This window comes from Cervus canadensis, chromosome 1 (assembly GCF_019320065.1).
Source record: "Cervus canadensis isolate Bull #8, Minnesota chromosome 1, ASM1932006v1, whole genome shotgun sequence".
Taxonomy (NCBI): Eukaryota; Metazoa; Chordata; class Mammalia; order Artiodactyla; family Cervidae; genus Cervus; species Cervus canadensis.
Window position 1 is genome coordinate 28,572,809 of NC_057386.1, and position 144,179 is coordinate 28,716,987.

Consider the following 144,179-nt stretch of genomic DNA (forward strand, 5'->3'; position numbering starts at 1 on the left):
GGGATTTTCCAGGGAAGAATATTGGAGTGGGCTGACATTTCCTACCAGGGGATTTTCCCAACCCAGGGATGGAACCTGTATCTCTTATGACTCCTGCATTACAGGCAGATTTCTTACCACTGCGCTACCTGGGAAGCCCTGAGTCCCAAGCTATTTTCTTAGCAAAACAAACAGCAGATGAGGATGGATTGACAGAAAAATAAACTGTCAGAGGGAAATTCAACTCCATAGATCCTCAGAGCAAAGCAGTCTCCAACAGCCTTGTATTTTTCCTCCAGCATCAGGGCCTGGGGCACTCAAAATGTATTTAAAGTGCAGTGAAGATACTTGTATTGGGCAAGACGCATCCCATTTTTCTGTTTGAAAAGACAAACCAACTGTGGGAACAGGCAGCCTCACTGTGGGCCCACCGAGAGGGACCTTGGGTAAAATTAGGTTTCATTCATAATGGATACAGTATTTTTACTAAAAGGAAGCTGGTACAATTTTCCGAGTCAGAAGGAATATTGTGTTGAGTCGTGTTTTTTAAAAAGCTAAATAGGGAATTGGAACGACCCTTTTCCTTGTCATTAGTTTGCTGTATTATGAAATTACCCAAGTTCAAGTGCAATCCTGTGTGGAAGCTCAGGCTCCTGCTCCTGCCTGCGTGGCCCCTCTACCCTTGCAGCCCGGGGGCCTGATGGCCTTACGGCTGAGTGACACTCACGTCCAGACCGTGCGTCCCAGGCTGGGCTCCCGACATGGGCAGGGAAACGCTGGGGTGAGCAAACTCAGACCTTCCTGTCTTTAGCCTTGAGTCTCAGGAGACCCTCTGCATGTGGTTGTGCCGCCCCAGCATGGACGGCAGGCTTACCCAGAGACCTGCCGGGAGGATGCTCGGGTTCCAGGGCTTCATCTGCCTGGCAAGAGCTGGCGGTCAGCGGTCAGCGGTCAGGGCCAGTACCCCTGGCTCTGCAGGTGAAGCCCCAGGATGTCCAGAGGCCTGGATGAGCGAGCAGTGGTCTGGGCTCTTGGGAGCATGAATTCCACATTCCCGTGAGGACCAGGGGACAGGGTTTGGGAAGGTGGTCCTCGGAGGGTGGCCCTAGGGAGGTGTGAGAGTGACGAGGGCGGGGAGGTGAGGGGTTCGCGTGGAAGGTTCTCTCTTGTCCTGGGGTCTGAGCGCCCAGGGGCAGGGGCCCTGTTCGTTGTGCAGACCATGCAGCGGGAACTGTATATTCTGAGCAGGAGAACAACAGGTCAGGAGGTCAGGGAGGCCCCCAGGCCCACTTCCAGGGCAATGGAAGGGAGACTGGGTGACTCTGAGCAGAGAGTGGGGGGCAGGGGGCTTCCCTCAGGTACGCCGGCTGCTCCTTTCCACCCCTGAGCCTGCTGGTCCCATAGCCGCTCGTGACAGCCAGGCAAGTGTCACCCGTTCTGCCAGGAGCCGCAGACGGAGTGGAATGACGCCACACACACTGCGGCTCGCGGTGCAGGTTTATTGCAGCAGAGAGAACCCACTCGCCTCACAGATCTGCGGGCTGGGGACCGCCAGCCAGACGCGACTTTGTCAGTTTCCAAAGCACGACCTGAACACAGCCGAGTAAGTGCAGTCGAAAATCAGATGCTACCTCCAATCGCTTTGGGCAGTTTTCAGAGAAGGGACATGTTGCCAGGGTTGTTTGAATGTGGCTTAAACTCCCAAATAAATTCCTCCCAGGGCAGCAGTGCCCCAGAGACAGAGTAACTAAAACATCCTGTTAAGCTTCAAGGTCTTAGGGCAAATGGGACATCAGGTAACTGGATAATGAGGCAGATTTGGGGGGCTGGGGGAACCGCTGGTGTCAGAGGCCACCCCTGCCTGAAGGGACCTATGCACCCCCTGGGAGGAGGGGACAGAAGCATCCCCACCAGAGGTCTGGCTCTTGCTTCTGGCTCTCCAAGCCGCTGGCTGTGTGGAGGCTAATTTCTGAGTCCTGAAGATAGCAGGGTGGAAATGTGTTTTTCACCGAAGGAACAAGGAAAGCTGTGAGGGCTGGCTGGCCCAGCTCAGCCCCTTGACTTCCCTTCTCACTGGGCCCTGGGCCCAGCTGATGCCTGCAGCAGTGGTTGAAGAAGGAGAGGTGGGTCAGAGCTGGAGGGGCTTCTGGCTTTAAGTCTAGTATGCCCCTTCTAGAAAGAACGGCTCTGACACCACCTGTGTGGTACAGTGGATGTCAAAGATGCCCTCGGTTCCCTGGAGTTTCTGAAATGCTGCTACCTAACAGGATGGGGACAAGGGCCAGTCTGAGATTCCCAGGCAACCGTTTGAATCCTCCCTGAGAAGGTGGGCAGCAGCCAGTACTTGGTGTTCTATTAGCATTTGAGGGGGCATGAGGCTGAGAATGTGTGGGGCAGAGGGAGCTGGGCCCGGCTCATTCACAGAAGTGGGGCTGCGGCCGGCAGCTGCATTTACTCTGACGCAGCCTGTGAGGGACCAGAGGCCACGGAACCACAGATATCAGCGTGCGAGTGAGTACCTTGTCTGGCCTCCCCAGCCGGCAGGTGGGGAGCTCCGAGAAGCAAGGTGAACCTGCACTTCGACCTGAGGGAGAAGACGAACCAAGTGATGGTCGGAGGAAGGCCTCTGTAACAACCCTTAAAGGAAAACAAGCAAACAAACAAAAAACCCATCCTCTCCTTGTGTCAATCTACAGAGCCACCCCGATTCTCATTTGGGGAACATTTTGGACATCACCATGAAAAAAGTTGTCCAGTGGTCACTAAGCACCAAATTATTTTACAGCCTCGTTTCAAACGCAGCTATTTTGCTCCTGGTGCTTTGGAATAACCAAAATATTTCTCGCCTAACAGCAGAGTGGAAAAAAAAAAAAAAACCCGAAAACCCTGCGCGTCTCCCTGGACGTCTTCTGCTTTTCCCAGAGTGGGCGGCCGTCAGCTCCGCGGCGCCCCCGCGCCCTCCTCCCCGACCCGCCGCTTGCAGGTGAGCATCAGCAGTAGGAGCAGCGGCAGGTGCCAGAGGCTGCAGAAGAACAGCTTCCGGGAGCTCTTCCGGTCCGCGTCCCGGTAGAACCGGAAGCCGAGGTAGGAGATGTACAGGTTGATGGGCAGGGCGATGACTGGGAAGGTCCAGGTGGTGACGTCCAGGGCGGGCGCGGCAGCGCACATGGCGAGCAGTGCCAGGCAGTGGCGCAGGGCGACGCGCCGGCACAGGGCCGGGTGGGTGACGGACATCATGCAGTAGCCGCCCCGGGAGTAGTCCTCGCGGAGACCCCAGCTCAGCGCGTTGAAGTGAGGGAACTGCCAGGAGTAGAGGATTCCTCCCAGAAGACAGGCCCCTGCATGGAGGGGGAGGCGGGGGAGACGGGGAAGCAAGACAGGCTGTCGTCAGAGGTTTACACAAGCATCCCTTCCGCACCCCCGACGGCGGCGGCCCAGCCTGAGCGCTGCGCCCCCTCCCACCGCTTCCCCAGCCTCACCCAGGTCCTCTGCTCTGAGGCCGAGATGGAGATGGAGGAGACGGGCTGGGGCGCTGAATCCTCTCCTGCATCCCACGTCCTCACCGCTGGGGCGGGAGGCTGGGCACCTGGGTTCCCACGGGGCTGAGCACCTGCGGCTCCTGCCCGCACCCCCCCCCCCATCCCCCGCCCTCCACGTGCTCACACCACGACAAGGAAGGACACGTTTAAGGGCAGCACTGTCCCGGTGAGAACGCTGGGCTGTGCTCTGCTTCCCACAGCTGGCCTGCGAGTGAGGGGCTTGGGTGAGAGGCGGAAGGACCCTCCTGGCAGCTCCCTACTGGGCACCACCAACAGAACCGGAGTGCCGTGGGCAGCCCGGGAGATGCGGGGGTGGGCACCACAGACGGGGCGCAGGGGTACACGGTCCTCACTGCCGGGCAGTCACCTGCCTGTCATCTGCAGTTTTTTAGGACAGGTGAACACCTGAGCATCTCTTCTCTGGAGCTGGGTCTTCCCTAAAACACCCTGGGGTGAAGGCTACCAGTTACTGAGCACCCCCTACTAACAGACACTCTGTCACCTGACTTAATGTGACTGCAGGACTTTAGGTAGATTTTATAATACTCATGATGGCTCTCAGGTGGCTCAGAATCTGCCTGCAATGTGGGAGACCGGGGTTCAATCCCTGGGTTGGGAAGATCTCCTGGAGAAGGAAATGGCCACCCACTGCAGGATTCTTGACTGGGAAATCCCATGGACAGAAGTGCCTGGTGGACTACAGTGCACGGAGTCACACAAGTTGGACACTTGCTACTAAAATAACACATAATCCTCATGAAGCAAACAAATCAGACGATGCTAAGTTCCCTAACAAGAGGTGAAGGAGGAACTCAGCAGGAGCCTGTCTGATTTTCACCCTGGTTCCCCCGATACACTGGGACCGCGTCTCCCGAGGGGGCTGCAGCCACTCCTTGGAAGACAGTTCAGGTTCATTCCTCCTCTCCGCACACAGGACGTGTTCCCCGAGTGCCTACTAAGAGGCCAGCATGGTCTGGGCAGCCTGTCAAGTCCCCCCGTCCATTCTGACTCTATCTTAACTAGCACATACACATCTCAGTTCATGCGAACACTCTCCAATGTGAACAGTAAAAGCAGCAGCTTCTCTTTGCGGAATCTGCTGGCAAAGAAAGGATGGTGCCTGCCACCCACTGGGGACGACCCTGGATGCCAGAGAGGCAGCGGCCAGCAAGGAGTCCAGCGGGTGGGGAGCGCGCAATGCAGTGACCCTGACGGCTGCGACTCAGAGAATCAAACAGGGCGACCTGGGAGTGACTGCTCAGGGAAGAGATTCCCAAAGGTGACGGAGAGCCGCGGCCAGCTCCACTGTCCCGCGGAGTGGCCCAGTGTGTCTGGGGCGACGTGAAGGCTGCGGTCAGGCTGTGTGTGTGTGTGTGTGTGTGTGTGTGTGTGTGTGTGTGTGTGTGTGTGTAGACAGCGTGTGAGGGCAGAGCCCCCAGTGTGTGTGTGTAGACAGCGTGTGAGGGCAGAGCCCCCAGTGTCAGGGGTGTGTGTGTGTGTGTGTGCGCGCGCGGGCTGTGTGTGTGTGTGTGTAGACAGCGTGTGAGGGCAGAGCCCCCAGTGTGTGTGTGTAGACAGCGTGTGAGGGCAGAGCCCCCAGTGTGTGTGTGTAGACAGCGTGTGAGGGCAGAGCCCCCAGTGTCAGGGGTGTGTGTGTGTGTGTGTGTGTGTGCGCGCGCGACGTGAAGGCTGCGGTCAGGGTGTGTGTGTGTGTGTGTGTGTGTGTGTGTGTGTGTGTGGCGAGGTGAAGGCTGCGGTCAGGCTGTGTGTGTGTGTGTACAGGCCCGTGTGTGTGTGTGTGTGTGTAGACAGCATGTGAGGGCAGAGCCCCCAGTGCAGGGGTCATCAGGGACAGGTGACGGGGGCAGACACTGATGCCTTTCCTGCAGGCGGGGAACACCCACAGTTCTTGGTGGAGACGTGGAGGTTCTCTTGGAGGCTGTCTTAAGTTTGCCCATCAGACATCTGTCCCGTGAAGACGTGGCAGCTCGTCCACAGGCCCCGTGGAGAGGAAACATCCGGGTTCTCATGCTCCTGGCACTTCCTATGGGCAGGGCTGCCCTCACCTCACAGATAAGAAGGATTAATCAACTTGCCTGAGGCTCTTCTGCACCCCTGGCACCTTCTCCTACAAAGTTGTTGCCAAACAGCGACTGACACTGGTGGCAGGGTACTCTGCCTGGTGGTCGGGCTTCCCAGGGGGCACTAGTGGTAAAGAACCCGCCTGCCAATGCAGGAGACATAAGAGATGTGGGTTCAATCACCGGGTTGGGAAGATCCCCTGGAGGAGGGCAGGGCAACCCACTCCAGTATTCTTGCTTGGAGAATCTCATGGACAGAGGAGCCTGGTGGGTTACAGTCCCTGGGGTCGCAAAGAGTCAGACACGGCTAAAGAGACTTAGAACCCACGCGTGCCTGGTGGTCATCAGAATGTTGGCCACACTTGGGAGGAGAGGAAGGCTTGTTGGACAAGGAAGACTTGTCTGTTTATTAAGATAAGAGTGCTGGTGCCTTTAAAAAAAGTTTGTCCTCCTACAACCACACAGACGATATTCTTCTTGACAGTGAGCACCCTCAGGGAATTAGCCGAGACAGAAGGCAAGGGTGGACCACCCAGGTACAAGTGAAGTAGAAAACAGGGCGACAGAAGGCCCGCTTCTCCCTCGTGGTCTGATGACAAACTAGAGCCGTCTCCGGATGTCAGAGGGACCAGCACGGAGGAGGCAGTGTGACTGGTTCTTGGGGCACTGGCCACTGGGAGGCTCTGAGCACAGCGCCAGCCCAAGGGGACCAACAGGACCAAGTTGTGTCCCCTGGGGACCAGCATCGCGATCATGTAGAGGTGGGGGAGGGGACAGGTAAGCCAGGGCTCAGGAGCCGTGCTGCTCTTGAAATGGCCGAGAAAGAGCCAGTGCAGCTGGGAAACCAGGCTGGAAACGGTGGAAACATTAGGCTCCCACGTGGAGTCTCGCTTGTCTTTTTCGAAAGCCCTCTTTTTTCGTGTGCCAGCCGGAGTCTTCTGTTTTGCTCAATACACATTTTCAGTTATGCTTCTCCTTAAAATAACATAATTAAAAAAAAATCATTTTCCTAAGAGTAGCATGCTGCTTCCTCCGGGGGGAGGAAATTGGGGTAGGGGTGTTTGGCTCCTGTCACAAATGAAAAGAGCTTTAGAAATCACAGCTTAGCCTTAATGGATTGTAATCACACGTCCCCACCCCCGCACAGTTCTCCTCCACCGGCTGCAGCGGCCTCAGCTCCTATGAAAGATGTGAAACAAATGACTGTCTCCATCGAGATAAGGCGGGTGAGCACAGGAAGCCTGGAATTAGTCCGGGGGCCTTGGGGGAACCCACCTTCCTTGTGGGGGAAACATAAAGCCCTCAGTTTCCTGACTGGAAGGCCTCTGCTCACGCTTGCCCCCACAGAGCAGTCAGCTTGTATTGGGCCTGTGTTCTGTGACAACAGATGTTGACTGCACACCCACTATAGGGTAGGCTTGGTCTGCCCTCGAGGCCCTCTTTCTGCTAGAGTCTGCCCAAGGACAGAGACAACACACGAGGCACAGCCCGGGGGATGTCACCTTCAGTCAGGGCTTGAGGACAGCTCACAGGAGCAAGACCTCAGTCGGCTCTGGGGAGGTCAGGGAGGGCTTCCTGGAAGAGGTGATATGTGACCTGAGATCTGAAGATGGTCTCTTTGAGTTTCAGTCCGTTCATACAAGCCATGTGTGTCCTTCTTTTCGATGTATGTCCTCATTTTCCTGCCTCGCTGCAGAATCTTCATATCTACTGGGTTTAATCGCATCCAGGAGGCAAGCCTGCTTCTTTTCTTTTAATCAAATATCTGTGGGTCGATGAATATGCAGAACACGGCAGTCTGTGATGGTTGCCGCAACTGTGCCTATGACTTTCCAGAGGATAGGTGAGGATGGACGACTCCACGATCCTGTTTGCAGGCAATTCCGGAGAAGGTCCGGGGGTCGGGGGCCTTCCTTCCTTCCCTCATCACACACAGAGAACACGGGAGCTCGCCGACTATGCTGTGTGCACGGACGTGAGGAGAACTCCTAACTCCCGGCCCCTCCCTGATTAGGGGGGCACCTAGGTGAGCAAGGCCAGCCAGAGTCTTCCCAGCCACTCCTGGAAAGTACTCTCAAAGCCTCTCTCAGCCACCTCCACACCGCCCTGACGAGCGGAGAGCCCCACCCTGCGCTCGGGCCCGTAGCATGAGGCACTCCTGTCGTTTTGGGGAAACCGAGTCAAGGTGATCCCCGCCTAATTCCCGACACAGGGGAGATGAGACGCTCCAAGCTAGAGCTCCAGCTCTGTTGGAACTCTTCCAGAAACTAATCCCTTCGGAATGGACTTCAGTGGTTTCAGCTCGCTCGCTCTCTCTGCTGCCCTGTGGGCTCACATTCAGCCCTTCCCATTCCGACCCCAGCCACTCGCTGCCAGCCGCTGTCCACGCAGGGCCTTGAAAAGGAGGAAGAGACGCGGCCCCAGCCTGTGCTGGGCTCGGGGTCCTCCCTCCCCGGACAATGGGCTCCCTCTCCACGCAGCCCCCACCCCTTGGGAGCTTCGGGGTGATGAGCTCATGTAAACTGGGGGCTGGCTGAGGGGTGGGCTTGGCCAAGCCTGAAGCTTCACGGCCAGCGATTTCAAAGCCTTGTTTCCGAGGGTGAACACGAAGGCGCCTGGGGAGACCAATCAGCCTCTCCTGCGTGAAGAGCATCCAGGACGCGGCAGAAGGTGCACGGCGACACAGGGAAGGTGAAAAGTCCCCTGGAAATAGGAAACGGGGTCGGAATGGCCGCCTGCCCTTGAAGGTTCTCTGGAAGGGACGGAGCGGGATAGACAGGCAAGGCAAGGAGGGGGAGATGCTCACCCTTTCCCCCCACCCCGTCATGGTCCCCGCCCGCCATCCACGAGCAGCCCCTTGAAGTTTTGTTTGAAGCGAAGTCGAAAGCAGAGGCAGCACAGAGCCCTGAGTCCCAGGAAGTCAGGGCTTCCCTCCTCCCTTCCCAGTCCCTGGGGTTTCCTCACCTGCTCCCCACGCCTCAGCTCACACTCGAAGGTCTGTGCTTTTATCACACAAACACGAATCTGTTTGCTGAACAGAACTGACTCTGTACTCCGGGCCGGGCGGCATCCACCAAGGCCCAGCTCCTGTGATCCTGACCAGCTATGTGACCCAGGGGTGACAAGGCCAGACGCTGTGTACCCAACGGTCACCAGTTACACTGCTGACCTCCGGCTCGCGGTGGGTTTCTCATCCCTTCCTGCTTAGGAGTTTGTTCTTTCAGCTTTGAAGAGAACAGAGCTCTAAGTATTGTTTGGTTTGCTAATATTCCCGTAGTGTTCCCTGTTCACCCTGTCTTTAGAAATGTCATCTATCTTAATCAGTCTAGTGCTCTAAGGCCAGGTATGGAAAAATCTCACACGAAAGGAGCTTATTTGTTTTCTAGTCTGATTTCGAAGCGAGGCAGCATTTTAAAGAGAATCTTCAAAAGTGTTTGGGTTAAATGCCTGGTACTTATAAGCCCTCAATAAATATCTGTGGAATGAATGAGTGAATGAATTCTGTCCTACCTTCTCACCCTGGAATGAAGGAGGTAAATAAGGTGAGACAGTATCTAACATTTTGTAGTTTACCAGCAGAGGCTAAAAATCCTCATTCCTTTTTGTTTCTAGAACCATCCATCTGTCGACTGTCACTTCCTGATAAGAGCTTGTTCCTGAGTCCTCATTTGTACCTGCAAGTTGGCTGACATAATTAATGTCGACCACACAACATCGGAATTACAGACCAAAGGCGAGTCACAAGCCTCTACGAGCCAGTCACCAGACCCATCCCATAAACTCCCAAGACCTGGGACTTACGCAGACTTAGGGAAATGACAAAACAGAATCTGAGCCTTTTAAGACATGGGGGGGCAATGGGAAGAGAGGTGGCTTTGGTGTGGAGGAGGAGGAGGGGAGGGCAGGGACTTTAGCCTGAAGCCCCTGAGATAAATAGACAGTCTCCGGAGGTAAACACTGCCGAGAGGCTAATGCGTGTGGCTCCAGAGCCAGAGTGTCTGCTGTCGGGCCCTTACCCACGGTCCCCACCCCCCGACCCTCCCTACGGCCCGCAGGTCACCACTCTCCTCGCTGGCCACTGCCTGCAGAGTCACACACCTCGGACAGCGAGCTGGCTGTGCTAGGGGCCGGTCCTCTTACTCAATCTTCCTGAGTTTTAGGTGGTAAGCATTTTTAATATTTTCTGCTAACAGCAGTGAAGCCAAAAAAAAAACAAAGCAGCAAAGTCATTGGGCAGGTGGGAAGAAGGGTCTCAGAGGGGAATGGACACAGGAAAAACCCCTTGTCATGGTCACCTTTATTGACACAAAAGAGTGTTTTCAGGCTGAGCCCTGGCCGGGGCTGGCCCCCTAAAACCAAAATTCCCCTGGGAGAGAAGAGCCACCTGTTTACCGTTCTTTGTGCAGCTGCAGAACAGCGGACACCAAGAACACCTACCGTTTGTTTAGCTTTTACAATATCCACCCATTAATCTGTTTGTCTTCACCCTCCACCTGGCCCCTCAGTCCTGCCTCACAATCACCGCTTCCTCCCTGGGCTGGATTCCCAAGGGGCGGGTCAGCACGGGCACCCTCACCACTGGGGCATCGAGGCCACCACCGGGAGAAGTTCTCTCTCACGTGTGATAAAACAAACCAGACAGCAATGATGCCATCGTGGGGAAAAGAAGCCAGAGCCCCGGGCTGTCCTCACGCTTATCTCATATCTTCACTGGAGGCCAGACAGAAGGCCCTTCAGCGCTTGGGGCCATGAGGTCTTGATCGCCCCATGGCCACCACAAAACCACAGAAAGATCCAGATGCTAAGAAGGGGGAAGGGTAATTCCAAACATGGGATTTCTTTACTCCGTCAGCCGTCTGCGAAGCACTCAGTTTTCTGCAGCTACTTAATCTGGTATCTTTCCTCCCAATGGGGTGGCCAGTTCCTTCGAGGCAGGACCTTCAAGGTGAGGCTTGGGGATCCTCATCGCACATGGCCCCCAGCTGTGGCCCCTCACTTGTGACCACTGTCCACCAAGCCCCAAGAAAGGGCTTTAGCATAGGTCTGCCTGGTCAGGGGCAGTGTCTATAGAGTGCCGGGGCTGGAGTGTGAAGTCCTAGCTGACCAGCTGGGGCAGGTGAGCCGGAGTGGGGAGGGCACGGATGACGTTCCCATGTAGGCACTCATGCCTCCCAGCCCCCGTGCACGCGCTCTCTCTTCTTCTTGGAAAGCATTTCCCCTCTTCAAGTAAATGGGCCGTGACTTATCTCAGAAGTCACTTGGCTCCAAAGTCTTCGTGGCAGCCTTGGGGGGCCAATTAAAGGGAACCCAGAGGCCCCGCTAACGCTCTCTGCTCAGTAATCGCCTGCCTGCCTGTCCCTCAAGATGCTGAGACAGGAGGAGTCCGTGGGAACTGGACTGGGTTTCGGTGACTGCATCTCTCAGGGCCCCGCATGGAGTCGGTTGGGGGGACAGTTCAGCAGGGGGTGAGCCCAGCAGAGGGTACTCTGTGACCACCTAGCCCCTCTCCGCAAATGCCGCCCCCACTCCCCACAACCCCCGGCAGCAAGTTCAGCAGAGATTTCTAAACACTTCTGTCCTCACGGCTGCTCCACGGTGATCAGTCTTCGGAGGTTTAAAGACAAGAAGGGTTGGAGATACCACAGAAGAATTTTTTTTCCCTTCAGAAGGGCTCCTTCAAACAAACACGACCCCTAAGATAAGAACCCAGAAGAGATATGACCACCTCGGTGGATAACAGAAATGACCCTGATACCGCATCAGTGACAGGACCATCTGCCATGCCCTCGGTCCAAATCTCTTAGTGTTTCCAGGGCATTCTAGCAGTGAGAATGCTCTCTGGTTCTGTCTGTTCAGACTGGCTGTTCTCAAATGTGGTCCCTGGATCAGGGGCATGAGCATCACGTGGGAACTTGTTAGAAATGCAGGTTCCCAGGCCCCATCCCAGACCTACTGAAGCAAAGCTCTGGGGGCAGGGCCCAGGAACCTGAGTTTTAATAAGCCCTCCATCCAGGGACACTGATATGCACTGAAGTTTGAGAACCATCATTTTGGACTCTAGCTGGTGACTTCCCTGTTAGAAAATGCAGTTCTAGAAGGTGACAAAACTATATATAATGCTAGCCAACTTAGTCCCCGAAGTCCCAGGAATACAAATCTTTCGACTGTATTCTCTCAGATTCCGCCTTATTGTTTGTGTGTCATGTCCTCCTGTTCTCACAGCTGATGCTCAGAGATACTTGTCGATCGATATCTGGTGGCTGACTTCGGAATATGTTAATTTTTCCATCTCTAAAATGGAAGGTACTTATTCACTGATTCATTATTTCATTTATCCAATTCATTCAAAGATTTATGGCTTAGCTTGAGTTGGCTCTGCCTATCAAATCAATATTTTGAAACTCTTGAAGCAATCTGCAGCATGACGTGAAGTAGTATTACTCTTTTTGTATAAATCTGATAAGGCTTTTTGTTTTAGTCACCAAGTTGTCTGACTCTTTGTGACCCCATGGACTGTAGCCCTCCAGGCTCCTCTGTTCATGGGCTTTCCCAGGCAAGAATACTGGAGTGGGTTGCCATTTCCTTCTCCAGGGGATCGTCCTGACCCAGGGGTCACACCCATGTCTTTTGCATTGGCAGGTGGGTTCTTTACCACTGAGCCATCTGGGAAAGCCCGAAGGCACTTTAGGTGTATGATTTGATCTGTGGTGGATTAGGATTCTGGGGGCAGTAAACCATGCCACTGCTGTGTTCCCCTCAGTGCATTTTAGAGATCTACGGCGAAGGGATGTAACAGAAGTCAGTCTCAAAGGCCACAGAAGGACCTTGCGTGTGTGGTTACACAGCCTGTTAGGCTGCTCTGCGCTACACCAGGGTCAGTCCAGGCAGTCGAAGGCTTGTTGCTTAGGGTTGAACGTGCATTCTTGGGCTGTGGTCTAAACAAAGCACAGCCTGGCCTGAGCTGCTCTGTGTGAATGAGTCTGTACACAAATGATGAGATCTGGATTGCAGAAACAACTATAATTCAAATTCAAGGGAAAAAAAAATTATTTTAAATATGACTCTAGCCGTTTAGCCAGACCGAGACTGTGGCTGAACAAGGGCTCTGCCTGGACATGCGTCCTAAGTGAGAGGACCTGAACAGCGCTTGCTCTCTGGCCTCCAGGGACGCGGCTCAAGCCAACATGTCCCAGGGCCCAAGCTCCTCGCAGGAAACTGCTGGGACAATGACGGGGCCTCCAACCTTCAGCGGGAACCTGGGTCCTTGGATCCTGCACGGAGAGCTGGCCGAGTTCTTCACGGCCCAAGACTGACTGCTGTCGCATCCCTCCAGAGGTGACCTGACCCTAGGGCTGTCACACTTGGTCCTGACCCTGGCCCTGGCTGGGATTCCCTAGACAGAAAAGGCAGTTTGGGGTGCCTTGCTCCTTGTGCCAGGTTTGAGGAAACTGAATAGGACCCAGGGCCGTGTCCACCAGATGGGCGGTGGCCTGGTGTAGGCGTCCACGTGTTGGGGCAGCAGGACCCAGGTGGGAACGGAGTACGTGGGGGAGGCAGAGCCGGGGAGCCACTTGCTTGCTTTCAAATGTCTGAGCATCACTGGAAAGGCTTGGAGGGGAGGGGCGGGAGAGGCTAGTTCGGTCAAGGTTGGGGCTTCAGGCAGAGCCGAGCAGCAGGAATCTGACCAGGAGGTGCCCAGATGTGCACTTAAAAGTTTACAATTGAAGATGGGGGGAGAAGCTCACATGTCATCCAATCCAGGGATGCCAGACCTCTGCCCTCCCCTCCCTCTTCCCTCACCCAAGACAGAGGTCACTATTGGACCCTGTTAGTGACCTGGTTTTTTCAGTAGTCATGTACAGATGTGAGAGCTGGACCATAAAGAAGGCTGAGTGCTAAAGAATTGATGCTTTCGAACTGTGGCACTGGAGAAAACTCTTGAGACAGCAAGGAGATCAAACCAGTCAATCCTAAAGGAAATCAACCCTGAATAACCACTGGAAGGACTAATGCTGAAGCCGAAGCTTCCAATACTTTGGCCACTTGATGTGAAGAGACGACTCATTGGAAGAGACCCTGATGCTGGGAAAGATTGAGGGCAAAAGAAGAAGCGGGCAACAGGATGAGATGGTATGGGGTTGCAAAGAGTCGGACATGACTTAGCGACTGAACAACAACAATGGACCCCAATGCTCTTCCCTACTAAGCCAGTAGACATCTCCCTATCTGCAAAGCCACAGCCAAGTCACAACTAAGAATTGCTCAGAGTCTGCAGATGAATGAAATCTTATGACCTTCTTTCATCTGCACTAATACACCAACTTTATGAATGAGGAAGACTTAACAACTCACTGAGTCTTCACAACAGCTCCGGGAGAGACGGGCTGTGAAAGCCTCGTGTGGGAGGTGAGGAGATGGCCGCCTGAGGTGAGGTTCTGTTCTGAAGGGCAAAAGCTAAGCGGGGAAGGGGGCGCCTGGGTTCCAAACCCAGGCCCCCTCCCCCAGGGCCACTGTTGCCTCCCACTCGCAAGAGACTCTGGTTTCAGGTTCGTCACAGAACAGACCGGCAAGTACACGTTAGGATATTATATTTGCAGATTCGTGAGACTCCGCCATTACAGGATATTAAAGCCTCTCTAAGAGACCATCCAGTGAAGGTGTCCTGGCCTTTGTGAGCTCGCCAGGATGGAGTGTAAGGGCTTTTATGAAAGTCTCAGGGATGTGGCTTCTGGGGCAACGGTTTATGGTCACCAGCCTTCTGATCGCTCATTTGAAAAATATGTACTTACACAGACGGCAAGAAACCTCACCACTTCCTTCCTAAGTGTCGGTCAGGAACACTAATTACTTGACTAATTAGACTGTGAAACTTCCCTTACAGATGGTAAGAAGGACCTATTTTCACCCCACAAATTTAGCCGTGAGTGACATCCCAGCCAAAAACCTGGAGGAGCGTTTCAATGGTTTTATTGTAGACAGCATGAACAATTTAAGCAAATCATATAAAAATAAATTAGAAACTAATGAAAATAGTCTGTCCTCTCTGAAGAGGGGGAAATGACCTGGTTCTGGGGGAGGCAGGAACCTGCTGACGGGGCTGCGTCTGCTGAGCCAGGCAGGCGGGGGCCCAACCCCGACACCTCCTCGGGATGTGGGCCGACCCTCCGCAGACAGGCCTCACTTGGCTCCTGACTTTCAGGCACTTCCTTCTCTTTCTACGTGTCGTCCTGTTCCCTCCCAGCCGCTCCCTATGCAGAGAGCGTCTGCTCACCCAGCGGCCAGGCCGCATGGTCGCCCTGCAGTTCCACATTCAGTGTTTCCCACGGCCACATTCGTGCTCTTGCCAAAGGACCGCTGCTGTTGTTCAGCTGGTACGTCCTCTCCGACTCTTTGCGACCCCATGGACTGTAGCCCACCAGGATCCTCTGTCCATGGGATTCTCCAGGCAAAAATACTGGAGTGGGCTGCTATTTCCTCCTCCAGATTCAGGGAGCAAACCCATGTCTCCTGCATTGGCAGGTGGATTCTTTACCATTGAGCCACTGGGGAAGCCCCTGGCAAAGCACTAGCACAGAATAAAACGTCTACAAGTACCGCAGCCCAGGGAAGGAAGCGGGCTCTGACTCGCGGTGGCCGCCCCTGGAAGCTGGCGCGGGGGGCACCCACGCCCTGGGCCTGTGGAGAAAGAGGCTGAAACACTCACCAGCATCCAGGCTGCCCGTGGCCGCGGTCCAGCCCATGACGGGGGGGATGGCCCCCACGACCGCCCCCACCCACGTGTTGGTGATGCTGACCCTCTTGAGCGGGGTGTAGCAGCAGGTGTATAGGAAAATGTTGAAGAGGCCCAGGGCGCCCGTGAGCGGGTTCACGCCCCAGGTCAGCAGGGCGACTCCGGGAACCGCACAGCATGTGGCGAAGGACACGGCGAGCAGCGGGCTGGAAGAGAGAGCAGAGAACACAACGCTGTCAGGGGTCAGCTCCGGGCGGCCAGTGTGCAGGTCAGAGCCGAGCAGGGGCGATCGGGCCCGGGGCGGAGAGTGGGCTGGGGGCAGCGCTGGCCTGGCCTCAGCCTGGGCCCAGGACATCCTCTGGATGTCATTTAACACGAGGAGGGACTTGCCTGCCAGAGTGCGGCTGCTCCTCCTGTATTTGCCAATTGGGGCTCACAAAGTGAGGAGGGTGGAGGCCTGCGAACCCTGAGTTTGAAGGGAGGCCCTGCCCCACCCCTCCCTGGCCAGGATTGTCCCGACCCCGCCACGCTCATCTGGGCAGGAGCGATGACGGCCCCCTCCTCCCCGGACTGAGCAGAGGGCCGCCCGATACGTGCCTGTTCTGCACATGGTTAGGCTGCGCAGCTGGTGGGAAGCAAGTGGTTGCGACGGATGAACCCCTCGGAGCTCAGAATTTAAGATCTGGGCACAACCAGCATCTTACTTCTGGCAGAGTTCTCCCCATTTATTTACCCTTTGTTTAAAAACACCACCCAGTTAGCAATAATGGGTAAGACTAGCGTGTCTGAGTGCACCTCTGTGTAATAAATTACAGGCTTGACATGGCACCAGCTCCATGCAGCGAGGAGACTGTCTGCAGTGACAGCACTTCCTGGGCCGGAGCGCAGTTTATAGACACGGGACTTTCAAAAGAGGTGGCACAAGGCTGTACGTCAAATAAACATCTACAGCGTAAAGATGACCGCAAGCCTGGTCCTCATCAGAGCCTGCTTTCTGAAGTGGACTTTGTGTGGCATCTTGTGAAAGGCTTTGTGGGAGCCTGGATGAACTGGGTCCACCAGTACCTGCCTGTCCTCATTCTCCCTGAAGCAATCTAAGCAGGTGCTCGAGCCTGCTTCCCCGAGGAGAAGCCACAGTTCACTCCCGGCCCCAGCATGTGCCCACGGGGACCCGGGAGTCACCAGTGCGCAGCTCCGAGGGTCTCTGGTTTTGGCAAGGCCATCAGGGCGAGGGCGGCCGTCTGTCCCCTGCAGGCATGGCCTATGCCTGGGACACTGCCCGCCTGCCTCTCAAGGAACAAGACAAGCTGGGGGTGGGGCAGGAGGGCAGCAGAGCCCACCTGCCGGAGACCAGGGGTGCCGAGGTGCTGACATGTGAAGGGGGTAGGACCCTCGCAGAGTCCTGGCTCCCACGCCAACCTGGGGAGCAGCACTGACCCCTCTCTCCCAGGCTACGACTGCTTGGGCCTGCAGGTGGAACTCAATGAAATGGGAGTCTTGATGGAAAGAGAGAACACCCGAGGGGTATGCTGTTGTCCTGGCAACAGTGATGGAGACCCTCTAACCACACCCGAGACTTGGTGCGTGTTCAACCTGAGGGAATCGCCATCCCCTTCCCCCAACCTCCTTCGCATCTCGCATCTGTGATGCCCCCTAGGGGCCGCTCGAGCTGCCCTGTCCCCCCTCCATCCCTCCCACCCAAAGACCCAGAGCTGGGGCTCCTCCAGGGCTCATCCCTTCCTGACCCTCAGAGTGATGGTGGCAGCTCCTCTCCTGCCTTCTCAGACTCCGGCCCTTCAAGAGACAGCTTTCGCTCTCCTGTAAGAGTGACAGATGCCCTCATCTCAACTTCTTCCCCCCATTTTCTCTCTCACTTTTCAAGGTAGACTCTCCAGTTTTGCTCTTGTGTAATCCCCTCCCTGGTCCGGCTTTTCCCTTCTGCCTCCACGGCTACTGCGCGCCTGCATCCTCACCTCAGTGGCCTTGTTCACCTTCCCCCAAGGTTCCAGCCATCCTCTCCGAGCCCCAGCCTGCCCACAGAGCGACTGTGCCCGCTGTTGTACCTGCTGGTCCCTCCCTCTCCTGCTGCACACCCTCTGGTCCCGACACCATGGAGCTGGACTCCCGAGTGTTCCTGTTGGGCAGGAAACACAGTCTTCCAGAGGCAAGGGGAGGGGGCTGCCTGGGGTCACTTCTCACACTGCTCTGGAAAGAAGACCCGAGATGGCTGAAAAGCAGGGCAAGCATTATATCTGCTCTTCTTTCAATCAGGTAGTTTATAGCTTATAAGAAAGATATTTTTTTCCTCTATGACACTCTAAAAAGCTAGTTTTATTTTGGGTGGGAGAAAAATGTGGCTCATAAACATTTTTATTTTTCCTGAGTTGGACCTTGTGTAAAAAAAAAAAAAAAAAACAAAAACTGTTCACTCCTTCTTCAAGGGCTCTGGAAGCCCACCAATTCAAAGGTATTAGTGTTATGAAAACCCACTCCAGTGTTCTTGCCTGGAGAATCCCAGGGATGGGGGAGCCTGGTGGGCTGCCGTCTATGGGGTCTCACAGAGTCGGACACGACTGAAGCGACTCAGCAGCAGCAGCAGCAGCAGTGTTATGAAAAGACCTTTCACAAAGGCACATTTGAATTTAATTGATTGGGATAGGTGATTTTACCCAGAAGTTTAGTTTCTGACCCTTGTCAGAATCACAGAGAATCATGAGGTTCAAGCTTGTGTTTAAATTTGTGCTCAGGGGCACAGATGAAAACCGGGGAGGCTGGCAAGACACGTAAACAAGAATGAGGATATTTACCCAGGAAGCCATGACCATTCTCGGCACCTGGATCCTTGGGGGACCCACTTCCTGCTGGTCCAAGGAGCCGGGGTTGGCTCATGTTGTGGGCCAAGGTGCTCCAGTGGCTAATTCTGTGAAGTTTATTTTCCTGTGGTTCACTTTTCATAAGCATATATGTTTATCAACAGAGAGGTGGATAAAGAAGATGCTTTATACACACACACACACACAAACACAATGGAATATTACTCAGCCATAAAGGAGAATAAAAGAATACCACTTGCAGCAACATCGATGGACTTAGAGATTATTTTACTAAGTGAGGTAAGTCAGACAGAGAAAGATAAATACCACACAATACCACGTACACGTGGAATCTTAAAAAAAAAATGATACAGACAAACTTATTTACAAAACAGAAATAGAGTTACAGAGGTAGAAAACAAACTTAGGGTCACCAGGGGGTGGAGGGGGAGGGATAAACGGGGAGAACGGGACTGACATGTTCACACTACTGTATGTAAGCTGGGTAACCAATAAGAACCTACTGAGCAGCACAGGGAATTCTCCTCAGGGCTCTGTAACGGCCTCTATGGGAAGAGAACCTTAAAAAAGAGTGAGTATGTGTATATGCATAACTGATTCACTTTGCAGTAAACCTGACACTAACACAACATTACAGACCAACTATACTCCAATTAAAACTTTAAAAAAATCAAATAAAAAGTATGTATTCTCACCCTACATTTGAGAAGGGGGGGGGGCGGTAAAAACCATGTTATAAAAGTAACATACATTCACTTCAGAACATTTAGAACTAAACTTAGAAAATCACACAAAATATTCTAAATTAGCTATTCAAAGAAACATGTTGGTTTATATCTTTCTAGCTTTTTTCCCAATGATATGTCTACTTCAAAAACAACTGAGAACACAGTGAACTGTGGCTTTATTATTCTATTTTCAATATGTCTTAATAATTTCCCTATGCCATTAAGAATTACTGTATATCATTATTATTAATGGGGCTTCCCTGATAGCTCAGATGGTAAAGAATCCGCCTGCAGTGTAGGATACCTGCAATGTAGGGTCAGGAAGATCCACTGGAGAAGGGATAGGCTAACCACTCCAGTATTCTTGGGCTGCTCCTGTGGCTCAGCTGGTAAAGAATCCTCCTGCAATTATCCTTAATAGCTACATGGCCTATTTGGTGGGCAGGCCGTGATAAATTCAATCAGTATGTCCACTTAGTATTTTTCCATTGTTTTAATTAGAAATAATGTTGGGATTGGGATGAGTATGTTACAGACAGGTCAGTGTTTACAGCTCTGATTATGATAAATTCTGAGACTAGGTTCCCAGGTCACTGGGGCAGATGATGTGCTCATTTTTAGGGGTTTTGACTTGTACCCCAGCCTGTACTCGAGAGTTTATACTCTTTACCTCCCTCCCAGCGGTGTATGAGAAAGTCTATTCCCAGGATCCGTATCAACACTGGACGTGAGATTCAAAACAAAACAAAACAACACAACAAACTCAAACAAGTTCGCTGAGACAGTCTTATCCCCATTTTACAGATAAAAACAGATTCAGAACCAGGACCTGTAACTCACATTTCCTTATGGGCTCATTCATGTACCCTGGGGGTTCCCCTCTAACCAGTAAGTGGGGGACACTGGTCTAATGCCACTTACTGATCACTGCTGGGGTCTGCTGGGGTCTTTTGGCTGGTGGCCTTTGGCTCGGAGCAGCCTCCTGTGGACTCACAGTTCCTTTAGTTCACACCACTGCATACGTAGCCTAACTTCCTACTGCGTCCCCTGAGATGGAAATGACTGGGAGGCACAAATTATTTTCATAAAAAGGGACAGACTTGGGATGTAATACACTGTGCAAGACAGACATGGTCTTCATCCTAGGGGTGATTATCCTGGGGTGGGAGACAGTAAGATAGGCAGGACAACCGAGTGGGGAGCAAGCCGCCAGGGAGCAGGAACCCAGTTCTGGGGTAGCAGGGGTTTGGGGTGGACACAGGAGGTTCAGGGACTTTTAAGCTAAGCCTGGATGGACAGATGGGGGGCAGGGAAAGGGTGGGGAAGCGTGTTTCAGGGGTGGGAGGGGTCAGAGAGCATAGGTTGTGGAGGCCATGGGGAGGCCTCTGGGCAGAAGTCCTTTCTGCTGCTTAAATTGAGGAAGAAAAGGGTCTGACCTGCTTCTGAGAAGGAGCCCTCTGCCTGCCAGGGGGGACACCATTCACTTCCCTCTCAGAAGAAGTCCATGTTAGGTGCTTTTTTTGAGGAAAGTGACTTGCCATCACCCCACTATACAATTTTTATCACACGCTCACTTGAGAGAGGGCTTCCTATGGCTCAGATGGTAAAGAATCTGCCTAAAATGCAGGAGACTCGGGTTTGATTCCTGGGTCAGGAAGATCCCCTGGAGGAGGGCATGGCAACCCACTCTGGTATTCTTACCTGGAGAATCCATGGACAGAGAGCCTGGCGGGCTATGGGGTTGCAGAGTCGGACACAACTGATTGACTAAACAACAACAAACAACAGCCTGTAATCTACCCTCCAGTTCAGTTCAGTTCAGTTCAGTTCAGTCGCTTCCGACTCTTTGCGACCCCATGAATTGCAGCACGCCAGGCCTCCCTGTCCATCACCAACTCCTGGAGTTTACTCAAACTCATGCCCATCGAGTCGGTGATGCCATCCAGCCATCTCATCCCGTCGGCCCCTTCTCCTCCTGCCCCCAATCCCTCCCAGCATCAGGGTCTTTTCCAATGAATCAACTCTTTGCATGAGGTGGCTAAAGTACTGGAGTTTCAGCTTCAGCATCAGTCCTTCCAATGAACACCCAGACTGATCTCCTTTAGGATGGACTGGTTGGACGCCCCCAAACCCACGTGGAGAGAAGGAGGGTGGCAGGGAGTGGGCCCCGCTTCTGCCCAGTGGTCTTGGGTAGACTGACACCAGGGCTGTCTCTTTCAAGGCTTCTTTTTCTTTGACTTTTTTTTTTCCTGGACAATTTTGTTACGTTTTATATACCTTACAAGTTAAAGGAAGCCTTGTTTGAAATAAGGCAGAATAAAGGAGTTAAATAAAAGAAAAGTGAGAGTTTTGGTTAGAGTCTTTGTTTACAGTGAAAATACATTAGTGAAAGAAGCAAAGGGCTCTTTTTGAGACTGGAAACAGGAAGAGGAGGAGCAAGAATAGAGAAAATAAATCAAGTGGGGTGTCTGGGTTATTTTTTAAAAATTCTGATTTACCATGAAATCTTTAAATATCATGGTGATACTAAAGTTGCTTAAGTTTAGCTGTTTTAATAAAGACATCTGTTTTTGATATAGAGAAAGATTAAAAAAGTATGATCATGTCTCAACTTGGTTACACACAACTATGGTTTTCTGCCTTACTCTCATAAAATATGCTCAGAGCCAAATCTCAAAGACTTGAAGAGAAATTTTGTAAAACACCGATTTCTTGTTATTTTAGGTCAGTTATTTATCATACTCTTTCTCTTAATCATACTGCTCAGCCCTTGACCAAAAGACCCACCTCCTCTCCCCATTCCTATGGGTTCTGGTAAGTACCCTGAACCTGGAGAAGGACACCCTCTGCCCCGTTATTTCTCCTTTTATCACTTATTCTTCATTCAAAATTTTTGTTTACATTTTTATCACTCTTTTTTGCTCCACTCATCATTTAATTTCCTTAGCAGTTCATCTCCACTTCAAGTGCTACTCTGAGGCCTGATTTCGAGACCTAAGACTGGAAGGAAGGTTAATAAAGAAGCTTCCTTGGGTTTCCCTGGGCTGGGGGTGACCCCAGAGAAAGAGGGCCTAGAGAATGTCAATTCTTAATTATAAATTATAAAGGTATGACGGAGTGAAACATGTTTCTAAAGATAACAATTATAACCGAAGAATATTTCTATCTCCGATTATAACTTTAAATCAAGAATTTTATTTTATTATAGCAAATCACAAAAATATAAATCAAAGCCAGGAAAAACTAGGTTGATCACATGCAAAACATTTTTTTAAAATGTGCTCTTACAAATCTACCACAGTAGCTGTAATGGCTTTCATTGAGAACCGAGGAATTAATATGTCTGTGAGTGGATACTGCTGAAACGAATTTATGAAGGAGAGATCGTAAAAGCAGGTGAATGGGCGTGATGACGTTGCGAACATTTCTAATTGTCAATAAAACAGGAAAAACAAAAGTACAAGTAAGGAAAATAGCATTACTCGATGGATGGGGAACAGAGGTGGGAAAAGGACCAGCAATTTTCTTGAACTAAAAAAAAAAAATTCTTTCATATCCGTTTACTCATTCATGCAAATAGATTCACGGCTCATGCTGAGGGTGAAATGATGGTTCATTTCCAAACTCACATCCAAAACTGAATTACATTTTAAATGGAGAGACCTTTCTACTGAGCACCAGTGTGAGGTCTTTCTACTCGGGCGTTTCCTGCCCAAGGCCACCACGGAAAAGAAACTAATAGATCCGAGTGGGGGGAAATTTGCTAACACGTTTCTATGAATTATTTATTCTTCCCATAAAATCTAGTACTTCTTTGTTTACTAAACACCAACCTTTAGTAGCTCTATCAAAGTCTAATTTTCTATAGAAATTAGGAACAAATGAGAATATACAAGCTTTAATTTGATACCTACTTATTCCACTTAAACACAATTTAAATTGCCTGACTTTTAAATGAGTTACTGGAGAAATGTGGCCTTTCTGTTTAAGTAATGTGTCAGAGAGGTCTATGAAATGTTATATGAAATCAAGAAGGTGTTATATTCTAAGCAGTTCTGCAGATAATTGGTTTACACAAAAACTAATCTCATACTGCTTGGTCATTTTTCCAGAATAAATGATTTTTAAATTATAAAATAAAATTCCCTTTCTTCAAAAACAAAAGAAAACTCAAAAGTGTAATCAAACCAAGCCAATTTAACTTTAATTTCCTGAATAAATCCCACATTTGAGCTTTGACCTGAGTTTTTTTGGGGGAAGTCTCCACAAATAACTGTTTTGAAAAGAGGTGCTCTTACAAATCTACCACATTAGCTGTGATGGGTTTCATTGAGAACCGAGGAATTAATATCTCTGTAAGTGGATACTGCTGAATTGAATTTATGAAGGGAAAGATCATAAAGGCAGGTGAACGGGTGAGATAGGGATCCCGGATCTTCCAGGGATCTGGGAGTGACAGAGGAATTCAGAAGGTGGTCCCTCCTCTCACAGGTGTGAGATTGGACCACTACCCTGGAAACCTGGTTTTCATGGACAGAAATGAACAATAGGAATCTTCTCCTTAAGAATTCCAGAACCTTGGTGCAAACTGCACATTCTTTTTTAATTGGAGTGTACTTGCTTTACAATGCTATGTTAGCTTCTGCTGAACAACAGTGTAAATCAGCTGTATGTACACATATATCCCCTCCCTCTTACACCTCCTCCCCATCCCTCCCCCTGCCCCACCCCTCCAGGTCATCACAGAGCGCCAAGCTCAGCTCCCAGCACTATACGGTAGCTTCCAGCTAGCCATCTATTTCACACGTGGTACTGTATATATGTCAATGCTATTACCTCATTCGTACCCTCCCTCTCCTTCCCCCACTGTGTCCACAGCCCCTTCTCTATGCCCGTGTCTCTCTTCCTGCCCTGCAGATAGGTTCATCAGTACCATTTCCCTAGACTCTGTATAAATACATAGGTTAATGTATGATGCTTGTTTTTCTCTTTCTGACTCACTTTATTCTGTATGACAGACTCTAGGACCACCCACGTCTCTACAAACGGCCCAATTTCACTTCTTTTTATGGCCGAGTAGTATTCCATCGTATATACGTACCACACCTTTATCCATTCATCCATTGATGGACATTGTACCATTCATCTTTATATGCCCTGTGTCTAAGGCTGGGGCCCAAAATGTTGGCTGAAACAAACCCTTACAAATCAGGCAAGACAGAGAATGCGATCTTAAAATGACTGATCCCATAACATCAATCAAGGGGAGTAGCATTTGATGATGGCAAATTGTTTCACATTGTCTCATTTGAAAGGAAATGGCAACCCGCTCCAGTGTTCTTGCCTGGAGAATCCCATGGACAGAGAAGCCCGGCAGCTACAGTGCCTGGGGTTGCAAAGAGTTAGACACAACTGAAGTGACTTAACAGCACATTTGAAAAAAGAGGAAGTGAAGTGACAGGAGGTTAGACCAAATGACTCCAGGTCATTAATAAAGGTGTTTGCTCCTATGACGTATTTCTCACGTGACTGCAAGGGATTGGTTGTGTAACTGTGATGTGATAGTTAACCCTTTATATTCATGGTTCTTAGAATATTGTAGGTATTTTCTGGTTGTAAACAGGGGCCTGGGGGCCAAAGGGTCTCCCATGCCCAGGACTGCTGTCAACAAATATTCACAACTCACGATGCTTCCAAAAAGTCATGAATGCCTTCTTCCTTCTTATGACAATGAGTGAAAGAGAGAGAGAGGTTAACATTGAGGAGACACTCGTGTCTCTCTCATTCACCCACTGTGATGACTCTGAATGATATGAAAACAGACTTTCTTCTGCCTGTTCTTCCTACTATGGTTTGGCAAGATGGAATGATTTTATTTTAAGGACAAAGTTCTGGACATTAGCACCGCTGTTCTTAAAGTTGAGACCAAATCTGTTGTTTCTGCCACTTTTAATGACTGGTGAACACTAAAGAAAAAGAAATTTCTACACTTATAAAATGTTTATGCTCTTATTACATTTGCAGTATATACACACCGAGAGACTAATCATAACCACCCGGACCCTGCAGAGCTTCACCCGGGCCAGTACGTGTCTACTAGACCAGCGTGACAGGGGGATGAATAACATTCCCAGGTCCCCTGCAGCCTGCTAAATGTTTACATTTGCTTAAGTGCTTACTGGTAAAACCTTCAGTAAATGTGAAAAATGTCTCCTGTAAATCCCTATAATACTTTGGCTAAACCTCGTTCTTTAAGTTAATAATGCCAACTAAACAATCCATTCATTTCACTTCGAAAACTCAATCTTCATCACTCATTTCACAACCAGGTATGGGCTGCCCCTAATTCCGAGTGTTTTAATTTATCCCCTCGAAGAATAACCTTCCTCTCTGCTCTTATCGCTCCATCTCTCTGCTCACAGCCCACACCTAAAGCTTACAAGTTCTGGATCACTCTCGTTGGATCCATTAAGTTGGGAAAAGTAACTCTGACATGTATTCTTTCCCTGTCAACGTGAGGGAGCTGGAAAATGGATAATTCAAAGGAGACGGAATGAAAATAACCGAGAAGGCCCAGCCCATGTCTGATTTCTTCAGGGAGCTTTCACTGCCCAGCTGGTCTTTATCTGAGTCTTCCCTTTCTGACCTCTCAGAGAACTTCTCGTTTGTACCAATTCATTCCATTTCCCTCGATCCATGTTTATGGGCTGCCCCATCTCATCTGCTAAGCATTTTATGCATTTGGCATAATTTCTCCACCCAGATTCGATGCCTTTTGAGCACGATTTAACAATAAAACTGACAGTGCCGGTTCCATTCTAGGTAATCAATACATTCTTATTGAATTGAATTAAACAAGGGAATTATTTAATTCTAAAATATAGAGAAACATTTGGCCTTGACATCCTTAAGATTAATTTTAGTTAGGAGAGACCAGGAAAAAAAGGTTATTACTTAGAAAAAAAAATACACAAGCTATATATATATCTTAGAAATATGAGTCTGCAGGACTTCAAGTAAGAGAAAGATGTATATCTCTGTTCTGCCTGAAAACTAACAGGAGAGTGAAGAGAAGACAGAAAACCCCAACTAGAACCAGGAGATGCACCTACAGAAGAGTGGCCAGGTCCAGGAGGCATGCACCTAACATCACCCCTCAGAACGTCTGCCCGAGGCTCTGACTATGAATCAGAGAAGGACTGGGACGTGCAGAGCATTTTCTGAGTTGGGGAGTGGACCCCAGTTGGAAGGCAATCAAGCAGAATCAGGGCCAAGGGCCCTGCTGGAAAAAGCAGGCTGCTGGAAAAAGCAGCCATGTAGGAGTGGCCTGGGTGCTACCCCCCAACAACCCCCCACCCATGCTTAACTGTCCCCCACACCTTGCCCTCAGCCCTGGGCACTGGACCAGGGCTTGGCCAGCAAACCTTCTCTCACCGGGCCTTGGACCTGACACAGAGGACTTGGCCGGCAGGCCTGGGGGTCAAGGCCAAGGTTCCCAGTTTGATGATGAGTCAATTTAAGTGGAAACAGGGTTTGAAGGGGCTTCCCAGGTGGCACTAGTGGTAAGGAACCTGCCTGCCAATGCAGGAGACATAGAAGACGAGGGTTTGACCCCTGGGTCAGGAAGATCCCCTGGAGGAGGGCATGGCAACCCACTCCAGTATTCCTGCCAGGAGAATCCCATGGACAGAGGAGCCTGGTGGGCTACAGTCTATAGGGTCGCACAGAGTCGGACACAACTAAAGCGACTTAGCACACACGGTTGGGGTTTGAAGACCCAACACGCAGAGAGGAACGAGGTGGAAGTAAACAGTAGCCTGGACACGGGGGTGGAAGGGATGAGGGGACCACGCCTTCTAGAAGACCAGCAGTAAAAAGAGGAGAAGAGAAGAAAAACCAGATGGAGCAGCTGACTGAACAGGCTCTTCTCTGTGACAGAAGGACTGCTCATCCAGATATAAAGTCAGAGGGGAAGGAACCAGTGGGGCAGTGGGGCTGGCAGAGGCGCTTGGAGGCCCAGGGAGGCTGAGCCGAGGACCCTCACTCTGCAAGCTGCTCTCCAGACCCTGAGCTTGGGGATCAGAAGGCAGAAACGGGGTTGCCAGCTGCCAAAAACAGGTATCAGATTCTGGCAGTGATAACCTGCGGTGGACAACACCTGGTCCCATCCTCCCGGAAGAAACAAGGGCTGTCTGAGAAGGAGCATCCGAGGACATGTACTCTGGACCACGCCTCATCCTCCGACCCCTCGCCTCTGCCACTCAAAAACAACGGAGTCCACTTTATCCAGTTAGGAGAGCTTCATCACACGGAAGGTGTTCAGGGACACTGGACACGTGTGTGACAGGTAAGCAGCAGGAAGGAAGGATGATACTCGTGAGGATGTAAAACAGAAGGACAGGAGGCTTGGAGCGTCAAACTCCGTCTTGATTTTGCCCTGGACAAGTTCCGCTCCCCCCACATTATCCCCCTTCCCCCGGCGTCATCCAGGCTCCAGAGCCCTGGTCCCCTGGGCATAGCCTTGGCCATGCTGACGCTCAGCCTCAGGGGCACAGATGCGGGGGTGTGGGCCCCAGTTAACAGAGGTCAGGTCTGCGGGGAGGAGCTGATCCTGGGGGGATGAGCGCCATCCTGACCCTGGAGCTCCTCTCTCCAGATGTCCTCAGACGCAGACGCCAAGCTCTCTACCAAATGCACCGAGACTCCAGTCCAGCCTCGGGCCTCAGGAATGCTTCCTCAGTGATCTGGAGGACACTGTACTCAAGTTCATCAGGTGGCCCCCGAGCCATTAAAGACTCTGATAGATAATTCTGCCACAGAGGCCTGGAGCCAGAGTAAAAAGCAGAGGGCCTCGGGGTCAAGTGTTTCCACAGGAAACTGAACCAGTCACCTGCAATTACTGCTCTCCAGACGAGACCACCAGAGGAACTCACAACCGGCCCTGCGAGAGTGAGGAGGGATTCGCACATGTCATCTTAATATAAAAATGCCTCTTCCCTCTGCTAAAGACAGAAGAAGCAGTCTTTTCCCAAATAGTTAACGCTTTTTTTTTTTAACCTTAAAAATTTTAGACACTCAGAATTGGCATTTTATGTAGGTAACCGACAGATAGTTAAAAGAGCTGTCCTCTGTATTCTCCTTGGGAAAACGAAGCAAAGAATAATGCAATGTCATGGATGTTTATGGCCATGAAATGGCATTTTAGCTGTAAAGATTTTTTTTCCCTTTGATTCTCAAAAATGTTAGAGAAATTTTTTGTGGCCTAAGATGTAAAGGGTGTGCTTTTACTGTAACTACTTCAAAACTAGCCAGTTATCTCAATGTGCCTTGTTTATCAAGTATGTATTCAGTGTCAGCTTTTCCAATATCTGAAGTGTCAGAGACAAACAGGAGCTCAGTAAAAAGCAAGGCGAGAGCACGAAGTCTGGCGAACAAAGCCCCAGGATGACTTTCTCAAGACGCTGCAAGCTGCAGAACACTCAGCCCATGCAGGTCAGCCCTAACGTGGAAGTGGATTCCGCTCAGAGTCATCCTTCATGATCCCCTGAAGTCACCATAAAGGACACGCAGGCTTATGTATGTACAGTTCTGGGAAACGATGACTAGGTCCACTGAAGTTTGAGGGTGGCTGAGTTAAATTAAGAGGGAACAAAAGAAAAGTCTGTATTTACAGGGCTGGGCCCTCAGAGCATCTGCCTCCAAGACAACTCTGCAGAGGTGAGAGGTGGAGATCTGAGAGGGTTCTATGTCGGGGGCGAGGGGGTGGACGCCCTTCAGTCTTCACGCTGATGACACAGGCGTGGACTCTGGCTGTGCTAATGAGACCAGGGGCGGGGGCGGGGGCGGGGGTGGGGAGCGGCAGTGCTCTTCTCTCTTCATTACTCAAGGCAAAATACAGCGGAAAGGGGACTTCCCTGGTGGTCCAGTGGTGAAGAATCTGCCTTGCAATGCAGGGGACCAGGCTCCATCCCTGGTTGGGGACCTAAGGTCCCACACGCTGTGCACTCACTAAGCCCACATGCCACCGTTAGAGTCAGACCACTGCAACGAAAGATCCCACAGGATACAACCAAGACCTGATGCAGCCACGTAAATACATACTTTTAAAAAATACAGGGAAATGATCTGGGACGGACGCTCAATGGAACGATTTGTAACATGGAAGAGACACACATTCAAGATTTTACCTGATCTGTCCACGAACCAGAGGTCTGTTCTTTGTCCTGTTCATGTTTGAATCAAACGGAACCTCAAAAAACTGCAAAAAGATTGAAAAAAAAATTAAATACAGCATGAAATAGTTATTTTCTTTCTGCTTTAGTTCTACAGTTTTTTTCCACAGCAAATTTTGTTTTAATTTTGATACTGCAAATACTCTTGGTACTCTTGAGAGAAAAATTCTCTGTCGGGAACATGCAATACTTTGAAAACCATAGGTTAGGTACATGGTTGCGTTCTTCAAAGCCTCTGTTTCAGGTTTAAAGCATTAGTGCCATACATGATTTCAGAATCTTTCACGCATCCTGAAGACTGAATCAACCAAGAATCAGCTGACCTGGGAAAACGGGCTGCTGGAGTCGAAGGCCAGGAAATATTAATAAGAAGTCAGACGGGGCTGTATACGAGCATTTAATCATCTCCCATTCTCCTACCACTGAATAAATGTCAATAGCATTTACTCTCACATTTCAGTATTGAAGTTACAAAGGCTAGGGAGACCATGACTCAGCTGTACATCCATTCATGTGCTGAATACTGGGGTTGTTTCCACGTTTTGCCTATTAATACTAGAGTCGGTTGCCACTCCCTTCTCCAGGGGATCTTCCCGACCCAGGGATCGAACCTGTGTCTCCTGCTTGGCAGGCGGATTCTTTACCACTGGGCCACCAGGGAAGCCCCCCATTTCCAACCACTGAATATATGTTAATAGTATTTACTCTTGTGCTATAGGATGACAGTGACAGAGAACCAAGGGATATTGTGACTCAGCTGGAAGAGAAATGAACATGCCCTAGAGATGAATAAAGGGGCTTTGCCTCCTCTTTCAAGGAGTCCGTCAGTGACTTGTTGGTTGTAAGGGGGAGAATTTCATCCTGTTCACTAACGTAATTTTTTGCCACCACCTTATCTGGAAACACGACTGAAGGGTGTGCCGAGCGCCAGGCCGACCAGCGCGAGCCCTGAGGGTCAGTGCCGTGTCTGTTCAGCTCCCCGGGAGCGAGGCCGCCCAGACGCCCCCTCCTCCCAGCTCTGGCTCTGGGGCACCTGCAGAAGCACCTGGAAGTTGGGGATGCAGAAGCGGCCATGTTTACACCTGCAAAATTGGCGTGAGGTCAGGCATGACTGTGGCTACACACAGTAGCTGGGACCCGTCGGCTTGCACTGCTGGCCCTGAGGGACACTGGGCCCGCAGCTGCCCCGGCTCCTGCTGCACCTCCCCGGGCTGCAGCCCACACCCGAGCTCGTCCATGTCTCGTGACCTCGGGCCACGTCTGCGTGCTGCTCCATGGCCAAGTGCGCCGCTCTCCTGCATGCCATCTGCATCATCAAAGGTGCAGGTATGAAAGCAGTGGGTAACGGACACGGTGGTCCAGTTTGCTCTCCTACATTTAGGATCCTCCTGCGGATTCTGGGTCACTCCTGCCTGCTCTTTTCTGCCTTCCCCAGGCCCAGCACCAGACACAAGGCCTGCATCACACCCAGGGTTGCACCAGCCCACGGCATCCTTACCAGGGATCTGCACCAGGCCTAACCCCTATGGTAGACCCTCGTATCGCTCACAGTGGTTCTCGCATCCTGATCAAACCTTAACTGATACAGACCTCTTCTCTACAACTTTCAACAGGGCCACTGTTTAAATAAGTAGTTAATGGTGGGTCAGTGGCAAAGAATCTACCTGCCATGCAGGAGTTGTGGGTTTGATCCCTGGGTTGGGAAGATCCCCTTGGAGAAGGGAATGGCTACCCATTCCAGTATTCTTGCCAGGGGAATCCCATGGACAGAGGAGCCTGGCGGGCTAAAGCCCATGGGGTCGCAAAGAGTTGGACACAACTGAGCTACTAAACAACAACACAACAAAACTGTTCAATATGTCCACCTTATCTACGATCTCAATGACAGGCTTCCTAAGACGTGTGAATTTATCATCCTTAATGTCAAAGAGAGCTATACAAATAGGCACTCAATAAATGACATAGTAAATAAACCATCTCTGAAAATAAATCTATTTGTAGAGTGAGTTACACTTTGAAATGATTTATAAGTGTTAAAAAATTCTTTGCCTGTGAGAGTCTATATTCCCTACTGAAGGAGTTCAAGTTACACACGTCCCGTCTGCTCACCTTCCCTCCCTCCCTCAGTATTCAAACACATTCTGTAAGTATTTCTAATAATCTTTCCTTCATGACCTATTAATTTGATTTCACAGGACTAATGAGGATTCCAATTACAAATCATGTTATTTAAAAGTGGGTAAGGTGTTATCCAATATAACACAGAAACTCTTGTGTAAATAACTTTCTTGGCAGTTCTCGAGTGTCTGTGCGCACGCACCCACACACACACTCAGTTCAGGAATTCTACTGAATTATTTCATCTGGATGAAAAAGAGATGTTATTGTTTCTATGTTCCTGGCAAGTCAGCCATCCAGAGATGGGAACTGAGGTCTAGAACGCAGCAACTGAACCCCAGGATGCCACAACTTGGCACCAGCTTCTGACTCTCACGGATGCTGAAATGTATCAGGACAAGCAACATCTGGGTAGCAACAGCAGCTAACCAAGACCTTCGGGTCCTTTCAGGGAGGGATTGACAAGTCCTCCCAGCACCACGGGATCAGAGCTCATTATGCTGCTTCTCATGCGTTTTCTGTAATGCCTTTCAGTTAGGTTCACGGCTTTGGTCTGGCTTCGAAGCCATGTTCCCAGAACATAAAGCAGTGTATCTTCAGGTGAGACATTTAAGCATTTTAGAACATAGAGCTGGCTTCATCTACTCACATTTTGTTCCCCCTGTGCTTTATCATCTTTTCATAATGTAATTATCATTTCAGTTGGCTCCAACTACTTGGAGCCAGAGAAGTAAAACTCCTACAACTGATGTTGAAAATAAAATATCAATGCAGTCTTACCAGCCCTTAGAACATACTGTTCACTGGTTTTTTTTATGCATCCTCCCTGCTTTGAACAATGCCGGCAGTGGTTCGCTGCTTCAGGGAATGCACGTGGACAACCGCTCAGCCCAGGCCCACCGTCTCAGGCCCCTCCTGTGAAGGCTCCGGTCATTAGGTCTCAGATGGCCATGTCACCCCGTGCTTTACCCCATACCTAGACACAGTAGCTGGTTTACTGAGCGGGTATCTCATTCAAACAGTCTCTGCTTGGGGATTTAATAAACCAAAAGCCCAGGAAAGTATGTCCTCCCTCCTCCTGGGTTGCCTGTGGCCATGCAGCAGGATAAGTGGAAATGGAGGAGAGGTCCCACATTGACACCTTGGATCTATTACCTCCAAGGCTCCATCTCCACCTTTTCTAGCCTTGTGTGCATGCATGTTAAGTTGCTCATTCCTGTCCAACTCTTTGTGACTCTATGGACTATAGCCCGCCAGGCTCCTCTGCCTATGGGCTTTCCCAGGCAAGAATACTGGAGTGGGTTGCCAAGCTCTCCTCCAGGGGATCTCTAGCTTAAGCCAACCCAATATGGGTCTATCCCTTTAATTCCAATGTCCCAACAGAGGACTGTAAGGACGTCAAACATGAGGGCAGTTGCATTGTCCAGGAGGGAATGATATGTGCTTTTTCCTCAGCAAACAACTTCTTTTCCGCTTATGTTCATTTCCAAAATAAGTTTTTGTCCCAGTCTCTTTCCCTTATAAAAACCCATCAACCTTTTGGAACTCCTTTCATCAAAAATCTCCCCTCTTACCCAGGGTCCCAACCCAACCATCCACTTTCCCATCTCTCAGATGCTCTTTCCCCATTTCCTGCCCTCCACTATCCCAGGAGCTGTTCTACGAGGCAGACTCTTGGGGTTGCAAATGGCAGAAACACAACTGAAACCAGCTCAGAGAAAATCGGGCCTTTATGTCCTGCAACGGGGCTGTGCCTGCTTTAGGAATTTCTGAGTCTGGCGCCACATGTACCGCCGTGATTCTGGCTCTATCTCTCGAGTCTCCTCTGGGTGCTCCGGCGTGCAGAGGTCTTCCAGGAAGCAAAATGGCCCTGGCAGCCCTAGAAGCTCAAGCTCCTAGTGACCTCAGCAGAAAAGTTCATTTCCTGACAGCTCCAAAACAGAAGTCCAGAACCACCATGGCCATGAATTCCAGGGACGAGGGGGTGATGTGACCACAGGGAGGGAGCAGGTGGAGAGACACAAAGACACAGTACCCCGCTCAAATGACGCGGATTGCCTTCTCCAAGGCAAATTCTATCCCCAGAAGAAAACAGGAAGACGGCAGACAGACAGATGCAGTGAAATTATCTCTAACTCACTGTGAAGCTAATAGCCCCAAATCATTTCATTTCACACATCATACCTGTAAAATAACTTGCCCACATTCATCCTAGTTTAAGACTGAGAAGCATTAATCAATAGAAATGTAATAAATAATTTATATTAATCTTGTCTCAGAATCAGTTTGTGAATCAATAGTTCTATCTGTTTAATAGAGTGGTAAATGGATCATTTTTTTCTTCCTCATAGCCACATGTAGATACGAGTCACTATTATACCGACAGATAAATATTTATTAGATGCCTAACATGGGCTTCTCTGGTTAGCTCAGTGGTAAAGAATCTGCCTGCAGTGCAGGAGATGAGGTTTTGATCTCTGGGTCGGGAAGATGCCCTGGAGGAGATGGCAACCAGCTCCAGTAATCTTGCTTGGGAAATCCCATGGTCAGAGAAGCCTGGCTGGCAGGCTACCGTCTACGAGGTCGCAAAGAGTCGGACACGACTGAGTGATTAAACAACAACAAACATGAGATCCTCACTTTTCTATTATAACCATGCTTTTTACATTAGTTCAGTTCAGTCGCTCAGTCGTGTCTGACTCTTTGCGACGCCATGAATCGCAGCACGCCAGGTCTCCCTGTCCATCACCAACTCCTGGAGTTTACTCAAACTCATGTCCATCGAGTCAGTGATGCCATCCAGCCATCTCATCCTCTATCGTCCCCTTCTCCTCCTGCCCCCAATCCCTCCCAGCATCAGGGTCTTTTCCAATGAGTCAACTCTTCGCATGAGGTGGCCAAAGTATTGGAGTTTCAACTTCAGCATCAGTCCTTCCAATGAACACCCAGGACTGATCTCCTTTAGGATGGACTGGTTTGATCTCCTTGCATTAGTAGATAATTACTATTACTCCAAAGAGATGATGCTCTGATATAAAATATACCTATTAACCCTTCTAACAGATAATTACATACTTAAGATACTACTGAATTTTTGTGAGCTAAAATGAAACAGGCACCAAAAGTGGGGAGAAATAGAACTCGGCCCATGTGATGAATTTCCTATTCCCACTCTGATTAATTATATGTTACGCAAAAAGTAGACATATTCTAGAGCTGTCCTTAAGTCAGGCTAGGGAAATATTAACTTTGATAACGAGGTGCAACGTTTTTCTTTCTCTATGTGAAATAACGGGGGCGACATTCTTCTAAAGACCCAAAAGAAAAACAAACGCATGAACCTTGTCAGGGTTTGTTTTTCCATCCATCTTCTCAAAGCTGTCAACAAGTGTCAACGGCCCAAAGCCTCCCAGGTCCAAGATAATGTCTCAGACCAAGTTAAAAGGGATGTTAAATAAATAAAGTCCTGGGAGGGGCACCTTATCCAGCAGGGTCTCATACTACTGCTTGCAGCCCACAAGTCAGTTAAGATATGCACTCAGCCTGGCTCGCTGGTTGGTACCAGTGTCCCGCTGCCCACCAAGAACCAACAGACTAAGTGGGACTCACTGTTGCCATGGATTCTTCCCCATGAGGTATCTGAAATTAGGTGCGTGCGTTCACACATGGTGACTGGGGCAAAGTTCTCCTCCAAATCTGCTACTCAAGTCATCACTCATTAAGCTGTGTTTTAAGGCTTCACCCCAAAAGGTCACATAACACCTATTAGAACCCTAAATGACCACATCCTGTGAGTAAAAGAAAACTCAAAAAATCACACCGGTTCTGAGGAGCTTCAGAAATGGTGTTCTAGGTCAACCCTTTCCCCTACCAGAGGGCTCTCAATTTATAACACTGCTTTCTGAAAAAAAAAAAAAAAAAAAAAAAGATGGAAGGAAAGTACACTGAAATATTTACAACTCGGTGGAGAGGATGGAGGGGTGACTACTCTTTCTGTATCTTACAGCTGTCTGTAAAGACCAGATATTTTCTTCCTAGGGGGAAAAAAAGTAATAAAAGTTTTTACCTACATGAGACTAATACAAAACTTGAACAGACTCTCTTTAGATTAACCAATAAAGAATTACCAAATGTATCCAGTATAAAGCTCATATTAGTGGAGCCTTAGCCAATTAGAACCTTGTTCCCCCCAGAAAGAACCACATGGTGAAAAGTGGATCCTAAATATTTCCCAGGGACCCCCATTTCCCCATGCTCTGTGTCACTTCTTTCATTCAGGCAACTATTTTATCATTTGGCCAAGATTACAACGCCTCCCAACACTTCCTGCCTGCAGTACTGACCATTACCCTCCCCCCTCCTCCCATCAACTTCTCACACAATAGTCAACGCCATCTTTTCAGGTACAGACCTGATCGTTCTAGTTCCCAGCACAGAACTCTCCATGGCTCCCTGCTGCCCAGGGAGTCAGGTCCAGCACTCGCACGTGGCACGGAAAGCCCTTCACAGACGCTCCGGCCCCTTTACCTCCCCCACCCTTCTCTTCTCTTCCCCTGACATGCTCTGCTCTCCGGGCCTGAACCTCTTGTCGGGTCCTCGGTTTGCTGTCAGTTCTTCCACAGTCTCCCACGCTTCTCTGCAGGGGCCCATCGTTGTCGCCATCCGTCATCAGCTCAGGACTTGGGGCAGGGGTCTGCCCTTCGTTCTAGTGTTCTGTGTGGACCTCAGCGGGGGAGCCCTGCCCAACAACCACCCACAGGACCATAAGGATCACTACAAGTTCACAGTCACCAGCATCAAAGGGGCTTGTAACACTCACTCCCGGGCCATCCCCTTTGACCTCTCTCGCCCACTGGCTCTGCTCCTCTCCACAGAGTTGGTTTTTAGTCTGGTTCGCTCTTAACCCTCCCCATGGACAGAGGAGACGCGCTGGCTGCAGTCCAGAGGGTTGAATAGAGTCGGACACGAGTGAAGCGACTTGGCAGGATGCATTCTCAACCCACATGCAACCTCTGCCTTCCCTCTACCTGGGCGGATGACCCCATTCCCTCCCACCTCCCAGAACACCTATCCACGTGTCAGCCCTTTCCCTATAGCACATCAGGTCTGCGTCTTTCAGCTGCATTGTTCCTATCCATACCTCAACGTGCTTCATTTCCTCCAACCCTGCATATCTCCTGACATCATCAGCTGATGTGAGCACAAGGTGAGCATTTGGAAACGAAAGGAAATGGTCTCTAACACGACGTGAAGTCTGGGGCCCTCATCTTAGCCCCAGCATGATTAGTAGCAGGAGGTGTCCGTGGCAAGGTTAAGAACCCTCCAGAAATCTCCCAATAAGCTCCAAGGAATTTCTATTCTAACAGCTGTCAAAGACTATAATCCTATCTTTGCAGAAACCATTTTTAAAACAGTTAATTCTGATGCCCAGCTTTGAAGAACAATAAATAAATAAATGCATAAATGTCCACTAAAGGAGACTAATGTGAACAGACGAAATCGCAAATATTTTCTTGAAGCCCACCTTTGAACTCGGACTTCACAGACTAAAAAAAAACCTTTCCTCGACTAGTGATACTTCATCCTAATCTTCATCCTACTCTAATGAGGACACAAGACTAGCAAGTTAATAAATTCTTGCGGATTCCTCCACAACTATTAAAAAAAAAAGGCATGTTCACTGAAACCATTAATGCTGATAATATGACAACAGTCTGACCTCTGAAATAGTCCTCTAAAATACTATACAGAGTTTAAATGCCACCCAGAGCATAGAAGATGAACATTTTAAAAGGCATTTTACTTACTTAAATAAGTAAAATCACCTTTGTCTATAGAGGAATCCACAGCAGAAGAATGATGATACTCGACAATAAAAGGTGGTATCACAAGTTGAGCAATAAAACTGGCCAATCTGCAAAGGCTCAGATGCTGCCGTAATAACATCTGGTCCCAGCGGGGTCGAGGGGTGGGAGCCAGAGAAATCATTAAGCCATCTGAGACGCTCCAAACAAAGAAACTGTAAAATTCTGAACTATAAAGCGGAGGAAATATACTTAATCCCTGAGGGGGTGCAGTATGTATTTCAACTGGGCGCTCCCTTCTGCAGTGAGGACACAGCGATACGCCCAAACCTGGAGTGACACAGAGTCTCAACTGGCTGGATGTGGCCCGGAGCCAGCCCGCGCCAGCACCCAGGCACCTGTTGGTTTAATCATCGCATTACTCCAGACACCCAAGGCGGGTGGGGGTGCGGAGAGGAGGAGGCCAGGGGAATGGGGAAAAATAGGTCTCATTCATTTTGCCTATCAGAGAATGTATACCTTAAAAAAAAAAAAGTTTCATGTGCTTTCTGTAAATGTTCAATAACGTGTTAGAAGATTAACACATTTCTTCTAAGATTACGGTTTATTTTTCTGAACTTCAGATCCTAGAGGGTGCAAAGGGAGATGCTTGTGAGTAAGCAACTGCCTTACTTGCTATATTATCTTAAGCAAAGTGACTTGAAACTCTCTTGAATGGCCCTGTTTCCTTCTGTCACTGAGATTCTACAATGGGGGTACAATTACAGTTGCATTTCAACTTTAATAAAATTTCTCTGCTGCCCATTTTCCCGGATAATTCTCAAATAGTCTCCTGCCAATTAGCTAAAATTATTTTAAAATAAGCTTTTGAAAGTCTTTGTTGAAAGCAGGTGTATTACAAAATGTGCTTCTTTAGGAGCTTAAGTGAAAGAGAAAAAAAAAACTGAGATGGTGAATAAAAACAATGACTATTACATCAAAATAGTAATAGAGATAAAATACCTGTATCAAAAAATAAAATAGCACATAAAACATACTGGGGCATTTTCAAAGCCTTAAGAAGGGAATACAGGTGTTATATGTATAAGTTGTCACTAAGTGGAACCCTTTAGACAGCTTTTCACAATCTTTTCTCTTCTCTATTCCCACTGCTTTTCTTTCAGTCTGATGACTGGACATGCCTCAATTCTGTGTCTGATATATTCAGAATATATATCTCAGCATAGACTTGGGCCTATGGTTCCTTTGCTGAAAGATAGGAAACGGCTGAAAATCCTTTTGGTAGGGCAAGACACCTGTCATGCACAAGGATGGGATATTGGGTAACTTCCCAGGACCCTCAAAAGTTGAAGTATATATAACTTCTTTCCTGAGAAGCTGAACAAATGCTAGTGATGCAACATGGTTTCCATTTTCTGAGAGCAGAACACGTGCACTGAAATAACACAGTGGTTGATCCACAGGAGAAAAGTTTTCCATCTGTACACAGAATACCTTCAGCCCTCCTGTTAAAAGCAGACTAGGAATACATGTTTCCTTTTCTAAGCTATGTGAATAAAAATTCCAGATTACTCAGAGTTTCTAGGAAGAAAATGTAGAATAGAGTTCTGAAGTTCATTTTGAGTTTTTCAATGAAAACTTTTTAAAAGTTTTAACTTAATTAAACACAGCATATAGAGAACTTAAATATGCCTAACTTTTCTGTTAAATACTAATGTAACCCCAGAAAGCGCGCAAACATTTAGAAATGCCCGTAAATTACAGTAGTTGACTAGTGTCCGTGAATTTATTAGTATGATTATGCATCTTAGATGAATGGAGAAGCCACTTATCGGCCATCAAATTCCAATACTTAAAGAACTGTAACTGATGACATGTCTATGTATTTTCTGTTTGTACTACTGCCTCAGAGGCAATTCTTACAAGATCGGGAATATACATGCTTCTCTATGTTTGCACAACTATCTGTGTGACGTGGCAATCTAGTTTTCTAAGAGCATTAATGTCTTAATGAAACACTTATTAAGAAAAGGTTTTGACTTTAATGACCACCTTTCTTCTTTCCAGTTTCTTTTTAAATACACTCTTGTGGGAGGGCTTCCTAGCGGTAAAGTGGTAAAGAACCTGCCTCCCATTGCAGGAGATGTAACAGACACGGGTTCGATCCCTGGGTCTGGAAGATCCCCTGGAAGAGGGCATGGCAACCCACTCCAGTATTCTTGCCTGGGAAATCCCATGGATAGAGAAGCCTGGTGGGCTACCATCCACAGAGTTGCAGAGTCAGACATGACTGAAGGGACTTGGCACAGTACGTGGGAGGGCAGGTTTTCTAAGAGATGGGTGTCCTTCCCTCTTTAACGTTGGGATGGGGGACAGTAGCAGAAGAAAGCCTCCATGTGGCGATGGGTACAATAGCAAATGACAAGGTGTTGGCACCAGGCAAATGCTAACCAGTACCCGGGGTCACATTGTACACAGAAAACACATAAGGACTTCTTTGAATGCACAGTCAATCAGAGATTTTACTTTAGAAATACCAAATGGACCACAATTCTATATTTTAAAAAATCTTCCATACTGCTTCTCGCCTGTGAAGTACTGAAATCCTACATTTATGAGCCAGGATAGAATATTAATAGTAAGTAACAACAACGACGACCATCCCCTCAAAATCCACAACAAATGGAAAAGTAAACAAACCCTTTATAATTAAATCTGTAATGATAAAAAATCAATGTTAGATAATAAGTGTCTTTATAAAAAACAGTCTGCCAAATTACCTAACCATTAAGACATTTATTTTAGTTTATCAGTTGACAGTGACTTTTATTCCTCAATGAGACGTGACTAACATACTTCTCATTCTTTAAAAAGAAGTCTTTACAGGGATAATACAAATTAACAAGACAAGTCATTCTTGGAAGAAAGGGCTGGGATTTTGTCAACTGATCTTTAACAGATAAATCAGCACTATGACTTACAATTAGGCTTAAAGCTCCTAGACACTATCTGCATATGAATTCTTGAAAGAATGTATGAGGAACAGATATAAAGCAGAATCTAGTTTATACTAACATATTTTTCAAAATGATAGCTCTTATAATTAAATATATTTGAGACATCATTTTATTTATCATACTGACAAACATTTTTAATTTTTAAAGATTAAAATAAATTCTATTAGAAGTTTATTTTTTTAAAGAAAATTACCATCACAAATCAAGATTTTGAAAGCTATGCAACCAAGAGATCAGATGTGATACTGCAATTAAATGAACAGGCTGGCTGAAGGTTAATGGCCACACATATTACATAATACTGAATAATCTAAATCTTGTACTGCTTCATAACATGTCAATGAAATTACTATTAAGAATATAAAATGCTTCAAATTAAAACAAAAACAAACAGGAACATGAAAATAAGAATATATTATTTCAATATCACTTACAAAAGAAAAAGAAAACATTCTTATGAAGGGCAGTAAAGAAACTCGAAACTGAATGAGTTTAGTTCATTTTTAAATAAATTCCACTTCTGAAACAACATATTAAGGAAATGATCTAGAAGTAGAGGAGAAAACTACATGATGAAAATTTAAATGGTTCCTAGTGGCCCAATGGTTAAGAATCCACCTCCCAATGCAGGGGGGACACTGGTTCAATCCCTGTTCAGAGAACTAAGATCCCAGATGCCACGGGGTAACTAAGCCCGAGAGCTGCAACATAAGAGGTCACAACTAGGACCCGATGCAGCCAAAATAAGTAAATAATAAATAAATATTTTTAAAAAGTTAAGTGTCTGCTGCAGTTGCTTCTAACAGATAAATACTGGAAGAGAACTAAAGAAATGGTTAAAATGTGGTAAGACAACTTTATGGACTATCAGGCAGTCATTAAAAATGATAATTAAGACTCTAATAGTCCAGAAAAATGCTTCAAACACTAACAATGCAGTTTATAATTTGTCCAGAAATGCTGGGTCTATGGGTTTTTGCTCCGTTTTCCAAATTTTGTTTTTATTATAATAATGAGAAAAATAATAAGCACAGAGAATAAACTATATGGATGCATGTGGCTACATTTAAGAAGATTTGCAGATGGTCTGGGAATATTTTTTAAAAATTAAATGTCATGTTACATTTTCCCAACCACATTGAATCTTTTAGGTTTTCCAAAACACATTAGATACGTAGAAGTTTCATCACAAATGCTTTTGAAGGTTAGTTTGAAGGAGAAAGTCTTTATAAACATGGCAGGTCAAACAAACTTCGAGAAGAAGCTCCTTTTAGAAAAGGTTTCTTCACTTTTAAGAACTCTCCTTTAAATTATATTTTCCATAGCTTTATTTGTTTATTCATGGCTGTAGCTTGCTAAGGTCATATTTCTCAGAATTTTTAATTTTTACTTTTACAGCATATTCTAATTTGCTCAAGAATTTACAGACACTAAGACCAGCAAGCTAGGACTACAAGCCGAAACCCTTTCCAATACTAAATATTAGAGGCGACAGAGGGATTCTTCTAGGTGTCAACAGAAAGCCTCCTGTGTGCACACCTGCAGTTTCCCATTTTGAGCTATGATGCTGAGGAACAAAGTAACTAAGCCTGTAATCACTATGTAATTTATTTTACTTTCAAAAAAAACCACTGTCTTGTTTAGATACTACAAAAATAGATAGGTAATTCCATTTGAAACATTCTTAAAATTTGTTATGAAAGAAATAATTGACAGGTCCTGGCTAATCTTGTGAGGGTTCATTCAAATGTTAACTTCTCATAATAACCAGTCACAACCCGAGGCAGGTGAAAACCTACAGTAGGTTTCATAACCAAATGAATGTAACGGACAAGCAAACACAGAACAGCAATGGGAGAGTGCCTTCTTGATACTGATAAGGCTAAAGCAATACACTGACTTACTCTGAACGAATCGGGAATAACATCCCATTAGTGGCTGTCACTCACAGCGGGTTTACTATTTTCATGCCTGGGCTCAGCGGTTTGTGCATTGACTTATCCCATCCCCCATCCTCCCCATCTTCTTTTTAAAATATTTTTTTAAAAATCATGGATTGTTTTTGAAGTCTTGATTAATCGAACACATACCCCCTGCATTGGAAGGTGAAGTCTTAACCACTGAACCGCCAGGGAAATCCCAAGCCTTACCTCTGTTAGGTAAGTATTATCATTGTGTTCCTTTGAAAGATGAGGTAACTGAGGCCCAGACAAGGAATTAACCAAGGTTGTAAGGCTTGGATTTGAAACCGGGCAAGCTGAGTCCCTGAGCTCAATCACGGTCCTACATGCCATCCGGCACTGGAGGCCTGAGCATGAGACACCCAGGGGATGAGGAGGGTCTAAGGTGCTGGGAGACAGAGACCCTGGCTCCAGATCAAACGCTAAGTTGTGTCCGACTCTTTGCGACTCCAAGAACTGAAGCATGCCAGGCTTCCCTGTCCTTCACCATCTCCCGGAGTTTGCTCAAACTCATGTCCATTGAGTTGGTGATACCATCCAACCCTAAGATCCTTAATTTATAATTCAATAAGAGGCAGCACGGTAAGATTCACAGAAATGCAGATAATAACTGCCGAAAGTCAGGTTCAAGGGGAGGAGAGACTCTGAGTCTCAAGACCGGTATGTCCAAAATTTGGCCCACCAGGACTGGGGTACAAGTTTCCTGAGAACTTTTAGCAAAAGTTTACATTGAAAATATTGTATAATATCACTTATAAGTGCAATCAAGAAAAATAGAACAAATGAACTTATGTGCAAAGCAGAAACAGAGATCCAGACGTAGAGAACAAATGTATGGATACCAAGGGGGAAGGGGGGAGGTGAGATGGATTGAGAGACTGGGGTTGATACTATCGATATCTATGCATTAAATATTTACATTCTCGATACTATGCATTAAATAGGTAACTAGTGAGAACATACTGTATAGCCCAGGGAACTCTACCGAATATTCTGCAGTGATCTAAGTGGGAAGGAAATCCAAAGAGAGGAGATACATTTATGCGTGTAGCTGCTTCACTCAGCTGTACCCAAAAACTAACGCAACACTGTAAAGCAATTATGCTCCAAAAAATTCTTCCTAAAAGTCTATGTTTAATTGTCCAGCTACTGCTGAAGAATGATCGGGCTAACCCTTCACAAGTAAGAAATGAGGACCTAAAGTAACATTTCTTGTCCCCAATATGGCAGTTATCGTTAGGGGTATAACAGAATAATCTGGAGAATACGTTTCAAATGATCTTATTCTTTTCAAAAAGAACCAAAGATATGCTCACTTGCAGTGGAATCAGTTATAAATTATTGGACACAATTCCAATATCCAACAACGTGGGCTTAGTTCATGCAAATTTTGCTTTATTTATAAAACAGTCAACATACAAAATTGATAAAACAGTAACATACAAAATTGACAAAAACCTTTTAAAAGCAAATAATATTTAGTAACATGGGAAGTTTATGATTTGGTATTAAGAGAAAAAATAAAATTATGACATGCCATATATAGTATAATGCCTGTGTATATGTGTTCAAAAAGATTAAACAAGAGCTATAAACTGATATATACTCCTTTCTAAAGTAATGCTCAAAATTCTCCAAGCCAGGCTTCAAGAGTATGTGAACGGTGAACTTCCAGATGTTCAAACTGGTTTTAGAAAAGGCAGAGGAGTCAGAGATCAAATTGTCAACATCCATTGGATCCTCAAAAAAGCAAGAGAGTTCCAGAAAAACATCTATTTCTGCTTTATTGACTATGCCAAAGCCTTTGACTGTGTGGGTCATCACAAACTATGAAAAATTCTTAGAGATGGGAATACCAGACCACCTGACCTGCTTCTTGAGAAATCTGTATGCAGGTCAGGAAGCAACAGTTACAGCTGGACATGGAAAAACAGACTGGTTCCAAATAGGGAAAGGAGTACGTCAAAGCTGTATATTGTCACCCTGCTTATTTAACTTAAATGCAGAGTACATCATGAGAAACACTGGGCTGGAGGAAGCACAAGCTGGAATCAAGATTGCCGGGAGAAATATCAATAACCTCAGATATGCAGATGACACCACCCTTATGGCAGAAAGTGAAGAGGAACTAAAGAGCCTCTTGATGAAAGTGAAAGAGGAGAGTGAAAAAGTTGGCTTAAAGCTCAACATTCAGAAAACTAAGATCATGGCATCTGGTCCTATCACTTCATGGCAAATAGACAAGAAAACAGTGAGAGATTTTATTTTGGGGGGCTCCAAAATCACTGCAGATGGTGACTGCAGCCGTGAAATTAAAAGACACTTACTCCTTGGAAGGAAAGTTATGACCAACCTAGACAGCACATTAAAAAGCAGAGACATTACTTTGCCAATAAAGGTCTGTCTAGTCAAAACTATGGTTTTTCTAGTAGTCATGTATGGATGTGAGAGTTGGACTATAAAGAAAGCTGAGCACCAATGAATTGATGGTTTTGAACTGAGGTATTGGAGAAGACTCTTGAGAGTACCTTGGACTTCAAGGAGATCCAACCAGTCTATCCTAAAGGAAATCAGTCCTGAATATTCATTGGAAGGACTAATGCTGAAGCTGAAACTCCAACACTTTGGCCACCTTAAGCGAAGAACTGACTCATTTGAAAAGACCCTAATACTGGGAAAGATTGAAGTCAGGAGGAGGAGGGGATGACAAAGGATGAGACGGTTGGATGGTATCACCGACTCAATGGACATGAGTTTGAGCAAATTCCAGGAGTTGGTGATGGACAGGGAGGCCTGGCATGCTGCAGCCTATGGGGTTGCAAAGAGTTAGACATGACTGAGCGACTGAATGGAACTGAAAGGAAATTTTATTCATGTGTGTCCCTTTAATGGTCATCACTGTATGAAATACTTGAAAGAACTGAAATTAGAGAATTGTGATTTAGTTTATTTTAATGTAGTAAAGGGCTTCCCTGGTGGCTCAAGAGTAAAGAAACCGTCTGTGATGCAGGAGATTTGGCAGGAGCCGTGGGTTCGATTCCTGGGTCGGGAAGATCCCCTAGAGAAGAAAACGGCAACTCACTCCAGTATTCTTGCCTGGAAAATCCCATGGACAGCTCAAGGAGTCACAAAAGAGTGGGACATGACTTAGCGGCTAAACAATAAAGTAGTACAATTGCTAGATTGCAGAAATATGTTAAAAAAATGTGTCGAATGTCTTGGAATTAAAGAGCTCTGATAAAAATCACAAAACTGTAGGTCTGCATGGAGTGAAAAAAAAAAACAAACCCAGAAATATAAGCAATTTATTTAAGAACATGCTGATGAATCTAGACATAAACTGCACTCCTCAGATGAAAATAGTGGTGATTTCCCAATATCCGACTGAAAAATCCCCACTCCGCCCCACTGCCCAGAATGTCAGGACTTAAATCCCCCTGTCCTCGGACACCCAGAGCATGGCCTTTCCAGTCTACGTTAATGCTATTTAGTTTTTCCTGCATTCACTCATTTATTTTAAAGTGATTTGCTTTAGAAAGCTCTCATAGTCTATAGATAAGCATGCATCAGACTCCTAATCACACTCTTAACACTATCCTTAAGATTGTCTGTATTAAAACATTAAATATATGGTAACTCTTGCAGGGAGAATTATTTTTATTCTCCTTATCTTTGCTCAACATTTTAAAAGAAGTGTTAATTGTTTACTTTTGCTTTGTATATATTCATTTCCAGAAGGAAAATTACTAGGTTAGAAGCTATAAATACTTTCGGATCTGCCACTCAGACATATATGTATTGTGTTCACTCTAAGAATCCAATATTTGTTTTATAATACTCACAAACTTCCCATGTCATTAAGTGTTATTTGGAGATGTTGACATCTATGATATTCATAGTACGCCATTATATGGATAAAACATAATTTAACTGAGTCCATTTTGTATGTTGAAATCATGTCCAACAGATTTTAATACATATCATATCTGCAGGTATCTTGATAATTTACTTTAAAACATTTCTAGAAATAGACTTTCTTGGTTGAAGAGAATATACATTTTTAACTATTTTAAACTACCAAAATTTCCCTCCAGAAAGACTGTCCCAATTTACATTCTCCACAGCACTGAGAGGGCCTGTCTTCCAGTGTTCTCACTAACATTATGTCAAACAATTCTTAAAAAAAGAGAAAAACAAAACAAAACAAAAGCATATTTACCTGTTTAGTTGTTTATCACCACATGTGGCTTCTCACTGATTTTAAAAAAATTTCAACATAGGATATAAACTAAACTTTACCACTTTATAAAAAGGCTTAAGTTAATAAAGCACTGATTGTGAAAATGAAGCCATCAGTACCTGCAAATATCTGTATGAACAGGCTACAGTCATGCATGTTTTTCTCTGTCTTCTTTCACTATAATTAATTCCTAAATTAATTCCTAACATTGTGAGTCAAGGTAGACATCTTGTTCTGCTAACCTCATAAATACGATAATTAAAAAAAAAAAAAAAGAACACCCTGGCAAAGTCTGTGTTTTGAAGGAGGAGATTCACTCTAAGTTTTGACATGCACATATCAAGAAAACAAGTAAGTACAGCAGTCGAACAACCAAAGATTCAACTGGGCTTTAGGGTGAGACATTTTCTGAAAATATCAGTATACAGTTGCAGCCAAGACAACTGCAAAAAAGAGGGTGAAGCAGATTGGTAATGCATGAAAGCAAATCTAGACATTTGGGTTAACAGCAAGAGAAACGTCTAGAAAGATGTCTACATAATTACCCAGTCTTTCCTTGAAAGGACGCTTATTACTCAAAGGTCAAGTGAGTAAGTCACACCTCATTTTTCTGTCATATCTGAAAAAGAAACTGCTGCACACAAATTAATTTTCTAGATTAACAGAGCAATTTTCTATTTTGAATAGCCAAATGTTTGTAAAATTAAAGTCAAATTTTGATGGAAATGTTTCTAAAATTTCTATTTCTGAGCTTTCAAAACTATTTATTTCTGACATTGTTTGCAGTAACTGAGGGTGCCTGCCTTTATAGATTGCTCTAATTCCTCAGCTTTTAAAAATATATCACCTTTGTTTTCCTTTTTTGTTTAACACCAGCGTTTTCTTCTTCTTTATCCTCATCTCTAACCCTTAACTTACTACTTTTAATTTTCTGTCCTTACTTAAAAACACACAAAAAAGACTAGAAGGGAAAGAAAAAAAAAAACCAACCAACCAACCAAACTACTTGATTATTATATTTTATATACTTGATTAAATGCAATTATCAAAGGCAGAGCATTTAAGGTAGTTCTCAATCTCTGTTCCAACCTCTTTTGTTTACTGTGCAAATCCCAAACATTTCTAAGTTTAAAAAAGATTTCAATCAGAGGTGTGACTGACTTGCAGTCCTGAAATCTAAAAGTTTCAATGTGGCTGAAATGGGTGAAGGTGGTCAAAAGGTACAAACGTCCAGTAAAGAAATAAATCCTGGGGATCTGATATACAACAAAGTGACTATAATAAGACTGTGTTGTATATTTAACAGTTGCTAAGAGAATAGATCTTAAAAATTCTCTTCACAAGGAAAACAAATCTAAAACTGTAGGGTCATCATTTTGTAATATATATAAATATCAAATCCTTATATTGTACACATGAAACTAATATAATGTTACATGTCAATTATATCTCAGCTTTATAAGAAATCTAAAAATTCCAATAGGTTAAGTAGTAAGATGATGAGAAACAGTAATTCCAAATTTGGACAGAACTCTGAAAAATGAAGATGATGTTCTTTATATACATTTAGAGAAAAGTATAAATATTCTATTGCTTCTACAATATAACGCTAGAGAGCCTTCATGTCTAATACAGCATTTTTTCAAAGTGCAGTTCAGGGGCCATGTCCATGGGAATCCTCTGCGATGCTTAATTACAAACGCAGAGCCTTAGGCCCCACCCTGACCTTCTAAAACAGAAGAACATCTAGGAGTGGGCACAGGAGTCTGCCTTCTCCGTCAGCTCTGCAGGTGATTCTTTATATCCATAAAACCTGAGAATTACTAATCTAGCGTCTAAAACCAGTGGTGTGCTTGCCACATGCCGATACGTTTTTGTTCCCAACGAAATAGCTGCATGAGCTCCAAAGCAACTTTTATCATTACAGTAACGGTTAGTTGCCAAAATTATTCAAAGATTTCAACTTAATATAATCTGCATGTTCCTCTGATTTAAAAAAAAAAAACGAAGAACCAAAATAAAATGTGTCAACAGAACCAATGAACTAAACTGCAGGAAAAAAAGGAGGATTTCACGTAAACTTATCTAAAGAGTCACCTCTTAACAAATGAACGGCTTTACGGTATGGATCTCTGTGCCCACAACGTAGGAACAGACATCTCATCATATATATATTTTAAAGATAATTTTTATATGCATAGCTATGCACAGCTGCTCTTTATTCAGAATGAAAGGAAAAAATAGTGCTATAATTTGGCTGTGTGCACCAAAAAGCATTCTGAAAACAAAGGCGAGTGGGTATCCTGACTCTGATGTTGTGATGGTTTTACAAGACACCACTATGGAGGGGAACCCGGTGGAGTGTATCTGAGATCTCTCTGTATCATTTCTCACAACTGCATGTGAGTCTATGATGACTTCAAGGTAAAGAGTTTAATTTAAAAATAAACAAATCAACCAACCTCCAAGGGCATTTAATTTAGCCAAGAACTATCACTTTGAAAGCTGTACTTTCTGCCTCTGAAGTTAAGTGGCATTGCTGGGTTTTTCAGCCCTTATTAAGCCAGTTGATTTTCAAAATTCTCTCCGAAACTGTGCTACACCACACATATTCCTTGGGAGCAGGTTTAATTTCTTTTTTATGTGCTTGCAATCCCTTTTTAAAGGTGAAAACATCTGTGTCCCACATACAAAGCAAAATTAGGCTTCCTACAGAGTCATTCTGTGCTCTGAAACCCTATCTGACAAATGCGATGCTTTTCATCTCCCAATATGAGTAACCACTAAGGTAATTCTAAGACCCAGTTAATTTTTTCCAGAAAACAGACAGTTTCTAACACACAAGTTGTTTACTAAAGCAAACAGAGACTGTAACTTTGTATTTTTATCTCGGTTTTCTTTAAGAATTCGTTAACAAGCATGTAAGCATATCATCAATAATATTCCAGAAGGTCAAAAGTGTCAGCGACGACTGGATGAAATGTGAAAAACTATACTCTTTAAAGATCTAGATGGAATGGATTGTGAAGAATCATTGCTTTTCCCTTCAGACATTAACATCTGTTGAATTTGAAGACATTATGTAGTCTGTATCATGAAGTCTTTTAATTACAAGTAAATGAAAAATTATTGTTAATATTTACAATTTAACACTGATTCAGAGAACCGTGGTGAACACCAAGGTTCCTCTCTGTAAAAGTTAGTCATTCAGTATCTACATCATGTTTTACAAAAAGAAAATATTTCTATGTGGTAACACAGAGCCTCACTTATGCCCTCCAAATACAATGTAGACCAAAACTTCATGAATTAAGATTTTATTAGAATTAATGGAAAATCTGAATTACAGACAATTTTTTTAAAAAAAGGATGTTTCCTTCCTTGATTTCAACTATGATGAAAGTTTCATGAATTTAAACTTTACTTAATTAGTCATTCCCATCATCCATCCTGGAATCAGGGTGAAACTGATATTCATGTAGAAAAATCTTTCATTCTATAGAATACCATTTTAAATAATATTTGGTATTGGTAGTGACAACAGGCATTTAAAATACTTGATATCAACTGTTTAAGTGTCTTCAAATATATTAATATTTTGTTAAGTACTCTGTATTACACATCAAGTAAAATTACAGACCATTTTTATTAATTCAATGAATCACACCATTAGCTGTGATAAGGGCATACAAACAAAGACACAGTACCCATACTCAAAGATGACTCCTAATTAAAAGAAGCTCTTCAAGCACTTTACTACTCTGATTTAATTTGAAAAATAATATTGGATTTCTTCAGAAATATTCCATAATTGAGGCTTTCACAAATCTAGTTAGTACAAATTAGTACAATTTTAACTGTAGCTGCAATAATACAGATTAATGGATAACCAGAGGTTCCCTCAAAACTTCCTTTAATGTATGTCACAAAAGTAATTTATTAACAATTCACTTATTTAGTTCTAAATAGGCATTTCTAAAATACTTCCAGTTATTTTAAAAAATACATTCAACAAACTAGTTATGACATCTTTGATTTTTTATTTTCATGGAAAGTACAAAAGTAACCTGTAGCCTGATCCAACTAGATGGATACAAAGTCTAGTTACTAAAATACAAAGTTTTAAAGTTTTATTCTATCATTTCTAATTAAGAAACCTAGTGAATAAATGGTTTATTTTTAATAAGTTCCTGGGAAATTCTAGGATAGTTTTTCAAATTCACATTCACCCAAGCTTCACCTGGTTCCTCTGGAAAGAATTTTACAAGCACCACACATTGCCTCAACAGAGGGGGAAGCTGCAGGAGTTACCACACTACACATTTTTAACTTAAAAAGTACATAATACTGTAAAGTAATTATCCCCCAATTAAAAATAAATAAATTAAAAAAAAGAAAACTGGCTTTTCCCATGGTTGGCACTGCAGTCTAATCAACTAGCCTGCAAGAGGCTGAGAGGAGATTACATAAAAGGAAAGAGAAAACATGGGAATTTATTAGTCTTTCTGTTTGTCCTTTGTATTTGCTTCACTGCTATTTCTTTTTTTTTTCCACTTTGCCTGATTATCTTCACTACACAAAAAAATTTTAAGTTACATTTTTTTATTTAAATTTTAAGTTACATTTTTTTATTTATCAAAATCAAGAATAAGATGGAATTTCTTGACTTCTCTTTATCTAAAACAAGGGATTTGCTAGGTTAGATTCCACAGTCCTCTCTCCTTCCATTTTTTAATCTGTTTAATATAAGATGGTAGCTAAAAGTACAAATAAAACTATATTTGAGGATTATTTTTAACATATCTTTTCTTCCCATAATAATTTATTCATTGTAATCATATTTACAAAATTTAGATAATCTTTTTTAGTTTTTCAATTAAGAATATTACGAAGATACATAAAAAATAATATTATGAAGAATTAAGTAAATTTATATTTATTTCCAGCTTAAAAAAAAGTTCAACAAAATCTCCAGTTGACTGAATTGTACTGCTTTGTTTAGGAACTAAATCTAAAATGAACTAAGCTCAAAATAAGAATGATTAAAAAGTTCTAATGACACAATTCTTTCAACATTAGATTATTAAATGTCTATAGTAACAGTGCATAATTTTTACCTATTATCTAAAGATTTCTTATTCTATGATTTAGCATCAACATAAGCAGAGAATAAGTAAAAATAACCAGGATTATTCTTTGATATAGTTTCTTAAGGCAACAAAAATTTTTTTTCCTTCTCAAGTGACTTAATAGGTTAGAGGTTAAATTAAGTGAAAATGGCAACACTTTATCAAAAAACTATCCTACAACAGGCCAAAATGATTGTAAGATGGAAAACAATACAAAAAATTTATTTTTTAAGATCAGGAGAACGTTATGGATGGAAAATTAAAAAAGAAAAACAAAACTATTATGCTCATATACCATGACGACCATTCATTAAATTGCTTATAAACCCAAAGTAAGAGAAAGCAGGGAATCAAGTATAAAGGATCATACCTCCACGTTGTTTAAAACTGATACATCAGTTGCTTTAACTTCAGATAAAACTTTCTCAGGTGAATAGTCTGACCATCTACACTTATCCTCCCTCGGAATTTAAAATAACAAAAGCACAGAACCTGGTTTCATACAAGTATCTTAGGCACAAGTGATCGCGCAGCTGTGGAAATCTACGTCTCAAATATCAAAAATTCCTGATATAATAAAATGGTGTAAACTTAAACCACCCATTTCTAATCCAATTACTTTATCTCCTCATCTCATCTGCAATGATTTCATTATGTTTGGATAAAGAATGATGTGGCATTTTGTTCGTGTTTAAATTCTACCGCAGGATGGAGGAATATTATGGAAAAGGAAACCCAGACAAAAGCAGGCTTAAGCATTTTAAACATATATACAATAGATGAAGATGTACAGATCCTTAAGGAAATGTCTAGTTAGAAGGAAGTCGTAAACAACTCATTGGTTATTCATTTTATCATTTAATCCCCCAAATTTTTTTTGGCTAGAAAACCCTCTGAATGAAAGGGACTCTGTCAACAAGCTTGACTTTGGTTTCAGAATCTCCTTTGTAATCACTCTCCCCGCTGATGAACGTCAGCACTGCAACTTACAAAGCAGCGTTCTTCACCGCACCAAGTCTGTCTAAACACCTCTGTGCATTTACTGCTGTCACATGATGACAATGCTGTATAATCATTCTCAGGGAAAAACCTGTTTCATAATTTTTTTAATATCACTGCTTTCTGAATTACTGCCATTCAAGTATTTGAAATGGAATGCCATCTGTGCCCCTGGCTCCATCCAGCATATCTGATGGTACAATGTGATCACCTGGTCACATTCAGTGGCCTTAACTCCCTGGGAAAAGCTGGGTCCAGAAGAGAGCCCCTTCCCAGGGGTAGAGACTTAAGTTTCCCTGAGGAAAATGAGCTGTGAATTGGAGCTTCCCTCTCCTACTCCCTTGATTTTTTACTAAGGGGTCCCGCCAGACATGGAGGCAGTTTTAACGTCTCCCTAGGTTCTTAAGGGGGCTTTCCAGGTGGCTCAGCGGTAAAGAACCCGCCTGCTAATGCGGGAGACTCGGGCTCGACTCCTGTGTTGGGAAGATCCCCTGGAGAAGGAAATGGCAGCCCACTCCAGGATTCTTGCCTGGAGAATCCCATGGACAGAGGAGCATGGCGGGCTACAGCCCATTGGGTCACAAAGAGTCAGACTCGACTGAACGACTAAACCACAACAAAGGGGCCCAAGAAAGGAGGGAAGTCAGAGACAGAGAAGTTCCTCTGGGTGTAAGAAATCAGCCGGGGAACAGAGAGGAAACAAGCTAAGACAGGGCTTTCTGTGTCTCCTCAAACTGTCTCCTGGGCTCTGTAACAGGACCATACCTGGCACTCCAAGCTGCTGCAGGGTTAGCTAAGGAAGTGTGTAGTTACAGCATCTTCGCCTGGCCTATGCTGTGTGCTTATTTATCCTCACCCTAAACTCGGCATTCAACAGTTTTTTTAGTTTGAATCAACCTATTCTCACGGAACGTGTGAAATTTTTCAGCCTCAAAGATGTATTAATAAATTACCTTTAAGTGGTGTTTCACAGCTTACATAATGTTTTCACGTACATTATTTCACTTGGAAGTGCTTTTGCACACACACGTTTTTACAAACCTTAGGCAAAATGAAGACGGTAGGTCTGTACCATTTTTCGTGTCTGTGTGTCGTATCCTGCTTGGTTGCTTCTAGATTTTCTCTTGGGCTAAGATTTAACTGCATAAAACGCAGGTCCTTTTTGCTATAAAGACTTGTGGATGCCAAGTTTTCAACCACAACATGTCAGTGATACATCGTGGGGGCAATTCAAAATATCTAACCACCAATACAGCATGGACCTGGGGCCCATTTCATGAGCCTGGGGCCAATCCAAAGGGATGCTGCCCCCCGCCCCCCCGACTCTCAGGTTTCAGGTCCAGGGAGTCCTGGGTTGGTGGGGATGGGTTGGGGAGAGGCTGCCTTATTTACCAACCCATAGGTTAACAGCCAGTGTCTGCCAACTAGCGGCCTTGCACACAAGGTTTTTATCCCTACGTTTAAAGTGGACCGTTTGGCTCTATGGTAACCAATGGGTCCTGAGAACTCATTCTTCTAATTTCACACACGGCCTTTGACACCTTGCTGGCCCTTCTTATACATTATACAGATTTTTCTATTGGCTGCACCAAGAGGCATGCGGGATCAGAGTTCCCTGACCGGGGATCGAACCCGTGCCCCCTGCATTGGGAGCTCAGAGTCTTAACCCCTGGACCACCAAGGACGTCTGTGCACGTTATACATGTCTGATGCCCCCAAAATGGTCTTCTGTGATATAAACCCTAACTTTTGTACATCAGCTGACAAATAAAATATCTGAGCTGTTACCAAGTGTGGTTTTCTACCTTCTCGCATTTGACTTTGGTTATACTGCTGTTTTTGTCTCAACAGTAGTATTAGGTTTTTACTACTAAAGGTACTTAAATATTTATCGAGTCTTCTCGCATATTTACCAAGTGAGTGAGTGTGTGTGCATGTGTATGGAAAGCATAGGTACTTTCCTAGTGATCAGAGAAACTTTTTTTTTTTTTGACCGCAGCGTGTGGTATGCGATTTTAGTTCCCCAAGCACAGGGTCCACCAGCCCACCCAGGGAAATCCCCAGAGAAACTTTAAAGGAAAATCTGTGCCTAAAACTTGCACCCTTTGGCTTCTATTTATTGGATTAAGCTGAGAGAAGGTGTATTTAACTGGGAGGAAGATGTTTAAAATTTTAAGATGGGAGATGGCTGAGACAGTGAGGACCACAGAGACGATGGCCAAGAAAACAAGTGTGATGATGAGGACGACGACCAAGGAGGAAGTTCTAAAACCAACAGACCTCACATAATTCTTAGAGAAAAATTCTACAGCATAGACGTTAAAGGCCTCAGTTTCTATGTGAGAAAACTGGGGTTTCATGGGTAGAGACATATCAACACCCTTATTAAGTGGAGCTGGCCTTTGATTCTAGGCCTGTTCTGCTCCCAAACTTGTGACCTTCACCAGTATATGATTACATGGGCTTTTGTCTATTAAAAACAAGGTGCTCATTGCAGAGGCAGTGATTGGGCTTCAAATCTTCCAATCACTGATGAGTATTACTGAGATTTTATCTTAAAAGAGGTAAAATTACTCAATAACAAGAATATAATAGTGTCTTGACTTGTAATAACATTTTACAATTATGGGAACCATGTTTTCCCAGAAAAGTAAAAGTGAAAGTGTTAGTCGCTCAGTTGTGTCCGACTCTCTGTGACCCCACGGACTGCAGCCCACCAGGCTCCTCTGTCCATGGGATTCTCCAGGCAAGAATACTTGGGTTGCCATTTCCTTCTCCAGGGGCTCTTCCCGACCCAGGAATTGAACCTGAGTCGCCTACATTGGCAGGTGGGTTCTTTACCACTGAGCCACCTGGGGAGCCTGTTTCCCCAGGAGGGAGGAATTATTCTGAGGGAGGTACAACACATTCATTCACAGGATACTTATTTCTTCAGTGCAATTTAACAGAGGAGTAAAAACTCTCCACTTATGTCCAGAGGATTTTACTTCCTTGACTTCTGTTGGAACACCTGAGTGGCAAGGGCTGACCTCAGTATGTCCGCTCCACTCCCCCAGGAGAAGAGGAGATGCGAGAAGATGCCAGGCTCACAGGTGTGCACACCTGGGACTAAGGAGTATCACAAGCTAATTTATGTGGGCTTCTCAATATGCGACTACAGGATTTCCTATACAAGTCGATCCTCAGGCTGAAAAAGGAGCAGGAGGCATCTTTATTTTTTAATAAATAAAAACAAAGCCACTGATCCTATTTGGCTCTATTTCACCCAGAGTCATCCTGACCTCTTGCTAAAACAGTTCTGCAAAAGTGGACTTTCCTGCAGATGTGCTTTTCACGTAAGGAAGTTTGTTTTTGTTGAGCACCAATAGCCTGCATCTTCACCTCTTTTGCTAAAGGGGCACGTGGCTTACAGCACAATGAAGAAAATGATTGAGGTGATTACGAGTGGTTTTCTCAAAGGGCCTGGAAGAAACAGGGTAAAGGCAAACAAAAATATAGCAGGCTGAAAGAAGCTGGTTTACCCAGATAAGCCTAAAATAAAAATAGCTCTCCTACATAACCACAAAGAGTAAGATCCTGGCCAAGATTATAAAGGATGCAAATACCACAGGAAGTTTTAAGCTGATTCAGACAGTATGTGTATAACTAGAAATCAAACAACGGGATTCAGGTAGGAGAAACTGGGAACTTGAATAAATAGTTCTTCGTGGCAAGGGGTTCATCGGCTGAGGAAAGGTTACATTATTTATACAATGATGCAGAAAAACAAAGTACTATTTCATCAAAGGGAAGAAATTTCATTTGTGCAAACTAAAACTGAAGCCTGATGTGCCTGGCTGTATCTTAAATCTACAGAAAAAGATTTATTTTTACTAATGCAAAACGGGTGCTTAAAAGAAAATAAATGTAGAAATAGAGATTTTAGAAATGCACCTTGGGATACACTCTTCTTAAAGCTGAACACTCTTGTTTGGGTTCTGCACTCCTGCCCTAACTCAGTCCAGCTGTACAATCATAAATCCATCCGTAATGTACTGAACTGACCCCTCTCAACGCACCCTGCCCGCCTCCTCCAAGAACCTTTTTATTTAATTATCTAAATATTTGAGGTGAGAGCATTTTTACAAGAATTCACGCATGCAAAAAAAAAAAAAAGAAAAATTAGAGAATCCCTAAATAGGCACACCCTATTTGGAGAATTCATAATTTGTATCATAAGTCACTCAATTTTGATGGTTTATTCTCACCAAAAGAATATTTGTGAAGTTATTTCTGTCCAGAAATATAAAACAGTATAAGAAGTATAATAAGCATGAATAATAATCAAGTCACAGCTGAAACAAAGATAGCTGACACTTAGTGTTTTTTATTCATGACTGCAGGAAAAGCTTTTTGTCAAATGAGCATTTTCTCTTGTAAGTATATGACAAACTAAAGGAAAAAAAGATTACAGCTGAAAATGCCAATGCTCAAAACTATAGCATTAAAATGTAGATGAAACAACACTAATTTATAACCCTTTTGTGTTTTAAAACCTACTCATAAGCATATGGTAATTTTTCATATCTTTTTTTAATTAAAAATTCAGTTAAGTGAAATTGCTTATTAAACTATGAGAGGTATCAAAAAGAGTAAAATTAAACAGAAAATGTTTACACTGTAAAAAAAAAAAAAAGATAAATCAGATTTATATACAGCATCTGCAACAAATTTGAGGTACTGGCTAGGGCTTTAAGGTTCCATGCTATAATTTAAAAACCACACACTCACACAAAGATTTGAATTACTATTAAAAATGCAACTTTTGAACAAATTAAAAATACTTCTGAAGGTGGTGCTAACTTTGATGTGGCCCTGTTACCAGACTGTTTTGGTACCTGAGGGCAAAAGAGTAACTTCTCAGTAGCATCTAATTAATAGAACAATACCTAAGTGTGCAAGAAAAAAAAAATACTCTTTAAGTACAGAATATTAATAATTTAAACATAGGGCAAAATGCATAAATTCTCAGTGAAGCACACTCACACACATAACATATTTATTTAATAGAACTCACTAGCTCAAATAACTAGTTCTTAGTCTGGACCTATCTGAATATAAGAAGTACAATGTTATTTACCGCATTTGAACTTTTCTTCAATAATCTTAAAACTTCCTCTAGGGAGAGAGTTTTTAAAGTGAGCCTGGCTTATTTTCATTTATAAATGTTAAGGCTTTACATTAGAATATATCTTATCTCTCCCTCTTCACCATCAGTATGTAAAAACATCAGAAAACTGAGGGAAGAATAATAAATAGCTGAAATATGCTTATTATGGCAGAGTTGTAGCCGATCCCATTCGAAGGTCTCAGTGGTATAACTTTACTACCAGGAAAGTAGATACAGGAACAGTCTTCAGAAAATAAGTTACTCAAAACATTAAACTCACAAAAACATATACCTACAGTAGAGAAGTTGATTTAATAGTACAAAGCAAATAGCTTAAATTCATACATTGCTCCATAATCTACTTTAAAAATGAACTCTCTTTAAAAGAACTGAAGTTAATTCAAAACTTATACTGTAGTCTTGGTCAAATTAAACTATTTTCTTTCAAGATTATATTTCAAAGATTTAAATACAAAGCCTGGGACTTTCAGTCCTCTGCACCAGACATAGGATTCTATCATTTAAGGAAAGATGAATTACAGTTATTAACAATCTAGTTCTTCTAAAGTTAAAAACAAGTTAGAAACCAAACCAATATGATTTAGCATATTTCAGTTAATGCCCATACTGAATAATACTTAAATATTTCCTTGCAATTTTAAACATTAACTAATCAAACATCACAGGGAGCAAAAAATATATAGATTTTAATACTGCAAGAGCGTGAGAGAATTAAACACTAAGTTACCAAAGGAATATTATCAAGTTCACCTCACTGAATTATACCCTACTGCACGTCCCATCCAACAACCCCCAGCCCTCTACAAACACTCTCATAATAGTGAGCTCAATAAAGATGATTTTCATAAAAAAAAAAACAAAAACAGAACTGTAACCACTGTCACCATTAAACACACTTGGCTCAGTTAAATGGCTTAAAAAATGTATACCAATAAAAGTATAGAATGCCCTATTAACATTTAAACACATCTGTATAAAGTCTGAAAGTTGCAAAAAGAAAAAGATTTACTTTCAGTTAATTAGTTGTGGTAACAGGATGTTTATTAAAGCTGGATTTATTTTTTTAAAAATATACACTACACATCTTCAAAACGGGGAAGAGGATTATAGAAATCAAAAACTTCTAAAAGTGTGTTTGAATGCCTAATTCAAGAGTTTATACACTGAACCTTTTATTCAATGGGCCCACTAAAGGAATTTAAATTAGTGAGACCCAAATGGCTTAAGTTTAAATGGATATTGATGGAGAAGTAAACATTTGGCTACGTTTTAAAAGAAAGATAAAATGGTAAAGTGCCTTCAAGCTAAACATATTTAAAATAATAAATAGAAAGTAATGAAAGATGCATCCTTATAAGGAATGAGGGGCGGGGAAAAAAAAAAAAAACCCCAGTGATGAATCAACACAAGTACCCCCTTATTAATCTTGGTGTTTTGTTGGGAGCATTTTTCTAATTGACACTGAATTAGCATTTACTATCCCAGAGAGGGCTCTCCGTGGTGAACACTTTAATGGAGGCTGTCTGATGGCTTTGGCTCATATTAGAGGTGTAACAAAATAGATTTAGCGCCCGGCGCTGGCCGTCGTGGTAGGCCCGGCCCCGGGAACGGCCCCCTCCTCACCCGCAGGCCTGTGAGTGGAGGCCTGCCCTCGACTCACGCATCGGGTCTCCTAAAACAATGTGTTAATTATGCATTCGCCGTGAGTTCAGACACTGTGCTTAATATGATTAGTGCTGCTGTCTACCCGACTTAAGGGCTGACGTGTATTTGCAAGGCTGAGAGTGAATTGGATGCCTTCGACTACCCAGAACATTCGCTGTGAAGTCTTCTCAGGGGCTGGACAATGGACGTGGAGGCGCACAGCCCTCGGCTCCCGAGGCCTGGTTCAGCTCTTCAAAGTCTAGGCATTTCCCTTTGTAATCCCCGCTCCAGTTTGTTTTCCTCCCCAAAGAGCTGCGTTTCATCGTCTGGCTCTGGACGCTGGCCTCTGAACACGTTTTAAATTTTACAATGTGGTTTTTGGTATGGAAGTAAAACTTTATTTTTCAATAGCCCAAATGTTTTTCTTTCAATGAACCTCCTTGGTCCAAGGCTAATTTGGCAAAGAATGACTTGAACGCTGTGAGAATCACCAATAAGCACCTAAAAGCCCACTCTCGACGGTTTCAGGAACCTTATTACATTTTTATTAATAAGATGACAACGTGGTACCAGAAGGGCACGCTGTCACCTTCCATCAGCCGCAGGAGCAGAACCTGCTATTTTCAGCGTGTGTTGAAAACTATGGCCCCCGTGAAACGTTTCAACTGGAGGTGACAGGATAAAAACATTCCTGGAGCTATTTTACCAATGTGCATTCATCAGTGACAACCTGTGTAAATACATTTAAAGATGAAGTTCACGTTTCATTGTTCACATTTCAGGGGGGAAGAAACCCAACCAGCGTCTCATAAATCAATTTGTCACCTGCTTTTACTGGCCATTTTCTATTGGGTTTCAAACCAAAGTGAAAACTGATAACGCAGTAGGAGAAAGAATGAGACTGAAACAATTCTACACAAAAAGGAACATTTCTAAAATTGGGGAACACTTGTTTCACGTATAACTTATACACTGGTTCTGATTCAACATTAAACAACAACAACAAAAAATCCCTGGTGTTTGCCACATGCACAGAATGAAAACCCAACCCTCAGAGGGCTGCTAAGAGTGAGAGTGGAGATTCCACTTTGGACAGTGCAGAAAGAGGTGGGCCGGGGAGCCGAGGAGCACCTGCAGCAGGCAGGGTGCCGGGCCCTGGGCCCCGACGGACACGTCCCCTCTGCATGTAATGCCCACAAGTAATCATCTAACCACGGGTGCCACGAGATGAATCACCATCCTAAGTATCAAGAGGCCCATTAACAAATTACATGTGTGACATGGACCACAGGGACCAACGGCTACCAACAAAGGCCAGCGGGCCAGGCGGCAACACCTCCAAGCTCATGTTCTGAGCGAAGTGAGAAAAAAATAGTCAACTCTAGATCAATTCATGGTAATCCTCCGTTCATGGAAATCGGGGCGGGGGGGAAACTACTGCTGGATTCTTAGAAGAAGGCGCACTTCACTGAAACTTTCCCCCACTGCTCCATCCTTGATGGAGTGGGACTGATGTGTAATAAACACTAAATACCAGCCTCTCTAAAGGGGCTGCCCCCAATTCACAAAGTCTATGCCAAGTTCAAGAGATGAAGCAGCTCTTTCTACAGCTAGCATGGAGCTGTCCAAGTCTAACAGAGTGGCCACTCTGCAGTATTTGATGCAACAACTGACCTATTTATAACAGAAAACCGGATTTATTCTTTAGAGACCCACTGTGGCAGCAGCATGAGAGAGAGAGATGTGAAACCAACCCCATGCAATCAACTGTAACCGCTGTAAACACTGGATCTGCTTTTCAGTAACACAAGGCAAGTTGGGTTTCACACCTGGGTACCACTGACGTGGGCAATGAGAAAAGAGGAGAAGAGGGAAAAGCACTTGACAAGGAAGGGCCAATGGTCCACGTCTGCACGTCGCATGATTTGACTTAAAAACAGACTGATGAGAGATCCTTAAAGGGCTCTGCATACACACTGCAGGTACCTGCTGTTCGCAGGCTGGTGCCCCTCCTCACCCCCGTGAGCATGAGAACGCTGCTCTCTGCATAGCACGCCCTGCTCCCACCGTCTCACATTGCCTAACTTGGAGGAGAGTGGATTTCTTCCTCAACTTCACAGTTTCTTTGGGATACACGATTTGCATTAGCATGTCATACCAAATAGACCACAGAAGTAACATTCACATTCTCTATTGAATGCCTTTCCTTATAAACTGCCTTCCTAGTTTTATGATTGGTATAAAATTTTTCTTTTTAATCAGACAAATTAGTTTCGTATGTCTCCATCCTTTTCCGGGCTACTTTATCCGCTCCGGGAAAAAAGGCCTGAGTTCTGAGAAAAGCTTTCATTTTCACAGCTTGTGCATCAATAATATGACCTATGTGAGTCCATTTCTAGACTCCAACAGTCTTAAGAAAATTATTGTGTTGAGGCTGCTGAGAAGAGAGTTACAATTGGGGAAATTCAGATTCATGATGAAGGATTTTGAGTCTGCAGCTTAGAGAAAAGCTCTGAAACCGTTGCCTCCCCAGACCAAATGTTCACTGCACGCACTGTGAACAGGTGGACAGGTGCTGTGACGGGGGAAACTAGAAGGCCAAGTTTGGGCTCTGGTGCCTCCGGCACGATGAGCTCAACTCTGAGTCTCAGGATCCCAAGCTGTGCTCCTGCTCAGCCCCCTTCCCTGCACCTGGTGGTGTGTGGGGGAGACCAAAGATGGGCTCAGGAGACAGCTCTATGCACAGTGAGGGGCCCCCCGAAGAGCCAGGCAGTGCTCGCCCGTGGCCCTCTCTCCATCCACATCCTCTCCAGATGCTGGATGGGCTTGGCTTCTGCGCTCAAGACCTACTTGCAGCAGGAAGGCTGCCTAGGGGCAGCTCCCCCAAAGGCAAGTGCTGGAAACATTAGCTCAACTTCTTAGGGTTCGGGGAGGATTTAGCTGGTTTCTGGCAGATGCATACTTAATTCAACATGGTTTACTGAATCAATGGTATGCTGGTCAGTAGACCGTCCAGCACTTGGTTTTCGTGATGATTGAGAGGCTGAGTCTCAGCCACCCTGGTCACTTGGCAGGACTTCCTTCAGTTGGCCAAGGGCATCTTTCTTCCTCAGAGCATCGTGATAGTCACTGACACCAACCAAGATTGCAGTCAGCCCTGAGCCTAGAAGACCTCCGACTACAGGAAGAGAGTGGAAAGCAGACAGATGGGGCAAGGCTTCTGGTCCTCACACAGAAATCCCAGAGGAGCAGGGCAGATCCAGAGACCACTGCTGGTGAAGGGGCGGCAAGACTCTGGGACCAGGTGTCCCAGGTGTTGAGGTTTGGTCAAAGCTAAGTCTGGAAATCTGGTGGGTGAGTCAGGGTCGAGAGAGGGCTCTGAACTCAGTCAAAACTGGAAGGACTTCCAGTTCTGTCATTTGGCCAAGTGATCTGGGGCAAATCACTTAACTTCTCCGAGCATCTGCTCTTTTTTTAAATTTTCTACTTTAACTTGGAATTGAACCCGAGTCCTCTGCATTGAAGAGCAGATTCTTAACTACCAGACCACCAGGGAAATTCCTGAGTATCCATTTTCTCATCTGCCTAGTGGTGAAAACAAGACTTGGCTTACAGGGTTGCTATGAAGATAAAATCAGATGATGGACATAAAGTGCTTGGTGACCTAAAGTGATGCTATTATTAGCATCATTATGATCATGGTTATTTGTGGAGCAACAAGCTGAAGTCGGAGGAAGCAGTGAGTCACCTGGAGGCCTGGCAGGCCACAAGTAGAGCAAAAAAATATACATATTTAAATTATATATCTGAATATATATTTATTTAAAACATAACCTACTTGACGAGGAAGAAGGAGTCACAAGAACTTAGGGGTGGAGGTACACCTGGGCGGGCACAGGGGCAGAATCAGGGTGACCCCTGGCCTGAGGCATATGGCATTCAAACTTCTCCAGTGGGGACAGGAACCAACCCTCAAAATCAATCTAGTAACAGATTAGAGAGGGGTTCCCAGGTGGCTCAGTGGTAAAGAATCCTCCTGCGATGCAGGAGACACAGGTTCGATCCATGAAGTCAAAAAGACCTCCTGGAGAAGGAAATGGCAACCCCCTCCAGAATTCAGGCCTGTGAAATCCCATGGACAGAGGAGTCTGGTGGCTACAGTCTGTGGGATCGCAAAGAGTTGGACAGGACTGAGCGACTAAACAACATCAGAAGCAGCTCAGATGGAAGATGAAAGCAGATTACTGGGAACACACCCGAACAGACAGAATTGTGTGGAATGCGAAAAGGGGCAGCATCCAGCAGTTAAATGTTAGCCCCGTATTTACAGCTCTAATAATGGCAAGGTTCTTAGAGGGAGGTGAGCTTTCATAACAGTTCATGGATACCCACAGGCACAATCCCCCTTAGAGAAGCAGGCCTCCTACCATCTCCCTCACTGCTCCCTCGTCAAATTGGACACCTGACAATAAAAAACATCTACAGAAAGAAAAATCATCCAAAACGAAGGATGCCAGCCAACCAGGTTCATTTCCCACTGATATGACCCACTCTTATCAAATCAGCAACTAACAAGTTCGTGGTCCCCCAACCACCACACTGGAGCGTCAAATAAGTAAGAATGCATAAGAAATGATCTTCAGGCAACCAAATGTGCCTAAAATTAGCACAGCCTAATTTTAACATTTTCAAAATTTCCATGAAAACAGAAGTTACGGGATTAACTACTTAAAGAGATTCAAAGAGAAAGTTTGGCGTCTCTTAGAAGAAAAAACTTTTCCCCCCAATTTTATGAAAAGGCATTGTTGATCGTTCCCTCACCATAAAAAAGTCCAGGAAAAATGTTTCCTCTCATCACAGTCTTAAAAATTGTATTAAACATCATTTTTAAAATGTTAAGCAAAGAAACTATGATAAAACTATGACAAACTATGAAAAGTGGGGGAGTAAGGACTCGGAGACATCACAGATGGCAGCTACCGATGGGCTCCGTGGGATGATGGCGACTTCACGTTGGAGGCTGCCAGAGCTCGCTGAAGGTTCTCAGCCCCACGTGTCCCTGGAGGAAGGGGACTCTGGTCACAGCGCGGTGGTTGCCACCCAGGCCGGCATGGGTGCTTGCTAGCACAAAGCTTGGCGTGAACTAATTTCTCAGAATGAAGGCCCCTTTTTCCCTCAAATCCATTTCCTCGTCCGCATTATCACCATCACCTCGGAGGCTCCTGTTTCCTAAGTCACTGGGGCCGTGGTGACAATACCCTAACTGGCTCCTCGCCTCAAGGCTCTTCCCAGTCTGTGACTCTGCTACTGAAGCAGACCCAACTGAAGACTGTGACACTTGATGGCCTGGCTCTGGTCTGCGACCAGCAACTCCCCTTCTGTCTGCTGCCGTCAGAGGCCCCCCCGCTTCGTATGGCCCAGTCACGTCTGTGTGATGCCTGGGCTCAGATTACTTCTTCCAGCTGGATCCATCCTCTCCTCAGCCTCAAATCCTGCACACTCTACTAAGCTAAACCTCTAGAAGCCTGAGACCATCTTTCTTCTGAGACATCCTATGCAACTTTACTTCTCTTATTTATTTTCTACCTTCAACCCAAGTTACCTGTGTGTATCTACTTCCTGGGCTTCCAAGGTGGCGCTAGCGGTAAAGAATCCACCTGCCAGAGCAGGAGACGCAGGTCCGATCCCTGGGTCAGGAAAATCCCCTGGAGAAGGGCATGGCAACTCACTCCAGTATTCTTGCCTGGAGAATCCCTGGAAAGAGGAGCCTGGGGGGCTATAGTCCATGTGGTCACAAAGAGTCAGACATGACTGAAGCGACTAAGCATGCATGCACAGGCATATCTATGTCCCACTAGGCTGCAAGAGCAGACATAATGTTCCATTTGCCCGTCTCCAATGCCAGCACATGATACAGGCAGATGCCATTATTACCATCTGCATTTTACCAGCGACCGACATCAATATATACAAGACAAAAGGGCTGAAAACAAGTCGAACACGTGAACCAGTTGCTTCCATAAAGGTATGAACGACAAACTTACATAAAATATGGGAAGTGGGACCCGGAGATACCACCCGGGGGCAGATGAAGAGCCCCAAACAGCAGAGTTGGTGAGAAGGGGAGACAACCCACAGTGGCAAATCACTACACCTGCAGTTTCAAGTGGAACCCTGCACAGCCCACAGCAGGGCAGATCTGGGCTGCAGAGACCTCTGTTAGCTGAGTGCGGAATAAACAGGGGAAATACCAGCGGGGCCGCTGGAACCTGCCCACACGAACAGTGGAAACAGTACCAAGAGGTGGTAGAATGTATGTTCGAAAACAAATCCTACCAGTAATAACAAAAGTAGCCTTTGGACACCGTTTGCTTTTTACTCTCATACGTAAAAGAAGACACGACAACATACTTGAATGGGGGAAAAAAGCTGCTTGAGTACAGGCAGATGTAGAGAGAAAAATGGAAAAAATGGGGCTTGATTATTTGACTGTACTGGGTCTTAGTTGTGGCATGTGGGATCTAGTTCCCTAACCAGGGACTGAACCTGGTCCCCCTGCATTGGGAGCACAAAGTCTTAGCCACTGGACCACCAGGGAAGTTCTGGGACTTGATTTTAAAGAAACTGAAAATCTAAAAAAAAAAAAAAAAAAGAAACTGAAAATCTAAGAACTGACTGAGAAAACTTAGGAATGAACGTTAAAAAAAGGGAAAAGTTCTAAAGTTTAGAAATTATATTTACTAAGAATATAAAGTGTAAGCAAACAGGAAAAGAAAAAAAAACAACCCTGTGTTTTCTTTTGATTCTTCTATGTGCTTTTCTCCCCTGTATCTTAAACTTTCTGGAGCTGGGATCCATCTGCACGTTGGTTGGTCTAGCTAATGCTGTTTCATGTTATATCCATACCTTCCTGCCCTTAGTTGCTAAGCTGTGTCCGATTCTTTGTGACCCCATGGACTGTAGCCCACCAGGCTCCTCTGTCCATGGAATTCTCCAGACAAGAATACTGGAGTGGGTTGCCATGCCCTCCTCCAGGGAATCTTCCCAACCCCAAGATAAAACCTGGGTTTCCTGCACTGTAGGCAGATTAGCAAACAGTCTTAGGAGCTGGGATATGCTTTTGGATATGAAGACTGAATAGTGCAAAAATGCCTTTTCCATAAATAAATTCGCACATACAATGCAGTTCTAATGAAAACCCCATTTCTTAAAAATACTTCAAAACAATGATTCTCAACTTCATCTGAAATAATAAACTGATGAGAAGCACCCAAAGAAAGTCTTGAAAAAAGAATTGCCCTGCAAGAGAGTTGCCCCTGACCCCACAGATATCAAAATACATTACAAAGATAAACTTCTTTAAAGGGTGTGGTTTTGGAAACAGCAGAAGAAACAGATTAGTGCAATAGAAATAAATCCAAATAAAATAGAATGGTAGCTATTTTAAGACTGGCAGTTCAAAGTGATCCCTGGAAGGACAAACTAACAATTTAAAACCATATTAAGTTAAATCACCACCTCATAACCTTTTTTATTTTTTTAAGATAGAAGGCCCTTCTAGTTAGCCTTCCCAAGGGAGACACCATCACAAAATGACAGATTTGAATATTTAAAAATGTAAGGCTTCCCTATACTCCAAGATAACAAATAAATGTAAATAAAGGGCAATGTCAAGGACAGTTCTGGAAAAATATCTGCAACAAATCATTACACATACCAAAGGCCTTTACATGTCATTTGAAAAGAAAATGTCTTCATGCTAAAATAGACAAAAGACATGACAGGACAACCTTGGCCATTGACAAACGAGAAAGTACAATGACTAATAAATACTTGTAATTAACACATTACAAATGTAAGACTGGTTTCCTTTTCTTAAGCCCTAAGATGCTTCCCTGATAGCTCAGTTGGTAAAGAATCTGCCTGCAATGCAGGAGACCCCAGTTCGATCCTTGGGTTGGGAAGATCCCCTGGAGAAGGGAAAGGCTACCCACTCCAGTATTCTGGCCTGGAGAATTCCATGGACTATACAGTCCATGGGGTCGCAAAGAGTCAGACACAACTGAGCGACTTTCACTTTCATTTTTTTCAAGATAAGTAAGTTGAGAAAAGTGTGTTGGTTGATGTGAAGAAACTGAACTTGGGGGCAGAAGGTGGGATGCTCACCAGGGCCTGGGGGGCGGAGGGTGGTCCCTGGCAAGCTTGGAGCAGAGGATGGCTGATCTCACTCAGGTTTTAGGTCACCCTGGGACGTCAGGGGCTTCCCAGGTGGCTCAGCAGTAAAGAATCTGACTGTAATACAGGAACCGCAGGAGCCTCGGGTTCGATCCCTGGGTTAGGAAGACACCCTGGAGTAGGAAATGGCAACCCATTCCAGTACTCTTGCCTGGAGAATCCCATGGACAGAGGAGCCTGGCGGGCTACAGTCCATGGGGGTCACAAAGAGTCAGACATTACTGAGCACTGGAATGTTGTGCTGACAACAGGCTGGACAAGCAGCAAACCCCAGTGAGAGGTTATGCATAACCCAGGCAAGTCATACCTCAGCCACTCCTCAACTTCTACAGCTGTGTGTGTGTGTGTGTGTGTGTGTGTGTGTGTACAATTAGCATAATGTCCTCTGTGTGTGTGTGTGTGTGTACAGTTAGCATAATGTCCTCTCTGTGTGTGTGTGTGTGTGTACAATTAGCATAATGTCCTCTGTGTGTGTGTGTGTGTGTGTGTGTGTGTGTGTGTGCATGCGCATGCGCACACACACAATCAGCATAATGTCCTGACGGACAGAACCTGGGGTCTGAGAGAAAACCAGGGACCGTGGATGACTTCCGTCTCCAGCGTGTGTGTGTGTGTGTGTGTGTGTGTGTGTGCGTGCGCGCACACACAATCAGCATAATGTCCTGACGGACAGAACCTGGGGTCTGAGAGGAAACCAGGGACCGTGGATGACTTCCGTCTCCAGCGTGTGTGTGTGTGTGTGTGCGTGCACGCACACACAATCAGCATAATGTCCTGACGGACAGAACCTGGGGTCTGAGAGGAAACCAGGACCGTGGATGACTTCCGTCTCCAGCGTGTGTGTGGTGTGTGTGTGTGCGTGCGCGGCACACACACAAGCATATATGTCCTGACGGACAGAACCTGGGGTCTGAAGGAAACCAGGGACCGTGGATGACTTCCGTCTCCAGCGTGTGTGTGTGTGTGTTGTGTGGGTGTGCGTGCGCGCGCACACACACAATCAGCATAATGTCCTGACGGACAAACCTGGGTCCGAGAGGAAACCAGGGACCGTGGATGACTTCCGTCCTTCCAGCGTGTGTGTGTGTGTGCGTGCGCGCACACACAATCAGCATAATGTCCTGACGGACAGAACCTGGGGTCTGAGAGGAAACCAGGGACCGTGGATGACTTCCGTCTCCAGCGTGTGTGTGTGTGTGTGTGCGTGCACGCACACACAATCAGCATAATGTCCTGACGGACAGAACCTGGGGTCTGAGAGGAAACCAGGGACCGTGGATGACTTCCGTCTCCAGCGTGTGTGTGTGTGTGTGCGTGCACGCACACACAATCAGCATAATGTCCTGACGGACAGAACCTGGGGTCTGAGAGGAAACCAGGGACCGTGGATGACTTCCGTCTCCGGCCTGAGCAACCATCAGTTGGACTGACAGCAGCTGAGATGGGGAGTCCGAGCAGGTTTCTGGGGAAAAACCAGAAGCTGTGTTTTAGAAGTTGCCTTTCTGTTGGCATCTCACAGAAATCCAAGCGGAACTGCTGAGCGGGCAGCAGGATATGTGAAGAGTCTGGGCTTTTATATTTTTTAATCTAATTTTTCCCTCTGGTAAAGAAGTTTTTTTCTTTCTTTTTTGGCTGCACCGGGTCTCTGTTGCAATGCATGGATTTCTCTAGTTGTGGCGTGTGTGCTGAGCTGCCCCACGGCATGTGGGGACTTAGTCCCCCAGACCAGGATAGAACCCCCGTGTGTATTAAAGGCTGAGAGTGAACTGGATGCCTTCAACTACCCAGAACATTTGCTGTGAATTCTGCATTGCAAGGCGGATTCTTCACCACTGGACAGCCAGGGAAGTCCCCACGAAGTTTCTATGAGGAAATGCATCAGTGGACTAGGTTTTCACTAATAGCTACTTGCTGTAAGCACAGAGAACACGTAATTCATGACCTCCAAATCATTTTGTAATACCAACTGGTGAAGAACAACTTTAAAAGCCTTCGAATGACAAAGATGCAAGGAATAAACACTCTCTTTAGTGTTGTGTGAGAAAACCTACTGTGCTATTAGAAATAACTTTTACATCATCATTAACTTAAGCTTGATTCTATCTGCCCCTGCAGTATTACTCAATTTTAATATAACTTGTTTTATCACAATCTTAATGCTAACCCTTGCAAAGATGACTAATAAGTTTCTGAGACAATCTGTACAAACAATAGGATTATACTCTTCTCTACCTTGTAAAATGTGATTTTTTTAACTAACAGCTGCCATGAGGTTAGAATAACAAATACCCAGGGCAACAATGTTGACTTAGGCCCCTTTGACCACTGAGCTACCTGATCATTTGCCAGCTCATTTTCTCATTCAACAGCCTTCAGTGACTGCCGGGCGCCAGGGATTAAGATGAATAAAAAATGTCCTTACAGCCAAAAAGGGGGCTCAAAGGCTAGGGAACATTCGGATGTGTAAAACATAACATGTAACCTAAAAAATGGTGTCACAGAAAGCAAGGAGGAATTATAAGATGAGAGTAGAAGGCATCAAAACCCAGAAGAGGTTAAATGAAATCCTAACACAAAAGCTTATGGAAAACATGGGCTAATCGAATACTGATTAAAATGATCTTACCGGTGGAAATCTGCTCTGTGACTCCGGGAACACACAGTGGGGCTCTGTGACAATCCAGAGGCGTGGGAAGGGGTGGGAGGAGGGAGGGAGGCTCAAGAGGGACGGGTCATATGTACACCTATGGCTGAGTCATGGTGATGTGCGGCGGAAACCAACACAAAATTGTAAAGCAATTATCTTCCATTAAAAGTAAAATGACGAAAAGAAAACAAACAAGAGATTGGGGAAAAATAAAAAATGATGAAACAAGAGATTGGAAAAAATGATTTTAGTGTAAAAGGTTAATTATATTGATAATATGGGAATATTTTTGTGCTACCACATACTAATCTCTAATGGCTTAAGAAAAACCATTTAAGGTGTTTTCTAGCAAGTCACTAAGAATTATATATGTTTATGACTGTGATTCTTCCATCAAACTACTTAACTCTTGACGTACTCCTCAAACATCTAGAGTGGATCTCTTTTGAATTCAATAAACAAGGAGCCCATTAGACTGAGATATCTCTAATATCTCAGCAGCATGCATGCCCAAAACAGAACCTAAGCCTGTAAATGTCTCAAGGTGAAGGATTCAATACCTAAGAACAGCCAATCACAAACAGCCAGCCAGGTTCCCAAATTAGGTGATCCCTGCAGCCACAGCCAATCAGACCATTTCCTGATTTTACTGGCTTCTGTCTGTGCAAAGTCTCTCCTCCGTTCTTGCTTAGTGGTTAGCATCACTAACCACTTCTGGTTTGATGTCGCCCAACTTGCATGAATTTTTGCTCAAATAAACTTAAAATATTGAAGACACCCCATTTTACCTTTTAACAACTCTTTCACAGAGAATGACAGCGTCAATGTCATTTGCTGGCAGCCTCAGACACTTTGTAGTAAAAACATCAATGGCACATCCAGAGACAAGTCTTTGATCAATGAACTACTAATGAATGCTGCGTTCTTTACTCTTACACTCTCCTATGCAGACATTCAGAAAGCAAATCCAGAATTCTACGTTTGATGACTGTTTAGATTTCAATTTGACAGAAGTGATAAAAGTAAGGAGGCAAACAGGCATGACAAAGCAAGTAAGAATGACATGTTTATATTGATTTGCTTTTCTCTTCTTGTGAAAGGAACAGAGTAATTAACTGGCTAATTCGAGTGATTTTGTTAAAAGTTCATGCAAATTGTTTAAAACTACGCTTAGAAAAGAATGAAGATACTTAGAGTATCATACTTCATCTGCAGGTGGACATTTGTGGGGGAGAAAAATGGGCTAATCATGGAAAGGCTGATTAAGACATGTGGATCACTATTTAAATATTTAAGCCAAGAAACGTTCTAATATGGAACGGCACGAAATGTAAATTAACACAGTATCTGGTCTTTTAATTTGACAGCTGTTTGACAACTGCAAAATGGAAAATTGACCTCAGACAACTGCAAATAAATGAGAGACGATTAAGGTAAAGAATTTCACATGGAATGATACAATATCCATTGTAGTAACTTCTCACAGGGGGATAGATAAATGTAGGCTGGAATTTTTATTGTCTTTGAAGGTGCTGGTGCTCAACGGACTTAAATTTCGTAGAATGCTGTGTGGTACTCTCTTACAATTAATGGCACTTTCTGAAACATAACGCCACCACCACCATTGGTGGAGAAATAATTGTAAACACATTTGAAATTTCCAATTTGAAAAATTTCAAACTGTTTCTTGAAGCAATTTTCAGCTGACCTTCCTCCACTCTACCTTCTGGATGCTAAAGCAGTACCACACTCCCTTTTTTTAAATTAAAAATAATGAGCTCTTCTATGGTACAGTTTGAGAAGACACATGTGTTCAAGAAAGCCAGGCACTTCATCTCCAAGCTAAGATTCAGTGGTGGCTCAGCAGTAAAGAATCTGCCTGCCAATGGGTTTGATCCCTGGGTCAAGAAGATCCCCTGGAGAAGGAAATGGCAACCCACTGCAGTGGGGATATCCGATGGGCAGAGGAGCCTGGCAGGCTACAAACAGTCCATTGGGTCTCAAAAGAATCGAACATGATTTAGTGACTAAACAACAACAAAAGATTCAGTGGCTTCATTTTATCTAACCTACTGAGATATTTTATCCTTCGCTTTTCTTGGCATGATGAAAATAAGGGGAGAAAAGTACACGCCACCATTTAGCTGTGAAGAATTCTATTTTCAGAAGGCAGACTTTTTTTTCTTCTTCTTAAAAAAAAAAAGTGTTGATAAATGATAATATACAAATTGTTACGTCCTATTTCAAAGGCCAGACTTGGGGGTGACCAAAGAATTTCCTTGAATGTTCAGGGAAAATTCAATCCACTGGCAGGTTTTGTCTGGTCTACATGGAATTTAAAAAAAAAAAAAAAATGAGCCAACATTTCACATTGAAAGCTCAGGAAATTTCCCAGAAAACCCAAGTGTCTACTGAAAACAAGACGGAGGTTCTAGCTGCATGGGTTCTGCTCTGATTTGGGCTGAACGTAGCAGCTGCTCCCTCATCCAGGCACTCGCCTTCCAGGTCATCAAGGCCACCAGGCAGCCTGACGGGGAGTAAAATGTGGGAGGAGAAGAGTCCAAAGCATCTGACTCTGAAATTGGAAAAAATTGCTGAGGGTAACTGAGATGGGTTCCCTGCAATCACAGAACAGCTTTAAGAAAAAATCCCTCACCTCTGAGGCACATCTCTACTCACTTTCCAGTAAGACTGCTTCCTACAAACACCATTAAAAGTCCTAGGAACTAGCCAGCCTATTGCGAAGGGGGTTGCCCAGCCAGATCTGTGCCCAGGAAGTCCCTCCTCAGGCCCAGATGCCATCCACAAGAAGACACAGGTGAGTGCTGAGGGCAAGCACAGGCTTCCAGCATCACCCCTGATCGCCTTCCTCTGTGTGTCCTGCACGCCTTAACCGCTCACCACAGTTGTAAGTTTACGTTTATCCGTGTCATTTAAAAAAATTTTTTTTTTTTTTTTTTTTTAATTTGGCTGCTCTGGGTCTTAGTCGCGGCACATAGGGTCTTCAATCTTGCTGCAGTATGCAGGATCTTAGTTCCCTGACCAGCGAGCGATGGAACCTGGGACCCTGCATTGGGAGTGTGGAGTCTTAGCCATTGGACCACCCGGAAAGTCTCTGTGTCATTTTTTGACATCAGTTCTCTCGCCAAACAGCAAACAACATTCATCACCGACTTATTCACATGCTGAGCTCCTACGATGTGTCAGCCAATTTTTAAGGATAAAAAAACCAAGGCTCTGTTCCCGTGGTGCCGACATTACAAGTGGGGGAAACAGACAAGGAGCCAAAGGACTCATCACAGGAGGGGAGAGGAGTGCGGAGGGCGGGCGTGCCCCTTACCGAAGCGGAAGCTGGAACGAAGCCTGGACACCTGTGAGGAGGTGGTGGGTGCGGGAACCTGCAGGACTCCTGGGCAGGAGACTTCCTCAGGGGTAGGGGATGGTGGCAAAAAGCTGCGTGGCTGGAGCAGGGTGAGCAACGCTGCCAGGGAGAGGAGGGCAACTCTTAGAGGGTACCTGGGGTTTTACTCTGAGTTGATCCATCACCCGTCTCTGACAGAACTTCCTTCTGTTTGCCCAAGACGTTTATCTTTCCTTCACAGAAAACACTCTGGATGTTCACGCCACTCCTAGCCCACAGACTGCAGCCCCTCCACTGTCCTCAAGTCCAGGCTGCTCTCCCCTACCCCGACTCCTTCACTCTCGTCTGATGCCAACCGCCAGCTTCCGGTATCAGCTCCATATTCTCCTTCTGTCTCCTGCTGCCTCTACCCATTTCTACCCAGAATATGCAACCCTCCCCCCGCAAAAAAAGCCCAAACTGAATGATCATTTCTTTGACAAGACCTGCTCCTCCTTCTGTGTTCCCCATCTCACTAGATGGCACTCTATCCACCATCCCACCTCTGCTGCTGCTGCTGCTGCTGCTAAGTCGCTTCAGTCATGTCCGACTCTGTGCGACCCAATAGACGGCAGCCCACCAGGCTCCCCGATCCCCGGGATTCTCCAGGCAAGAACACTGGAGTGGGTTGCCATTTCCTTCTCCACCTCTACCCAGTATTTATTTTTTCCAGTGGTCATGTACAGATGTGAGAGTTGGCCCATAAAGAAGGCTGAGCGCTGAAGAATTGATGCTTTTGAATTGTGATGCTAGAGAAGACGCCTGAGAGTCCCTTGGACAGCAAGATCAAACCAGTCAATCCTAAAGGACATCAACCCTGAATATCCAACGGAAGGAAAGGACTGATGCTGAAGCTGAAACTCCAATATTTTGGCCACCTGATGAAAAACATGACTGAGCAACTACATTTTTATTTTTTTCTTTTCGGCACTAGGACACTGAATTAAGGATCAACTCCTCTAACTTGATATCTCTCCTAATGGCGCCCTTTCAGGCTCTCATGGTCTCTGCTTCCTATCTGAATGGGTTTGTCCTCAAGCTTTGCTTCACAGAACGGCTAAATCAATTTTTTATAGAAAGAAAATCTGCCTACCGTCTTTCCTCATTCAATAAATTCCTATTAATAAGAATAGTAGAGTGGGTTATTCCCTTCTCCAGGGGATCTTCCCAACCCAGGGATCAAACCCAGGTCTCCCGCGCTGTAGGTGGCTTCTTTACTATCTAAACCACCAGCGACGCCCAATAAAAAGTAATGATAAATAACATCAATTGTCTACTTTCTAAGTAGCAGGCCCTCCTCTAAGAACCAAGTATGTTGTCCAACTTTCTCAGCAGCCTCCTCTTTTGAGAAGGTTAGGTGCCCAAGTCACAGGCAGACACAGAGCTGGCACACCAGCCTGGGCAGCGAGCCTGGGCTCTGCCCTCAGTCTACTGACCTCTCTGAGCACCTCTCTTGCGCCAGATAAACAGACAAGGGCCCTGCCCTCACGGAGCTTACAATCAATCAATCAGACGCATCTTACAAACCGTGAAGAGCACCGTGAAGGGACGCTGCGGGCGTGAGGCAGGTCAGGGATCAGGGAACGGGTGGGGCCCGCTGCCACTGCACCGCCTGGCCCTCCGTTCACCGCGGTCCTCCCCTCTGCCTGGTGGTGTTTCCTTGTTAAAATATCTATTGCCATCTTTCGCTTTTCCACGTAGACTCCGAGAGAGAATCGACCTTCCTGTCAGCCCAGCACAGGACACAGGCGCCCAGGGGGCGTCTGCCGTGTGGCTGGCACTTGAGCTGCGATCCCTGCGGTGGAAGGAGGTGGGGGCTGGAGAGGGACCGGACCACACAGCGTCCGGGGGTCAAAGCTAGCACTTTCTTCTCTACCCTCTCAAGAGCTTGAGAGCCAGCACGGGTGTGATGGCTTTATGACCACCCACCAGTGGTTGCCCAGCACCTACAGGGGAGTCTGGGTGCTTGATGACCCCCCCTCCAAAGTCCTGCAGTGGAACCTCACAGCATCCTCCCCACCCCATGTCTCAGGCTTCTGCTGTGCTGTGATGGACACGCATCCTCTGGCTGACATTTCACGTCTCTGGGTCTTTATTCATGACCTTCTCACTGCCTAGAAAGGTCTCCCCTCATAGCATCTACTGAGTAAGTGCCCACTTGACCTTCAGAGGCTCTGGCCCCTTCTCCAGGAGGCTCTCCTGACCTCTAGAGGCTGAAATGACCATTCTCGACCCCTCCCTTGAACACCTACAGCACGGCCCGAATTCTAGCCCTGTGTAGAGCTAGTGTGCTGTATTGTTTCACTGCACTTATTTATACAACTGCCTTCCTCTGCCACACTGGGGACTGCTTTTTGATCACTCGTGAAGGCAGTCGATACACGTGTGAGGATCCTTCCTGAAAATAACTTTTAAGAAGAGATGGCCACACTGAATGAGCATTTCCTACTACCTAAAGAACTTCTTTCCACCAGGCAGGGGAACATCAAGGGGATTTCAACAGCCTACCCCCCCTTGATAATTCTGACTTGAACTAAGCAGAATAAACAAAATTCTGTGCAAGTGAAAACTAGTTCAGTCGCATATTCCTGACTTTCAAAGGCATTAAAGCAAAGTCTTGAAGCCTAAATGTTCACCGAGCACTTAGGGAAAGGGTCATTTTTTAATACAAGCTGGACTGTACTTAAGCCAGCATGGCTAAACATCTCTCTGCTAAAAAACTTAGGAACTGTTTTTCTTCTTCTGTGAAAACATGTCAGACTTTGAAATGAAGGCCTGTCTAATTGTTCCAGGTTAACCACATGCTTATTTAAATAAGCTATTTTGCCATTCAGTCATTTATTCAAGAGTAAGTGAAAAGCAAGGAGGTAGGGGTAGAACCCATGCTCAGTCCCTTACTAATACAAGTGTCCCTTACTAATACTCTAATTTACCAAACCCCTGAATATTTTTTATAAGAATTGATAATCTGGATTTAAGATACTTTTATATTCTTAACACCCGATGTTTTGGTTAATCCCCATTATTTTAAATTAGGAGTTGACAGCATTAACTTTGGAAGAGAAATCTTTATTCACATATCTTCAGAAAGCTGTTTAAGGTAATTATACACAGCACTGTTTAATCCTTCTTATTAGTTCACCTAATAACAGTAATATGAACAACTGCAATTTTCTAGATCATCAGCCATAGTTTTGCTAAAAGCAACACCAGACTAACATAATTTTTACTCAGATACATTAATGAAGATATTAGGATGTTACACTAGACTTTCATTTCAGCATTAATTTCCTTTTTTATGAGCTAACAGGTAAACATCCTCCAGGATTAAAGGAATCTCATTGGAATAAAAGCATATTATCTTAGCACTGTAAGGTTACACAGTATATTTTAAGGTACAAAGATACTCTATGTTACAAGTATACGTAAATCTTATTAACTACTAAATTTTCTCTTTTGTTTCATCCTATCTTTACGTTCCATCACTCAGATCCTTCAAAATGTCTTTGTTCCCCCTTGTGATTGCTGCTTCCGGGAGAAATCTGGCATAGCATCTAAAGGAAACGCCAGCGCAAGGTTTTCCTTAAGATTAATCACACAGGTAAGCAATTTCCCCTTCTTGCCAAACAGTATTTTCTAAAACTTCTTAGAAAATCGATAAGACAGGGCTGGGTGGTCGTGGCAATGTGAATTTTAGGATTTACTTTAATCACTTACACACACATTTAAAAGGTCTGATAGCTTGCCTAAAGCAGTATGGAGCTCCTTTACTGGTTAGAAATACCAGGAGACAAAGGATTCTCAGAAGTCGGTCTATTTTCAAGAGCACAAGTCTCACAGACCTGTTCCACTGTCCACTGCCAACACCCTGATTCCTCTTCAAGAGTCTGGGAGTTTGGTACAGAATTCAGAACCATCAAAAGACTCCAATTCTAAAGTACAAATACTAAAACATTCACTTTTTTTCATGTGTTAAACTTTAAAAGCAGTGACTAAGGCAAAGAGAGTTATGCGATGGTCTCCCAGGGTCAGTCTACATGGTCAGGTTCGACATCAGTGTCATCAATGAAGAGTCCATCTAACCTAGAAAACAGCAGGGTCAGGGGGAAGGGGGGTCTGTGGTTCAGAGCAGAGAACAGAAAAGGTGACAGGATTCAGAACAAGCTACTAGGAAAGGCAAAACATAACTGAAGATTTGGGGGAAAGAAAGATAATTTGGGAAGAAACTCAACTTGACCCCTGCCGGCTGGTGAGATGGAGCCAGCCAGGGAGGAAGCAGGTTTTTATCTCCCAAATCACAGTCAAGCATGACCCACTACTCAGAGATGCAGCCATGAAGCCCAGCTCCAGAAACCCAGATTAGCCTCACTTCTGCAATCTCCATGACAGTCTCAAATATCTGCTTTTTTGATTTATCATCCTTTTTTCACCAATAGTACAAGTGTTAGTCGCTCAGTCATGTCTGCCTCTTTGTAACCTCATGGACTGTATCCCACCAGATTGCTCTGTCCATGGAATTTTCCAGGTAAGAATACTGGAGTGGGTTGCCATTCCATTCTCCAGGGGATCTTCCTGACCCAGGGATCGAAGGCAGGTCTCCTGAATTGCAGGCAGATTTTTCACCATCTGAGTCACCAGGGAAACCCAATATTTTTCACCAATACTTTTTAGATTTATTGGAACTGGCGACACAACTCCACAGGCCTCTGAAATGGCAGAGCACGGATGACACCTTCTGAGCCTAAGTCACCACATGTTCAAACACTGTGGGCAGGTATTACACACTAGGAATAAATAAATACACATATTCTCACACACACACATACACATTATAGTTTGCAAGGCTAACCCAGGGCTCTCAGGGCACTGAGGAAAACACACACGTCTCCTTGCCATTCTCTATACTATGACCCTAACTGGAGATAAATGGATGGTAACCAGATTCTCAAAGTGGGCCCAAAACAGGCCAAACTTTTATATTAACAATAATCACAACAGCTAACATTAACGGAGCACTTGGCTTTCACAGAGATAAGTGCCTCAAATCCTCCCATCCCACTAGAGACGGAGATGTCACCAGCCCATGAAGGTCCCCTCGCCTCGGGGCTCCACGGTGAGAATGCCAGCAGTCACCTGAGCAAAGGTGACTTGTTCAGTGGTAATGGCCCTCATCTGAGTGGTGCTGAGACTAAAACATTCCAAGTGAGAGGAGGAAGCAGCGAGCTGGGGGTCACATCCACAAATTCTGCTCTCAACCCCACCAGGTTCAGGCGTGTGATCAACGACACAGCTAAGTGTCACTTCATTTTTCTACAACAAAATGGGATGGTGCCACTGCACGGCCAGTTAATGCGGCACGTAAATCACAAACACCGTTGATGCACGTGTGTTCAGACTACTGTCGTCTCTACATCTGCAGGCAGAGCTTCACCTGGAGGTATTTAGGTTATGAATTCCAGTGCCAAACTCACTCAACTCGGCTGGATCATTCTGGAGCAGAGAATCAAATGTAATTTAGGAACTATTTGGGATTTCATATATATAAATGCAGGAAAAGAGACTCGGCATTGAACATGCGTTTTCTTTCTGATGTTGCTCAGTAATGCTCATCATTTGCCTTCTATGAAAAACACATTTAGCTGGAGACTCCCATGTGCTACTCAGAGACCCTGCAGACCCAACCTAGTGCAGTAGCTAATCCGGGTTGTCTGAATGAGCCACAAGTTGTGGATTTCAGAGGTCTTGGAGGCAATGCAAGTCGCCTACCAGTTAAAACATCAAAGTCCAATGAGTCACAACATTTGGGAGAAAAATACATTTCTCGTATATTGATTTTTCTTATACACACGATGTTCTATAAATCACATCGCCGGTGCTCGCTGACATCAGTCAGACTCGCCCAGGATACAACACCGGGTTCCCTAACCACTTCTGTCCACCATGGAAGATGAAAGTCAGTTCCTATTGCTTAAGGCGGACTGCAGAGTCAAAACAAAAGAAACATCAGAGAAAGCGAAAATGGAGAGAGACGCTTTAGATATTAATCTCGTATTCGCTGGGAAAACAGGAAAATCTTTATCTGTCTCCCCTTTTGCAGTTTAAAAGCCTGTGGATTTTCTTCTGCCCTGCCCACCCTATAATTCAGAGCTCTTTATCCAAAGCTCTTCCTTTTTACCTTATTTCAACCGTGAAAAGTCTCTCAAGTATTGTCAGTATCAAACAAAAAACACGTCTCTTCTTGACCCCATTTCATTCACACCTCTTGATCTCTTTCATTTCCTTTTATAAAAATTCTTCAACATCCACAGATACACCAGACCCCAAAGATAACAGAGCCTTATCGCCTTTACCTTTCTAATTATAACCTACCCCTCAGATCTGAAACTTGACTTACATTTTGGGCCTTTCTTGTAATTTTCTCCAAAATAATGTCTCAGAGAACATCAATAGTTCTTCTTAGAGCTAAGTCTAGGTTATGCATTCATTTGTCATCCATTTGATCTTTCAAAAGAGTCAGTTTCTGAAATCCTATAAACCTAGATTTAAACAAACCCTAGCTAATACAAGTGAAATGCTTAGAACATGACTTGGCATCTGACAAGTGTGAAATAAGTATCAGCTGTGACTATTGTTTTGATGGAAACTTCCTGCTACTTCCCTTCACTTCCCCCGTAAATATTCCTTTTTTCCAATATGACCTCCTGGGCAATTTCACCCTGTTGGCCCACTCTCTGCTGTGGGAAGAGGGGATGGTTGCTCAAGATCAGGGACTCCTACTTACTGGAGTTAAGCATCCCCCCGCAACAACACAAGTGCCTGTAACCACAGCTGGAAAGTGACTGGGAGCACGGTCACGTGGACGAAGGGACACTGCGCTTTCACAGACAGGAGAAGATGACCCGCAGGTTGAAGGCAGGAGGAGGCCAACCTCCGCTCAGTAGGAGGAAGACATTTCTAATCACCAGGTTGCCCATCGATAGAGCCAGGTACTCTGGGTTCCATCCCTGGGTCGGGAAGATCCCCTGGAGAAGGGAATGGCTACCCACTCCAGTATTCTTGCCTGGAAATCTTATGGACAGAGGAGCAGGGTGGGCTACAGTCCATGGGGTCACAAAGAGTCAGACACAACTGAGAACTAATGCACCCCGCAAGCAAGTGACAACTGTAGTAATTGATCTCTGCCAGGGACACTGTAAGAACTAAAGAATTCATCAGACTTCTTGAACAGTTTACTGACGGCAGAGTAGTAAGGGAGGGAAATACTCTTTGTCTGATTTGAAGGTGCTCACACCCAGCACCACAACTGGCGTGACAGCAGGTCCAACAGGTGCCTACAGAGAGGGTGAACATGAGGCAAGCCAGGCGGTCTGGGTCTAGTTGGTGCACTTGAGAGGAGAAAAGCCAGTGCCTGAGCCCCGATCTTTTGAGACGAAGATGCTTTTAGCACAGCTCATTTGTAGTGAAGGGCTTCCCTTGTGGCTCAGCTGGTAAAAAATCTGCCTGAAATGCAGGAGACCTGGGTTCAAAATTCCTGGGTTGGGAAGATCCGCTGGAGAAGGGATAGGCTACCCACTCCAGTATTCATGGGCTTCCCTTGTGGCTCAGCTGGTAAAGAATCCGCCTGCAATGCGGGAGACCTGGGTTTAATCCCTGGGTTGGGAAGATCCCCTGAAGAAGGGAAAGGCTACCCACTCCAGTATTCTGGCCTGGAGAATTTCATGGACATGGGGTCGCAAAGAGTCAGACATGACTGAGCGACTTTCACTTTCACTTATTTAGTGAAAGAGGTGAAGTGTGGGTGGGCTATGAATAGAGAGACTGGTGATTTCCTGTCTGAATTGGAACACTTAAGAGTCAAAAGGGGCATGAAGAGTTACTACACGAGGAACAGCAGCACGAACCAGGCCGTGTGGTCAACCTGGCCATCAGCGGGCAGTGACTCCAGAGGAAATGTGAGCCAGACTGCCCGAGGCCGAAACCATAGCCGGCATCTCAAGTAAAATCAGAAGGAAAAAATAATCAAGCGGCGGTTCTCATCAGAGGGACTGTGGTTCCCAAGGAACACTTGGGAAAGTCTGAAGACATTTTCATTTGTCACACTAGGCGGGGTCGGTGCCAACAGCACCCTGTTGAAAAAGATAGGGACACTGGGAAACACCCCCCGATGCCGAGGACCGTTTTCTAGCCCAACCGTCAGGAGTGCCGAGACTCAGAATTCCTCTATTAAAAATTATAAGATCTGACTGAGCTAACATATGAAACATCTGCACTTCAAAAAAAAAAAAAAAACCCCAAAACTGCAGAACATATTCAAACCCTACAGGACAAAAGTTAATCCAGTCTACAGACAGCAAGACCTCTTGAACAAAGGCACATGTCCAACAGCAAAATGGGCGAACACTGACAAACAGAAACAGCAAATAAGCATTTAAAAAGTCTCCCGACCAAAAAATCCCAACTCTACCTCCTGAGTAATCAGAACACTTTGAATTAAAAGGGCAACATCTAAAGACACCTGTAAACCAGCATAGATTTTAGTGTCAGTGATGCGCAGTCCCATGGCACCAAATGGAAGTATAAGCAGATTAAAGCAAACAAAACAAGACCTTCAGGAAGAAATTTAGCTGCACTTAAAACGCACATCGTTTTAATTTTTAACTTTCTTTTAGTTAAATCACACAGTTTCAGCAATCTATCTAAAGAAATAGTGAAGGACGGGGTTCAAAGATTCAGCTACAAGAATTTCAGTTCAGGATTATTTATCTGGGCAAAAACTGAAAATCCCTAAAATGTCAGACAAGGAGAAACTGATTAAACAAATCATGGTACATCTACAGAAGACTCATAAAATCATGCTATGAGGCAAATGCTGACATGGAAAGACGTTCGTGATATACTACTTAAAGGAAAAAATATATAGACACTATGCATATTACATAAACCATTTCTGTGAGATATTAATATATGCCTGAAGGTATGTGTGTGAAAAAGGCCTATACAGCAATAACATAAATCAAAATGTTAAGCAGTGGATCTCTTTGGTGCTGGGCTACAGGCCACAAGGGCAGGGCTTGTTGCCTTTTCTCTACTGTGACTCTAACACAGAACAGTGCCAAGCACAAGTGAAACACAAAATTTAAAATGTCATTTTTGCTTATTTATAGTTTCTTACAGATTCTGCAATAAATGCTTAATTTGCATAATAGTTCCTTCCTTCCTGTGACTTATTTTTCACATTCATAAAGCAATGGTATTTATTTAACATTTTTACTTACAATGATTCAACTTTTTTACTGGGATATAACGGCACAATAATTTTTTCAATGTTGCTTTTAAAAAATATTAATTCGATGGTAAAACAAAATGTTTAACAATAGAAATGGAAATAATGCCACCTATCCCACAGGGTTGTAAGGTTTAAATAATAATTCGTGTAAATACACTCTGTAAACGCTAAAGCACTGCATGAATGTTAGAAATTAATTATTCTGCTAAAATAATACATTTCAGAGTTAAACCATTTTCACGCATGCTTTGGCTGGTAGCCTTCCTCCCAGCAATTTTACTTCCAGTATTTTGTCCTCTAACAACAAAGGTGTGTGTGGCATTACTTGTAGGAGCAAAAAGTTAAAACGGTAGAGAATTGGCTCAGAAAGTTGTGGCACAGCCGTGAAATGAAACAATACGTCATTATTAAAATTCAACCTGTATATATGTACTTATTGACATACACTCTTGATCTTTATTAAAAAATTCATGTATGTGTAACATAAGTAAAATAATCCCACTTCAGTTCAGTTCAGTCGCTTAGTCGTGGCCGACTCTTTGCGACCCCATGGACCACAGCACGCCAGGCCTCCCTGTCTATCACCAACACCCGGAGCTTACCCAAACTCATGTCCATTGAGTCAGTGATGCCATCCAGCTGTCTCATCCTCTGTTGTCCCCTTCTCCTCCCGCCTTCAATCTTTCCCAGCCTTTTCAGATGAGTCAGCTCTTCGCATCAGGTGGCCAAGGTACTGAAATTTCAGCTTCAACATCAGTCCTTCCAATGAACACCCAGGACTGATTTCCTTTAGGACGGACTGGTTGGATCTCCTTGCAGTCCAAGGGACTCTCAAAAGTCTCTCCAACACCACAGTTCAAAAGCATCAATTCATTGGTGCTCAGCTTTCTTTATAGTCCAACTCTCACCTCCATACCTGATTACTGGAAAAACCATAGCTTTGAGTAGACAGATCTTTGTTGGCAAAGTAATGTCTCTGCTTTTTAATATGCTGTCTAGGTTGGTCATAACTTTCCTTCCAAGGAGTAAGTGTCTTTTAATTTCATGGCTGCAGTCACCATCTGCAGTGATTTTGGAGCTCAGAAAAATAAAGTCAGCCACTGTTTCCCCATCTATTTGCCATGAAGTGGTGGGAGCAGATGCCATGATCTTAGTGTTCTGAATGTTGAGCTTTAAGCCAACTTTTTCACTCTCCTCTTTCACTTTCATCAAGAGGCTCTTTAGTTCTTCTTCACTTTCTGCCATAAGGGTGGTGTCATCTGCATATCTGAGGTTATTGATATTTCTCCCGGCAATCTTGATTCCAGCTTGTGCTTCCTCCAGCCCAGTGTTTCTCATGATGTACTCTGCATATAAGTTAAATAAGCTGGGTGACAATATACAGCCTTGATGTACTCCTTTCCCTATTTGGAACCAGTCTGTTGTTCCATGTCCAGCTGTAACTGTTGCTTCCTGACCTGCATACAGATTTCTCAAGAGGCAGGTCAGGTGGTCTGGTATTCCCACCTCTTTAAGAATTTTCCACAGTTTATTGTGATCCACATAGTCAAAGGCTTTGGCATAGTCCATAAAGCAGAAATAGGTGTTTTTCTGAAACTCTCTTGCTTTTTCGACGATCTAGCAGATGTTGGCAATTTGATCTCTGGTTCCTCTGCCTTTTCTAAAACCAGCTTGAACATCTGGAAGTTCACGGTTCACGTATTGCTGAAGCCTGGCTTGGAGAATTTTGAGCATTACTTTACTAGCGTGTGAGATGAGTGCAATTATGATCCCACTGACAGCTTATTAAAACAGTATCTGTCATGTCAAGCAATCAAAATGGTTGTGATGATAATTTTCTTGATAATTTTTATCTTTCAATTTGTTAATCCATTCTACTTGAGCTCACTCAGTTTTTTCCTTTTGGCCTCTGTTTTTTCAAGATTAGATCAGTCAAGGCCATCTATAACATTTTATTTTCCAGTCGCTGAATTTTATGGATTGTTTTCATCCCTGGAAGGCACTCTCACTCTCAAGCTGCCCTATGGCTTTAAATGAAGCATGTGTATGGTTTACAAAACATGGGTGTAATTGCTTTTTACATTTTCATGTTAGTGGTTTCTTACATATACATGTATCTCTTTATGCATTAGTCAGGACTTCATAAATCAGAAGCTAAATCTCAATTTCCCTCCTTAAAAGAAAGGTTAAGAACTGCTTTCCAAAGCTTTATGTTTCCTACTTTTACACAGAGAGATCACAGAAGTAGGGTATAAAGAAGAAACACTCAGAACTAAATGAATAACAGCAATGAGAAGTATTTAAAGAAACATGAAATGTTACTTGAATCCCTCTATAAATGTGACAGGGGACATTTTCTCCCCACAGAACTCTATCAGAAGCTGGAGACTGGTCCTGCACACCAACCACACTTCTGCATTTTTTTAGTGGGATGCCAGCTCCTTTAAAAAAGCAGGAAGTTCTTCCTTTTCAACTGTTTCTTTCTCTGCCTGCTTTCAAAAGCTCATGCAAATCCTTGTGGCATTATGCTTTTGATGCTAAAGAAAAGCATTGATGAAAATGTCTTCGCATTCCTTTAATTTTATGAGACTGCTTAACAACACTAGAATTAAAATATTCCCAACGTTATCTAGAAAATACCATCATCTGAGAAGCTAACTGACACTGTAATAAGGATGAAATCTGACGATGGAAATCAGTGTGATTTTTTTAAGTATTACAAGGCTTCTGAATGAAATCAGAGCCCAAGACAAGTGGAGAGAAGCAATATGTATCAACACGAGAGGATGAGGAAAGTATTTGTGGGCCCAACAGCCCTGACTGAGGGTGGATGCCATGCCCAACACTGCTGAGGCCTGTGGGGGGGTATGAGAAAGTTCTAGAAGAAGAGCAGGACAGTTGTATGTGTGAGAGGCAGGCTGGGCTAGGACACTAGCCTGAGGAGGAGGCAGGACAAGGCTCTTGGCATTTGTCATCACAGAAAGAATCCCCCCATGGAGGCTGTGGCTTCCCCAGCAGTTTAAAACCTACAGAACCCAACTCAGCCCCTGGAGAAAACACACTTCCTACCAACTGTGAAATAACATGGCCATCTAAATGCATTTTAACTTAAAATATTTCTAAAACCTTGGTTTATGTTCAGCTTCCATAATAAACTTATGCCTAACGTAAATCATTTTACTTTATTTCCTCCAGATATTTCTTTGCTACAACTGAATGGTTTTACTCCATCATGAATCTTTGACCACCTTTTTATTCCTTTTTGTGGTGGTGGGGTAGGGGGGACAGGCAGCTCCAACTCAAGGCCAGTCTGTATTTTTTTTAAAAGACTTTTTGATGTAGATCTTTTTTTTTTTTTTTTGGATGATGTAGATCATTTTTAAAGTGTTTACTGACTCTATTACATCTGTTTTATGTTTTGGTTTTTGGGCCCCAAGGCATGTGGGATGTTAGCTCCCTGACCAGGGATCGAACTCGTACCCCCTGTCTTGGAAGGCAAAGTCCTAACCACTGGACTGCCAGGGAAGTCCCCCACTGCATCATCTTTTATAATATCTAGGAACCAGTTGATGTTTATGAGCTTGTGTGGCTATTTTCTGAGTCTCCACACTTTTGTTCGAAGCCTCTATTTAAAATCTATATAAGTGGAACAGGAGACAGCAATTGATATTATCAAGGATAAACAGAGCTCTTCAATTTTTCAAAACGAGCCTGAAAACCAGAATGCTTCCCTGGCTTAATCTTATGACCCGGATTTATAACTACTGCATACATACAAGTGATAATTTAAAAAATATTTTGAAAAATAGACCCACAAATAGTCACATAAACCCAATTTGCTCATACTGCTTTTTATTCAAATCGTCATTAAAAACGTGTTCATTGTGAAACCATCATCAATCTCTTGGCTGGGGAACATGGGAGGGTGCAACAGGAAGAGAAGGCTTGTGGTTTACAGGAGGGGCGGGGCGGGGGGCGGGTAGGGTTGCTTGAACCTCCTGTAGCGCTATCGGAACAGAAAATTAAGTTTATTTGAAATGGATTGACCCCTCTCCAAGCAGCTGATAACACGTGGTAAAAGCACACTGATTCTAGGTATTCCCGAATGAAAAGGCTCCTGCTCTGCAGACTACCAGCCCATGCATCCACTTGGCCAAGCTGTTTTCCTGCTGGTAACTTCAATTCCTGTTTTAAAACCGTGCCAATTCCTCTTGGGTGTTCTGGTGAGGAGAATGACTTTCTTTACATTTTAGCCAAGACTTTTCCACCACAATATCTTATGAGAAAGCCACAAGGCTGGGGCACACACTGCAGTGACCAGGCTGGGGAGGGGGCGGGGCAGGGGGGGGAGGCATTTTAGAGAATTATTTTGACATTTAAAATAATAGGGAGGGGAAGAAGCATTAAAAATAATGTGCTAATTAATTTTTTGATATATTATATTCTGATTCCACAGGCCAAGTTTACGGAGGACTGAATTAAAGAATTTTTTTTTAAAGGTGGATGTGGCTTGTTTAAAATACACTGTTTTGCATAGCGGAGGTTTTAAAATGCAAACGAGTCAGACCAAAGGAAGAACAACACATCATAATGTAAGCTTGGGGGAATGTGCCTGAAGTGGGAAAGAGGAGAGTCTGACAGCTCTGAAGCGCTTTTTTAAAAAATAAAGTATTTTAATTGAATTGAATTAATTAGTTTATTCTTTTGGCTGTGCCATGTGGCAAGCGGGATCTTAGTTCCCCAAGCAGGGATCGAACCTGCACCCGGTGAATTGGGAGCACAGAGTCCTAACCCCTGGACTGTCAGGGAAGTCCCTCTAAAACACGTTCCAACCCCAAACCCTGGTCACTTGAGAAAGATACTCTATTGCTCTCGCTTCTGAATATACCTGAAAACCTTTCACCCAAAAAGGAAAAGACAGACTGGTTCTGGGCCCCAGACCTTGCAGGATACACAGTGTTCCAGGCTCACAGGACCTTCCCAGCTATGGGTGTGATTTGGGAGGGTTCTTTTTCTTTTTAAATGCCACAATATGACAATCTCAGGAGAAGCGACAATAGCCTGAGCCAGCTGAAAGGTGCTGCACTGACCTGATTGATGGAGTTGGCAGCGCAGGAAGCCAGGCCTGTTCCAACAAACGTAAGCAGGAAGCAGGACCAGTCGAAAGGCACTGGAGCCAGGGCGAAGCCGGCCGAGGTGGTGCTGACGACCAGGGCTGCGAGACAGAAACAGAGGAGGGGTTGTCACCAGGCAGGGCGGGGGTCCTGGCCTCGCAGGCCCGCCTCCAGGCCGACCAATCCCCATGACAACAGCGCGGCCTGCAGGCCGACCTTTCATCGGAAAATTAAGCTTTACAGAACACCACTCCGATGATAAAAACTCTATTACAGAAAAATGCCATTACACTCAAGAGTAAAAACTAAGATGGGTGTTTCAGATCCAGTCAGTCACTTATTCATTCAACGCTCACTCACTGCGGACCTAGTCCACAATCAGTACCGTGCTGGACGTCAGGCCTCGTGCTGAGCAGGTTAGGCTCTATTCTGCCTCGAGGTCCTTGTACTTTTTATTCCCTCTGTCTCTTCCCATGGCTGGATCCTCCTCATCTTCCAGGTCCTGTCTTACAGATCATGTCTTAGGGAGAACTGCCCCATCATCTCATGAGCAGGAAGCCCTCTAGGCTGACAGCGCCCCTGCGCTTCCTTTCTGGCGCTTGTCACTCTCTGGCTTCTGCCTGGAATATAAGCTCCATGGAGGCAGGCGCCCTGACTGTCTAGCTTGCTGCCTCTTTCGGGGATCCCACTTCGCCAGGCAAGGAGGAGTATTTACTGGGGGCCGAGGAGGCAGGGTGGTGGCTGTCAGACTGCAGAATGGCAAGTTGAGGAGTCTGCACTCATCTGGTCGAGAAGCCATCTATCACTGGCTGTTTAACCGGTAGCAGTGGGCACCCTGACTTACAACACACAGAGGGACCATCTGAGAGGCTCGACTATCAATCCACGGGGAACGAGGGCAGCACCATGGGGAACCAGACACACAGAAGGGATGACTTTCTCAGTATACCGTCAGCAAAATCTAGAGTTACCAATATAAAAAATAACCTTAGATCTTTCCAAAACTCCAGGTTGACATTCTGCATTCTGCTTTGTAAATAGGTTTAAAAAATCAATTACCATCATGGTGGAAAAGACAGTACTATAATCAGTGAAATGTCAAACTAAAAATACTTTAAAAAGAAAATTCACTTTTTTTGAAATCAAAAAGGGTATGTAGTTGCCCAAAACCAATGGTTTTTCTTTTTATTTGCCCCCAGAGCTTGACTGGGTGATGAGCAATAAACACAGAACATCGAATTTTTGACTAATGGGTCAATTCTTGAGCTGAGAAGAGACAGCAAGTAGTTTGCAAAAAAACTGACAGAGAGAAAAGGACAATGCTTTAGTAAGACTTAACAATGATTAAATCTACAAAATGGAAATACTGCCTCATTTAAAAATACACAAATTGTAAATAGCAACATAGATAAAAAAATGACAGGGGCCATTATTACTAGAGAGGAAGAAATCTGAATTTTGTAACACATTTCCAAAAAAGATCAAAAGCTAACAAAGAATGTATTTTCACTTCATCAAAGCAATTAAAGAAAGAGAAAGGGAAAGAAAATTGATAAATTGTAAAATTGACCGAAGCAATATTCTCGCACAGCACTGCCATGACGGTAATTAAACTTTTCATTGATTTCCGGGGGATTCATTACATGGAATCATTTTGCAACACCAGGATCTCATTAAAAGTGAATGTAATATAGTCTTTCATTAATAACACTGGAAATTATATTTTATTTGGTAATCTCGTATTCTGTCTCTTCACAAATAAACAGAAAATCAATGTGGCCGATGAAGCTTGACCCGTCCAGTAGAGGCCCAGGAGTGCTGTCCTGTAGTCCCGGGGCAGGGGGGATTCCGGAGACCCAAGGAAGAGGGATACCCCCACTCGGATGAACTCCCCCAGAGCAACCCCGCTCGTGGGTGGGTGTCTACCCCACACAGACTCCGCAGGCACCTGGGGAGATGCGGGGTGAGAAGTCAGCCTGGACGCCCAGCACAGGGCAGCCCTGCCCTCTACTCTGCTCGGAACCGACACCGGCTCTGACATTAAGACTGGCCGCACCGCCTCCTCCCACTGGCCAGCATCACTGACGAGAAGCCGCCAGATATGGTCTCTGTTCTACCTGCCTCCTCTGGGAGAAGCTCTTATGTTCTCTATAACTAAAAAAAAAAAATATTTTTTTAATTTCACACAGTCACAAGCAGGCACGCCCTGGCTGGCCCAGAAGAAAGCAAACCTCCGTGAAGTGGGCAGCCTGGGGGCCATGTGGTAGAGAAGCCCAGGCGGCCCCCAGGAGCAGGGCAGTCCAGGGACCTCAGTCCCAGAGACGCACAGAGACGAACTCTGCCAACAACCGTGGGCCCAGAAGTGGCCCTGCGCCCCACGTGAGAAGCAAGGCCCCGACCCACACAGTGACTTCAGCCTGGAGGGACCCTGAGCAGGAACCGGCCAGGTCGTGCCTGGACTTCTGACCTTCAGAAACTATGAAATAATAGCTTTGTGCTGTATTAACCTGCAAAGCTTCGGCTCACCTGTTCTGCAGTAAGAGAAAAACTAATAATACTGTAAGGAGGGTGGCATTTGAGGAAGACGAGACTTGAGGACACAGAGGACGGGCTGGAGTGGAGGGAAGATCGCTCAGGGACCAGGGAGAGGCCTGCAGGGCCCCAGGGAAGGGACAAGGGCCTAACGGCGCAGATGGAGGTAGAGCAAATCAGCTGGAGGCACAGGCCTTCAACAGGGAATAAACCTAAGTGATTACAGCTAAACAAAAGGAGCCAAACAATTCAGGAACTCAGAGAACAAAAGGACCGAAAAAGGTCAAAGGGAACTTGGGGTCAGCTAGCCTAATCTCTGTCCTGATGGAGGGATGGACGCTTCACCAGGGGAAGCCTCCTGTGGGACGGGTCTCAAGTCTCTCTGTCCCTCTGTTCCAGACCAAGTCAAGACACACCCAGCTCTGGGTGTAACTCCTATCTCTGGAGCAACACTGCACAACCTTCAGGCATGCAAAGGCCACCACCCCCAGCCCCTGTCTCTCCAGGCACAGCATCCACAGGGACCAGCTGCATGGGACCTCCACGCTCCTGTCCACACCGAGTGACACCTTTCAGAGACGCACTAGTTTCTACCACAACAAAAGCACTCAGGCCAGTGCCTGGCAAATCCTCGGGGCCTAAAAAGTGGTGCTCTTGGTAACTGGTAAAATGTGGTTCGAGATGATCTATTTTTCCAGCCACCATGCTTAGCCTTAGTGTTTCAAAGCTGTGCCTTAAGGAACTTCGACAAGCAACAAAACACTTCACACAAGCTCCACGTGCCCCAGTTTTATAACCTCCAGGGGAGGGACCACAGCTCAGTCCTTAATAACTGTGGACTAACTATGATGATGACAAAAACAAAACATACATTTGGGAAGCACTCTGCAATGCCAAAGTGCTTTTACATTTATTTAAACCCCGGAAACACTGCACTTCAAAGCAGGGTGTGGATACTTCAGGGTTATGGGAAGAAAACATGAGAACTTTCATTCATAGTTCACTTTTTAACTCTTTCTTCTAAAACACATATTTTGCACATCATAAAATGAATACAATACATTGGGGTGAGAGCACATGAATTTTATTTACAAGTAACTATACATTTTTGTTACATATGGCATTTATATACAACAGCATAAATACTTTATAAATATATGCACATGCACTTAAAATTTTTTTACTGATAAAATACACGACTAACAAACTTTGGAGAGGCCTGCTCTAAAATAAGCAGCAAGGCAAGCACTGGTGGGTAGCATGTCCGATTTTATACGTGGAGATCCAGGAGCCAGCCAAGGGCGGTGAACTCAACCCTCGGCTTGACCAAGGGTCATGTGAGTTACACATGATATGTGGCTCTCTGCTATATGGGTTATACTGTAACAAGTCCTGCAAAGAAAGACATGTTCAGAATAAAATTCCACTGAAGGAAGTGAAGACCAGCTGTGCTCAGCTGGTCAGTCGTGTCCAACACTTTGTGACCCTATGGACTGTAGCCCGCCAGGCTCCTCTGTCCATGGGATTCTCCAGGCAATACTGGAGCGGGTTGCTATTCTCTTCTCCAGGAGATCTTCCCGAGCCAGGGATCTAACCTGTTTCTCCTGCACTGGCAGGCGGGTTCTTTACCACTGAGCCATCTGAGCAAACACACATACACACCACCCAGCTGATCACATCACCACCAGCAGGCCAGCTGTGCTTTCAGGACATCCTTGCACATGAGCCATGATGCTCCTGCAGCAGAGATCCTAAGGGGAATGGCCACAAGTCCCCGAGCAGGGAGCCCACACTGAGGGGAGAAGTTCCCCTCGCCCCACCCACTGGGCAAATGCCCCTGCTTCTGCACCTAGGGGGCTCTGTCCCTGCAGACGGCGGCTCTGTGGGTCCTGGCGCCCCAGCTCTAGCTCACGGTCTGCTTCCTGGGCAGCAAGCAACCGCTGAAAGGTTTTCCCTTTTCCAGTACGCAAGAGGGTTTCTTGAAGCAGTGGCTTAATCAAGAATGATTTTTCTTTTTTTTTTTTTTTGATAAAGGCTCAATCCTTTGAGAACTGCTGGTCTCTGAGCACAAGCATAATGAAGGTGCTCATGCACCTTCTGAGATCATCCATTAAAAAGAACTTTATCTCTTTTCTGAGATCATCCATTAAAAATAACTATAAAGATGATATTAAAAAACTGGTCATCTACATTCTGCTTCATCTCTCTCTTTCATTGCCTCGCTATTTTTCAGCTCTGGCCCCAAAAAGAATTAGAGTGAAAAACAAAACTCCAATAAATCAATTCAGATAATTATCAACTCTGAAAAAAGATCTGCTTGAAAGATGGAAACCGCTGACTGAATGAGAGCTTGAGATTCTCTGCAGATTTCAAATTATCCTTGTGGTCTATTATCTCATCATCCTTGAGAGCAGGGACTACGCAATATTACAACCCAAGTCCTACAGACCTGAGGTGTATTCTCTTCAAATCTCTTTTATGTACAAAGCAGCCAGACAACAGACAGTTAATGAATTTGTGTGTGGCTTTGTTCACCGGTGGCTCCAAGCAATGGAATGTTTTCGTTAACGGATCTCAAAGTTCAAAACTATACAACTTAATTAAAAGGCGGGAGTTAGGTCTTTTCTGATTTTCAAACGAACATGTATTTTTTACTTGATAGCTGTACTTATGACTTCTTCCTCTCTTTTCATTTCTGTTAACACCATAAGCTTCAAATGACTCAATTTCTAATTTAAGTGAGCCTCGTAGGCTTCACGGCTTGGCTGTGTTCCGTGAACCTTCTGACAATTCTGTTACCCACAGACGTATGGAGGAAGGTGGTAATTCTTATGCTTATTGTTCTGTTCAGATGAAAAGTCAATTGATGAGAGACAGGGTACTTTTCTCCTCAGCTACATTAAACACATCAATCAGAGAGTAACTGACTACAAACCGTGACCACGTCAGGTTAAAAGATAAAGACTTCTAATGGAGATTTTTAATAACATAGCTGCAAAACTAGGAACTTGCAGGGCCTTCCAGTTTTCCTCTTTATTTTTTTCATACTCAGTGACCAGAGGTGGTCTTAAAAACCCAGGACCACACTGAAACTCCTAACTTCAAATTTACCGAGCATCACTATTAGCAAAATGAAGCACTAAGTTCAGTCCCCAGGAAATTTGCCAGGGAGCACTTGGTTTGCATCCACGGCATTCAGAGGAAGGAAATGAAAGAGCTATCGGGTCTATATAAAAAAACACATCCAGAAAAGCTGTTTGCATCCAAGTTAATTAGGCAACACGGAGTGAGAACCTAAGATTGTTCTTTCAATCACAGTTTTTCCTTGAACCATCGAAGCTTTTCTACTTTGTCATCCTATTTTTAGTTTTCCTTTTCAACAAAAAAACATTTCTTCTCAGTATATTCAATAACCAACACTTCATGATCTTTGCAATTAACTAAAAAAAGTTTCCATAAAACTGATGCTTATTAAACTTTTAAAAAGTAAAAACAGTCCTTTTGACAAATCAGTTTGGCAAGAAGAAAGAGTTAGTGGAGCAGTTTTTGCTAAAATAATGAAGATTTTTCTCAGTTTCATATCAATGACAACAGGTGAAGGTGACGTGAAAAGCAGACAGAAATATGAAACACAGTGGCCCAAAGTCACCTGTTGCAGGTACCATACTTTACAGCTGCCACTAAATATTCATTGGAAGGACTGATGCTGAAGCCGAAGCTCCAATACGTTCGCCACCTGAAGCGAAGAGCCGACTCATTGGAAAAGACCCTGATGCTGGGAAAGATTGAGGGCAGGTGGAGAAGGGGGAGACGAGAGGATGAGATGGTTGGATGGCATCACCAACTCAGTGGACATGAATTTGAGCTAACTCTGGGAGATGGTGGAGGACAGAGGACCCTGGCATGCCATGGTTCATGGGGTTGCAGAGAGTTGGATACAACTTAGCGACTGAACAACAACAAAGTATTCAATTATTACATCACAGGAAAATGATTATATGTACTTAAAAAGCTAAGCTGTTTTAAATTCTACAAATTTTCGCAAGAGAGTTCATTACAGCTTTTTTCCCCCATAAGCTTCTATTTTTTGGGCATCTATTATGTGCATGGCAGGAGTGAGGCCCTGGGAATGAAACAAGCCAAGGAGATGGATGTGGTCCCTGCCTCGTGGTGCCCACAGGCTGGTGGAGATTCAGACAAGCCAACAGGCACAACAACACAGTGCAAAAACATGTCAGAGGGTGAACTTCTGGACGCTGTGACAGATAAGGCTCCCGACCTAGACACCTGCTCAAACTGAGGTCAAAGGTGAAGATGAAGGATGAGGAGGAGCTGGCCTGGGAATGCGGAGGAGGGTTAGGTGTGAGTGCTAGAGGCAGAAGAAACAGTGACACAGGGCCACGGGGTGAGGGAGCACCAGATGGCCTGCCCACCTCCTCTGAAGAGAGTACCACCCATGTGAACACAGATAAAAAAACATGCCTTGTGTTTTAACAAAACACTGCTATGTTAGCACTCCTCTTTTCATTCTTAACCTCCAAATTTACCATCCCCTGTTTAAGATATAAAAAAAAATAATGCTACTATGCGAAAACTTTTTAGCACTTAAAGAGATAACCTGGCAGCATTCTTTTAAATTCACTTCTGTAAGTTTCTTATTCCTTAACCTTACTAAGTGAGAATATGCTACCATATTTCACTTTGAACTAGAAACTAAGCCCTAGAGGACACCCCAGAATGATAATCAGGCACCTGCAGGGCTGGGGAGCCATCGTCCGGTCCCCTCCAGAGATGCAGCTAACACAGCCGCCAGGGAGAGGGGAGGCCTGCATGTGTTCAGAACCTAAGAGAACTCCCCGGGTCCACAGTGATGCGGCTGGCCGCTGACAGGAGCTGGGGCAGGGAGAAGAGACAGGCAAAGACGAGAAAAGGCAATGAGCTGTGAGAATCCAGATAAACCAAGAGTTCCCATTTGATGAAAACCAAATCTCTATTTTTGTTTGAAATGGGGAGCAAGGTGGTTTGCCGAAAATGAAGCCGAGGTGGTGGAGAGGGTGTTGAGTGAGTTCTCTGGATAACAGTTTCTCAGAGTAGGTTCTGGGGACCATGCCAACCAGGGCCCTTTGCTAAAATACAGATTCCTAGGCCCCCGTCCCAGACCTAGTGTGAAAGAGTTTATGGAGACGAGGCACAGGAATCTGCATTTTAACAAGCACTCCAAGAAGCTCGGACCACACGTGGCGATTCAGAACCACTAAAAGGAGTGGAGTTCTCCAGGCTGATAATGGAATCTGGGGCAAAGAAGATGCCTTAACAGGATGCCAGGCCCTCAGCGACTTCTAAGTGTAACAAAGGAGGGAAAGGGGGCCGCCTGGCTCGCTTCTTTGTTCTGGTGAAGTTTTGCCATCAACCTGAACTACTCAGTGTAGTCTTGGGCCAGCTGGTCTTCCTCCATGGCACAGTCCAGTGCAGACAATTCCCAGCACACAGGAGGAGTCTCAAACAGGTACCTGATGATCAAGACGGCAGGGGAAGACTGCCGACAGACAGGCCCACACCCACAACCACCCCTGGGAAAGTATATGTCGAGGCAGCGAAGCAGCTTTATTTAAACACGTGGCACGGGAAGCGCGTGTATGGTGTGGTCCCACAGCAGATCTAGAGGTGCAGTTCTACTGTCTTTGGAAAACTGGGGGTGGAAAGCCGGGCAGCCCACATCCTCTTCCTGGGAGGGGATGTGCTGCATAAAAAGACGGCCTGGTGGGCGCTGTGAGGACATAGGGAAGCTGGCTACAGGCAGCTTTGACCAGGCTGAACTTAGATGCTCTGGTTTTTTATAAATGACAGAGGTATTTTTTACCCCATCCCTTTTAGCTGGAGAAGCCATGCTCGCTGTACAGCCCTGGGCAGTGAAATGTAAGGAGATACTCCTATCAGAACCTTCCCCTCTCAAGTGAAAAGCCTGCCCTGGCTTGCTCGATCTTAATTCCTGGAACAGGGATTGAACCCGCACCCTTGGCAGTGAAAGCACAGAATCCTAGCCACTGGACCACCAGCGAATTCCCTAAAAAGGCCAAGTCTTGTTAAGGAGGTTTCTGCCTTTCCACATCATCCCCTTTCTTCATTCTTTCTGCCTGGAATACATGATTACGGGGGAGTGGCAGCCACCTTGTGGTCCTGAGGACAAAAGCTAATGATAACAGAGCAAAGAGCAGGGGCCAACCATGTTAACAAAATCCCTGAGCACTAGCTCTCAACTCCTAATCTCAGACTCCTTGATACAGGAGAGTATGTAAACCCTTCATCGGCTTAAGTCACTGTTCTTCAAGTTTTCAATTACATGCAGCTGAGCCCATTCTCAACTCATAGCTTTTTCTCCTTCTCTTCATAAAAGTTGTCAATGCATTTTTGAGGATGATTATCATCCTCATGAAATTTAGCTCTACATTCCTCTAGCATCTACCACCCATCTTATACTTAAAATCAATCCAATTAATCTTGGGCTCTTTCTCTGGTAGCTCAGCTGGGAAAGAATCAATCTCAAACTGCATTTAAAGCAATGACATCATCAGAAAACAGAATAGCCCAGATAAAAATAGTTTTCATCTAACTTGGAACACTGGCTGAAGCATCTACATGGCCCACTCCCACCAGAAACCAACTGAAATGATGGAATAAAAATGAAAATTAAGAGAAAAACCCTACATCAGCAATAAATTAGGTAAAGAGTGGATACTAAAACCCTCAAGAAATGTTTGTTAAATACAGTGCAGATGAGATGAAACTGAAGACAGATGCTGAGGGATGACTTGTGCCTTTCACTATTTGAATAGCAGAAAATGACCAAGTGGTGAGAAAATGGATGTGTGTGTGTGCTGAGTTGCTTCAGCTGTGTCCGACTCTTTGTGACCCTATGGACTGTAGGCCAGCGGGCTCCTCTGTCCATGGGATTCTCCAGGCAAGGACACTGGAGTGGGTTGCTGTGCCCTTTGCCAGGGGATCTTCCCGACCCAGGGATTGAACCTGAGTCTCTTATGCCTCCTGCATTGATAGGTGGGTCCTTTACCACTAATGCTGGCTGGGAGGGGAATAAAGGCTATCTGAGGGGATGCTGTCTTTCTGGCTGCTGTGGACGGTAAGGAGTGAGGAGCAGAGGCCAGGATGAACCGTGGTGACCTGGACCCACTTTATCCAACAGCAGGACTGTGCTGGGGCCGGAAGAGAGAGGATGCAGAGCCTTCCTTGATGTCGTTCTCACCAAGACGAGGCGGAGATGACCCAAAGGACCTCAACCCGACGGGCAGGCCCCCACCCACACGGCCCCCCACAGCGGGTACGCCTGGCAGGGGCGCTGGAGAAAACGCTGAACGCAGACACCCTGTGTGCTGAGAGTGGAGGCAGGCCATGAGAGAAACCAGACTTGGGAAGCAGGGCGCTGGCACGGTGGTTTCAAAACCACACTGGAAAAACCGCTTTAGAGCAGAAGTTCCCTTGCTGGTAGCTCCCCCTGCATCTCCTTCAGGCCACAGGAATGTTTTACCAGTAACAGACTGACAGTCTCCGTCCTCGAGCTGAAAACACAAAAGAGGCACCCGGGGATGCCACGTCACACAGGGAGGGGTGTTCCCATGCGCTTTTGTATCTTCACAAAACACCACTGATTAAAAGGAAAGGCCACCAAAAACAGTGGCACAAAAAGATATTCACAGAATTAGGATTTTTTCTTTAACTGTAGAAAACATTTACATTATGATCTTATTTTCGTTTAAAAAGCAAAAGTATTTGAATGGCATGTATAGAAAAACATTCTGTTTGTGCGTGTTAGTCGTTCAGTTGTATCCGACTCTTTGCGAAACCCATGGGCTGTAGCCCGCCAGGTTCCTCTGTCCATGGGATTGATTCTCCATGCAAGAATACTGGAGTGGGTAGCCATTCCCTTCTCCAGGAGACCTTTCCAACCCAGGGGTCGAACCCAGGTCTCCTGAGCCACCAGGGAAGCCCCAGAAAAACATTCTAGAATACACCAAAATCATCAAAACAGGTATCACTTGGATGATTATATTTAGAATTATAAGGAGAGTCCCATCCTTCCCATTTTGGCTTCTCTGTATTTTCTATTTGTTCTAAAAGTAAAGCTCAGTAATGAAAATACTGCCTTAACATTTATCAAGCATACAAATAATAAGGTAATTATTTAAAAATATGTATTAAAATTTAAGAAACTATAATACAATAATTTTAGGAAAATATGAAAAATCCTTTATGCAGTATCTGAGAGCTGATAATTACAGTACATTGACCTTTAAAAACTATAAGCAACCTAAAATAAAACTGCATCCTCTATTCTTAGGGTTTTTATTTTTTTTCCTTTTAATAAAAAGCAGCATTTTAGGTTCTGGAGAAAGAAGTCCAAAAACTGGCAGGCTACAGTTCACATCAGTTCTGTCAACAGCCTAATCTATTGGCTTCAATAAACAAACTATTTTAATGTTCTGGTTTCAGAAAAAAACGTGCTGCAGCTTTTCAGCACAGACATTATTCAGGAAAAAATTTCTGCTTTTTATTGACCCATATTAAGTGTTAACTTGGTTGAGTCACCAAAGTGTCTTATGATCCTAATCCAAATAAAATTTCTTCACCCCAGTGTGGTCCTTGCAACAAACTCCAAAAACATATTGTAAATAGCTCAGCTGGCAAGAGAAACTCAAGGGAGACACACTATAACTTCTTTATAAACTCAGTCTTACTTCCTTTCATAGGAAAAAAACAAATCTTTAAACGGCATTAGCTCCTGCAGACTTTGGCCCAGATCCTGGTATAAATGCAAAAGCCCCATCCTGCTGCTATTCTGCTGTCCTACAAATGAATGGGACACACGGTCACCACGTGGCTTTTCCTTAGTCTACAGCTTATTATCCTCGGTGTGTTACAGCGAGGCAAAGGAAGAAAGACAGGTTCTAGCAAAGTGATCGCTGCCTCCCAGGTATTTCTGCCTTGGCTATCATGAGCTATAAATGAATTGCCCAAGACGTAAAGAGTCCAAAAGAAACCAATTGATAAACATCAGGGATTTTCTTTAAAAAAAAAAAAAAAAATCCTGCTGACTCCAAGACATGTATGAATTCAAGTCATAAAATAAACAGGGCAGTAAGAGGTCAAATAAGAGAGTTGGGGTCACTCGAAGGGTGTTGCCTCTTTAAATGGAATAAACAGAAGGAAATGACTTGAATTCAATTAGCTCATCCAGAAACAGGGGGCAGGGAATATATAAAATGATACGAGAGACGTTTACTGCCGGGACTTTTCCATCTGTGGCTGCAGGGGAGGCTGCTCCCCGACCCACGTGTGCATCTCACCCCTGTACACCTCTCCTGTGTGGTCCAGACCCCATCCCCGCTCACCCCCCCACCGCCCGAAGCTGCCCCATGCCAATCCCGGCCAGGGTTGCTCAGGCTTTCACGGGAAGGAGGCGGCGAGCCCCCCACGCCCACCAGACCACGGGGGTCTGGGCCGGCCCTCTGCCAGCGCGGCGCCTCCCTCACTTTCCCGAAGGGTGGCCCAGGACCACCTGCATGCAATCATCTGCACCTGTGCCAAGGTGCAGAGCTCTGGGTCCCGTCCCCGGGCTCCGGGATCTGATCCCTGGGGATGGTGTCCAGGAAGCATCATGGGAACACACACATGTGCCATGCGTGCTTCTCAGCAGACTGATGAATCAACACACACCCTACAGGCAGCACAACCGCCGCTAAAAGAGCAATTTAGTCATGGCTGGAGATTTCAGACCATGTTCTAAGGATGAAGCCCTGCTTGGATTCACAACACTCTAAAGGTACAGAACAGAAAAAGCAATATAACAGCTGACACGAAAGGAAGGAAGATGCTCCCCGCTAGCCCCCCAAATTGATCCTAAACCAACTGGCACCCTTTCCTGTACACCCTTAAAGAACTAAGCATTATGGAAACAAACTTTAAGACGTCATTTTAAATTAAATATTTAAAAGTACCTCATTTGAAACTCTAAGAAGAAGAAACACAGATAATTAGTTCCTGATTTAGCAGCCTGTCAATGCTGACTTCCTAACTGCCAGATAAAACAACTCCATGGCCAGGCTTCTTAGGAGACCTCTAGCATCTAAGTGTTGATCACTTCCTTTATGGGCCCTTTCCATGATGAAGCCCTCTCCTGTTTCCCTTCCTCTGACCACATATTCCCCTGCAGGCCCCATTACACACTCTGCCCAGTCCTTAAAAGCAGACTGGCCCCAAAGTCTTGTCCTTGGCTTTCTGCTCTGGCCACTTTACACCTGACCTGCCCACCACCATGGCTTCAGGTCAACCCTGTGCTGAAGACCCCAGGCTCTTCCCTCCTGGGGGTCCCACCCTTCCCAGCTAGCGCTCCCTGGGCAACTCCAATTCCGTGTGTCCAGTGCTGCGCTCCCCTCACACCTGGTTCTTCTCCCTTCAGTATTGCCATTCTTAAGTCTCAACACAACCATCCATCCAGTCTTCCAAGCAGAGGGCTGGAAGTTCTCCAAGGGCAGAGCAGCAAACTCAAGGGCCTGCAAGTTACATCACCTGGGTGATGAATTTATTTTTTATTTAAGAAATGAGTGTATAGGTTTTAACATGGTCGATTCTATGCAGTTTCCAGATGTCATTCCATTTAACACTCAGTACAGCCCTAGGAAGTAAGTTATCATTACTAATCCCACTTTATAGATGGGTAAACTGAGGCACAGACGTATGGAACTTGCTCAAGGTGACTGAACTAGTAAGAGCAATGACTTGAGAGCAGGGACTCTGGCCCAGAGGTCACTACACTCACTTTCCAGGCCATGACTTTTCTGAGGCAATGACTCAAGTCTGCCGAGGTAGTGTGCCACGAGCACAGAGCCAACAGCTATGGCTATGTTCCAACAAAACTTTTTTTACAAAAAGAGGCAAGCCTCGATCAACAGTGCTATCACCAGTTTCTCAATCACCCCTACACCTTAGAGTGAAATACCTTTGATATGGTCCCCAAACCTTAAAAGAATATAGTAAAAATGCAGAAGTGCCTGAAAAAAACACAAGTGAAGGCTTCTATAACCTCAGGGTGGTGAAAATATTTCTAAGCATTAAAAAAACTAGTAAGGCTTAATACATGAAAGTTAAAAATTCCAGTGGGGCAAAATAAAACAGAACAAAGCATCACCAAGTAAACATCATAAACAGGAAAAGCAAAATGTGACAGAAATATTTTCATGCATATGATGGATGAAATGCTGATGTTCTTTATTGACTGCCAAGAGCAGGCCAGAGCAGGACTAAGGAAAACCCTTGAAAGGATCTGACTGGATATGGGGGCAGACTGGTCCCCAAGGAGGCAGGAGGACGGAGCACAGGGGGGAGGAGGGACCTGCCCAGCTGCTAGGACAGGGGTGGGAATGGGAGACAGGGGAAAGGGAAGAAGCCTTTTTCTGGGGAGGAGCTTAATCATTCCAGGTTACCACGTTCCTTTAAACTCGCACAGAGTCCAGGCAGGAGGCACCGTGAAGGGAAGGTACTCTTGAGTGGGTTATGAGTAGATGAGAAAAGTCAGTACAGCAGGAAGATGGGACAGAGAGGGTAGTTAGAACCAAATGCCTCAGGGGTTCTGGACCTCAGCCTGCGGAGAGGGGGTGCGGAACCTCGCAGGGCTAACAGAGGAGGTGAGACTGGAGATGATGCTCTCAATGGAGAGCAAAGAATTAAGCCTGACTCCAGGGTTTCCCGTCTGGGGGAAGTGAAGAATGCTGGTATTACTGACAGAAGTGGGGTGATAAGAGAAGTAATGTGCCGGGCGGGAGGGAGATACTACAGTGCACATAGAGAAAGATGGTCCTGCTGCTGGGGGAACTCGCTTCCAACACCTGCAGACAGAGCAGTCTCATCTTGGGGGTGACATCCTTACGATCCTATCTGGGGTCATTCTTAACATGTCAACACATGGCTCGCACACTGCTTGTGTAAGTGACACAAGGTAACTTCTGCGGGAATGTGATGCCGGCTCAGCCATCGTGAGACAGAGACCGCACCTGCGATCAGGCTCACTGTTAGTTACACTGTGCAGGTCTCACTGTGATTCCTCTGCTCCTTTGTCAAATTCCTGTGTCTATCTGTCATCCCCCCAAAAAGACTCACAGTGAGCTTGGTGGCTGAGGAAGAGGTCATCTCTTTACCTCCTTCTACCCTGAATTTCAGGCTCAACTCTCTTGAAAAACAAACAAGCACTACTTTCTCCCTGATTTTTCTCTACTCCGAAAATGTTCTGTCTCATCTGTTCCTTTCCCAATTCTGCCTGAGTAACATTACTGACCACTTTCTGTCCTCGAAGAATAACGTAGTTTTACTGTATTAGCCACCCATTCCCCACCTGTAATCTTCACCTTCTTCTCATCCAAGGGCTTCTCTGGTGGCTCTGGCAATAAAGAATCACGTGCAATGCAGGAGACGCAGGTTTGATCCCTGGATCAGGAAGATCCCTGGAGAAGGGAAATGGCAACCCACTCCAGTATTCCTGCCTGGGAACTCCCATGGACAGAGGAGCCTGGTGGGCTGTAGTCCATGGGGTCGCAGAGTCAGAGACGACTGAGCGATTGAACCACCGCCATTCTTACCCAAGAAGGAAAGGACAGACCAGGCGTTCAGTCTGCAGGGTGGGCCAGAGCATCCTTCTAACAGGATTAGCACAGAATAAGCCATTCTGAGGCTGAGCTATGAGATGAGGTGACAATAAAGCTCGGCCAGACTCCCAGGGTGGCTGTAACAACCAAACGATGTGACTCATGGGTTAATACCCAAGCAGATACAGTAAAATTTGGTGCAGTCTGCTAAGTTTCGGCAAAAACATCCGGTACCAAACCTCTTTGCAGAGAAGCAATCTACATCCCTGGGTACGTGGGACAATCCCAGAGGCCCTATGAGAAGCAACCACAGCAGTGAGCTGGGGGTCCCAGCGCCTGTGGGTTCACGGCCCATCAAGCCCAGCAACGCAGCCCTTCTTGGTTTCAGAACTGAATTGGGATGCATTCTCTTACTGCGTCTTTACAGGACAGCAGGTGTAAACACACAAAACACAAGGAAACAAACAGGACAGACATTCCGTTTAACTGCAAGTAAAAGAGAGACTCTTTTTAGGACAATGTTTTGTTGTTGTTTAGTCTCTCAGTTGTGTCTGACTTTTTTGCGACCCCATGAACTGTAGCCCACCAGGCTCCTCTGTCCACAGGAATTCTCCAGGCAAGAATGCTGGGGGCGGGTTGCCATTCCCTTCTCCAGGGGATCCACTGCATCCAGGGATTGAACCCAGGTTTCCTGCACTGGCAGGCATATTCTCTACCACTGAGCCACCAAGGAAGCCCACAATATATTCAGGGTAATACTATTTACAATTCTGCATAAACAAAATTCCAAAAATTTGATTTCAAATCCCAATTAAGTTGAAGAGAGGAAAAAATACTAAAAGAGGACCCGCAGTTTAAAATATTCCTTTGGGGGCAGTAATAAAATTAGTAGTTTGTTTAACTAAAAGAAGAATTTCAAGTAAGACTGATGAGACCAAAAGAAATCCCCAAGTACCTGTGAGTTTGATTTTGGACAGCCGGGCCAGGATTCCTGGCAGATCATCCGCACGCAGTTTCATCTCTTTCCACTGCTTCTCCTCTTTCGTCTCTCTCCCCAGAGCTACAGAGCCCTCAGTTACTGAGGCGGGTTCTAGTCCTATCAATGCTTTTTCACTTGGCTTTCTGGACAGAGGCAGGCTGGGGGGTACAAGAGGTCTCATCTCGCATATTTCGGCTTTGGCCTCATCCAAGGAAGTTTTTTCAAGGAAAGGAGATTCTGCTGGTTCTGGCTTCGGTTTTATTTGCTGCTTGAGGCTTCTGTTTAGTTGTGTGACATACTGAATTAAAAAAAAAAAAGTACACATAACTTATGAAACTGCAACCCAAAATGCTCTTAAGTGGCTGTTCAGTAACACTTTACATCAGTCCGACTTCTACAGTACTTAGAAAGATTTTCCTGCACCTTTATAAATACTTGCTGAAATAACTCCTATTAGAGTATGTTACGTGGGGGTCACTCTACTAAGATATGGAGAGGACAATTAACTGGTTTTCAGATTCCATGACTTAGAAAAAATCCTAGGGGTTTAAGTTCCCTGAAAGAAAGATAAATTGATTTCTTATTCATCTCCCCCAGGATTTGCCCCAACATAGACTCAGAAGTTGCAGGTTTAAAATTCCAAATACAGTGCAAATGTTTTCTAGACTCAAAAGCCCAAGTCAACCTGCTGACTTTCCTTGTTGCCCAGCGAGCAGTGCAGAGAGAGGCTCCAAGGGGGCCACAACTCAGGGCTCAGGACCATCAGGGCAGTGGGAGTGTGGACAGAATTGGGCTGAAGACTCAGAAAACCTCTGTTATTTACTAGCAAAAAGGAGTAACTGTGGCTAACATCCATGAGGCACTTTACAGTTTTAAACAACATATACCATTAGAGTTTATAGGAGAAATATCTCATTCAGTCTTCTCAAAAATTGTGAAAGAAGACAGATCGTTACTAGTATCTTGTGCTTTAATTTTCAAATGAGGAAACCAAGGCTTGGAAACAATCTGACAGAGCCAAGAATAGAAAACTAGTTAGTTACAGATGCTCCTAGGACTAAAGCCCTTTCCTGATAACTAGCTAAGTGACTTTTTCCAATTACATTGCGAAGGCTTGAAATTACATACACTTGTCTGAGGAAGGAGTTACAAACTCAGGAATGAATTCAGAGTTCTGTTTACATAAAAAAAAAAGCATCCTATGTATTTGAGTTTGTCTTCTAAATATCCATTATCCTCCATCCCCAACTTTACAAGTCTGATTATTATTGGAAACTAAAATCTCTCATCAAAATGAGTTTTATTAAGTTAAAAGATTTTAAAAGCTAAAATGGACATTGTAAGGTTAAAAAAAAAGATAAAAGAAATGTCAAATAGGGTTTCAGATTATGAATTTGCTATTCTTTCATGCACTGAAATTATGAGTTTTTAGCTGTGGTTTTTTCATTCTGCAATACTTTATGATCTGAGAAAGCAGCAAATGTAAGTTACCATGCTGACGACAACATGGAGTCAACCTGGTCCAAGGTCTACAAACAGATTGAGCTACATTATGAATGCCCACTGTAAAATGCCCAGAAAATCACAAGAACTCAATTTGTTTGAATCTGTTCAGAAGTGCATGTTTGACTCTCACTGCTGATGTAAGATAACAGGGAGGTCCTACTCTTGAAGCAATTATTTCTGTATTACTGATATATTCACAGAACTTTAAAGAATATAAAAAGATGAATTATAACAGTTCAGCTTTTCCTAACTGTGGCCTACTCAAAACATGCCAGCAGCTTTCTATCTTCTCCAGACTTAATCAATAAGGTCGAGATCATACTTTAAAACTCAAGACACCAGAGTTATTCTGGTTTCAGTTAAGCATAATCAAAACAAGGGATTAACGTTGTGGAAAAACTTAAGAGGGCAGGAAATAAAAGTCTTTTTCATAGAGTACTTGTTGCAGCTCTTCTGACAACAGGAATTTCTGAAATCCCCTCGTACAGGGAAAGTGAAGGCAGAGAGCCCAGTGAACATGGTCTTCCAAACCTACCATACGCCGGAGGAAGTTAAAGTGTTGAAATGTGACCCACTGCTGATTGACATTCCTGAGAAGATGCAGGAACCTCCGAGGGGACTCCCGCGCAGCTCTTCTTTCTAGATACCAGATGCATCCTCCTCCCCAGCCTATCAAAGAAAGAGGAAAAAAATTAAAACAGCCATTACGTCTTACCAAGCGATGTGTGGACCTACCCAGAAGCAGAGCCAGCAACATGGTGGGCAGTGCATGTGCGATGGATCAGAACTCGGAAATGATCTGATCCAGACTCATGAATGAACGGTTATCAGTTGGCCCTGCTCACTGTCCGAGTATAATTCTCCAGCAGGGTTAGGGAACTTGTTCATCTCAGGATCATTAGAAGTGAAAATGTTAGTCACTCAGTCATGTCCAACTCTTTGTGACCCCATGAACTGTAGCTTGCCAAGCTCCTCTGTCCAAGGGATTCTCCAGGCAAGAATACTGGAGTGGGTAGCCATTCTCTTCTCTAGGGAATCTTTCTGACCCAGGGATTAAACCTAGCTCTCCTGCATTGCAGGCAGATTCTTCACTGTCTGAGCCAGCAGGGAAGCCCTCAGGATAATTATGCTTTTATTACATCAAACTTTGAAATGACCAAACCATCAGTCTCTTAGAGAATAAAATGTAAAACAATCAGCTTGGTCACTTTCTAAAGAGGATAAAATGAGAAGCCCAATTTTTCTCAATAAGTAAAGTGAGTGAGTAAAGTGAGTGAAGTCGCTCAGCCATGTCCGACTCTTTGCGACCCCATGGACTGTAACCCACCAGGCTTCTCCGTCCATGGGATTCTCCAGGCAAGAATACTGGAGCAGGTTGCCATTTCCTCCTCCAGGTAATAAAAGTAAACCGGAAGATAAATTTCAGATTAATATTTTGGCCATATTGGGTAAGTCAACTAAAAGACAGAGGGAACTGCTCTCACTAAAGTATGACTCTATCAAAGCTGGTTAGGAAAAAGCTATTTTCGGTGTATCCAAATGTGGCTTTTAGTCATTCATCTCTAAACCTTCTCTCAAATATCAACAAACCCAATGCTTCTGTGTAAAGCCCCATCCTGGGAAAGCCTCCAACAGGAACACAGCATAGACAGCCACCCCCCCCCCCCTCCGCCAACCATCCCTTCTTTTAAGTCTTTTCTCCTGTGACTTCCGTGACCCTAAGGAGTCCTGGTTCTCAGCCACCCATCACTTCTCCAGTCCTGAAACCCTAGGGTAATTTTTAATCTTCAAGCCATTTCTAGAGTTGCTATGCCTGTTTCCATCTGCTGAGGATCTCCACGTGGATGGCTTGTAATATGTCTCTCAGAACACTTTAGTCTCACCCTTATCTCTACTCTGTCCTCTACTGCAGATAAAACCATCGCCTACTTGAGATTCCAAGACCACCTTGAACTCTTCCTTCATCACCTAATAACCATCAGCTCCAGTCAACTCGGAAATACTGGTCAAATCTGTCCACTTCTTTCCCTGCCGCTGAGAGATACAGACCCTTATCATCTCACACTTGGATACTGTAGAGTTCTGGGATACAAACCACTCATCCTGACTTTGGTTAACTTCTTTCCTCTCCAATCCCAGTCCCACAGGACCAGAGGGTTTCTTTCTGAAGCCCAGAATACACATCATTTGCCCAAACACGTACATGTGACTCACTGCCCTGCCCCCACGATTTCAGTTTGTTCATCTTTGTCTATGCATCTCCTTGCTTGCACCGTCCTGTTTCCACTCTGCCTGTCAAATGTCAAAGTTTCTTTCAAGCACTCTATCATTTTATACTCTTTTTTTGTAGCACTTCTTAATGCAGACTGTTTCTACATCATTTTTTTTTTTTTTTTAGTTCATTGAAAGCGGGGACTCTGTCCTGACCTCTGCTACAACAGCAAGCAGACTATCTTCCATATAAGAATGAGATGAGGGCTGATGACTGGGTCGCCCACATCGCTCACCTGGACAGGGGGTTAGGAGATCTATCACAACCCTATGGTAACCACGGCAATTATCTTAGACTGGAGATAAGTCCCCTCTTCACTGAAATCATATCCTCAGCACTCAGGTAAATACGACATGCTTATTTTCCACATCCGTGAATACATGGTGTCTGTATACATGTATAGGAAAGAACAGTAGTGTTGAAATCAGTCCACTGATTGAAATTTCCTTTGAATTTAGTCCTCTGATAGTCTATCTTTTTTTTGATGGTATATATTTTTCCTTTCTTGCCTTGACATTGTTCTTTGGGATAATAGGATTTCAATATTAAAAGATTATGACAAGAATACACCAAGTTTTATCATTCTATGCCTTAATTTCAAAACCAGTTGCGAGTTCCACTGGTCCAATGAGAAATGTATGTTCCTGGGAGGAAAAGAACCATCTTGGAAAATCTCTCTAGAGATTGTGTGGATTAAAAATTAGACTTTATGGAAACAAAATCAGCTTGGAAACAGCATTTTTATATGATGAAAACACTTCATTTAGTCAAAACAATCAGTGTCCAGAAATTTAAAGACATTTTGGCCACGTGTCAAGAAATATAGGTTTGAAGATACATGGCTTATAACAAATGCATTAAAAATCTGGACACAAACGATCACATCCACTATCCACCATCAACACTGAGCCAAGATTGTAGGGCTTTAAAAATGAAGTGCGCGGATATGAGACAGAAAGGTTCTGAAAGTTTTCAATGGCTATAAAACACTGCTAAGCTTTGGAAGAACAGTCGGGCATGACCAAACCCAGGAGGGCATGTAGACACCTGATACAGTCCCAGTGTACCTTTCTGCCCGCTTCCCACCGTGCAGCTTCCATACCAAGCACTTAGAGTAATCTTCCAAGTGTATCATAGCAGGCTGCACAGACCACTTAATAGCAGATCTTTTGGTGATCTTTTGGTTCATAGCTTCAAGGAAGCCAAGCTGTCTATTAATTCCTCCCACACCAGCATCAAAAAGACAGATCGAGCAACAAGCCATTTGAACCATAAGCAGCCCACTTCCTGAACTGGGGAATTGTGAGTAGTGCGGTAGATCTATCCTATAGGAAGCTGAAAATACAGAAATGAAAGCAGAAAAGCACCCATCTTGAGCAATGCATGCTGGGAAAAAACCTCCCTACAGACGAGATAATTCCAGCACTAAGAATGGATGAGCTCTCTGAGAATGACTATCTAAGGTCAGTATCGAACACTCACAGTCAGGGATGGGAGAAGGTCTGAGACTGACGTCTAGGGTCAGAATCGTACATTCACAGTGAGGGATGGGAGAAGGTAACAAATTCAAAAAGAACCACAGACCTTTCAAATAAAATGTTTCATTGTAGAAAATTCCAATCATATGCAACAGCAGAAGAATTCAATGAGCCCCCATTACTGATCCCCCAGGTTCAACAATGCTCAAATCTTGGCCAATCTTGTTTTCATCATCTATACACACTCCCACTTCTCACCCTCCTCGCGACCTTTGAACCAGAAGAGACCTTTGAGAGCATCTAGCTGAACAGCCCCAGTTTATAGACGAGTAAACTCAATTCCAGATAATACAGTTGCTATGCCCTGAGATCACACAGTCAAAAGAGACACACAGAATAACAATATTAGGAGAAAAGAAGAGAAAGGAATTTCAGAGTAATTGTGATCAACATTGCCAGATGGGAATCCCTGAAGGTCCAGTGTTTAGGACTCCATTCTTTTACTGCCATGGGCCTCAGTTTGATCCCTGGTTGGGCAACTAAGACCCCATAAGTCCTGTGGCTCAGCCAATAAAAAAAGTTTCTGGAATTTCCAAAGGGAGTCCATCTCGAATATGGACAACCAGTGACACATTTCTCACACATCAGTTATCACCCTAAACTACTGGGGACAAAAGAATGCCCAACCTCCACTTTAATGTCTCCATCAGGACAAATTCATTCATTCATAAATAATTACTCAGCACCAACAATGCACACAGGGTATTGTTTCAGACACTGGGGACACAGAGATGAACCAGAGAGAAGCCATCCCAGCCTTTACAAGATTCAATCTTGCAGTTGGGAGAAACACATAGTAAATCGGTTATATGTAAGCAATCAAAGGCTGTTCTAACCATGATGAAGGAAACGGGGTGATGTGATAAGAGAGGGGCGGGGTTCTACCTAGATAGTGTGCTCAGGACTCTCTTAACAGGAAACATTTGAGCTGAGACCCAGGCAAAAGGCAAGAAATCACATCTACATTAAACATGTAATTGTGACAGGTTCTTGGCCTGGTGGGATTATATCAGGGACCACACTAATGGTAGAAAGACAAAAGCCTGGGGGGCGGGGGATGGTTATGGCCCGCAGTCCGAGGTGATCACCGTTTTTATTATTGTCATCATGACCCTTTATATTGGAACAAGGCTTCCGGGTTGGGGGGGGGGGGTGTGGGGGCGGGGAAGCAAAGCACTTGCCAGGTCCTCACAAGTGCAACGTACAAGTAACTTACACATCGCTAGAACCTAAGGCCTTGAGAAGCCGAGAGGCTCGGGGAGCCCCCAGGTTCCTCTGTCCTGAGCCTCCAGCCTCTGAAAACTGAAAGAAGCACCAGACATCGCGTCCCCTACCCACCTCCGGGGGCTAGGAGATGGACGCGGTGTGCGGACCACCGGAACCCCCATGCAAGACTAGGCCCTAGCTCCGAGGCCCCTTCACTTCAGGCCGCCCCGAAGGTCACTTCCCTCACCGATGCCCCAGCCGACCTCACCAAGGGCTCCCAAGGTTGCAGACAGGCGGACCACGGTGTAGCACGTGGCAACGAGAAGAGAATTCCCCCAAATCCGTGCCCGAGGTGGGGTGCAGTACCTGTCAGGAGGCGTGAGGAGAGAGTATGCGGGGATGCGGCCATCACGCAAGAATCCAGCCGCCCCCTGGGAGCCCCGTGTCCTCTCTCCTCACCGGCTGCTGGGCGCCGCCATCTTCCTTCCCCGCCCCACTGTGGGAAGAGTGACGCGTCCGGTTCGTCACTTCCGGCGGGCACGAGGCGGAAGCGGAGAGCTGCGGCTGGGGTTGGGGAGACTGCAGAGCAGAGGGGAGCGCCCTGGGCAGAGGGGCCGGGATCTGAGGTGCTTTCGTGGGGGCGCGAGGTACCCGGGGGTGACAGAAGCTTCCGAGGAAAGGCTGCGCGCGACGGCGAGCCCCCGCCTCCTGCCCCGAGGCCGGCATCCCTGGCGGGACCCGAGAGGCCTAGTGCTGGGCTGGGCCGGCCGGGGGCTGCTCGCGGGCCGCTTGCAGTTACCTCCTGGTCCTTCTGGACTGCCAGCAGGAAATGGTTCTGGGGACGGTGCCTCCACCTTCCCGCGCCGTCAGTTACAGCGTTACCATAGTCGCCGTTAAAACGGGAAACGATGAACTCGGGCTCATGGGCCCCGAGCCACCCCGAGGAATCGTCTCAGCGTCTCGGGATAAGGAAGGTGCGTGCAGAGTTTAAGATTTCGGGCTCTGGAGTGACCTCTATATCCCTGGCTGCACCTTCTGGCCTTCTGACTGTTAAACAAATGTCCCAAGTTCCCTGAACCTCGGCTTTGTCGCTGCACGACGCAGATCCTAATAGTATATATTATTTAGGATGGTTGAGAGAATTAAATGTTGTCTCTGTGGTAGGTAGCCAGCCGGAAGCCTGCCACGGCTAAGAACTAAGTTAGCATCTGTGCCCTGGTTAGGAAGGCAGTGGTCAGCAGCTCTCGCTTCGTCTGGTTTTGGAGTTGGATTTCTGCAAGTAACAGTGCACCGAAGGAAAGAGATTCAGTTTCTGAAAGAGGAGCGAGAAATAGGTAACTTGGTTCTAGGAGGGTAGTTTCTCTGTCTTCATTGATAAGGTTGTAGGTGGCCGGAACTCTTTCAAAGCCTTGATGAGCTTACTACAATAGATAAAGACCTAGCTTTCTGTAGACAAAATCCTAACCTAAAATGCAGGATACACTCAGTTGACACAGAGCTATCTTTCTAGAAGCAAGAGATATCAAAGCCTAAGGATATGAATAGAGTTTTTCCAAAGAAAATACACAAGTGGCCAGTAAGTACACGAGAAGATGGTGTACATCATTAGCAGTAAGAGAAATATGATGTAAAATCTCCTTTAGATATCACTTCATGCTCCCTGAGGTGGCTCCAGTCAAAAGTACAGATAAGAGATAACACCGAAGTGAGAGCGTGGGGAAACTGGAAGCCCAGTATGCCACGGATGGGAATGGAGAATGGTGGAGCTGTCTTTGAAAACAGTCTGGCAGGTTTTCAGAAAGTTAAGGGACTGTCACATGACTCAGCCATTCCACTCCTAAATGGAGAAATGAAGACATATTAACTCACCAATAGAATAGGTGGTGACAAGACAGGCCTTGTTTGCTTCTTGTTTGAGGGAGGCCTCCTGCTTAGAAAGGGGCCCCTGGAAAAGGTGGATGCTCAGGTCCTTCGGGAGCTGGGCTCCCTGTAGGAGGCCGGGGGAGGCTCTGCTCACGGCCTCAGGGCTCCTGGGCGGGGTGGGGGTGTGGGTGTGGGTGTGTGGGTTTGTGTGTGTGTTCAGGGCCTCAATGTGATGATAAGCAGTGGCTTCACCTGCCCTCTCTGGAGGCTTAGTAAAGTTGACTGTTGCCACAGTGGGCAGCTCTAGTGTTGGGAACTGAGGATATTTCAGGACCTTTTCTTTGCCCGTGGCTTCACGGCAATGCCCTAAGTCAAGTCAGGTCAGAGATGGAAATCGTACCAGTATAATTTAACGTAGAGTTGAACACATACAGAATTGTTACCCAGGTCATAGAAAGGGCGAAAAAAGAACTCTTAAGTGTCACCCAGGTAGTAGCTTCCGGAAGCGCTCCAGCCTCTGTGCCTGGGGGACGGGAACGAGTTCCGGATTATCACAGTATAGAAACCAAGAGGAACTGCTGCTCTACCAGTGCTCTGGTCTCAATGCGGGAACTTCAGGTGTTAGGAAAGCTGCATGTGGCTTCTGCCACGGCTAATGGGGTGAAGGAGCAGCAGAGGGAGGCTCCCTGAAGCCACATGTGGGAGGAAGGAAGGAGCCCGGGAGCCCCTCCCCTCCATCCTCAGGCATCACTCCCTTCTTGGCAGAGCAGAGCAGTGGGCATGGCGAGCCTGTTACTTTGGTTTGCAGACTCCCGATGATAGCACCACAGGCCCAGGATCAGGGTAAGTTTGGAGCCAGGACAGAGAAGCTCTGTGAGTTCTGAGGTGAACAGCTGTTTCTGGTGTACCGGTTGTTGCCACTTAGTCGCTAAGTTGTGTCGGACTTGTGACCCCATGCAGGCTCCTGTGTCCATGAGATTTCCCAGGCGAGGATTCTGGAGTAGGTTGCCATTTCCTTCTCTAGGGCATCTTCCCTTCCTAGGGATAACCCATGTCTCCTGCATTGGCAGGCGGGTTCTTTACTGCTGAGCCACCTGGGAAGTCTATACAAATCCACCTCCTCCAAGTTCGAATAACCTAGATTGGCTCCTCGTTTCATTTAATTCCTCCAAGGTGACCAGTAGGGATCCTGGTGCAAGGTCACTCCAGTCAGACATTACCCCTCAGCTGTGACCTTTTCCAGCTCTCCACCCCAGGGCTGATTCTATCCAGGAGCTTGGGGATATCAGAAGTGGAAAAGAGAAGTTCAGGAATGCAGGAAAAGGAAACAGCAGCAGGGGAATGCACTAGAGTTAACTCCGTTCCCTGCTGTGGCCTTCCACCTCTTTAATCAGCAGACTCTGAGTTTCAGGGAAGCAGTACGGGCAGCCCAGGAGATAAGTCACGAGTGCCTCCCTCCAGTCCGCCGGAAAATCTCAGTCATACTTGCCTTGAGTTTCTGACAGCCAGGGAGGCCCTGTGACCCAGTTCTGGTCCCAGAGAGAGAAAGAGAAAGCTCTCGCTCGGGCAGGGTGGCTGGGAATAATCTCTTACCGATGAAGCTGGGCGTGCGTGGGGCAGGGCTCTGGGCCTTCCCCCTGCCTTTCCTCCCCAGGAAGCAGGGCTGAAAGTGAGATTCCCTGCACTGAGGCAGCCTCGCAGTTGTGAAGTGATGAAACAAGCTGCTGAGGGAGGCGGGGTGGGAAAAAAGAGAGCCCAGGTTCTGGATGAAATTGCTCGGGCACCACTGGAGCTTGAGTCTGCAGACTTGGCTGCAAGTCGACTGTTCTGCTCAAGTCGCTTCCTGGGTTTCCCGTTCATTGCATCCCAGATGATATAGTCACCAGTGGGACCCGGGAGCCAAGGGTCCTGCCCCAGAGCTTGGTGAGGAAGATGATGTGGAGAAACAGCCTAGATTGTTCCAGATGGCTGAGACACATATCACGTCTCAGAAAAGTATCACAGACTCAGTAGGGTGGCTGTTTCCCCTAGGATGTCAGTCCTCAGTGGTTTCAATGACACGCAAATAAAAGAGGCAATTTTGTGCAAACTGGCTTCCCGTCTTGTTTCTTGGCTGTTGAATGTGTGCCCAGTTCCTTTGCTGATGTCAGAATGTCCACATCAGGAAAGCATTCCTTTCCGGGTTTCCTCCTGCTCAGAATCTTGAAGCCTGGTGAAGAAAACGGTAAGATGTTCCAAGTGTCGCAGGGAACAAATCCTGTTAGGCACTACTGGTTGGGAAAATCCTAACGCATAAAGAGCATCCATAAACACATAGGTTTTTGTTAGCTACCAGGAGCTCTTAAAAACTGTTCTCACATGTTCTGGTAAGTGACCTGTTGACGTTAAACTGGAGAATAACAAGGTACAAGGACATTCGCTAAAATATAAATAAGAAGGATCCCAGAAAGGTTATTCTCAGGAAAAAAAAAAATTAGCAAGCTACTAGGAAAACATAAACAATTACATCTTTTCTAAAGTTAGTTACTAGTTCTCATCTATGGACCTTCTTTCCCCCTACATTTGTACCTTTAAAACAATAGCAAAAGATGAAGATGTTGATTTTTTTGAAGTATTGATGCATGTTTGCAAAAGTACACCATTTCTTTAGCACTTACTCTGTATTACCTTCCTCAACATGACATTTACCTTTCACAGGAACCCAGATCTGTGTCATCTCATTTTCAGAAGATAAGCTTGAGATCTTAAAAGATTTTAAAAGAAATAATTTTTCCAAGTTCACATAGCTAGAAAGTATGTACCACAACTAGAACTTAAACCTGCCTGATTTCCAAGGCATGTGTTCTTAATCCTAATTCTGGGCTGTCTCCCATATTTTATGTATTATAGAGTCCTCATTATCTGGCCTTTTCCCTACTAGTCGAGTTTCACATTTCATCAAACAAGTGAAGTTATTGAAGTCTAGCCCCCAAAAATTATTCGATTTTGCATTTTCTGACTCGGGTTCAATTTCCTCTGACCTCAGTTTCTGTGTTTATAGAACAGGAATACCAATACCGGGTCCACCACATCAATTCTGTTGTGCTTTCCAAACTTAATGACAGTTCATGTCTGGACACCTTCAAATAAAGCTCATTCCAGAGACCTGCTGAATCAAAAACCTTTGAGGGTGGGCCTGGACATCCACAGTTAAGCAAAATGACTTTATTGTTATTTTAAAAATCACATAAGCTTTGTATAAAAATGTCAAGAGTACAGAAAGAGAAAGTAAGACTTCTCAGGAGAAGGGGCCCTCAAGGAGGGTGGTGGTGATGCTGGTCAGGGTGGTGGTTGTAGTGATGATGAAGATGATAACACCACAGACAACCCCTCTTAGGTTCTTCCCGTGTCCCAGAATTTACATACCTTGTCTCATCTAATAACATTTTACCTTTTTTGCAACAATCTTGCAGCTAACACAGGATTATGCACATTTATACATTGGAGCTCACAGTCTGAGAAATCTGTTGGTACTAGGACTACCATGACAAAGTACCACAAACTGGTGGTTAATACAGCAGTTGTGTACCATCCCCCAGTTATGAAGGCTGAAAGTCTGAAATCAAGGTGTCAGCAGGGCCATGCTCCGACTGAAGCCTCTCTGGAGCATCCTTCCTGCCTCTGTCTTCACCTGGTGATCTTCCTTCTGTGTGTCTGTCTTCACGAGGCATTCTTGGCTCTGTGTGGGTCTCTGTCCACATTTCCCTCTTATAAGGACATGAGTCTAATTGGATGAGGGCCCACCCTAATGACCTCATCCTGATTTGATTATATTTGCAAAGATCCTATTTCCAAAGAAGGTGACACTCCTAGGTCGTGGGGTACAGGACTTCAGCATATCTTTCTGGGGGACACAGTTCAACCCATAACACTTAAGGATACAATGGGTGCAGGGCTAGATTTGAACTTGGGTGATGGCAGAATCTAGCCCTGTGGCCACCAGCCACCACATATCCCGTCTGGAGGAGGTCTGGAGGAGGCACTCAGAACATTTTGCCTCAAGCAGGAGGAGAAGTGATAAGTGGGGAGAAAATTCTTGCAACCATTTAGTAACAATTTATTTACAAGAGCACAAAGCTTCAGGCAAGTCTCAGACACTTCCTCTGTAACAGTTAGATGCCAAGTGACTCCACACAGCATTTTGAGGGGGGAAATCTTATGAGCTAAGACCCTTATACCCAGCAATTTGTCTTCCAGTGGACCAAGCAGGCATTTTCAAGAAATTCTAGGGCACAGAAAATATTCCATGTGTTGAAAAACTATTTGAAGATACATTCCAGTGGTTCAGAGGGTTTGGGATTATATAGACTAGGAAAAAAATCTCAAAAATAATTTAGAAACCAACATAGGGATTGCCAGCTTTTAACTTCATAAAGGCATTTATAACAAATCAAACTACCATCTCGTGTCCACATAATGGCTTCATAAAAAATTGACCATTTTAATGCCAAAAATATTAAAAAGGGTATAATCTGATAGCTACTTCAATGGAATAGTTTAGCTTTATGAAAAAAATATTTGTATTTAATATATTTTACCCCAGAGGAGTGAAGAACTTATTTCTGAAGATAAGATCTCACCCACGAATGGGTGTTTGAGAATCAGGACGTCACGGGAGCGAACATAAAGAAGGACAAGTGAAAGTGGGTTCTGGCTAGTGCTCAGGATTCTTGCCACTGGGGGGAAAATATGGTTTGAAACTGACCATAATCATTTCCATCTCCTAAGGAAAATTGCAATGGGAAAGTAAATCTTCGCAGTGCTACTCCCTTCCACATACAGAGAGCAGCGAGGAGGAGATAGCTGGTTCCCTCGGCTGACATCTGGATTTCCACTCAATCTTTTTCAAGCTCTTGTGAAAACAGCCATGAAAGGATCACTGGTTTAAAATAATGATCTGCATTCGCCCATTTAATGACTTCTCCCTCCCCAATCCTCTGTAAAAGAACACATCTGCCTTTCAAATTGAGGGTCTGCCCATTTGGCTATCATTTCTGCAAATTCGAGTCCAGGTGAGAAAAGAGCCCATCAATCTGCGATTCATAGCACGTGAAGGGCGAAACTCACGCATGGAGAAAGGAGGAGCCGCCAAGCAAAATTCTACCAGGACCTCCCTCCCCAAGCCAAGAGCCAGAGGGGCCGGGAGCCAGGACAAACAGAACCTGGAAGCCAGCATATCAGGTACAGACAGAGAGGCTGCTTCAAGGGTTCAGTCGCATTTACACTTGGAATGAGCTCCTGGTCTAAGGAAAGAAGGCCAGCCGTGAAGCTGGCTTCAAACTGAGGAAATGGGTCTGAGTCGGGAAATACTGCCCTGGAGTGTTGCCCAAGACCCTCGCTGAGTATGAGCTGGAATGACAGTCAGATATGGAGGCTTCCAGGCACCGCGGTGACATTCCCACCCTGTCTGTGTTCCCTTCCTCACCTTCAGGCAAGTGGACCTCCTAGCTGGTACAAAGTAATCTGGTGATGAATCAAAGCATGATTTCCCGGAACTTTCCTGGTGGTCCAGTGGCTAAGACTCCACACTCGCCATGCGGGGTGGGGGGTGGGGGGGGCCTGGGTTAGATCCCGGGTCAGGGAACTAGATCCCATACGCAGGCTGCAACTAAAGGTCCTGCATGCTGCAATGAAGACGGAAGATCCTGTGTGCCACAACTGAGACCCGGGGGCAGCCAAGTAAATAAGTGTCGGTCGCTCAGTTGTGTCTGACTCTGTGACTCTATGGACTGTAGCCCTCCAGGCTCCTCTGTCCATGGGATTTCCCAGGCAAGAATACTGGAGTGGGTTGCCATGCCCTTCTCCAGAAGGTCTTCCTAACCCAGAGATTGAACCTGGGTCTCTTATGTCTCCTGCATCGGCAGGAGGGCTCTTTACCCACGGAGCCATCTGAAAAGCCCTTACCTTGTATTATGCATTTTAGATAATCTAGAAATGATTTAAAGTGTACGGGAGGATGTGCATAGGTCCTATGGAAATACTACACCATTTTATATAAGGGACTTGAGCATCCATTGACTTTAGAAAAGAGAGGTTCTGGAATCAATCTCCAGGAATACTGACGACTGCACTCTCTCTGGAGGATAGTTTGTTAAATGTCTCAATAAGTTCCTACTGGGTAGTCTACTTCTAGGAATTTATCCTGAGGAAGTAATAATACATTTGTAGAAATAATTGTTTATTAAAATCATCATCCAATCTCAGTTTCAGGAGCAAAAGTTTGAAAAGTTCCAGTAATAATTCTTGGTAAATAACCAACATGTCTTGACTGAATAAGTTGTTTTAAGTCCATGTGCACAGAGATTGTAAATACGGTTGTAAAGGTTGTTTATAGGCACTAAAATATTCATAGGCTATATCTGAATGAATAAAGCAAGCTACCTACAGTATGTTCCTGTTTTAATTTCAGGGAGTTTATATATGCCCTAAAATTTCTAGAAACATTTGTTCAAAATGAGCAGCAGTCATCTCTGGCTCATAGAATTAAGACAATCTAAAATCTTCTTTTTTAATTCCCTGTATTTAAAAAATACATATAATTAAGGCAATCTAAAATCTTCTTTTTAATTCTCTGTATTTAAAAAATACATATATTCTGCAACAAGTGTTTGTTTTGTTGTTCAGTTGCTCAGCCATGTGTCTGACTCTTAGAGGCCCCATGGACTGCAGCATGACAGGCTCCCCTGTCCTTCACTATCTCCCAGAGTTTGCTCAAATTCATGTCCATTAAATATATATCACTGAAAAAACGGAGAAGGTGAAGGGAAAAAAAAAATAGTGAGACTCCCGGAGTGGCCACTGCTAGACTCTGACGTGTGGATCAAAAATGAATGCCTGTTCTGCCCTCATGGCTGCCTGAAAACACACACATATTTCAGAGCTGGCCGCATACTTTGTGGTAGCTTTTTATTCCAAGGGCTGAAGTCTGCAGACAAGCTCAGCCAAGTACAGCGTGTGCCCCCTCGGGTGGTTTTTGGAGCTCGGCAGGGCTGAGGAACACTCTCTCTTTTACCTCTGGAGGAGTCCGTCCAGGGCGCTGAGGTGTTGACAGAATCTGTGCTGGGAACAATGTTTATTTATATCTGCATGCCATCATTCACAGCTAAATCGAGGGCTTTCTCCTAATTTGCTCACAGTTTGCAAACATTTGCAGTTCTCCCCGCTGGTGATCCCTGTTTGGGTTTGGCTGGGCTTGAGCAAACAGAGAGGAGCTGAGACGCTGAGTGGGGCTGAGTGTTGTGCTTACATGATCCGCGTTGGAGACATGAAGGTCTCCAGACTCCTGCTTTGTACCTTGAGGACTTACATCTGTCCTGCTTTTGCTTTTGTTGTTGTTGTTTAGTTGTTCAGTCATGTCTGACTCTTGCGACTCCATGGACTGAAGCCCACCAAGGTCCTCTGTGCGTGGAATTTTCCAGGCAAGAATACTGGAGTGGGTTGCCATTTCCTCCTCCAGGGGATCTTCCCGACCCAGGAGTCGAACCCACATCACCTGTGTTGACAGGAGGATTCTTTACCACTGAGCAATGAGGGGAAGCACTGCTCTTGCTAGAAGAAGTTTCTAACTGTGTGACTTAATGTGTGTGTGTGTGTGTGTGTGGCCAGTTCAGTGAGGGGACCCTTTGTAATGTCCCAGGTAGGGATGAGCCATTTATATCCATTGAATGTCTTTATAGAACATGAACATTCCTATACCCCTCAGTTTATTATGAAAATTTTCAAATATTTGAAAAGCAGAGCGATCTGACCCTACCCAAAGAGGGGCAGGTGTAACTGCTTCAGCAACCATCAGCGCACAGCCAATCTTATTCTCTTTCTAGTCCCACCACTCTCCCATCCCAACTACTAGACACCACAATGACTGCAGCTGTGGAGTTCAAGTTAGAAGCTACAGAACTGTGAATTGTGGGGTGAGAGAGAATAAAGCGAAAGATGAGGGAGCCAGACAGACCTGACCTGAAGCAGGCTTGACCATGACAGTTTCCTGCCTGGTCGGTCTTAGGCCACTTAACCTTTCTGATCTTCATCTGTGAAATGGGAACAGTACACAACTTACAGAGCAACTAAATACATTAAACACGTGGTCCAGTTAAAGTACCAAGCACCATTCTCTGTGTCTAGCAGGTCCTCAGTTGTCATTTTATTACTGTTTCTCTTCTATCTAGAGCAAAGAAAGAGAAAACCTAAAGCAGAGAAAGTCCTCCGTAACATCAGAATTGTCAAACAGGCTGATAAATAACCGTTGCCCATTTGCTGAGGTCGTTACTCATATTCCTGAGTGCAGGGTGGGAGAACTAAGAAAGCAAAAGCAAAACATTTCTGATTTAAAATAGATTATGCTATTATCTGAGTTGGATACTTTAGATTCCAGGGTATATGTTTGAATCTGTGCATCTACAAGATGTACATCTTTGTGAAAGAGAAATTTTAATGATGTGTATTTTTTCTTGTTTTTTACTTGTAAATCAGAAAGGTTCTTTTGCATACCAGAGGCTTTTTGAGAAGTATTTACTTTTATTTATTTATGTATTTATTTGGCTGCACTGGGTCTTAGTTGTGGCATGCAGTATCTTTTAGTTGGCACATGTGGGCTCTGATTCTCTGACCAGGAATTGAACCCGGGCCCCCTGCACTGGGAGAACAGAGTCTTAGCCACTGGACCACCAGAGATGTCCCCAGAGGTTTTTAAGCACAGAAAACAGAAGAAGAAAATCCATACTAGAAAAAAAAAATGTGTCTCAGTTAGGAAATAACTTCTCAGGACTTTTCCATGACTGTCCCCTTCAAATTATAACTAGGGCAAATTTGGTGCAAATGATGGACTTGAAGAGAGTTTAGAAAAAGAACCAAATAGGAAAACTACTGTATTAAACAAATTTTTTGATTCATTACTTCCAACCATTGCTTTATAGAGAAGGTAGCTGGACACCTTTATTTACCATGCCTGCATTTATTTACTGGGCTGTTGCTTGTAAAATGGGTCAAATGTCCTGTTTTGTTTTAATTTTGTCCTATTCCATTTGAACTGAAACTAATTTGTTCCTTAAAAACAAGAAGATGAACACACTGAACTTAGGTACCTTAAGGTGTTTTAAAAATTCACAGAAAAATCGTATTTAATACTGATTATTATTTTATCAAGAAATTATGAAATATTTATATTGTTAGAAAACTTTGTCCAAAGTATACGACTTCGGTATATATCCATTATTGAGTGTCAGGAAAGCTTGAATTTGCTTAAGAACTCCTTCAAGGTTGTTGTTGAGAATTCTGCCATTAAAAAAAAAACAAAAGACAAACCAAAACCTCCACCTTTCTTTTTTAATAAAGCACTTCATTTGCCAAGTTAAGAAATACGGAAATATGCACTTACTGCTGACTTAAAGGACTTCGCAGGTGGCCCAGTGGTAAAGAATCCACCGACCAGTGCAGGAGATGCGGATTGGATCCGAGAGTCAGGAAGATCCCCTGAAGAAGGAAGTGGCAACCCACTCCCACATCCTTGCCTAGGAATTCCCATGGACAGAGGAACCTGGTGGGCTGCAGTCCACAGGGCCACAAAAGAGTCAGACATGACTGAGCGACCAAATAACAATAACAAGCTTTCATGGTGTTAGAAATCTGTCTCAAAAGGAAGTAACGGTACACAGCAGAAAGTATAGCAGGTATGTGTCTCAAGCCACAGAGACAGGCAAGCAAGAAATGTTATCTTTCTTTGGTGTATTTTACGCCTTTTTTTTTTTTCATAACCACTTATCTCCTAATCCAAGCTTCTATTCTACCAAGATTGGGGTAGCTTAGCCAATTGTGGATTCACTGCCCTTTTTTCATAGTGACTTAAAGAAAAAGTTCAACGAGTTCTAGAGCTCCAGGACAAGAACTCACAGTGCGCACAGAAGGCCTCTGACCTCTCTGGGTGGGCTTCCTTGGAACCTCCACGCCCTGCCCCTTGCTGCTGCTGTTTAGTCGCTGGTCGTGTCCGACTCTTTGCAACTCCAGGAACTGTGGCCCGCCAGGCTCCTCTGTCCATGGGATTTCCCAGGCAAGAATGCTGGAGTGAGTTGCCATTTCCTCCTCCAGGGGATGTTCCCGACTCAGGGATGGAACCTGCGTCTCTTTTCTCTCCTGCAGTGGCAGGCAGGTTCTTCACCACGAGGGCCACGTGGAAGCCCACCCTGCCGCTTGACTTCCCCAGAACTCTAGTTCTGGCTCAAAACACTGCGGGTAAATAAACTGCCATGCAGAAAGTGGGTTATGAGTAACAGTGTCTCCAGGGACATACTTGAATTTTCTCCTCACGCCCTGAAGAGACAAGGAGCAGATAGCCCAGCACAGGACATCATATTTATCTTCAACTAGCCCAATGAATCCCCTGAATTTCTTCAGCATAGCTGGTATCAGATCCCACAGGCAATAAACATTCTGCATTTTTGAGCTTCCTTGGTAGCTCTGACGGTAAAGAATCTGCCTGCAGTGCAGGAGACCAGGGTTTGATCCCTGGATTGGGAAGATCACCTGGAGAAGGGAATGGCTACCCGCTCCAGCAGTCTTGCCTGGATAATTTCGTGGATAAAGGAGCCTGGTGGGCTACAGTCCATGGGGTCGCAAAGAGTCAGACATAACTGAGCAACTAACACTAACTAACCATTTTTATTGGAGAAAAACTCACTGCATGTCTGTCACACAGCAACCAATTTCTTGAATGTTTTACTTTTAATTTTAGTCTTATCTAGTGTATTTTAATGTCTAGAAAAAAATAAAAATGTGTTATAAAGCGACAAAGATTGCTTTTCTATAGCTCATACACTACCAATTGCATCTTAAATAACGGTGATACATTCATCAAAACTAAGAACGTAACAGTGTACAAAATCCCTCACTGAACTACAGGCTTCACCTGGACTTCCTGTTTGTTTGTTTTTTTCTTACTGTTGTCCTTTCTCTGCCATATGATTTCATCCAGGATCCCACATTGCCTCTAGATATCACATCTTCTCTGTCTCCTCCAGAATGTGATGGTTCTCCATTGTGCCTGTCTTTCATGACCCTGACAGTCAACGTGCTCATTTAGACAATTAATGTACTCATTCCCTCCTCTAGGACTTCAGGATGCCATGAAAAGTGGGGAGGAGGAGCAGATAGCCTTACAGACAGTAACTGGTAATAGGGATGGTGAAGAAGTTTTAGAAGCAGAAACACCCTCTTTCTCCTTAAAGCTTCTTTCATCCTCCACCTGCCTTCCCTTTTTCCCAATCTAATGAAACTCTTCCACTTGCGATTCAGCTGAAATGACCATCCTCCAAGAAGGAAGAGATTCTATTTACAGGTCAAGTTGGTCCTTGCTGGTTTCTGAAGAGGGACGTGCAACACAGCCATAATGAGAAGCTTGCAAATGATTTTATGGAGAAGGCAACAACTTGGCTGCTCTGCTACAACCAGTCATGGCGTGGGTCCTTGAGAGGCTCCTTTTAAAGCAAGGGCTGCTCAACCATTCACAAAGCCCAAAACAAACCTGACTTAACTTGGTGGGAGCTGCTGCTTCACTGATGCGTGTGCCTTATGGTCTAAAATAGGATTTTAATAAATTTCTGCTCTGGTGGACACATTCAGACCTGAGGTATTTTATGTCTGGGTTGCTGCTTTCCTGCCAAGGCTTACCACTCTTCTTCTCCCTCTGGGTCCTCAGGAAGGCAAAATGTACACTCACCAGGACTTAGAATCCTACTTGCCTTGGGCGCTCTGTCCACAAATTCCAAAATGTGTTACATCAAGTGTGAACAGGTCAGCTTGCTCTCCATCATCTCCAAGGTAACTCTATTTTCATCAATAAATTTAAAGATAAACCATCAAATCAGAAATCACCATGCTCAATGGCAAATGCAGTGAAGAGTCACTGAACTAGACTCCACTAACTCCAAGTCTATCATCATTAGTCATAATCACAATAAAACACTTCAAGTAAAAAAAAAAAAAATTGGATGTTCTGTCTTTCTCCGAGTATTATCGGTTTGCTCAGAGGTAAAGTAGATCTATTCAGATGTGAGCAGCTATTTCAAAAGAAGGATTGTTTCTATGAAATTAAAGATTTTTTTCTAACTTACTTTAGGATCTAGAGATTTTTCTGTGGTAAGGGATTCTGGTGTGTTTGTGTGCTAAGTCGCTCAGTCATGTCTGAAATGTCCTGTCAGTCCAAAAATACGATCCTACAATACCTTCCTCTCACAGACCCAAGGCAATTTAAACATATTTCTGCATAATATTCCATGGGTCATTTGTCTTTCTACTTAAAAAAAAAAACTTTTAATATTTGAACTATTTGAAACACACAGCGAAGTCTAGAAAGTTCTGTGACAAGTAATTGTGTACGTGGTACCCTCGGCCACAAACTCACATTAAACTCAGGGTGAATGTGTGTTCATGTGTAGCCAGATTTCCTTGTAGATAAAGCTATAGGTTTGTCCGTGTCCCTCCCCACCCTCCCCAGAAACAACCACTGCCTTGATGAGGAGAATAATGACAATTATGATAATGACAGCCATAGAAGCTGCAAATCTACTATATGCGGGCTGTTATCTGAGCATTTTGCATACATTAGCCCCTTTCAAGCATTCTACAGACATGGGATGATGTACATACTATTTCTATCCCCCATTTTCTAGCCGAGGGGCTCAGCAAAGATTGGTTAAGTCACTGGCCCAGGTCACACAGGTGGTGACCAGAGGAGCCAGGATTCTGGCCCAGGCAATCTGGGTGCCCCATGTACCAACATGATCCCCGTGTTGCTGGGGATCAGTATATACGTCCTCTGGATATACATGCGTCTATGATAAATATACATGAGATTTATTTGTATACTCTTTATAGTATATGATTTGACAACATTTGTGGCTTTCTCCTAGATTTTTCCGACTGTGAACCATGTCACAATGAACAGTCTGACACGTTTTTCCTTGTGCATGCGTTGCTCTGTGGCAAATATGTGCACCTATGCTCATCATGTCCGACTCTTTGTGACCCCATGGACTGTAGCCCATCAGGCACCTCTGTCCATGGGATTCTCCAGGCAAGAACACTGGAGTGGGTTGCCATTTCCTTCCTCAGGGCATCATCCCCACCCAGGGAATGAATCCACGTCTCCTGAGTCTCCTGCATTGGCAGGTGGGTTCTTTGACCCCTGGAATGCCCCAAAGTAATAGAATCAATTTGTAGCCATGTCAACACTGTATAAGCTATTCCCAGTAGCCCCACCTGTTCTTATTAGTATTGGAATTATTGACTGATTGTTGGTTATTGATTATTGAGTTTTGTCAGTTGATAGGTATGGGAAGGTATTTTATTATTCTAGTGTGGATTTTGCTTTGTTTACCAGAGAGATTGAAACCTCTTTCCATTTGTTTATTTGTGCTTCTTTGCTAGTATTGTTTGCTTGGCTGTTTGGAATTCTATTATATTTCAGTTATATCAAACTAGTTACATGGCTTGTATACACCTTATAGGGACTATTGACTTTCTTTTCTTTCTTGATTTTCTTTTCATTGTTGTCCTGATACACAGCAGTTCTTAGTATGATGCAGTCGTATTCTCAGTATTTTCTTTTCTCAATATGATTTATACTTTTGGCACCTTAGATAGAAATGACAGTATAGAGATGTCATAAGGATAACCTCCTATATTTTCTTTCTAAATTTTGCTTTAATGTTTAGATGATTTGGGGGGTATAACAAAGAGGTAGATAGTCATTTTTACCCTATTTCAAGTGAAAGTTAGACCTGTCTTTTCCTGTATGCTGATGTCCCAGCATAATTTATTGAAATCACTCATCCTTTGCCTAGAAACATGAAATGCTATCTCAGCCATATTTCAGACTTCCATATCTAAGTGATTCTGTCTCTAAGGTCCTTGTTCTCTGTGGCAACAGCACATTGTTCAAACTACTACTGTGGCTTTTTAATGAGCACCAATATGCAAAAAGGTCCCCCCTCTCCCTTCTCCTCCTCTTTTTTCTTTGCAGTTCTTTAGCATATTCTTGTCAAGTTCTTTGCAAAACTCTACAGAGATTTTTACTGAAATCATATTGAATTCATAGGTAAATTTGGGGAAAATTGTATTCCTTGTAACATTGACCCCTCCCATCCATGTTTATAGTAAATCCTTTATTTCTTTCCCCCTTCCATAAGGTTTTGTTGCTTTCTCCATAAAAATCTGACACATCATTTGTCAGGTTTATTTCTGGGCACCTTAAAAGCTTTTATTGTTGTGGTTAATAATGTCCTTTAACAACAACCATTGATTTTTGTATATTGATTTCTAGCAAACTTACTGAACTTTCCTATTAGTACTAATATTTATTTGCAGATTCTCCTGGATATTCTATGTAAATGTGTATTATTTGTACTATTTAACTTATACCTTCTCCGCAGACTTTAGCTTTTGTATCTACTGTGTTTTTTAAATTTGAAATTAATTATCAACTGATTAATTAATCATTAATTAATTACTTGATCAACCAAAATCGCTGCAAATGGTGACCGCAGCCATGTAGTTAAAAGACACTTGTTCCTTGGAAGAAAAGCTATGACCAAACTAGACAGCATATTAAAAAGCAGAGACATTACTTTGCCTGCAAAGGTCCATCTAGTCAAAGCTATGGCTTTTCCAGTAGTCATGTATGGACATGAGAGTTAGACTATAAAGAAAGCTGAGTGCCAAAGAATTGATGCTTCTAGATTTTATTGTTGGAGAAGACTCTTGAGAGTCTGCCTGGACTGCAAGGAGATCAAACCAGTCAATCCTAAAGGAAATCAGTCCTGAATATTCATTGGAAGGACTGATGCTGAAGCTGAAACTCCAATACTTTGGCCACCTGATGAGAAGAGCTGACTCGTTGGAAAAGACCCTGATGCTAGGAAAGATTGAAGGCGGGAGGAGAAGGGGATGACAGAGGATGAGATGGTTGGATAGCATCACCGACTCGATGGACATGAGTTTGAGTAAGCTCTGGGAGTTGGTGATGGACAGTGAAGCCTGGCATGCTGCAGTCCACGGGGTCGCAAAGAGTCAAGCACGACTGAGTGACTGAACTGAACTGGATCAACTGATAAAATGCATTGGTCCTACCTATTTGGTTCAATTATTGCCAGCAACTATACACACTTGTCCAATGAACACCCCAATCAAGATACAGAGCATTTTCATCACTCCTAGAAGTTACGCTGCAATTATCTCCTCCCAACCTTAGGGAGCCAACAGTCTGCTTTTTTGTGATTATCAATCAGGTTCCCCAGTTTCTAAATATTGTATTGAAGGAATCACACAGGATGTTTTCTTTGGGGATTGGCTGTTTTTGCACAGCACAATGTTGTCTTCAGTTTCATTTATGTTGTTGCCTGCATCAGGAATCCATCCTTGTATGACTGAATAATCTTCCATCGTTTGGATCATCCACAACTTGTTATCTCATCTCCTCATCAATAGAACTGGGTTGATTTGAATTTGGGGCCATTAGGAATAAGACTGCGATAAATGTTTCAGCTTTTCGCTTTTCTTTTATTTTCTCATTATGTTAGCTAGGACCTATAGCCTGACATTTAAAGTGGATAAGGGGGTATCATGTTGTTTTTAACACTTTTGTGTTGTTTTTAACACTTTTGTTGTTGTTGTTCAGTCACTCAGTTGTGCCTGACTCTTTGCGATCCCGCCGACTGCAGCATGCCAGACTTGTCTCTCCTCCACTGTCTCCTGGAATTTGCTCAAATTCATGTCCACTGAGTCAGTGATGCCATCCAACCATCTCATCTTCTGCTGGCCCCTTCTTCTTTTGCCTTCAATCTTTCCTAGCATCAGGGTCTTTTCCAGTTAGTTGGCTCTTTGCATCAGGTGGCCAAAGTGTTGGAGCTTCAGCTTTAGCATCAGTCCTTCCAGTGAATATTCAGGGTTGATTTCCTTTTGGACTGATGGGTTTGATCTTCTTGTAGTCCAAGGGAATCTCAAGAGTCTTCTCTAGTACCACAATTCAAAAGCATTGGTTCAGTTCTCAACCTTTTTTATGGTCCAATGCTCACATCTATATATGACTCCTGGAAAAACCACTGTTAACGTCAATATTTGCAGTGGGCTTTTGAAGACATACTTCATCAAATTGAGAGAGTTCCCACCTATTCCTAGTTTCCTTGAGAAGATGTATTTATTTATCTGGAGCAGGTATCTTTGTTTAATCAAGAATGATTGTTGGATTATATTAAATGTCTTTTCTGCGTCTTTTGAAATGATCTGTATCCTTTCATCTATTAAGGTAATGATAATACTAATCTACCTTCTAAGGCATCTTTACATTCTTGGATAAATCTTAATTAGCAGGGAGTTAAGAAATTACTTTGCAGATTTTAAAAATAATATGTGATGTCTTACATTTGTCTCTTGGTGCATGCATGAAAGGAGACTAAACTTTTCAGTTTTGTCTCAAGGCTTAATAGCCCCATATAATGAGCCAGATGGATTTTTTCCTATTTTTCTGAAGCAATTTTATGATGTTATGATAACAGTAAAATTATCCCTCTCTCGAAGGCAGAAGTTACCTGTAAAACCAACCAGGCTCAGTGACCTTGTCTGCATGCGTCTTAAGAGAGAGCAGCAGCAGGAGGCATGTGGCTGATTCAGTTTCTGTGATAGCAACATGTACACTCACATTTTGCATCTCCTCTTGAGTCAATTTCATCAGTGTGTTTTTCCAGAAAGTTGCCCTTTCAATCTGCATTTTCAGGTTTATTGGCATTGTTCGTAACATTTATCTTTTATTTTTCTACCGCATCTCTATTATGTTCTCTCAAATCAGACTGTTGTTTATTTTTACTTTAATTTCTTTTCTTTTGATCCTGTTAGCCAGATGTTTGCCTGTTTAATTTGTCTTCCAAAAAAGCCATTTCCCCCCTCTCGTTACTCCTTTTGACTGTGTCTTTGTTTGTAGTGTTATTAATTTCTGCTCTTATCTTTATTATTTCCTTCCTTCTAATTCCTTTGGGTTTACTCTGCTGCCCTGTTCTTTTTCGAAGAACGGTCTAATCTTTTCCAATCCTTCTTCTTTGTTACATCTGTACATTTAAAGCTACATTTCAGTTGCTTACAGTAGTGTCCAGGAACTAACAGTAGCCAGCTCATTTTGGGTTGTGAGAGTTCATTTTGTGTATTTCTTCCCAATGCCACACTTGATGTTGACAATTTGAAATAGACCTGGTGGGACACTCTTACTACGGATGGGCAAATGCTACCAATGTACTCCCCTGCCCCCCCCCCCCCCCCCCCCCCCCCCCCCCCCCCCCCCCCCCCCGCCCACACACATGTACACTAGCACACACCAACACTGGTAACCTCCTGGAAAACATTTAGCCACACAACGCTTCTTGTTTTCCAGATTTGGTATTTAACGTTTGTATTATGGTTTGGTTCTAAAATTCCATTATTTCTTCTCTGCTCATTGGTTGTCTAAAGACACATTTTTAAAAATTTCCAATCATATTGAATCATTCTTATTGTTGCTGTTGATTTTTAATGTTATTGTGACGCTGGTGGTAAAGAACCTACCTGTCAATGCCAGAGAAGTAAGAGACACAACTTTGATCCCTGGGTCAGAAAGATCCCCTGGAGAAGGAAATGGCAACCCACTCCAGTATTCTTGCCTGGAGAATCCCATGAACAGAGAAGCCTGGAGAACTATGGTCCATGGGGTTGCAAAGATTCGGACACAACTGAAGTGACTTCGCAATGATCTAACCTGTAGGATATCAATTCTTGCACATTTGTTCTGACTTCACTGATAGCATACTATATGGTCAATTTATTTAAAATATTCTTTGTATACTTGAAAACATTCTTTAATTCTCAGGGTTCCACATACATCTCTTTAATCAGCTTGTTAATTGTGTTTGTGCAAACAGTCTCTATCATTACTAACTTTTTGTCTGCTATTTTGTCAGTTCTGGGAAAGGAATATTAACATCTTATACTGGTTTGTAATTTCCTTTATTTTCCATAAATTTTCACTTTATATTTTTTGAAGCTAAATTCTTAGGTGCATATGTGATTAATACAGCATTCTGATAAATTCTCCCTTTTATTAATATGTAGTGTCCTTTTTATCTTTAATGCCATATTTTGCCTTAATTATTCTTTTATCTGTTACTTAAGTCAACACAGTGGTTTTTTTTCAGTTAATAGTTGTCTGGCATATAGCTTTCAGAACTTTGTCACTCACCTTTTCATTATATTTCATAAAAAGCATATAGCTAATTTCCCCCCCATCACCTTTACTCTTCTGGTAACAGAATTCTAAGTTGCAATTATTTTCTGTCAGTTCTTTGACACTGTTGCTTTGAATCTTCCAGCCTCCAATATTACTGTAAGAAATTCTGTTGCCCTTTAAGTTGCTATGTTATTAATAATTTATCTTTTCTTCCTGGGTATTCTGGCTTCCTCATTTCACTGTGAAGAGCCTACCTATGAATGTATTTCTATCTATTATGCTTAGACTTCCCCTGCTTCTTTAATCTGAAGAATTTATTTGTTTTTATCAAGTCTGGAAAACTATCAACTATTGTCATTATGAACACTGTTTCTTTTCCATTGTCTTTATTCCCTCTTTTTGGAATTCTTATTAGAGATACAGTTGGCCCTTACACAAGTCGGGGTTGTGGGTGCTGACCCTCCACGCTGTTGAAAATTCATGTCTGACTTTACTCAAGACCCCTGGTTCTGCAGCCAAGGATTCAAGGAGCTTTAGACTGTGTAGTACTATAGTATGTATTTATGGGAAAAAATCCATATATAAGCTGACTGCTCAGTTCAAGTCTGTGTCGTTCAAGGGTTGAACAGACACTGAATTTTTTCAATCTCTGTTCCATGTCTTCTACCTTGTCTTTTTTTTTTTTCCTACCTTGTCTTTTAAATTTCCTGTCTTCTAATATAGTCCCATCTGTGTTCTGGGCAGTTCACCTAGATTTGGCTTCCAGTTCATCAATTCTCCTTCCACTTTATTATTTCTGTGCTGTTTAAAACCTTTCTTTCTTCCTGTCACACTGTGTTCTCCTTCAGATTATTTTTCACTTACATGTTTGGACTCTAGTTTTCATGTTTCCTTTCTCTGTTGACTTTCATTCACAATGAATCATTTTCCTGTGCATTTTGTAATTTGGGATTACAAGAGGGACTTTATTTTCCTTTGGGACTCCTGGCAACCTGAGCTGTGTGCTCTGTTTGCTTCTTCTGAATGCCCCAGAGCCAGCCCAGCCCAAGAGCAACTTCACATCACCTTTCAGCTCAGGGATTTCCCACACCATGAATGCAGGGCACAGCAAACGCTAAACACACTGGCCCCCGATGCTGAGTTTTCATGGGAGAATTATTTATTGATTCAGTTTCCTGATTTTCCAGTGAGAGTCACGGCTGAGACAACTTCCATATTGTGCCTCTGGACCAGCCGGCAGGGTTTGAGTCCCAGTTTTCACTGAGTTAGCAATCCATCAAGGGTCGAATTCCTAACTAGCCAGATAAGATAAGCCCCTACCCACGCCCACCCGCACCACCGTGGCTAGGGTGTGGGGTCATGCCCCTACCTCTGGGGCCTGTACCACTGTCCCATCATCTGACCTGTATGCTTTCCCTTCTTGTTCTTGAGCACAGCCATAGATTTTTTTAAATTATGATAATTTTCCATAACATATAATTTACCACTTAAATCACTTTAAGTGTACAGGTCGTTGGCACCTTAGTACTTTCATGCTGCTATGCAACCATTACTACTTTCTACCTCCAGAACTTTCTTCCTCTTCCCAAACTGAGACCCCAAGCTGCCTAACACTAACCACCTCGTCACTCCCCTCCCCACCCCCTAACCACCGTCCTGCTTCCTGTCTCTGTGAATTTGATGACTCTAGGGACCGCACATGCTAAGTCGCTTCAGTCATCTGCTATCTCATGCGATCCCATGGACTGTAGCCTGCCAGGCTCCTCTGTCCATGGGATTTTCCAGGCAAGAATACTGGAGTGGGGTGCCATTTCCTTCTTCAAGATACCTCACATAAGGGAATCATATAGTCCTTTTTTTTTAAGATTTTTTTTTTAACCCGGATCGTTTAAAAAGTCTTTATTGAACTTGTTACAATATTGCTTCTGTTTTATATTTAGGGGGAGGTTTGACCCCAAGGCATGTGGGATCTGTTCCCTGGCAAGGGATTGAACCCACAACCCCTGCATTGGAAGGCGAATTCTCAACCATTGGACCACCAGGGAAGTCCTTATACAGTCCTTTTGAGCCTCAGTTATTTCACTTAGCATACTATCCTCAAGCTTCATCCATGTTGGAGCAGTTGTCAGAATCTCCTTTCTTTCTGAGGTTGAATAATTATTCCATTGTATGTATAAACCATGGTTTGCCTTTCCATTCATCCACAGACGGACCCTTGGACTTTTGTTACCTTTGGGCTATTGTGAATATACTTTTATGAACACAGATGTGCAAATATCTCTTCGAGTCCCTGTTTTTAATTCTGGGCACAGATATATTCTAGAAGTGGAGTTCCTGGATCAGATGGTAATTTTTATGTTTAATTTTTTGGGGAACTATCATGCCATTTTCTACTGTGAAAGTCATAGATATTTAAATACCTGTAATATTTTATCCTGCATTTCTGTATGTTATTAGTGGGAGGCTAAGCCTGGGATCCAAGGCTACTACTTCCCAGAGCCAAAAATCCTGCCTCCTTTAGTTGGTATAATTCTTTCCCCTGACATTACTCCTCCCTTTTCTTACCCAAGTTCTGGGTCTTTCTGAGACTATTCCTGGTCCTAGGTACTCATTCTAGAATGGCTAAACTAAAACAGGTCTGTGCAGGGGTGTGTGTGTATGTGTGGGTGTGTGCGTGTGTGTGTGTGTGTGTGTGTGTGTGTATTCCCTGATGGCTCAGTTAGTAAAGAACCTGCCTGCCAATACAGGAGACCCAGAAGACTCAGGTTCAATTCCTGGGTAGAGAAGATCCCCTGGAGAAGGAAATGGCCATCCACTCCAGTATTCTTGCCTGGAGAATCCCATGGACAGAGGAGCCCACTGATTGCAAAGAGCCAGAAACGACTGAGCACCACCACCACCAGCCATATAATTGATTTATCTGTGGCACTTGCAGCTGAATAAGCAGAGAAAACGTCTCTTCCAAGTCTGGAAACACAGTGTTCATCTGAGGGAATTTCTGCTTGGACTGGATCTGTGTTCACGTAAAGATTTGGGGGTTCTTCCTACATAAGAAAATATTTGATCACAAAACTCTGGGGTGTTTTGTCCACTTAAAGTATGTGTCCATTAGAAGTGTATTTTATAACCAAGAGTTTGCTAAGCCTCTTTTATTAAAAAAAAAAATAGCTGGGGTTTAACATAAGGTGCTATCTAATGACTGAGGTAGAATGAAATTCTAGTTCTTTTTTTCTGGAGGTTTATAAGTCATGAAATTTCTCTGAGCATGTTAAATTCTTTCCTCCAGATTTTGCCTTGAGTGTACTACCACCCTTCCTTAAATTGTTTTTTTCTCTTCCTGAAAGTAGAGTGAGTAAGTTGCAGCAAGAGTCATTTTTTGCTAAAGAAAAAACTTTGAGAATGTGACTCATTCAATTTTCAGTTATCAAAGAAAATAAAAGTATATCCCTTTGATTTTGTTGTTGTTATTGTTTAGTTGCTCAGTTGTGTCCTACTCTTCGAGACCCCATGGACTGTAGCCCACCAGGCTCCTCTGTCCATGGGATTTCCCAGGCAAGAATACTAGAATGGGTTGCCATTTCTCCCTCCAGGGGATCTCCCCAATTCAGGGATCAAACTCGCGTCTCTGGCATTGGCAGGCAGATTCTTTACCACTGAGCCACCTGGGAAGCCTGTACCCCTTTGAAGGAGTGTGTTAATCAAAATTGTATTCACTCCTAAATTTAATCAGCAAACCCTTACTGAGCTCCTCATACAGAGATGGTGATGCATAAACAGGTCATGGTCCCTTATTTACACATAATTCAATATCAGGAGAGGCCATTAGGGAAACAAATATTTCAGACAGTTATGTTCAACAGGGTGGCAGACTTGCAGCTCTGACCCATTGTCCCTCTAAAAACAAAAAATGTCTGGTGAAAATGCAAGGCATGAGACAAGTGCTCGGGCCTGGTGCACTGGGAAGACCCAGAGGAATCGGGTGGAGAGGGAGGTGGGAGGGGGGATCGGGATGGGGAATACGTGTAAATCTATGGCTGACTCATATCAGTGTATGACAAAACCCACTGAAATGTTGTGAAGTAATTAGCCTCCAACTAATAAAAAAAAAATTAAAAAAAAATAAATTTTTTAAAGCCTGTACTGCTAAGCTGTTATACAAATAAGGATTTTTTAGAGTCCAAAATTAAGTGAAAGTATAAATGTGAAGGGATGAGCAGAGAACTAAAGAATATTTGCTGGATCTTGGTGACCTAAAGCTTTTGTTTTTTAAGCTTCAAGGGGCAGAAGTCATGGCCTGGGAGCTGCCCAAGGTGTGGTGTTTAGTAACAGGCTCCATCACTAAAGCCGGGATTACTCCTTGGTCCAAAGGCTACCCGTGTAAAATTGAATTAGAAATTCTTTTGACACCCAGTGTACATCAAAGAAAATTTCCTGATTGAAACTGTATGCCAAGTAAAGGGAAAAATAAATAAGTAAAAGGCCCCTTTTGAAATTGTGTTTATGCCCATCTATTCCTCACATGATTTTACAGGCAAATTTTAGACTAACTGAAATCTCTGAAAAATTCTCAAGCCTTGAATTTGATTTAAAGTGATCTTGGGCTGGGACTTCCCTGGGGGTCGAGTGGTTAAGACTTCGCCTTCCACTGCAGGAAGTGCAGGTTCGATCCCTGGTTGGGGCCTAAGGTCCCACATGCCTCATGGCCAAAAAACCGAAACGTAAAACAGAAGCAATGTTGTAATAAATTCAATAAAAAACTTAAAAAAAAAAAGTGATCTTGGGTTAGCCATGCCAGCTGGCATCTGGCAGACACAAACATGAACCTTCTTTGAGGGTTTCTCTGAAGAAACCCATTTTTAAGCCTCAAAACCCTCCTTTGGAAAAACTTCCATAAGATACTAGTTTGTACAAGAAATGCCAAAATAATAATGAAGTGAGGGACTGTGATGGAGAGGCCGCAGAAGCTAAGAACATCAATATGAAACACAAGAAGATTTCAGATGTTGGAATTGTCAAAGACAGGTTGTAAAAGGGTCATATCCAAAGAAATGAAGAAGAGACTAAACTTATGAGCAGGGGACAAGGAACCATAAAAATGATCAAGTAGACTAGGAAAAGTCAAATAAAACTTCCTCCGGAAATAATAAATAACATAAATGAAATTTTAAAACTCACTTTCTGAACTTAACAATAGATAAGACCCAGGAGAAGAGAGAATTAACGAGCTAGAAAATGGATACAAATAAGTGTTAAAGGCTTAAAAGAGATGGACAGAGTTTAATCAGAAACGCAAAAGGAGGAGAGGCAATGAAGGGGGAGAGGGCAAAGTCAACGTTTGAAGGAATAGATCGTGGATAAGAAAATGACCAGAATGGACGAGAGACAGCAGTGCTGAGATTCAGGAAGTGAAAGTTCTAAAAAGGATGTGTAAGAGGATAGCCTACCAGGACGTATCATGGTGAAACTGTGGAACACTGGACGTCAAAGGCAAGATCTTAAATGAAGCTGAAGAGAAAAGAGATCATCTAGAAAAGAGCCTAACTTCTCACCAGCAGAAGCCAGAAGTCAGGGTGAAATCATATCTTCAGTATGTTAAAAATATTTGTTAATTTGGTTGATGAAGTGGGTCTTGGAGAAGGAGTAAGAAGCTTGCATTCTAAGTCACTTCAGTCATGTCCGACTCTTTGTGACCCTATGGAGTGCAGCCTGCCAGGCTTCTCTGTCCATGGGATTCTCCAGGCAAGAATACTGGAGTGGGTTGCCATTTGCCTCTCCAGGGGATCTTCCTGACCCAAGATCAAAACCTCATTTCCTGCATTGGCAGGTGGATTCTTTGCCATTGAGCTCCTGGCAAGCCTGCAGTCCTGATACATGAACTATTTAAGATTATAAACCTTCCCTTTCCAAATAATTGAACAATGTGCTCTGATGGAACTTGTCTTTTTTTTTTGTCCCCATGAGAGGGAGCAGAATGTCTTGTACACATGAGGTGCTTAATACATAATAATTCACTTTATTCATTTGCTCCTTGGCTGCACTCAATGTTGCTTGCCCTGCTTAAAACAATCTTCAAGTTTTCTCTGCTTCCCAAAACAGTAACTGTCTTCCAGCACCAACTCAGATGTCAACATCTTCAAAAGCTTCCTGTCCAGCTCATCACGGGGCAGGTGGATCTTAAAGTGTGACTTTATCCAGACCCGTTTCACACCGTACTTCTCAAAAGTTGCCACAGTTAATATTGTTTGTGTGGGTGTCTTACGGCCCTGCATGCAGTCCTGAAAGACGATGAATGTTCTCTCAAGCTCTATGTCTTGGCTGTGTTCACCTAGCACCTTGCACATAGAACACACTCAATAGATTAAAAGAAATCTTTTGACTAGATGGCAAGGCTGGTACAGTCGTGGGCAGAAATGGGCCGTGGGGGGTTTGTTTAAGGTCTGAGTGGCTGGGGATGGTCTGTGTATGGCCCCTTAGAGGTTTTTCTCTAGGCAACCCCCTGCCGTCCTCCGCCTCTCAGCCTGCACAAAGCTAAGTCTGTGTTTAGAGCAATGCGATTTAAAGGTCACATTTATGAGCGAATAGCTGTGTTTATAAACTTAGTATGACAAATAAGGGGGCCTTTGAAATGAATACTGTTTGCTGAAACGAGAACCAAGTTCCACCAACAGCGCACACCGAGTCTGGTTAAGGAAAGGTTGCAGCCAGCGCAGCCCTCACAGCCCCAACTCCCCACCCGTTCCTTTACTTTTCTGAAATGTAGTTATTTAAAAGTTCACTGGAATTTTTAGGCTGGGATTTGTCTATTTTGTGCCAGCCTGCCATCGGCATGATATTCAGCTCTGAATGGGGGAGACGGAGCCTTGGGACTTGGCTTGATGTTAACTCTTCTCAGGTCAGCGACACTCCCAGACACTGGGTTACTTTCTCATCAAGAGAGTCCAGACACAGAAGGACAAATATCATATGATAGTGCTTATGTGTGGAATCTAAAAAAAGGAAAAGTACAAATGAACTTATTTACAAAACAGAAGTAGGGTCACAGATGTAGAAAGCAAACTTATGGCTACCAGGGGATACGTGGGGGAGGGATAAATGGGCAGATTGGGTTGGACACATATACACTACTGCACATAAAATAGATAACTAATAAGGACCTACTGTATAGCACAGCAAACTCTACTCAATACGCTGTAATGACCTATATGGGGAAAGAATCTAAAACAGAGTGGATACATGTATACAGGTCACTGATTCACTGTTGTACAACAGAAACTAACACAGCATAGTAAACCAACCGTACTCCAATAAAAGTCAAGAAAAGAGAGATCCAGAAGATTGTGGGACCAGACCGATAGCCCTGGGTGTCCCGTTGGAAAGGTTATCCTGAGATGGGGGTGGCCTGGGTTTGTGATACAGAAGAACCTGTGCGTGCTCAGTCACTTCAGTTGTGTCCAACTCTTTGCAACCCTATGAACTGTAGCCAGCCTGGCTTTTCTGTCCATGGGATTCTCCAGGCAAGAATACTGGAGTGGGTTGCCATGCCCTCCTCCCAGGGGATCTTGCTGACCCAGGGGTCGAACCTGGGTCTCTTATGTCTCCTGCATTGACAGGCAGGTTCTTTACCACTAGCCCCACCCGGGAAGTCCACAGAAGAAACTACTCAGCATCTAAAACTGAAAAGAAGCACGTTCTGACGTGAACTGTGCTGGTTCCTCTGGTTTCCAGTCTCCAGCTGCACAGAGAGAAGACTCCAGGTGGCAAATGACCCCAGGAGCTAACAGCCATCCTAAGGCAGAGAGGAACCCAACCCAGAGACTGCGGCAAGGCCTCCCCTGTGTTTTAGCGAACCAGAGACAATTGTTCCTTACTTGCCAAGACAGAGTTTCAGAGGATGGAAGGTGGAATGATCAGCTAGAGATTCTGTCCAGAGACATTAGGACGCCCACCCTCAAATTTTAAATTTAACAAAGTGTGGAAAATTATGGATGATTGCACTCGGTTCTATGAGGCAAGAACAGAATTTCAAACCACTTTATAGAATGGGAGAGGACACACTGTTACAGCAAGTGAAGGGTCCTGCTGGGGGAGTTTAGTGATGGGCCCAGGGAATCTGGGGGCTGAGATTGTTACATCCTCATTTGGTGAGAATAATGGATAAAAGATGATGATGACAAATGACTATTCTTTCATAATACTTGCTTGAGGAGGCTCTACATTTTTACCTCTCACAAAATTGCCTCAAAACACTTAAGGAATTCCTCTTTGGAATTACTTCTGAGCTAGTTTATATTTTTTTATCTCATCACTGTACAATTGCACCTCATTTTTAACAACAACAAAAAAAGAAATAGTTTCCTGCTTGATCAACCACCTTATTCATCAGAGTTGGCTCTGGGTGATTTTTGGTTGTTTCCAGAATGAAATCCACCCTCAAAGCTGAAAGATTTATGTAAGTGAGGCTCCTTAAGAAATGTGACTTTAACTCTGAAGAACTCAAGAGGAGTTCCAGATACATTTTGGTATTGAAAAAAAAGATCCAAGTCTCATTATTTCACCATCCAACCTCATACATTTTCATATCTTCTTCTCTTCCATTGTTTTAGAAATGAAACTGATCTGAAAAAAGCATTCCAAGTGCATCAATCAAAGAGTTGTGCTCCGTCCGTGATTAAATTTCTGCTTCTACAACATCTCTTGAAGAATAAAGAAGGAAAAGTGGAAAGATTCTATGCAAGAAAAAATAGGGGTGCAAACAGTTCCATCATGAAAGTGATGGATTCTCACCATGCTGCTCTGTGCAGATGCTTTTGGCCTTGTGCATGGGACGTGCAGAATCTTCTGGCTTTGTGCTCGTCATGTTACTAGAGTCCTGCATATTTATTGCAGGAAACTAGGAAAAAAGAGAGGCAAAAGGAAGAGGATTTGGGACTTCTCTGGCAGTCCAGTGGGTAAGACTTTGCCTTTCAAAGCAGGGGATGCAGGTTTCATCCCCAGTTGGGGTGCTAAGACCCCACCTGCCTCCTGACCAAAAAAGCAAAACAAACCCCCAAACTCCCACAAAACAGAAGCAACATTGTAACAAATTCAGTAAAGACTTTAGAAATGGTCCACATTAAAAAAAAATTAGAAAAAGGAAGAGAATATAAAGATCATCTATAATTCCATAGGTAATTAATTTTGATCTTTCACCTTTCTGGCCTTTATTCGATGGGTCATATGTGACGGGCTTTCCTGGTGGCTCAGATGGTAAAGAATCCACCTGACAATGCAGGAGACACAGGATCAACCCCTGGGTCGGGAAGATCCCTAGAGAAGAAAATGGAAACCCACTCCAGGATTCTTGCCTGGAAAATCCCACTCACAGGGGAGCTTGGCAGGCTACAGTCCATGGGGTCTCAAAGAGTTGGACATGACTGAATGACTAACACACACACATATTTTGTGACAGATTTAAGTCACTGGTTTTTTGTGTGTTTATTTTGTGTGTGTGTGTTTATTTTTAACAAATAAGATGCTTGCAGTAATATCCACAAAACATGTAAATAAAGTGAACTGTGTTAATCACTAGTCAACTCCTTCCCCCTTTCCTATAGAAAACCACTACCCTGATATTTGGAAAATTCTTTTTCTTAAGGTTTTTCATCATATTTGTATCATCTAAACCAAAAGTAATTGTTCCTTTCCTCTCTATTATCGTCAGTGTGGAATCATGGATTTTTACTTAAGTGCAGTCATTATTCTTTTCCAGGTTCCAGTCATCCTACGTGTGGCTGGGGGCACCCCAGTTGAAGATAAGCACTTCCTGTGACCGTCCCACACAAGCCCATCAACTAGAATCCATCTTTCCCTTCATCACAGCAGAATTTCTCAGGCCCACCTTCTAGGCTGCCCACCCCGACCATTCTCTAAGGATCTCAGGCTTCTGTTAGCAAACACATAATGGTTTTTAGAAATCAAGACCTGGGTGGTTCATGCATTTTGCTTTTGAAGTGTCAATGCTTCAAGCTTCTCTCAGAGGACAGAGCTAAGGAAAAACACACATATAACATATCATGGGCTTGTTGGGGAAAAAACACACTCCTGTGTTTCTCCTTGACTCACACACTCACAGTGCTTCTGACACCAGTTGTGTGAGTTTTTCACACAGCAAGTAATTCTCCGGCACCAGCTGGGTGTCCCATAACTCACTCCAGTTTTGGCACTACTTACGCTATACTAGTATCAGACCCCACAAGTTAAAGTCTCAGTCACACAAGCTGGGGCTTCCCTCAAAACTCAGTTGGTAAAGAATCCGCCTGCAATGCAAGAGACCCCAGTTCAATTCCTGGGTCAGGAAGATCTGCTGGAGAAGGGATAGGCTACCCATTCCAGTATTCTTGGGCTTCCCTTGTGGCTCAGCTGGTAAAGAATTCACCTGCAATGCAGGAGACCTGGGTTCAATCCCTAGGTTGGGAAGATCCCCTGGAGAAGGGAAAGGCTACCCACTCCAGTATTCTGGCCTGGAGAATTCCATGGACTGTACAGTCCATGGGGTCGCAGAGTCAGACACAACTGAACGACTTTCACTTCACTTCACACAAGTTGTTGTTCAGTCAGTCGCGTCCAACTCTTTGCAACCCTCTGAACCATAGCCCACCAGGCTCCTCTGTCCATGGGATTTCCGAGGCTAGAATACTGGAATGGGTTACCATTTCCTCCTTATTTTAGGGGATCTTCCCCACCCAGTTATTGAACCCGTGTCTCCTGCATTGTCAGGCAGATTCTTTACCACTGAGCCACTAGGAAAGTCCACAAGACTGCCCCCAAATTTGACACCAATTAAGTCCAAGGTTTCTGTCTGTAGTCTAACATCCAGGTATTAACTGGGGTTCCCACTCCTTGTATTTTATAATTTTCTAGGATGGCTCATAGAACTCAGGGAAGCACTTGTATTTATTGGCTCCTTATAAAGGGAAAAACGAACAGCCAAACAGGGACCGGTGGGGAGGAGGATGTGAGAGCCTCTGAGCACATCGCCCTCTCACCTCCACGTGTTCACCAATCCCAAAGCTGGAATAGAGGTTCTGTTAAGGAGTCGTCATTGAGTAAATCTTTGGCTGCTGGTAATTAAGTCAATCTCCAGGCCCTGTCCCTTGCCTGGAGGTTGGGAAGTTGGGGCTGGGAATCCCAAACCTTGAATCACGTGGTTGGTTCCTCTGACAACCAGCTGCCATCTTGAGGGGAGCCACTAAGAGTCTCCTCATTAGAATAAACTTGGGTTGAAAGGGGCTCATTCTGTAACACAAAAGCTGCTCCTCTCACCCTGATCACTCAGGAAGTCCCAAGGATTTAAAATAAAAGTCTGGTGCCAGAAACTGGGAACAAAGACCAAATATATATTCCCTGTTAGGTGGCTCAGTGGAGACATGAATTTGATCCCTGGGTAGGAAAGATCCCCTGGAGAAGGAAATGACAACCCACTCCAGTACTCTTGCCTGAAGAATCCCATGAACAGAGGAGCCTGGTGGGCTACAGTGCATGGGGTTGCAATGAGTTGGACACGACTTACTGAACACATATCACAATATCACAGCTTAACAGAAGACCACAGTATTCTCCTATCCATTCCTGTACTCAGCTTACTGTGATAGCACATGCCGCGTAGTCTCTGGAGAACTCTACCATGCACTCATGAGAGAATGAGAAGGAAAAAAGGTGAATCATACCTTTCTGTTATTACAAAGATAGTTTTTATCTCACAGACACCCTCTAAGGGTCTCAGGGTCCCCCAGGAGTGACCAGACCACACTCCCTGGAGAACTGGGCAGCGAAGGAGTCAATGCCAAGAATTATAAGCTAAGGTTTTGAGATCCTTTGTCTTGATCTTTATGGTATTTCACCTAGAATTTCACCTTCCAATAAACAGTTTAAATATCAGCTAACTTTGTAAAAGTTTTCAAAAGTTAAATAAAATCTTAATTTACCTTTGAGACTCCAAGGTAAATATAACTACTAAGATCCTTAAGAGTCAGACCTCCGTGAAGGTCCTTCTGCTCAGTTTTTTTGGAGTCAATAGAAAGAGATCGATTTGGGTTCAGAAGCAAAGGCAAGCGTTGTTCTCTGCACAAAGTATGGGGAGGTGGGTGCTCCCTCTTGAGCATGTGCTTCCCTGAAGGCGGTGGGTGGGGCTGCTTCTTCAGGGGTTCCCTACCTTTTTAGCACCAGGGACCAATTTCGTGGAAGACAGTGTTTCCAGGAACATGGGTGAAGGGAGTGGAGATACAGTTTCAGGATGATTCAAGTGCATTACATTTATTGTGAATTTTGCTTCTAACGTGACTCAGCTGGTAAAGAACCCGCCTGCATTGTGGAAGACCTGGGTTTGGTCCCTAGGTTGGGAAGATCCTCTGGAGAAGGGAAGGGCTACCCACTCCAGTATTCTTGGGCTTCCCTTGTGGCTCAGCTGGTAAAGAATCTGCCTGCAATGTGGGAGACCTGAGTTCCATCCCTGGATTGGGAAAATCCCCTGGAAAAGGGAAAGGCTACCCACTCCAGTATTCTGGCCTGGAGAATTCCATGGACTGTATAGTCCATGGGGTTGCAAGGAATTGGACATGACTGAGTGACTTCCATCTTCACTTTGCTTCTAATCTGATGCTGCCACTGATCTGATAGTTGGTACCAGTCCCCAGCCTAGAGGTTGGGGACCCCTGTGTAGGATCTCATGGGCTGTGGCAGTACTCTCTCCAGGCAGCCTGAGGTCACAGAGTCGGACCTCATCTCTACACACAGTTCACTGCTGCCATCTTGCATCAGGTGTCCCACGAGGCCACTTCTGAACGTTGCCCCTGGAGCTGAGGTGCTGGCTGCAGCCATTTCACACCAAGATCTCTGGGCTGAAGACCCAGGTATGCGGCCTCTGCACGCAGCCCTCTTTGAGCAAGAGAGACTAGATTCCGCACAGAGGAAAAGAAAGGTTAGGCTTTATTTTGTTACCCAGATTCTATGTTTATTTCCTGGGAATTTTTTGTGTGCTTTGCCAGTGATGTAACAGCTGCTCAGCTTCTCCAGATAGCATTGTAGACTCAGTGGACGTGAGTCTGAGCAAACTCCGGGATAGTGGAGGATAGGGAGGCCTGATGCGGTGCAGTCCCTGGGATAGCAGAGTCGGACATGACTTAGCAACTGAACAGCCTCCACAGAACCTATCTGCTCCTCTACTCCCGGCCTCTCCTTCCCGGGTGTTGCCCTTCAAGTTCATAAATGGGAAACTTTCTCCATACCAGAGCTTCTCAGCACGTGGTCTGGTCACCCTGAGGACCCTGAGACGCTTGGAGGGCATCTGTGAGATGAAGTCATTTTCATGGCAGTGGGAAGACCTTGCCACCTTTCCTGTTGGTCTTGAGATGATGGTTGCTTAGGCACAGAATCCTCCATTTGTGTCCCACTTGTCCCTGGAAGGGCCCTGGCTGAGCCCCTAGCATCTCTCACATGGT

At 44.6% G+C, this 144,179-nt stretch overlaps 1 protein-coding gene across 3 annotated transcripts; it reads right to left on the reverse strand.

The window, feature by feature from the left end:
- Window positions 1–1,464: 1,464 nt before the first annotated feature.
- LOC122444922 (protoheme IX farnesyltransferase, mitochondrial) lies at window positions 1,465–114,508 on the reverse strand. 3 transcript variants are annotated; one of them, XM_043473712.1, is made up of 8 exons: window positions 114,024–114,508; window positions 106,087–106,220; window positions 104,022–104,343; window positions 87,864–87,988; window positions 29,079–29,149; window positions 15,303–15,535; window positions 13,952–14,039; window positions 1,465–3,317 (listed from the first exon to the last, which is right to left on the reverse strand). In XM_043473712.1, exons 2-8 carry the CDS (start codon window positions 106,087–106,089, stop codon window positions 2,759–2,761), a joined length of 1,401 nt encoding a protein of 466 aa, XP_043329647.1. In that variant the 5' UTR covers window positions 106,090–106,220; window positions 114,024–114,508; the 3' UTR covers window positions 1,465–2,758. The 3 variants fall into 3 exon arrangements, with proteins under 3 accessions (XP_043329647.1, XP_043329639.1, XP_043329656.1); XM_043473704.1 differs by lacking the exon at window positions 114,024–114,508 and adding an exon at window positions 110,934–111,125; XM_043473721.1 differs by lacking the exons at window positions 13,952–14,039; window positions 114,024–114,508 and adding an exon at window positions 110,934–111,125.
- Between the last annotated feature and the right edge of the window lie 29,671 nt (window positions 114,509–144,179).

What these genes read in the sequence shown, in the direction of transcription:
- LOC122444922 (XM_043473704.1), bottom strand. Translation starts at nt 110,976, where the DNA reads ATGGCCGCATCCCCGCATACTCTCTCCTCACGCCTCCTGACAG. An exon ending in CTCCTCACGCCTCCTGACAG is followed by an intron (nt 106,221 to 110,933) that starts GTACTGCACCCC and finishes TTTCTTTGATAG; the next exon opens with GCTGGGGAGGAGGATGCATC. An exon ending in TTAACTTCCTCCGGCGTATG is followed by an intron (nt 104,344 to 106,086) that starts GTAGGTTTGGAA and finishes TTTTTAATTCAG; the next exon opens with TATGTCACACAACTAAACAG.